General features: G+C 40.7%; 3 protein-coding genes and 1 long non-coding RNA gene across 5 annotated transcripts; 3 read left to right on the forward strand and 1 right to left on the reverse strand.

The window, feature by feature from the left end:
• The first annotated feature begins 720 nt into the window (after window positions 1-720).
• Window positions 721-49,847, forward strand: FSD1L (fibronectin type III and SPRY domain containing 1 like). The gene is made up of 14 exons (XM_054726851.1): window positions 721-1,003; window positions 2,236-2,342; window positions 14,683-14,778; window positions 17,037-17,168; window positions 19,008-19,109; window positions 26,882-26,904; window positions 31,139-31,260; window positions 32,489-32,698; window positions 33,862-33,960; window positions 37,881-38,010; window positions 41,640-41,740; window positions 42,162-42,413; window positions 45,749-45,837; window positions 49,377-49,847. The coding sequence occupies exons 1-14, from the start codon at window positions 721-723 to the stop codon at window positions 49,497-49,499; spliced, it is 1,869 nt and encodes a 622-aa protein (XP_054582826.1). The 3' UTR covers window positions 49,500-49,847.
• Window positions 49,848-51,191: 1,344 nt separating this feature from the next.
• LOC129151598 (uncharacterized) lies at window positions 51,192-59,380 on the reverse strand. The gene is made up of 3 exons (XR_008558236.1): window positions 59,176-59,380; window positions 51,741-51,765; window positions 51,192-51,261 (listed from the first exon to the last, which is right to left on the reverse strand). It is a non-coding gene; the product is annotated as an uncharacterized LOC129151598 (long non-coding RNA).
• A 99-nt stretch (window positions 59,381-59,479) lies between these two features.
• On the forward strand, window positions 59,480-103,873 carry FKTN (fukutin). Of its 2 annotated transcripts, none has more exons than XM_028145903.2 (10): window positions 59,480-59,500; window positions 65,566-65,763; window positions 68,820-68,879; window positions 72,892-73,095; window positions 76,989-77,266; window positions 78,621-78,753; window positions 83,765-83,894; window positions 88,918-89,051; window positions 90,455-90,582; window positions 99,566-103,873. In XM_028145903.2, the coding sequence occupies exons 2-10, from the start codon at window positions 65,659-65,661 to the stop codon at window positions 99,777-99,779; spliced, it is 1,386 nt and encodes a 461-aa protein (XP_028001704.2). In that variant the 5' UTR covers window positions 59,480-59,500; window positions 65,566-65,658; the 3' UTR covers window positions 99,780-103,873. The 2 variants fall into 2 exon arrangements, with proteins under 2 accessions (XP_028001704.2, XP_054583227.1); XM_054727252.1 differs by lacking the exon at window positions 59,480-59,500 and adding an exon at window positions 64,395-64,442.
• Window positions 103,874-121,013: 17,140 nt separating this feature from the next.
• Window positions 121,014-121,316, forward strand: TAL2 (TAL bHLH transcription factor 2). The gene has a single exon (XM_008141831.3). It carries the CDS (start codon window positions 121,014-121,016, stop codon window positions 121,314-121,316), a length of 303 nt encoding a protein of 100 aa, XP_008140053.2.
• Window positions 121,317-138,036: the final 16,720 nt, after the last annotated feature.

The raw sequence follows: 138,036 nt of genomic DNA on the forward strand, positions 1-138,036 counted from the left end.
TTTGTTCATTCGTCCTAAGTGATTGCCCGGTTGAACTTTTCTGAGCCTGTCAGAACCATCGAAATGGAGGATGAGGCCTGGCTTTCTACAGTCTGCACTGTGTCCTCAGCCCAGACTAAGAAGGTTCTAGCTCCCCACCGATAACTGTAATGTACCGAGCATTAACTGTGTACTGGGCCTTTCAAACTCATTATTTAATCCTCACAATGCGCTGCAAAGCCAGCATTATTTCTCTTATTTTACCTAAGGTGAAAGAGGCTCAGGGAGAGAGACATGCCCAAAATCACAGATAGCGAGGTGCCCAGGGGGGGCTTTCTGGGAAAGGTCTACCCACATTTCGGCCACGTCCCTACAGGCCGTTCCCCTGTCTCCACTACATCCCCATCCCAGCCCTTTCCTTCTCACTGGACAGCTGGGCCTGGGCTAGCCCGGCTGCTCCTCCAGCGCCAGAATGGGGAGGCATGCAAGATGGAAAGAGGGTCCCTCTCAGGCCAGGGCCAGAGCTTCCCCTCCCGTGTCCCCCCCGCGGGCCGGCTGCTGGATGCCCAGTGGTCCATTCCAAGGCCTGCAGCGAGGAAGAGAGGATGGGGGGAGGCGGGGAAGGAGAGCCTCTTTCAAAGGACCCGCGGGACAGAGGGGCGCACATCCCCTCCTCTCCGCCGCTCCCTCCTGGTACCCAACACTGTCCAACCGGACCCATCCCGTCCGGCAGCAGCGCGCATGCGCGGGCGCTCCTGGTCCCGCCCTCCCACAGCCGCCCTCTCACCCTGGCAACCGCGGCGACAACGGCGCGCGCGCGGGTGGGGCGCGGACGGGCGGGGCCGGGAGGCTGCGCTGCGGGCGGAGGCGGAGGCTGAGGCTGAGGCTGAGGCGGTGGCGCGGCCCAGGACAGCGGCCCCGGCTAGCGGTCCGGCGCGTCCGACCTCCCTTCGCCTCCTCGCGCGGCTCTCGGACGCGGCCTCGGGCCCAGCGGACTTAGCCTCTGGCCATGGACTCCCAGAAAGTGAGCGAGGAGGGGGCGCGGGCCCGCCGGGGCCGGGCGGAGGGTGGGCGGGGCGCCCCGGGCCCGGTGGGCGGTGGGCGCGTGGTCGGGGGGCCAGGCGGGGCCGGGCCGCGGAGGGGAAGCCGTCCAGCCTTCCATCCCGCCCTCCTTCCCGGCGGGAGCGAAGGGGCGCCCGCCCGGCTGCGGGGACCGCGCCCGGTGACCCCGGCTGGCCTCTGCCCTGCACTTGGTCCTGGGCCCCGGCTCCTTAAAGTCAGTAGGGAGGCGTCCCTCTGTCTTCATCAGTAATTTCGGCAGCGCTGTAGGCCGCCCAGCACGCCGGGGAGGGTCGTCCCCCTGAGCAGATGGGGAAACCAAGGCACATGGGGTCCACCTGCTGACGCCTGGCTGGCGCCCTTCCCTCCACCCTGTCTGGTCCAGGACTCCCAGCACAGCCCTTGCTTACGGGCCACCGGCTCTGCCTGGGGCCGCCCCACCCCCTCGCGGCCGGGTCTCAGGCAGGTCTTAGTGGCTGGTGGTGGTTGAATGGACGGAAAAAAACTCCCGAGTTGTCAGGGCAGCGGTCGCACCCTCCTTGGCCAGGTCGCTGTTGCTGGTCACAGTTACCTTAGTGGTGATTTGTGGCATGTTTTATACTTTCCGAACAAGTTAAGGAAAGGATATAGAGACCTAGCAGGTCCAATTAAAGGAGATTTATTTATTTATTTATTTTTTTAGGTAGCATAGCCAGTGTTTTGAAAACAGTTAGAAGTGAGTTATTCATATTCAGCCGTAATCCCTTATATAGAAACCCACCCTGTTCTCTTTGTTAGATGATAGTAATTGAAATATAGTACAGTAAGGAAACACAGTGTTATTAATAATGTAGCAGGGGAAAACAAGGGCATATCCAAGCGGCCATTCTTTTCTATTATTAGCGAGAAAGCACTGGAAAGACCTACAAAGACCTGTAAGGACAATGTTTTCTAGAATTTTGCCTGGACTCACCTCCTTGAGGAGCACTAGGGGCATGAGAGGATAGTGTAGGGATGTGTTAAGTGTTGACTGTTAGAGTATTTAACAAAAGTGAATGTGATTTCATTGTCTCTTGAAACTCAATTTGGTATACTCAGTTTTTATTTCTATGGCTATTTTTTTTTAAAAGCTACATCTTGTGTATTTTGAATATGTATACATTTAAAACAGCTCTGCCTAAATTTGTAAAACATTTCACAGCTTATTTAACTTTTTAGGTAAAAGTCATGTGTTAACTGAACGGATATTATTAGTTCAGGGCAAATGGAAGGGCAAAGACTTGGAGTCCAGAGACTTGGGTTCCATGCTGCTGTTTACTGGCTCTGTGATGTGGAGCAAATCACTTAACTGTGATTAATCTATTTCCTCGTCTATGCAGTAGAAGTAAGAATATTTTGTAGGGTCATTGTAAAAATCAGGTAAAAGAATTCATTATGAAAACACACAGTGTTTTTAAAGTTTCTAAAAATAAGCACTGAAATACTGTTACGTGCTGTAAAATATAATTTTATTTTTTAAAATATATTTTATTGATTTTTTACAGAGAGGAAGGGAGAGGGATAGAGTTAGAAACATCGATGAGGGAGAAACATCGATCAGCTGCCTCCTGCACACCTCCTACTAGGGATGTGCCCGCAACCAAGGTACATGCCCTTGATCAACTGGAATCGAACCTGGGACCCTTCAGTCTGCAGGCCGACGCTCTATCCACTGAGCCAAACCAGTTAGGGCTGTAAAATATAATTTTAAAAAGCACTTTAATATGGTCACCTTATTTTGCCAGGGCATGCATTATCCCTCGCTTTCATGAGGACTCAAGGAGGTTGTGACTCCTGCAAGGTCATATCTCTAGCCACAGGGCTAAGATTTGAACTTAATTGGTCTTGTTCCAAACATTATGTGTCTGAGTACCAACATATACCATGTGCGGTTTCCCCAGAGGAAGCAACACATACCATGTGCGGTTTCCCCAGAGGAAGCAAAGAATTAGCTGCTCTTTCTTACTGGTACTAATATAGCTATTTGTGATAACTTTGAGAATCAATTTATCAATATAAAAAATGTGTTGAATTTCATTGGTGGTATCAAATAATATTTTTAAATTTAAAAACTCTTGTTTTATAGCTTAAAATTAGTATCTAGTGTTAATACTTATAACCATGAATTGTTATCATGAATTACTACAGAATCAATTATATACAGGGTGGGGCAAAAGTAGATTTACAGTTGTGACTATATGAAACAGTTTATTCTTGTACTAGAGGCCCGGTGCATGACATTCATGCACGGGGGTGTGTGTGTCCCTCAGCCCAGCCTGCACCCTCTCCAATATGGGACATCCCTCTCATAATCCAGGACTGCTGGCTCCCAACCGCTTCGCGTGCCTGCCTGCCTGCCTGATTGCCCCTAATCGCTTCTGCCTGCCAGCCTGATGACCCCCTAACCACTCCCCTGCCAGCCTGATTGATGCCTAACTGCTCCCTTTGCTGGCCTGATCACCCCCATCTGCCCTCCCCTGCCAGTCTGGTCGCCCCCAACTGCCCTCCCCTGCTGGCCCAGTAACCCCTAACTGTCCTCCCTTGCCAGCCTGGTTCCCCCCAACTGCCCTCCCCTGCAAGCCTGGTCACCCCTAACTGCCCTCCCCTGCAGGCCTGCCCCCCTGCCCCCCGCTCCCAACTGCTCTACCCTGCAGGCCTGGTTGCCCCCAACTGCCCTCCCCTGCAGGCCTGGTCACCGCCAACTGCCCTCCCCTGCCGTCCTGGGTCCCCCCAACTGCCCTCCCCTGCAGGCCTGGGTCCCCCTAACTGCCCTCTCCTGCAGGCCTGATCCCTCCCAACTGCCCTCTCCTGCTGGCCTGATCGCCTACAACTGCCCTCCCCTGCCGGCCATATTGTGGTGGCCATCTTGTGTCCGCATGGGGGCAGCCATCTTTGACCACATGGGGGCAGCCATCTTTGTGTGTTGGAGTGACAGTCAATTTGCATATTACTCATTTATTAGATCCAATTATTATATATTAATTATTGTATTATTTTCCATAAAAACAACTGTAAACCTACTTTTGTCCCACATTGTACTTCAATTAATAATGAGGTAAACTGAATATTTATTTCTCTTTAAATAAGACAGTAAGTAATACATCCCTGGTGTGATTTTTCTTTCCTATTATAAAATGTTACAATGAAATAGTGGCAGTGTAAGGAAAATGGTTAGGTATTGCAAATGGCAAAGGGATTGCTTGAATATATACCTTTTGTAAGGCTTTGGGATTTGGGCTTTAAATTATTAAGAGGATGGCTTTGGAGCCAGGTCTCCTGTCCTATTTATGAGCTGAATGAGCATGGGTACTTTGCAGTGTGTCTCTGTTTCCTCATCGATAGAATAGATATAATAATTGTTCTTATCTCAAAGGGCTATTGTGAGTATCCTGTTAATTTTTAAAAATCATTTGGTACCTAGCACCCATGAGAACTCTCTGTTAGTATTGTTATAAATTTCATGATCTCACCTTTGAAATCACTTTCTCCTTTTGTTGGTAATTTATATAACTACTAGAGGCCTGGTACATGAAATTCGTGCACGGGTGGGGGGGGTGGGTCCCTCAGCCCAGCCTGCGCCCTCTCACAGTCCAGGAGCCCTTGGGGAATGTCCAACTGACGGCTTAGGGAAGCAGGCCTAAGCCGTCAGTCGGACCTCCTTAGCGCTGCAGGGTGGGTCAGTGAGGGGCGACTAAATGACTGAGTTCCCACCACCACCACTGCGCTCGCCAGCCATGAGCCAGCTTCTGGCTGAACGGCACTCCCCCTGTGGGAGAACACTGAACATCAGGGGGCAGCTCCTGCATTGAGCGTCTGCCCCTTGGTGGTCAGTGTGCATCATAGCGACCGGTTGTTCTGCTGTTCGATCAATTTGCATATTAGCTTTTTATTATATAGGATTTTTCTAATTCAGTCCAGCCATTTGTTACCTTTATCCTTAAGTTTTAAAGTATGTTTTCTGTCTTAATATCTGTAATAAATGATTTCAAATGGTGGTGCCAAAGAAGAGTTGTTAAATCCTAATTGAAAGAGGATTGGAAGTTCTGATTTATGCAATCTGACAATAGAGATTAAGTTAACTGGGCAGTCTTACAGAAGCTTGATGGTGGCAAGTCAGCAAATGGATTAGTTTGACCAGCTGCTCTTTTGTCTGTGAAAATAACTTGGACTTCAGTGTTGTGTTAGCAACAGATGCTCTGTTTGAGTAGAGGAAGAAAGCATAATTGCCTTTGGGTATGTAAGGCATACTGTTGGATACGGAAAACCACAGTATTATCTCCTAGAAATAAACAGAGGGATTTTGTTTATATTGAGTTTCTGGGACACTTTTGTGAACAGGATGTGTTATGGATAGGTGGCTTTGTTTGATACTCAAACCTTTGATTATGTCCGTAAGTGGTTTTAAGATAAAATCCCAAAGGTTTCTTTACCTGATGAAATGTGTATATTCAAAGAAACCATTGATACAAATAAGACGTGCACCTTTTAAGAATGTCGGCGCGTAGAATTTGATAGTTTATGTTAAATTTTGTACAGGAGTTCATTCACATTCATAGGGGTTGCTATTTCTAGGAAATGGTAGATGCTGTAGGAATAATAAAGGTAGAGAGGAAGGGAGAGGGATACCAGAGGAAGGATGTCACCAAAAGCAGACATTGTCAATTGTTTGCTTTTCTCCACTTTTTCTTGTGTATTATTTAATTTCTACTACTTGGAAAGGGTTAGTGACAGTCAGGTGAGGCTTGACTGTATAAGGCTGGACAGTTCTTTTTCTTTTTTGAGGGAGGGTCTTGTTTTTTAAAGTAGACCTATAAACAGGAATAAGTGAGTTTTTATACACCCCAGCTAATCACAAGTGCAAGCATTCCTGTGGAATGGATCAAAGTAATCTGGGATGATATACGAGGCATGAGGTACCCTCCTCACAGGACCATACTGACATACTCATGATCACTATATTTAAATACAGATGTTTTCATTTCTCATTGAACTTGACAGTTTAAGAAATTAGAAATATAGTGAAGCAGACCTTTAAAATTTTTTTAACATAATGCTTCTTTGCAATGCCTAGCTGAATATACAAAGAATTATTCATGCAGCAAAAACATTGAATGTTTCCCTTAATGTTCAACCTAGCATGTACAATATTTTGAAGTTGGTGGATTTTGTCTCCATCTTTTTATATTTTTTATACCCTCAGTCGGCACTTTTTCCCAGGCACAAGTTTCTGGTAGCATCTGATCTCAGTTATTGATACTTGTTGATAGCTAATTATATTTTTAACAAATTTATAATAAGGCATTAGCACAGCCAACCTGTGTATTTTTGTTATATTATAAATATAAGTAATACAAGTTTATTGTAGGAAAATATAGATAAATAAAAGTCACCCATAATCCTGCCACCCAGAGATAACCTCTTTAACATTTGTATGTATTACATTGCAGTCTTTTTTTATGCATATAGAAACTTAAAAAACTATGGTGTCATGTTCTGTATATTTCTATATATAAAAGCCTAAGCGACCATCGCAACTGAATGTATGACCGAACAAGCTGCGTGGGGTGACCAGGCTGGCAGGGGGGGTCAGTGAGGGGTGACCAGACGACTGAGCAGCAGGCTGTGTGGGGCGACCAGGTCGGCAGGGGGGTTAGTGTGGGCCGACCAAACGACTGAACAGCAGGCTGCGTGGGGCGACCAGGCCTGCAGGGGGGGCAGTTGGGTGACCAGGCTGGCAGGGGGGCAGTGAGGGGCGACCAGGCCGGCTTAGGGGGGCAGTGAGGGGCAACTAGGCTGGTGGGAGGGGGCAGTTGGGGGCAACCAGGCCAGCAGTGGGGGCAGTAAGGGGGCGAGCAGGCAGGTGGGGGAGCAGTTGGGGGCAACCAGGCTGGCAGGGGGGACAGTAAGGGGTGACCAGTCCAGTGGGGGGGCAGTTGGGGAGACCAGGCCGGCAAGGGGGGGCAGTAAGGGGCAACCAGGCCGGCGGTGGGGGGCAGTTGGGGGCAATCAGGCCAGCAGGCAGTTGAGCAGTTAGGAACCAGTGGTCCCAGATTGTGAGAGGGTTGTCCTGGATTGGAGAGGGTGCAGGCTGGGCTGAGGGGACGCCCCCACCCCGCCTGTGCACGAATTTTGTGTACTGGGCCTCTAGTTGTTTTATAATTTGCCTTTCACTTAACATGTTATGAATCTTTTACCATGTGAATATAATTTTACAACACTTAATAATACAGTAGAATTCTTTTGTATGGATGTGTTACTTGAATTTTAATCAGGACCCTTTTGTTGTACATATATCTTGGTCCCAACCTTTTAATGTTATAAATCACATTGAGATGAACATCCTTGTAGCCAAGTCTCTGATTAAACTCTTATTTACTTAAGTTAGTAGAAATAGAATTTACTTAAAAAATTAGTAGAAATAGAATTGGAGAGTCAATGTGTATATACTTTAAAAAATCTTTTGATGTGTATTGCCAAGTTGCCCTTCAGAAGAGTTTTATCAGGTTATACTGCAGTATGTGAGAGTACCCCTACTTCTATTGCCATTCCACCGCCCTTAATTAGATGGTGGGACTCCTGATTTCCTTGACCCAATATCAGCTTCCTAAACCTGCCTGGATGGCATAGCCAGTTCACAGGTCACTGTACATGGATGAGGCTTCTTCAGCCTCTGAAACACTGTATTTCCTTAAATTCTAGATGGGAGAGTTCCCCCTGTTTTGCCCTGATAGCTTACAAGTGGGCTCAGGGTGGAAAGAGCATTCCTGCCAGATCGAATGAAAATTAGATTTTTTTTCCCCCTGGGGATCACCTTAGTTGTATCTGTATACAGATAGTGTTCCAGCTTGTTTCACCATTAGAGAGGGCATGACTTTCTACTAGCTAGCTATTTATGATGCTCAGATTTCTGTATTCCTCAACAATATATATTTCTCATTTTTCAGCTCCTTGCATTACATCTGAGCACAGTACTCTTGTTTGTGTTGCCATAGGTATGGTCAGCTGGTAAGATTCTGATTGTCTAGCTTACCAGCTGGATAGAGCTCTCTGGATTTCAACTCTTGTTACCTAATTCAAAGGAGAGGTCTGTGGTATAAAGCAGTGATTTTCAATTGGTGTGCTGCGGCAGACACACAGGGTGCCATAAGAATTTTTAAAACATGCAATACCTGACTATTTAGTCAGTGGCATTGACCTCTTTTTCCTTAGATTGTCAAATTAAAAAAAAACCAACAAAAAAAAAAACAACAACAGACAGTCAATACAACAATAACCATCTGGTGTGAATGAATAAAAATTATACATTTTTTTTGGTCAGATTGGCAAAAAATATATTTTTTTGGTGTGCCGCAGATTAGTTGATGTGTGCCATGAGATTAAAAAAAGGCTGAAAATTGCTGGTGTAGAGTGATGCAAGTGGCATCATTCCTGGTGACATAGGATATTTTTCAGGAATTCTATATGTTGGTTTCGTTGATTCATTTGCTCTGGTTGTAGGAACTATATGATTTTTTGCACAGTACCAGTGTAAGCAGTCTAGGATAGTGTAAAAGTACTAGGTGTATTGGTTAATAATGTAGATTTTGTAATCAAAGAAAACATGATAATTTCAAGAGAAACATCAAATGTACTTTATTCAAAGTAATGTCCATCGCTAGCTACACATTTCCCCCATCTTTCAGGTAATTTGTGGATACCGTCCCAATAGAACTTTTCTTGTTTTGAGGCAAACCATTCAGAGACCCAATTTTCCACTTCTTCATATGTTTTGAAGTGCTGCTCAGAAAGTGTGTGTGCCATTGATCGGGACAAGTGGTAATCTGAAGGAGCAAGGTCTGGTGAATACAGTGGGTGGGTTAATACTTCCCAGGCAAGATCTTTTAACACGTCTTTAACTGGTTTTGAAGTGTGTGATGGTGCGTTATCATGAAGCAAAATTACTTTGCTGTGTCTTCTGGTCCATTCTGGTCCTTTCATGATCAAAGCGTGGTTCAAATTGATTATTTGTTGTCGGTAGCGATCAGTATTAACGGTTTCACTTGGTTTTAGCAGCTCATAAAACACCACACCTTCCTAATCCCACCAAACACAGAGCATTGTCTTCTTTCCGAAGTGATTTGGCCTTGCAGTCGATGTTGATGGTTGACCTGGATTAACCCATGATTTTGTGCATTTGGTTTTCTCAAAATAAATCCACTTTTCATCGCCAGTCACAATTCAAAGCAAAATTTCGTGCTGTTGAAGCAACATTTTACTGATGACTTTTCGGTTTTCCATTTGTCTTTCGTTCAGTTGATGTGGCACCCATTTTCCTTCCTTTAAAATCCTTCCCATTGCTTATAAAAGATTAGAAATTGTTTGCTGAACAACGTTTAATCTTTCTGCAAGTTGTTTTTTAGTTTGACACACATCTTCATCCAATAATGCTTGTAATTGTTGGTCTTCAAACTTTTTCGGTTGACCTGGACGTTCTTTGTCTTTCACATCGAAATCATCACTTTTAAAGCGTTTAAACCAGCGTTCATAAGTATCTTGAGATGGAGCACATTCACCATAAGCTTACCAAAGTATTCAGCAGCACTTTTCTTCAAAATAAAGTAATGAATTCAAACTCCCCACAAATGCTCTTTTTTGGGCACGAAATTCGACATTTTTAAGCGTAAAAATAACTATGATGTTAACACCTTGAGCAAATTTGACATATGAAGTTTTGAAGCTTGCTGTCAATACACAAAATAGCATACATATCAAATGGCATATATATCAACATATGTGTAACTCCATCTATTGAAAAAAAATCTGCATTATTAAACAGTACACCTGTACAGGCTTTGGAGGCAGCTTCCTGTATTTGAATTGTAGCTGCCATTAGATAGCTGTGTGATCTAAGAACATTTCTTAACTTGTTTAACCTTCCCTTTCTTCAACCATAAAATTCAAAGACTAACATATTACTTTTCAAAAAATCTGTTGTGAAGATTAAAAAGACATTCCTTGTTCAAACCTTAGCACAGTGCTTGACACATAAAGTGCTTAATGTATACTAACTGAAATGCCTATAATAATAGTTTGACCCTCTTAAGTGGTAGATCAATTAGTAATTAGTGGTATTTGCAATGGTTCTAGATTTGTATATCTCAACTGTCTGAAATACTAATGTAGAATTGGAATCAGAAATCCTTTCCTAGTGATTGGGTTGTGTGACCAAATGATTATGTCTGAGATTGCCTGTGCACACTTCTCTGAAGACATTTGCCCTATATATTTTACCATGATCCAGCAGAAGTGGTATTTGTCAAAGCATATCTTCAGATGTACATCACCTAGAATTTTTAGTTATGGCTACCTGACATCTTGCAAAATACAATTAAATTATCTAGACAAGCTTTGTGTAATGTATATTGCCTTTATCCATCTTTGTTTATCACTTTGTCCATCAATGTTTGGAAGGTAATAGGAGACGAGATCTGAGATGAAATCTGAGACCCTTGTAGGCATCCTTTCAGATTGATAGGATCCCATGGAGCAGATGAAAGTTTTCTTTGCCTTCTTTCACCATCAGGCTTTGATAATAAATGAGTAGGATATATGTCATAATGGACTCATTCTATAAATACTTGTTTGGAACTTGGTGTTTTTTTTTTCTTCTTTTTAATCTTCACCTGAGGATAAGTTTTTTATTGATTTGAGAGAGAGAGAGGAAGAGGAAGAAAGAGAGAGAGGAGAGAGCCTCCCATACGCGCCTCAATAAGGATTGAACCTGCAACCTAGTATATGCCCTGACTGGGAATCAAACCCGCAACCTTTTGCTGTACAGGGCAACACTGCACCACCAGGTCAGGGCTACTACGAAGACTCTTAAGTCCTCTGCCTTCTGTTTCTATGTCTCTCCAGTTGTGCCCGCTCCTCCCCCAAGTTCAGCTCCATTCTGCTGGTCATCTTTGTATTCAAATCTTGGTACACCTGTTTCTGGGAGTTATACCAACAGGATAAACAGCTAAATCTTGATATGGGTCTTCTTTCATTGTGCTATTATTTTATTAAAATACCACCAGTGGTGAGGATGGGAAGAAATAGTGTAGGTAAGTGAAATACTGCACAGAGCCCTAGGCAGCCCAAGGGATGATGATAAGACTTATCTACAGGGATTGTTGAGAGAATTAAATGAGAACTGTAGTAATTCTTTTTAATTTTTCACTACCATAATGCTTTATCAGCATTTATATAAAGTATTATCCCTTTATCAGATTACTTCCTGAGCTCCTTTTATAGCCTTTTATCAATATTTGCTTATATTTTTGAGGAGAACCTTTATCACACAAAATCTTACTGGCAATCCTATCTAATAAAAGAGTAATATGCAAATTTACTGTCACTCCAACACACAAGATGACTGCCCCCATGTGGTCAAAGATGGTTGCCCCCATGTGGACACAAGATGGCTGCCACAAGATGGCCAGCAGGGGAGAGCCGTTGGGAGGGACCAGGCCTGCAGAGGAGGGAAATTGGGGGAGACCGGGCCTGCAGGGAAGGGCAGTTGTGCGGGACCCAGGCCTGCAGGGGAGAGCAGTTGGGGGGGGGGAACCAGGCCTGCAGGGGAGGGAAGTTGGGGGCAACCGGGCCTGCAGGGAAGGGCAGTTGGGGGGGACCCAGGCCTGCAGGGGAGGGCAGTTGGGGGGGACCAGGCCTGCAAGGGAGGGCAGTTGTGGGCGATCAAGCCTGCAGGGGAGGGCAGTTAGGGGGGACCAGGCCTGCAAGGGAGGGCAGTTGTGGGCGATCAAGCCTGCAGGGGAGGGCAGTTAGGGGGTGACCAGGCTGGCAGAGGAGGGAAGTTGGGGGCGACCAGGCCTGCAGGGAAGGGCAGTTGGGGGGGACCCAGGCCTGCAGGGGAGGGCAGTTGTGGGGGGACCAGACCAGCAGGGGAGAGCAGTTAGGGGCAATGAGGCTGGCAGGGGAGGGCAGTTAGAGGTGACCGAGTTGGCAGGGGAGGGAAGTTGGGGGGACCAGGCCTGCAGGGGAGGGCAGTTGGGGGGGAACAGGCTGGCAGGGGAGGGCAGTTAGGAGTGACCAGGCTGGCAGGGGAAGGCAGTTAGGGGTGACCAGGCTGGCAGGGGAGGGCAGTTAGGGGCAATTGGGCTGGCAGGGGAGCAGTTAGGCATCAATCAGGCTGGCAGGGGAGTGGTTAGGGGATGATCAGGCTGGCACGCAGAAGCGGCTAGGGGCAATCAGGAAGGCAGGCAGGCAAGCAGTTGGGAGCCAGCAGTCCTAGATTGTGAGATCGGGCCTAAATGGGCAGTCAGACATCCCTCGAGGGGTCCCAGATTGGAGAGGGTGCAGGCTAGGCTGAGCGACACCTTCCCTCCACCCCCCGTGCACAAATTTAATGCACCGGGCCTCTAGTTATTAAAATATTTACACTTGTAGGTGTTTACAGATATAAAGCTTGTGTATCTGGAAAAATTATAAAATATAAATACTTCTATTTGATTTTTACTGAGAATACGAATACTTTGTTTGGGTCTTGCTGTTACTACCCATGGGAGAGTTATTAAACAGCTATACCTGTGCTGTCCAATATGACAGTACTTGTTCCACATGCTATAAAAAAAAAAAAAGTGAAATTAAATTAAAAAATAAATTTAGGTTCTTAGTTGCTCTATCTACATTTCAAAAGTGCATTAATTTCATGTGGCTAGTGACTTTCATATTGGACATCACATATAGAGGACATTTCCATCGTAGCAGAACATTTTATTGGATAGTACTGAACTAGAGTGTATGAGAAAATTAAATAACCAAGTGTTTTTTTAAATAGGAATCATTATCAAAAAGTCTGAGGTATTTGCTACTAAAATTACATACTTATTATGCTTCTATAGTATCTGTAAATATGACAATGAATTTTTGTAACTTAAGTTGCACATGTATTACCTTTCATATTTCTAAAATATGTTTATATTTTTATAAATAAACAAAATGTCAAATTTCAGTGTCTCTGTTTTTATTCCTAGTATCCTGATTTTGTATTAGAAATTTCCATTTGTTTTTGCAGTGTTTAAGGTTCGGTTCTATTTTTTTGCCACAGCTGTATAACGTAAAATAAAACAATTGATATTAATTAATAATGATCATCTTCGTTGTGAAAGGTATGATGGTGATTAACTTGTTTATTAAGAATAAGATATTTTAGAAGAGTACACGTGCATATCCCATCTTTTTAATTTTAGGTTTTTGAAAATTTTGAACAAGAAGCTTTAGATTGCACCTATTTATAATATAACTAGAGGCCTAGTGCACAAATTCGTGCACCAGTGGGGCCCCTTGGCCTGGCCTGCGGGGATCAGGATGAAACCGGCTCTCCGACATCCCCCAAGGGGTCCCGGATTGCGAGAGGATGCAGGCCAGGCTGAGGGAACCCACTGGTGCACGGTGCACAGGATGCACCAGGCCTCTAGTATGCATATAAGATCTTTGGTTAATCTCTTCTTGCCCTCCCCCTTTCCCTCTGAGATTCATCAGTTTCCGTGCCTGTGCATTGAGCTTCTGCCCCCTGGTGGTCTGTGTGCATCATAGCTACCGGTCGAATGGTTGATTAGGCTTTTATATATATATTAGAGGCCCGGTGCATGAAAATTGATGCACTGGAGGGGGAGGTCTCTCAGCTTGGCCAGTAGGATCGGGTCTAAACCGGCAGTTGGACATCCCTCTCACAATCTAGGACTGCTGGCTCCCAACTGCTTGCCTGCCTGCCTTCCTGATTGCCCCTGACCACTTCTGCCTGCCAGCCTGATCACCCCCTAACCACTTCCCTGCCAGCCTGATTGATGCCTAACTGTTCCCCTGCCAGCCTAATTGCCCCTAACTGCCCTCCCTTGCAGGCCTGGTCCCTCCTAACTGCCCTGCCCTGCTGGCCATCTTGTGGCAGCCATCTTGTGTCCACATGGGGGTAGCCATCTTGTGTGTTGGAGTGACAGTCAATTTGCATATTACTCTTTTATTAGATAGGATAGAGGCCTGGTGCACGGGTGGGGGCCAGCTGGTTTGCCCTGAATGGTGTCCTGGATTAGGGTGGGAGTTCCCTTGGGGCATGGGGCGGCCTGGGTGAGGGGCCTGTGGTGGTTTGCAGGCTGGCCACGCCCCCCGGCGACCCAAGCTGAGGCCCTGGTATCTTGGATTTATTTATCTTCTATAATTGAAACTTTGTAGCCTTGAGCAGAGGCCTGGGCCGTCCAGGAAGCTTGGCTTCCTCCATCGCCGGGGAAACCCAAGCCTCCTGCTCACTCTGTGGCCGCAGCCATTTTTGTTGGGATTTATTTTTCTTCTGTAATTGAAACTTTGTAGTCTTGAGCGGAGACCTGGGCCGGCCAGGGTGTGCAGGAAGCTTGGCTTCCTTCATTGCCAGGGAAACCCACGCCTCCTGCTTGCTCCTTGGCCACAGCCATTTTGGTTGGGTTAATTTGCATACTCACTCCTGATTGGCTGGTGGGTGTGGCTTGTGAGTGTAGCAGAGGTACAGTCAATTTGCATATTACTCTTATAAGATTATTAGATTAGATGGGATTGTTGTTAATGAAGGTTATAATTCTCTTTTATTAAAACATCATGATGTTTCTTTTTTTATTTTAGGAAGCTTTACAAAGGATCATATCAACTCTGGCAAATAAAAATGATGAAATTCAGAACTTTATTGATACACTAAATCAAACACTAAAAGGAGTTCAGGTATGAATTTCTTTTAAAAGTTTGTGTAAATATTTTATAATGAATGATTGTTGGATCAAATCAGAAGTATAAAAACACCCTATCAACTGTAGATTATAAACTAGTGGAGATGAGAGCAGGGTTTTTAATCATCAGATAAAAATACTTTCTTTGCTATTCTTGCATTCTCCATGGAATGATCAAGTAGTAAGGGAAAAAGAAAACTCTGGAATTATAGTTCTAGGAATACTGTAGTGTTCATTTTCCATTTTATTTTTGTTTTTTCTATTTCTAACTAAGAGCAAATTGTATCTTTCAAAAGTACTGAGAAGCTAAACATTCTTTTACAGTAAATAATGGAAGGAAAATGTAGATAGTATAAGGTCTCCTCATAAAACCAGATGAATATAAAACATAAAAGTAAAAGGTAAAGTGCCCAATATAGTGTTAACTATATTTACATAGTTGTCTAACAGGAGGGAGAGGAATATTTAAGGAAATGGTCCCTGATTTGGGGAGATAATCCATACTGTAAATAATCAAATAAGTTGGTGATGCTTTCCCATGAATGTGTCTTAATGAATTTAAAGGACTTTTTTTTTTTTTTTTTTTTTTTGTCGACAGTGAATTCTTTTCTATGGTTTTTGTTTGTTTTAACCTAGATAATTGTCTGGTCCTTGGCCTGTTGGACCTTATAGTCATTGTATTTCACTTACTGAGTTTACTGTAATTGAAGTCAGTTCACTTCACCACTTTAGCAGTCTTTCTCAAACTATTTTAATGGAAAATTTGGTGAATTCACAAATCCACTTTTTTAAAGTAAGCACAACTGAAAGTTCTAAAACTCTTGATCTATGGGTGAGAGAATTATGACATTTGTCATCTGAACAAAGAGACCAAAAGATAGAACTAACCTAAAATATTTTTCTGATTGCCAGATTAATAGAACTATACCTTGGCATCCAGAAAAAAAAAATAGAAGGGTAATTAAACTAGATTGGCCATTGAAGATGGGTGCATACTAGGGAGTAAGCCAGACACTATAAGAATGTGTCAGTTGGTTATTGAGGGGAAAAGAGTAGTCCAATTCCTTTTGGATGAGTAAACTGAAGTCCAGGAATTTACGTGGCTTGTCCAAGGTTGTATTATTATTAAGTGATTGATGTGGGATTTAAGTCTTCTGCCTTCTAGACTGCATATTTTTTTCTTCCACAGCTTGTTGTTACCATTGTAAATAAACTAGTAAAATGATTAACACCACTTTTGGTAAGACTCTGGTGTGATGATGTCTGGTTTTTATTAACATAAGCAAAAGTTTGGATTATGATATTACAATAGATTGTATTTATTAGTTCTCTGAGTGCCAATTGGCTTCTCTTAATTGAATGATTAATTTAAGTTGAAAAATGCCTTAGGATAATGTCTTCTATCTCATATTTGTTGCAAGTACTGTATACATATGGCTTATCTAAGGATTTCAGAGATATTCTAAATTATTTCTTGTTGAAATAATAGCATATTGCTTAATGAGGCAGTGAGAAGTCAATGGAATTGAAATGCTTTATTAATTCTGCCACTAGCAAATAGTGGCATAGCTTTGGGCAAGTCACTTATGTGTCGTTTATTTCATAAAATTTAGCAGTTTGACTACAAATTGTAGTCATAGATGATTTTTGAGATTCCTTCTAGCACTAAAATCCAGTGGTTGATAAATCTCTTAGAATCTAGTAAGGAACTGCTTAGTCTTTAAGTTCTGTATATCTTTTATAAATACAGCATTTTAGACAACCTGAAAGATTTAAAAATTTACACAAAATTCAGCCCCACCCCTGTATGTCCAAGAGTTATAGAATAAAAATCTCTGAAATGTTTTATTAAAATGTTTCACTAATGATTCTGATGCACAGTAAAGGTTGAGAACTACTGGCTTAGGGTCTGCCTTTGAGCCTGAAGGTCTGGATAAGTTGTCAACCTTAAGACAACCTTTCACATTGTCCTATGGAAACAGCATTATAAAAGGTGAAGAGAGTATGGGCTATTCCATAAAAGGCTGCTTAACTCATAGTACAGCTGAAATACATACTATCAGCATTAACAGCCAGCTTCTTCGATTTTTTGGGTTTTTAAAGCCTTGTGTCAAATATTAGAATTCTGTTATTTTGATGATGTTAGGCTGAGAGTTTATAATATATATCTATTCTCTCTTTTGATAAATATATCTTAGTTTTTAATGTCTGACAGCTCTTCAGTAAAATAATTTTGTTTTGCTTATTAAATAGGAAAATTCTTCTAACATACTTTCAGAGCTAGATGAAGAATTTGATAGTTTATACTCTATATTGGATGAAGTGAAAGAAAGTATGATTAATAGTATCAAGCAGGAACAAGCTCGTAAATCACAAGAGTTACAGGTGAGATCATAAAACTATTTAAATATGAATAATTTTAATCTAATTCTTGATTTATTGAAAGCAAAAATTAGTGAATTCCTGTGTATAACTGCTTTTATCTTGTAGAAGAATGATTCTTACCTTTTATTGGTCATTAATATCTCATTTTTAAAAATTTGTAATAAAAACCAATGTATGATTTACCCTCTTAACCATTTTAAAATGTACAGTTCAGTAGTGTTACTATATTTACATAGTTGTGTAACAGATCTCTAGAACTTTTTCATCTTGCAAACTGAAACTCTATACCCTTGGAACAACTTCCCATTTGTCCCTCCTTCCACTGCCTGGCAACCACTATTGTATTTTCTGTTTTCATTATTTTTACTACCCTAGATAACTCCTATAAGTGGAACCATAAAGCATTTGTCCCTTTTGTGACCAGTTTATTTCACTCAGCGTAATGTCCATAAGATTTGTCCATCTTTAGCATGTGCTAGGATTTCCTTCTTTTTTTTATGACTGAATAATATTTCAATGTATGTACATACCACACTTTCTTTATTCATTTGTCTGTCTATGGATATTTGGGGTTCCTTCTACGTATTGCCTATTGTGAATAATGCTGTAGTGAACATGGGTGTGCAAATATCTCTTAGAGATTTTGTTTTCAATTCTTTTGGATATATACCCAGAAGTGGGATTGCTGGTTCATAGGGTAATTCTATTTTTAGGTTTTTGAGGAACTTCCATACTGTTTTCCATGCTGCCATAATATTACATTCCCACTAGCAGAGCACAAGGGTTTTAATTTCTCCACATCCTTGCCAACACTTTCTACTTCCTACTTGTATTGTTATTATTTTATTTGAGATACTAGAGGCCCGATGCACGAATTTCGTGCAAGGGGCTCGACCCTCACAGCTGCGGCGGCTTGCCTTGGCCTTCGCAGCCCCAGCTTCGTCTGGAAGGTCGTCTGGAAAATTGTCTGGCTGCCCAGTCTAATTAGCATATTATGCTTTTATTATTATAGATAATTGACATATAACGTTATTTTAGTTTTAGATGTACAACATAATGATTTTATATTGATATATTATTTAATAATCACCACAATAAATCTAAGTTGATATCCATCACCACATATAATTACAATTTGTTTTCTTGTGGTAAGAACTTTTAAGAGCTACTCTTTTAGCAATTTTCAAATATATAACACACTATTATCAACTATAGTCACCATGCTGTACATTATATCTCCAGAACTTATAACTTGAAGTTATATCTTTTGACCACCTTTACCCAGTACATGTACTTTCTATTTTTTTGGTAGTGGCCATCCTAATGGATGTGAGGTGATATCTCATTGTAGTTTTGATTTACATTTCTCTAGTGATTAGTGATGTTGAGCATTTTTTCCATTTGTATATATTTTTCAAGAATATCTATTCAGATCTTTTGCACATTTTTTAATCGAGTTATTTGTGGGGGTTTTTGTTGTTGTTGAATTGTAGGAGTTCTTTATATATTCTGAATATTTATCTCTGCCAGGTATATGACTCACATTTATTTTCTCTAATTCCATGGGTTGCCTTTCACTCTATTGATTGTTTCCTTTAATGTGGAGAAGTTTCGGTATAGTCCCGTTTGTCTATTTTTGCTTATGATGCTAAGTATAATGTATTAAGATAATGAAAATTTGTTAAAAATATGACTAGTGATTATCTGCTTCAGTAACTCTCTACAATATTTTTGTTCAGTTATTGCTATTAAAATTGTAAGTTCATTATAACAATACTATATATTTAAGATTCTGATGGCAATAGGAAGTTTTATTTTAATGATTAATTTTTTTTCTAGAGTCAGCTTAGTCAATGTAATAATGCCCTGGAGAACTCTGAAGAACTGCTAGAATTTGCAACACGGTCATTAGATATAAAGGAGGCTGAAGAATTTTCAAAGGTACAAAAAAAATCAACCAAAAAATCTAAATTAAGCCACTTAAAAAGGAAAGTTTTGATTTTTAAAAAATGGTATTTTCCCTTTTAACTTTGGACTTAATCTAAAAAACATAAAGTCTAAAAGGAATATAAAGTCTAGTTTTGAATTCCTTTCTCTAAGCTGATTGGTAAACATCATCACTTGATGCAGATGAGCACTGCAATTTAGTGAGATCTTGGTACTAAAGTTCTTATTAATGTTCCACCTTTTATCTTAAGAAATGGAATGTTTTATTAAAATATGAAAATGTAGGTCCCTTATTTAGGGGAATGTTTGGTATGAAAATATGAACAGTAGATCAAAAAGACTGTTAATGTTTTAACCTAGGTCCTGGTGTTTAAGAGATTTTGAATTCTAGTTTCTAGTTTTCATTTTACATAGAGTTGTTTTCCAATGATTACCAATTGATCAAATCTGTTATATTTTATATACAATAAGGATGTTATATATATTAAAAATGGTGTGAAAAGAGTGGGAATTAAGCTATATAATTATAAAATATAGACTAGTAACTTATCAAGCTAAAATATTTTAGTTTGATGTTATTTTTCTTGGTCTTCATGGACAAACTAGTGAGCTGCATTCGTGTTAGAAAGGTGGCTTTATAATCAATTTGTGTCCACCTAATGTTTTCATTTTATGATTTTTCTGTAAACTTGAAAGTAGAAAAATCTTTCCTGAGAAGGTAACATTTGTTGGTTTATATCCCTACATTTTGAAAATGAATTCTAAAAAACTAATTTCTTTTAACAAAATTAATCAAAACAAAAGTTATTTTTCTATAAATCAGTGAGCTAATTAATTCTTGAATTTGGAGGTGGGTTGTGAGGAAATTCATCTTTGCATTTGGTAGTACTACTATATAAAGTAATTATGAGGGAAATGTATCATACTTTAAGGTACTTAAAATATATAGATACGTCACCTATTTAGAGGATATATATATATGATAACCTCATAGCCAAATACATGCAGAAAGCAAAAGATGTCTAAGTCCTCAAGATCAGTGTCACAGAGTTCATGGGCAAGAGACATATCCTCTATTCAATAGCCTCAGAATCTGTTAGCTATTAATATGTACCTGGTACTAAAATTTTTAGTTTTTTTCTTTTTGTTTCCTAGCTGTCAAGAGTTCCCTTGTAGTGGCTAGAGCAGCTGTTAATGACAAGGCATAGTCATAGCAGCAGGAATTAATAGCTGAGAGCCTGAGAATGAGGAACAAGACGGGAAAACTATAAAATGTGTGCACAAATACTCAAAGATAACTTGCATTCCAGTTGCATTTAAATAGGGATTGATGCTTGGAAAAACTCTGATAAGAGTTTTTTTTTCCAAGTTTCTCTTTTCATTCACATTTGAGTCCTTCTCTGCCTTCCTCTCAAAGGCTGTCATTCTCCCTTTCTCCTTTTTGTTCTTTCCATCTTTGTTAGTTAAAACTTGTTCCCAGCTATTTGTAAATTAGAAAGGTTCTGATAAAATAAATCACATTGTGGTTTAAATATATTTTTTAATGTGCCAGTGGCTTATCTTAATAGTTTTGGTTTTGTCTTCCAGCATTTTACAGTATTGCTTAATAGCTTAAACCATTTGGAGATGTGGTGAAATGAATTGTCAGTGTTTCCTAGCTAGAAATCTAAGTTTCTTATTTAAGAAAAATGCTTAACTGAGAGTTGCTTGCAATTATTTTCTGAGTATATACAAAAAGGATCCAGATAAAGGTTTGATTCCAAGTCAGAACCTAAGTTCACTTTCCTGGCCAGCTACATGGAGAATAGGCTTGCCCCAAACACCTAATTGCTGAGAGAAAAGGAAAAGATGACTTTGAAGATTAACTGTTGGACTAGCAGCATATTGCCAGATATTTGGAAAAAGAAGTTCTCCTAAGGTGTACTGTTTACAAATGTCCCATATAAAAGTGATTAAATCCAATTAATATGAATAGTTCATGGAGACAAAAAATATCATAGGCTAATATCCAAACCATTAATCTTTTTTATACTTTGCTATCTTAAAAAAAGAATTTTAAGTATTGATATTTAAATGATCACATTGTTGTACTTCAATATGAAAATTGAGTATGAAGCTATGCTATTTACCAGTAAAAATAGCACAAATGGGAAAATATTGTAGAACATACTTTCACATTTTTTTAGACTGTTATAAGTTTGGTTGACAGTAAATATATGCAGAAAGATCACCAGCAAATGAGATCTGATCATTAACTTTATTTCTGGATGGATAAGTAGCCAAAACCCACCAAACCTGGGTTCTCTGGTAATAGCTGGCCTGCACGACACTGCTTGGACCCTTTGCCAAAATTAATATCCCTATCTTTCCCCACCCCCTGAATCTAGAACTTGAATTCTACTTATGAAGAGCTGAGTCTGTGGGACAATTTTCAAGTTAATATATCTAACCAGCCATTTTATCACAATCTTGCCACACATACCCACTTCTTAGACTGGAAAGGGTGGAATGGTTACCTGCCCAGGTGCCTACAATGAAATGAAATGTGCAGATTAAGGCAAAAAGGAAATAATATCTTCTACATTTGATCACAGATGAAAAAGGAGAATGGGTTTTGTGTATTTCCCACTTCTGACGCACAATCATTGGAATATTGTTCAGTGAGTGTCAGGCTCTGACCACTGGGAGGAGCAAATAAGGAGAGGGATAGAAGCTCCCTCAATATTTCCAAGGGAGCAGAAGCTGCTTCTGTGGGCCAACGTCAGGAATGTGGGAGAGGAGAGGACCTTCACCAAAAGCATGAATGTTTCAGTTATGAAGGCAGTTTAAAAACAAATCTAAATATTTGTTAAGAATAACTCAAGCTACAATTTTTCCCCTCTACTTAATTTGAATGTTTATGTTCTATAAAAATGTAGTCTATTATATAAATGTCCTTAGTCATCTATTATATAAATGTCCTTAGTCACAGAACTGATGTGAGCAGTACTATATTCAAAGTTTATTTCAAGTTATTTACTATAACTTGGTGAAAGTGTTTTTAAAAATAGTTCTTTTTATAAACATTTATATTGAAATTATAAAGCTTCTAATGTATGGAAGCTTGGTATGCAGTGTTGTTTTCTTTGAAAGTTGGTATTTTTGCCTAAGGAAAAATAGCATTTTGAAGCTACCTCTTTTTACTCTCTGTAACTGAGTCTCCTTTATTTCCCAAATTATTTTCTTAATATGGTATTTTGGGGGTGAAGGTAGATGTCTCAATTATATATTATAAAAAAGTATTGAAAAAGTATTAAATATTTGCCCCTTATACATTTTCAGATTGTCTCAAGGAAACATTATGAAATTATCTGCCCCAAATCTAGTAGGAAATTTTGAAGTATAAAACAATGGAAACATGTAGATAAGGCTGGAAAAGTTTCTCAGTGTTGTGTGGCATTCTGATTTTACTAGGAATTCTATTGGGCTTTACTGCAAATCAAAATAAGGATAAATCCTCTCAGGCAAATACCAGTTTTGACATCTAGCTTTTGCTAGAGTCATCCTTTTAACAGGGTTAATGTATTTTTCTCTCAGCAATTATAATTCAGAAACAGATATATTCTTATTTTGGCTCCTGATTATCAGTGCTCTCTGATTTTAACTAACTCTTTGCTGCCTCTTTTCCATTTCAGCCCATATTTCAGAAAATCCTATTGTTAAAATGCTTAATTTATTTTGGATAATTTTTAAAAGTTATCTACATATAAGATAGCTTAGGATGGACTTTCAGGGTTGGAAGATATCTTAGTGCTCATCATTTTATATATGAGATAACTGAGTCCTAATAGAGTTAACTAACTTGCTAGTTCATGTGATGGGCTGAAACTCAGATCTCTTAAAGTTTGGTCATTGCTTCTTATTTTTTGCTGATGAGTTAAAACAATCTCTGCTGATTGGGAAGAAATTTAGAAATCTCAGATTTTGTTCTTTTGGGAAAATGATTCATTGAATACAGTAAGCAAGGCCTAAAACTTCTTAGTGTGTTTAGAAAACACTATTCAATTTAGCTGCTCCATAAATAGAATTATTTTAGAGTACTTTGCTTCTAACATCTATCTATATATATAAAAGCCTAAGTGACTATTATGACCAGTCACTATGACACGTACTGACCACCAGGGGGCAGATGCTCAACACAGGAGCTGCCCCCTGGTGGTCAATGCGCTCCCACAGCCAACCTCCTGCGGTCGGCCAACCTCCCTGCAGTCCCTCCCCCTGGACTGGGCAAGATGGCCCCGATCTCCAGCCAGGCCGAGGGACCCCACCTGTGCATGAATTTGTGCACTGGGCCTCTAGTCTTTCTATAAAAGGAGAAAAATGAGGGTTTAAGAAAGAACATAGAAACAATAAGATCTTAACCTTCAAAGTGCTGGATAAAGTCATGGAAGAAAAAAGTTTTTATATCCACTAATTACAGATTAAAAATGAGAGATTGGGAAAAGATCTAATTTGTCTTTAATTTGTAATTATGAAGAACCATTTGTGATTACTACTACATTGTACTCTTTTTTTTTTTGACATTTGAACTCTATGATCATTATTTATTTTTTGTACATTACCATTATTGATGACACTTTCACATTTAAAGACTATATAAGAAATTTACAATACATAGAATCACTCTTACCTGCTGAAGCAAATATAAACAAATATTCCCATGTCTACTTTTGAAAGCTGTACATTCCACTTAGCAGAAAAAGTAATAGACTACAGACACTTCCCCAAAATAAAAAACCAAACGGGGTGTTAAACTTTTCTGAAAGCCGGACTTTAATCACACAAAGGCATTTTATTGTAAGTTATATGCAAAGCAACTAAGTTCTTCAGAAAGTAAAAATAAAAATTAAATAGATCAACATTTAAGATATACTAGACCAAAAAAACCAGAATAAATATGATAAGGGTAATAATATATTACTCAAGAAAACCTTAAGTTAGAGCATCAGCCCACAGACCAAAGGGTCTCAGGTTCAATTCCCGGCCAAGGGCACATTACATTGTACTCTTACTACAATTCTTTTTAGGGTCTTAGGTGACAGATTCCTATAACTGATAAAATAAAGATCAGAATTATAAGATTTTGAAAACAATTAATGGAGAGATAGAGGAAGGGAATGAAAGAGACAAAAGGAGTCATGTCTGATATGAACAGAGGGAAATGAAGTATTGGTAAATAATATTTCATTAGAAGATTGAAATAGAAATAGTGATCAAAAATGAAATAGAAAATAGTCATGTTGAGCAAGGTAATGACTAATACTTCTTGAAGGCTTTCCAGTAATACACAGTATCATAACCTAAAATTCTAAGTATTCACTGAGGCTTCTTCATAGCTCACTAAGTGGAATTATGTAGTTGCCAATAAATGTACTTAGTAAGGAGATGTTTAAGTGACAAAATGCATAACAGTTGAAATTGAAACTTAGAGGAATCAAGCAACATTGCAACGTGTATCTTTTGGACAGTTTTCTGCTTTGGGAGAAGAAATTCCAGAAAAAAAATTAACCTATTTTCCAATTCAAGACATTTTTTTGGAATTGGGCCTTATTAGAGAAATATTTTCAGAATTTGAGACTTTCTACTCTTTATCATTGTACAGAATAACTTTTTCAACCTTCCTGCATTTGCACAGTGAATGTACTATAAAATTTGAACCTAAATAAAAGAAGAAGCACTGAGTCTCCAGCTTTACCAACTGGGTATAAACCAACAGTTTTTCCTAAATTAGCTGGCTTTTTATCTATTCATTTCTGGTTTGTCACAAACAGCCAAGTACATTAAATGATAACATGAAAGCTTTATATGCATGTGTACGTACATGTGTACACTTGCATGCACTAAAAATGACACCTTAGTAAATTAAGTAACACTAGAAACAAAATTGAATAATATGGTCAGTTTAAAAAACTGTGATGGGCTTTGTGTTGTTGGGTTATTTGAGAGTGACTGGTTAGTAATATCCCTTTAACCAAGTTCTAAACCAGTTGGGAAATAAAATAAAACAATAAAGCTGATAAGAGGCCAAATGTTGTTAAAACGGTATTGGAGAATTTGGCTTATATCAATGGGCAAACTTTCCTAATTGTAGAAATAGACTGGTTTACCTCAGGTGTCTGTGGGGGTAGCCTGTTTCAATGAAACTTACTGCATCAAGGGAAAGAACAGAATATATGTTCTCTGTGGGCAAGCAAGCTGCCAGAAAAAGGGAAAGGTGCTGAGCTACTTATTTCTAGTGTCTCCTTCCAAAGTCAGTCAGTCAGATTAGGTCATAGCACCTCCCCAGGAGAAACGAGGGAGCAGAGAGGCTAAGGGATAATGCTAGTGGAGCTTCTCCATATGTGAAGAAACATCAACTACAGAGAAGAGTCTCCTCTTCCCATTGACACTTATATTAAAAGCTTTGGTTTGTAACGCTAGCTGTAATGACGGTACTTAAAAACAAACAATGTAATTGACCACCATAACATTTCTTATCCTAGTAACAAAATAGTGTCATGGTTTTAGGAACATATTATAGATGTCACAGCATTGGGTTGTCTGCTGCAGAATGTGGAGCTTAAAAAGGGTCTTTAGAAACAGTAAGGACCCAAATCCCTTAATAAAGAAATAGAATGATTAGTATACAAGGTCACAGGATTGATTATGATAGTGCTGGAACTGTATCATATGCTGATCTAAATTGCAGTTCTGTTCTTTTGTGTAGAAAGGTTCTCATACCAGAATATTCTAGGATGGGTTTAAAAATGACTGTTAGTAAGAACAATGTTAAAACCGAAGACGAGGGGCAACAGAAGCTTTGTTATATACATTTACTGTTCATTTACATTTAATAATTATTAAGTATTACTGTGTGCCAAGCTTTATGCTAGACACTGGGGATGGAGTATCGAGTAAAACATGATCTTCAATGGATATATCATTAATTACTCTGGTCAATATGGAAAAAAACTTTTGTTGGATATATTATATTGCATGTGAATGTAAAGGGGATAAAAGTTTTTATTTGTATTTTTCTGTGACTGTCACCAAGTAATAGCTGTGTCCCCTTCCTAAACTTACGCTAGCATTCTAAAAAAAAAAAAAAAAAGTCATCTGAGGGAAGATCCCATTGCTCCAAGTATTTTTCAGGTTTCTCCTCTGAATTTTTGCCATTAGAACTTACTCTTTGGGGGTAAAGGAATGTAGAACTGCAGCCTAGTTTTATATGTTAGCAGGCAAGCTCTCAGAATACAGTCTTTGCCCAGTGAAGGCATATAGAGGAAACTAGGAACAATCATTATGAAGTGGTGAGAGAGGTCTCTGAAGAAAAATTGGAGAGCATATTTGAAATACGTAAGAAAAGCATCAGAATGCATAGAAATGGGTGCCCAGGAAGGAGAGAGGTGGTTCTAGTGGAAGAGTGTCTGACTGAATGAAAGTGGAGGTGTGTTATGATAATTTTAAGGTAAGAAAAACATTTGTAGTCATCTGGTTTTAGTTGGAAGTGTTTGTTTTCCCTCCTTTTAAGGTGGTGTATATGGGGTCCAGATTTTCTACTGTAATTCTAACATCACATTATGCAAGCTGATGCAAACTGTACAAATTTCCTATAATTTATGTTTTGGTGAATATGAACTAATCTGTTCCAGGGTTTATATCCTAACTTTTCTTGCATGTCACTGCCATTGAAACTTGCATGAAAAGCACTAACTGCCTTCTTTCTCTCCTCCCTGATCTGCTCCAAGGCTGCCAGACAGATCAAGGATAGGTATGGAATAAAACCTACATTTTTATTTGTGTTGATATTGAAATCAGAAATGAAATTCAAGAACAGTTTCTTGCTAGACTCTTAGTCAAAACAAAAATACCTAAAGGTCAAATTAAAAAAATGTCTTCTGCATATTTTCAGTAATAAGCAATATGTTAGCAAGATTTTTTAAAAACATAGTTGTGGACAATTATGTACTTCCAAAAGAATTTCATTTCTGGTATAATATAGTTAGTTTTAGTATTAGTTTTACTACAGTTCTTAATTGACTATGCTAATGGTGGGGAACCAATTTGAATAATTAAAAAAATATTCCCGGGATGCATTTTTTGTTGTTCTTAAATTTTATATGGGTGTCACAGCATTTTAGATCGTCTTCAGGAGCTAAAGCTCTCTCACTGCTCTCCTGGTTAACACCTTTGTATTCTCGTTTCATCCTGTTCCTGGTGCCATCTCTTTCCCTTTCTAATGCCACTACTACCCGTTTATGGGAAGAGAATATTACAGAAAATAATGAAAGACTCTAGTTTATAAGGTCTTTCTCATTGATAGAGTCAGGATTAAGAAAGGAAACTGAGTACTTGCTATAATGAATACACCAAAAGGCTAAAGGAGCTGCTGGCAATTTTGGATTGGGTTACCACAGAGGGATGGCTTTGATCTGCCTGGCTAGTCACTGACCATTGACTCCAGTGAGGTGATCACTTAGGTTTCTTCATTGGAGGATTATGAGAGTTTCTGAAAGGCACAGCTCTTCAAATCCCCACTCTGAATCCTAGGTGAAATTATTCTTCATCCGATAATTTAAAAATTATTCATTGTAGGTTGTGTGAAAACCAGTGTCTCTGTTGTTAATCTTGGCTGAAGACTTCAATTTTGGGTTTCTCTCATGGCTGTTTATTTGACTAGAGGCAAGATTCACATGAAAGCCATAGCATTTTTAGTACAAATACTAATTTTTATATTTTTTGTAAATTTTATATCAGGGATTGATTAAAAACATGGATCATTGTTATAAATCCTAAATGTAGAAAGGAGATTATGAGAGTTTGAAGGTGAAAATATGGGTGTTTAAGGATTGGATGCTAGGTAGTTTTTTTGGATAAGGTAGTTTTGGGTTGTGTTTGTTGGAATTCACTGTGAGTGATCCTTCTTCCCACCCTGGCTAGATTATTATTCTATTTAGCCACCTACTCCATTCGAGCTCTGGTCCCTGATTATCTGGGCTAGAAGTCACTGCCTAATCAGGCTTTGGGCTGTCCAAAGACTTTGTGAGAGACCTTGCAATATCCTCCCTTGTTCTTCTCTATGGTTTTGTGCTTCCCAGAATTCTGTCCTTACCCCTGACCATCCATAAATGTATGTCAGAATTTAATGTTATGATCAGTGTTCACGGCTGAATGTATTCTTCAGTGAAACTTGATTTCTTTTCCTCTTCTTCTAAGCCAACTGGTTGACTTGATTTCATCAGTATCCAAGGGATCTCAGAAGTCAGAGTTTCTTTTTTTGGCCAGAGCAAACTTCATTGATTTGTTTGTTTATTTTGTTTTGTTTTTCAGAATCTATACTGTTTTTTTAGGCTGCCCACAAAATGTTTACTTCTTACATAAGGAACATTTCTGGGTTTGGGTTTAATTTTTTAAGCTTGATTTTTAGTTTCATAATGTCCAGTTTCTCTGATACAGTTTTTAGGTGCTTCCAGGAAGCAAGCTTCTGGAATTCCATTATTGCTGTTCATAATATGAAAACAGAGAGTCATAATAATTATTTTTACTAAGTGAAGAAAGGATTATTCCCTTATATGAGGTTGAAAGTGGTATTTTAAGGAAGAGTGTATAACATCTGAGCAAGGAATCAAATACATGAAAATGAAAGTATCTGTGAGAACTCAGTATTATCATTTGGTATGACAGAAGTTGTACAGGAGGAATAATGGAGTGACAGGAAACACTAAAGACAGAAATGAGAAGATAATACATAGCAGATCTCTTTACAAAGCACTGGTATACACGTCTGGGTGCTTAGTAATGTTGGAAGATGATTAGTTGAGGTATATTGTGGGAGTTACTGGTTCTTGAAGGAAAGGGGTCATGAAAGGAAGAGTTGTTAATTAGGTAGGTAGTTTGAGGAAATTAAAAATGTCCATCTATATGTTTTGCAGTTATTTTATCTTTGCAGAAATAAAATGGAGAAGTGTGAGCCTCGTATTCAGCTTTACTATTAGAAATAAATCAAGAAAGGGTGAATTAAAACATTTGTAATGACATGGATCCTATAATACAATTATCTATGGATTTCAGATTATTAGTTTGGGCTTTGAGGCACAATTGTCTAAATGTATTCAATTTAAAAATAAAATGTTCAGTCTTTTGAAAGATTATAGCATTGTTATACATCTAACTTTATTTATGGAGACTGAAATTTTCATTGACTAGAAAATGAAGGTCATTATTCTTGGGTTTTTTTAGGCTTTGATAGACCTTTCTGTTGCTTTTTGGGAGAACATTCTTTTTCTTTGAGGCCTTAGTGATTAAATAAAGTTTTGCAGGTAAAGTTTCAGAATTAAATTTCCTAAAATACTTTCAGGTATTTTTTCTCAAAAGTTCAAAAAATGCATTTTAATAATCAGGTTTAGAAGCAACTAAGTAGGTTCAAACCCATTCATTGATCCTATGGGCATTTACTAAGTACCTACCTGAATATAGCTCTCTCAGAAGTCTTTGAATCAAAAGATACTTGGGGCTGTAAAAAACAAAAGTATGTAAGACTCCTTATTGATATCATCTGAAATTTTATTATTGAGAACCAGCAGCTTAAAGTAATATGTGAGAAATACTCAGTGTTATGACTGGAGTTCAGTAAGTGTGAGTTTCCTTCTTCATAAATTGTATTTAAGTATAACACTTTCTTCTTGATAAATATATCAGTTAACTTTGTTTCTAAATAAAGTGATTACTTTCCTAGTTTTAAAAGTAACTGAATACAGCAACAGTTAGACATTTTTTCATCCTAAAATGACTGACTACAGCAACAAGTTTGATATCTTTTAAATCATTGATTTCTAGAGTAGATTTGGCAGATCTGAATGACTAGGCCTGCTATTCTCTTTGTTCCTCCAGCTCTATTTACTTCCTCTCCCAAATTGTGTACTAGGAAGACAACACTCATGAATATTACTTTTGTATTATTCTTTGACAAAAGATAATAAAGGAAGTTACTATGTGGTACTTGTGGAAATTTATTATAATATGAAAAACTGAAATTTGAGACAAAATGACAAATTAATAGAACATGATAATTTTTAATATATATTTTTAAAATATATTTTTATTGATTTCAGAGAGGAAGGGAAAGGGAGAGAGAGATAGAAACATCCATGATGAGAGAGAATCATTGATCATCTGCCTTCTGCACACCCCATACTGGGGATCGAGCCCACAACCTGGGCATGGGACTGGGAATCGAACTGTGATATCCTGGTTCATAGGTCGATGCTGAACCACTGAGCTATGCTGGCTGGGCCAGAACATGATAATTTCTTTTATTCCCAGTTTTAATTGACAGAACAGGTTCCCCATACTGTGGATTAAATGAGGTCTGATATGGCTTCTTTCTTTTTTTCTTTTTGTTTTTTTATACCACATTCATCTAATAAATATTTCTTGAACTCCTATTTCTATGTGTGGTTTCACAGTGGTGTTTCTCCTATATCCTTCCATGTAGCTAATGTTGACAATCAGAGTGACACCTACTAGTGATTTCACTTCTCTCCTTTCTCATCCATGACCTGTCCTTAGCAGCTACCAAGCTATGCAGTATTTGGTCAGTGTACCTCTACTCTTATTTGAGGACACATGGAGTAGCTGTTACTACTTGGCATATGAAAAGGAGTGAGGCTGGCATCAGGAAGTCAGTAAGCTTGAGTGTACAGAGATTTAGATGGCTGTTGGGTCTGTTAAAGATTACTTATATTGAATATTTGTCTCTTGTGATACTTGTATTTGTATGCAGTTTTATAAAACTGGCTGGAGGAAAGTTTCTTTAAATTTAAATACACTTTACAGTTTTTTAGTTAGTTTTCAAAGACTAAGCAAATTTCTATTTAGTTTTGTTATCTTCATTAAAATTTCTGAAATCACTAGAGTGAAATCATTTCTATCTTTTCATTTTATAAATTAAATATATGGTACTTCCCATTCTTTTATTTTTAAAAGCATGTTTATATTTGCCGTAGAGTAACGATGGCTTCAGCCTTTCGCCTTTCTTTGAAACCAAAGGTCAGTGACAACATGACTCATTTAATGGTGGATTTTTCTCAGGAAAGACAGATGTTGCAGACTTTGAAGTTTTTGCCAGGTGAGTAATTTACATATATTTCATGTAAATTTATATATAAAAATATATTCTCTGCAAGATTTTTCTGTATAAACATTGGAATGTAAATATTAAAGAAATATAGCATAATTTTTTCATTCTAGGAATAATTAAATTTGCTAGACTTCATTTTTAGAGAATTATTTTACTGGTAGTTAAAATTCCATTTTTAAGAATCCCATTAAGGGATATATTTTACTGTTAGTTTGACACAGCAGTACACCACAATGTAATGCACTGGATCCTGCACCCAGACTTTTTAGATTTTAATCCTGGCTGCCACTTACTTGCTGTAATCGCTTGCTAATTTCAGGAAATTTTTCATTGATTCTTTGGGTTTTCTCCATAGATAATCATATCATCAGCAAATAAAGACAGTTGTATTTCTGCCTCCGTAATCTATATACCTTTTACTTCCTTTTCTTGTCTTACTGCATTTACTACAACTTTCAGTACACTGTTGGATAGCAGTGCCACTAAAACTTTTTTCAGTGACAAAATTTTTAAATACAATACCTGCACAGTTTCACACATTTCAGACACATCTGTATCAGTGGAAGACTACATTCTCCAGTTAGCCTGTTGATTCGTAAATGAAACATTTGTTAATGTTGAGGAGCTATGGAAAAATCTCTTTTATGGAAAAGAAGTTGATTAATGTTCATACATTTTAATTGTGGCTCATTTATCCCTATTCATTTTAATGAGTCAGAAAACTCTTTGAAAAACACCTTAAAATTCTTAAGTATTTGGGGGTTGAGGAGTTCATTTTTGTTAGTGCTGAGGAATTACAATTATTTTATAAACAAGATTTTTAAAATACACTGAATATCTTGAATTATTTTAATTATTGGAGTTAAAGTAAGTTATTTTCTCAATAGTTATTTAATTTATAGTCTACAGCTGTTTGAAATAGATTAAAAGTACATGTTGAGAAGTAACAAGTCATTCTTGATTCTTATTCTTAGTGTGTTTGAATTGCTTTTTGCTAACTATGATTTAATAAACTTTGAATAAATCTATGAAAAAACTTTTAAACATGAATTTTTAAACAGAGCTTTGAAAAACATATTGTATTTATAGGATATCTCTTCTTTTAGCCTGATTCAATTGAATTATTCAAAAGCAACATGAAAAACCATAGTTTGAATGACAGACATAAATATTGGATTAGTACTATAATAAATTAGCCTTTTTCTTTTTCCTTCAGTCCCCAAAGCTCCAGAGATAGATCCAGTAGAGTGTTTGGTGGCTGACAATGCTGTAACAGTAGTTTGGAGAATGCCAGAAGAAGATAATAAGATTGACCATTTTATACTGGAATATAGGAAAACTAATTTTGATGGACTTCCACGTGTAAAGGATGAGCGATGCTGGGACATAATTGATAATATTAAGGGTACCGAATATACACTGTCAGGTAAAGTGACTGCATTTCATGAATCTTTCTCAGAAAATAAATATAATTGAGAAAATATTTTGAGTTACTTTAAAAGATAATGTCAAGTTTCTTTAGCTGATTTTTTATTTATTCATTATAGAAGTGAATTTCTCTTCTATAATTTAAATTACTTCTGGATATTTGCAGCCTGGTAAAACAATGTATGTAGAACAAGCATGAAGGGTTGTTCTGGAAACAATATTTCTGAATAACATTTAATTTTTACCTTGGTTTTCTAACAACCCAAAAACTGTCAACTTTCTAGATGTACACACTTCTCCACAAATATTGTTGCCTTTAATCCTTTTAGGATTACCTTCACAGTAATACTTAGAGTAGAATAGTGACTTGGTATTAGAAATTTGTTTGTTAGCCTTTTGAAAGTCTTTAAAAAGATATCTTCATATATAGGGGACTTTGGGTATTTGAAATGACTGAATGTTGCCTGAGTTGGTAAATGCTTCTTATGGATGATCAATAACATTAGTAACTTTACCATTATTGAACACTTACCATTTGTCAGGAGCTAGACTAAAATGTATTTCACAGTACATCTCAATTAACCAGTATAATACATCTCATTTAGTATGTAGAATTATGATGTTGGTTTTATTATTTCTGTTTTACAGATTCAAAACTGTAGCTCTGTCATGTTGAAAGTCCCACAGCTAGTAATTTTTAGACTATTTTAATCTAGACATGACTAACTTCAGAGTTTTGCTATTAATCCATATACTTCACTTTTCTTTAAATTTATTTTTCACAAAAAATGACAGTGTTTCATAAATATAAAATTCCTTAGGGAGTTTATTTTCTAGAAATTGAATATGTTATTTTTAAATTCCAGCTTCTATCCTTGAATACATAAATTACTTTTAATGAGGCTTGACAGAACCTCTTATCACTAGGTTTTTAAAAATTCATTGATAAACTGTATAACTTATTTCTTTTGAAGAAAACAATAGATAAATCATTATTCCTCTGATTTCAGTCATTATTACTGTTTTAACATAAATTTATATTCTTCCTGAGTAAAGAGAAAGTTCTACAAAGGGAAAAATGTCTGTCTGAAGGTTCATACTCCTACTTTTGGAGTAGATTCCTTTATTTTTCATGTTTGAAAACCATTTTCATTTTTTCAGGTTTAAGGTTTGATTCAAAGTATATGAATTTCAGAGTGCGAGCGTGTAACAAAGCTGTGGCTGGAGAGTGTTCTGACCCAGTGACTCTAGAGACCAAAGGTAAGGTCAGCAGCTATGTATGCAGCATCTGGATTTATCTGAGGCATGGTGCTATCCCTCCTCCCCTACCTGGAATTCCCAGCAATAGGAATTTTAAGATGGAGAAATTAGGACTATAGTAGTGGTTTCATTAGTTTTTCCTTTATCATGGTAATCAGATAGTTAAAATAGACTGAGATGATAGTGTTATATTCTCAGGTAGCTGCTTAGTTTACAAATTTCAGTTTAGTATAAATACATAAACATCATTGAGATGTGTCCAATGTTTTCCCAGGGAATGGATCATGGCTCAGTAATGGGGAAGTGCTTTTCCATTTAGTTCAGGTTCTCTCTGTTTTCTTAAGTCTTATTGTAGAAATTAACATTTATATAGTTTATTAATGTTTACAAATCACTCTCACAGTTCTTCATTTGATCATTAAGACCATTCTGAGAGATCAGGAGAATAGGTATTACTGATAGCCATTTTGCAGAAGAAAGTGAAGTTTAAATATGTTAAGTGACTTGTGTATGATACCTGGAACTAGCTTGGAGATGTGAATAAGAATCTGTTTCAAGTTCTGTGCCAGCCCCTTTGAGGGCATGAATTTAGGTGCCTAAAGTCTATGAGAGCAATTTGGATTAATTAAAACTCCCTAGAGTTTTATTTTAGCTCTCATATTTTAATACAATTTTTCAGTTATTTATCAATTTGAAGTTCATAATGCTGGAGATCATCCCAGTTGTGAGATAATAATTGAGTGGGTTTACTTCCAGAATCAGATTCCACACATCTCTGTGGTGTTTATGTATTTATACTAAACAGATTTGTAAACTAAGGGTTTGTAGAGAAAGACTAGTTGATTCTAGTGTTTTCAAACATTTCTCACTATGGGATAGACCCCCTGGGGTGTGGATAGACTGAAACTCAACCCTGAGGCCTATTGAACAGTGATTTTGAACTTCAGGGAGATCCAGAATAAACTGTCTTTTAAATATTGATGGGTCACAGAATTTCTAAAGCTATTCCATAGCATACGAGTGGCTATTAATGAGAGCAGGAGCTCCAGACGAAAAGTTCAGATTTTTAAAATATGACATGTTGAACAATTGTTCATTGATTTTCTTGGCCTGCTGCATGCAGTCCTTGTTGACCAACCAATAGAAATAAGTGTATAAACAAAGAACTGGAGAAAAAAGGAGCGGGATGGAGATTAAATAGTTGAGGACTACCAAAGTTCATATCCTGCTACCTATGGTGTTTGATGTGAAAAATAGTGAACATTATCTGTCTCTCCAGTGTATGTGGCACTATTTCTTCTATCATTAGAATTGTCAAAAGTGATGCATAACATAAGTTTTTATGACCAGAATTTTAAAAGTATAGTATCTCTTACTTCTTGTAAAGGTAAATGAATCACAATTTACTCTGTGGACTCAAATAATAATGGCTATAATGTTTTACAATACCAAGAAAGCAGCCACCGATACACATTGAACCCTTGAAATGTTCCTGTGCTCTGAGTTTCTTAGTACTTTGTTATCACAGACTTTTAAAGATATGGAAACTAACATCTAGCTATATTATAGGGCTTATATAAGAGACAGGACTAACATATGACATCTCACTGTTGGAGCCGGTCTTTTTAAAAAACAAACAACTATGCAGTGTTATCCCTTTTACCTTAGCCTCTATGACTCAGTTGAGGTCCCATAAAAGGAATAGCATCAGAGAAAGAGAGAGAGAGAGAGAGAGAGAGAGAGAGAGAGAGAGAGAGAGAGAGAGAGAGAGAGAGAGAGAAAGAGAGAGAGAGGAGAGAGAGAGAGAGAGAGAGAGAGAGAGAGAGAGAGCTATTGAGGATTGAGATTACATACCCGGGATTGAAACCCATTTCTTTTCGTTTGGATGCTGTGGTATTTGATAAGTCTGGTCTCAAGTGACTTGGAGGTGATACCTTTTCTGCCATTGTTTACTCCATCCTTCTCCATCATATGACACATTAGAGAACTGCCTGAGGATTTTTTTACTTTTTTAAAATTATTTTTTTAAAACCAGCCTTTCTTTTTTTTTAATTTCTTTATTGATTAAGGTATCACATATTTGTCCTCATGCCCCCATTCCCATCCCACACCCCTCCCCACACATGCCCCCACCCCCCTGTTGTCCCCAACCGCTGGTTAGGCGCATATGCTTGCACACAAGTCCTTTGGTTGATCTCTCCCCTTTACCCCCACCCTCCCCTACCCTCCCTCTGAGGCCCGACAGTCTGATCCGTGCCTCCTTGTTTCTGGGTCTGTTCTTGTTCATCAGTCTTATGTTGTTCATTATTTCCACTAGATGAGTGAGATCATGTGCTATTAGAAATACACTTATAAGTTCAGCCTTTCAATTTTAACAAGTAACTGAGAATTGATGGCACCTTTGAGTTAGATCCACTTTTTCATTCTTTCAAAAATATGAATGCTCTCACATGCATTAAATTATCTAATAGCTAATATAGAGGTTAACCCTGTTTTCTTTTATATATATATACTAGAGGCCTGGTGCATGGATTCGTGCACCAGTGGGGTCCCTCAGCCTGGCCTGCACCCTCTCGCAATCCGGTACCCCTTGGGGAATGTTGGAGGCCCAGTGCACGAATCCATGCACCGTGCCTCTAGTATGCATATAAGATCTTTGGTTAATCTCTTCCTGCCCTCCCCTCTCCCCACTTCCTTCTGAGATTCATCAGTCTGTTCCATGTTTCCATGCCTGTGCATTGAGTGTCTGCCCTCTGGTGGTCAGTGCATGTCATAGCTACTGGTCAAACAGTCAAACGGTCAGACACTTAGCATATTAGCCTTTTATATATATAGATATGTTTTTATGGACTTTAGAGAGAGGAAGGGAGAGAGAAATAGAAACATTCTATATAATAAAAGCATAGTATGCAAATTGTCCTCTCCACCAGGAGTTCGTCTGGGAGTTTGACCAGGGGGTGGGGCTGGCTGGGGGAAGGGAGAGAGGCTGCAGCCGGCAGCAGCAGCAGCAGTGGCAGCCAGTGGCAGGTGGCCAGGGTGGGGTGAGGGGGAGAGAGGGAGTATCCAGCTGGCATTTCATGCACTGGGCCTCTAGTCAATGATGAGAGAGAATCATCGATCACTGAAAACCTAGGCATGTGCCCTGATCAGGAATCGAACCATGACCATCTGGTTCATGGGTTGATGCTCAACCACTGAACCATACCAACTGGGCAAACCTGTTTCCTTAAGGAAATTCATTCTTGGTAGTGAAGTGTCTCAATTTTGCTTAATCCTAACTTTTTTTTTAAAAACACATTTCTTTATTGATTTAAAAGAGGAAGAAAGAGAGAGCGAGAGACAGAAACACCAATGATAAGAGCGAATCATTGATCGTGCTGCCTCCTGCACGGCACCCACTATGGATCGAGCTCTCAACCTAGGCATGTGCCCTTGGCCAGAATCGAACCTGGGACCCCTCAGTCCACAGGTCAACGCTCCATCCACTAAGCCAAACCAGCCAGGGCGTAACTTTTTAGTAACCTATCTATTAAGGCATTCTAGTTCCATTTTTACTGAGAAGCTGAATTATTTCTTCCTTTTGTAAGTTCATGTCTGTTCACATGGAGATTTTGAAAGCTATTAATTTACTTGCATAGCATGACAATTACTCGAAGTGGTTATGGTCAGTAAATTTGTATTTAGAATATTGTATAAATAAAGACCCCAATGAACAGTGGGTCAGTTGCAAGGTTGAAATTAAAGTGCTCTTTATAGAACAATAGAGGATAAAAGGATTCTTGATTCTAGGTAAACATTAGGCTTTCTATAGTCTTTATATACAGTGTTAAAAAAATTGAGTAGGAAAATAATGTGATGTTAGCTGTGCTTCAGAAAGTGGGAATATGCTACATTTTTACAAAATTGAAATTTTTTTATAGCACTTAATTTCAGTTTGGATAGCTCATCATCACATTTGAACCTGAGAGTTGAAGATACCTGTGTAGAGTGGGATCCTACTGGAGGAAAAGGCCAAGAAAATAAAGTTAAAGGAAAAGAGAACAAGGGCAGGTAAGCTAGTTCTTTAAATCTTTTGATTCTTGTTTGACAATAACTCATACTGTAATGAAATTCTTATTCTATGTATCAATATGATTTGTGATATGTTAGTAACATGAAAGTGAAACATATAATATTGTTGGTCAGTCCTTGAATTTGTCACTAACATTTTTATTACTTTTTCTTAGTTTCCTAATTCTCTTCTTACTTATACATTTTTATTTCAGTATCCCATTTCTTTAAAGTTAATATCTACAGCAACTTGAAGTGCTTAGAGAGAAGTTCCTAGTAGTAGTTCCTAAATTTTAGATCACCAGCCTTACCTGAAAGTCTGCCTTGAATGGCAGTTTTTAGCATGCACAACCCCAGAGCCTTGCCCCCCATCAGCAAACTTATAAACCAGAGGCTTGGGACCTTTAGTTGTTGCTAGACTTATTTAGAGTCTCAAAGTATGGGGCCTCTTTCTTTTTTAACAGAGGAAATTTTTTCTCATACTGAAATAAGGTAATGTCACTGTGAATTACAACAGCAAATTAAAAAAAAGAATTTCCTCATCAGACTTCTGACCTGATTTTATTATAAGCTGTTAAATTTAAGTCATAAAGCACTCTTAACAGTTGCCTATTTTTATCTGACAGTGCCCATGTTACTTCACTGAAGAAACATACAAGGTGATGATCTTTGTCTAGTTCTAGGACTTAGTATATTTAGCTTGGCTGAATAACTTCAATTTTTTTTTTCTTTAACCAATAAGCAGAAGCCATTGCAGCAGCCTTCATAAGCTAAAATATTGCTCTGTGTAGACTGTCTGTATTAGTAGCTTATGTTTCGAATTTACACCCTTCATGTGTGCTGAATATTTAGATTATATTGTATATGATAACAAAATAAACTGCTTAAAGTCTTTCTTGAATTACTTTCCCTCATCTGGCTTTTTTTCTACATTTACTTATACCTAGCATCTTTCTTGTGCTATATTCTTGCTTTTATTTGTATTTGACATGAGGCAGGTTTGAGGTGTTCTATGTTTTATAATAATCATGCAATTTTTTAAAGCATCAGGATGAAAAGTAAGGGTTATTAAGTGAAATTATTAGGACAGTACCAAAAAGATGATTCAATTCAAATTGCACAAGTAATAATGTGCTGATTGGAAGATATCTTTATCAGAAACCAAAATGTGTCTTCTTTTCAAAATTATCTTCCTCTTTTTTTCTAGTTTATTCACTCATTGGCAAAAGTGATTTCCTTGTTAGTATATTGTAAATTGTAAAATGCTGCTAGATTTAGTAGAGTCAGTAAAGTTTCATTTGGTCACTTGGAGATTTTTAGACTGCTTATATTTAGAATTTCATATATTATTTTTCTTTCTCCCTTCCCTCCTTTTAAGAGTATTTTCTATGTAGGCTACTTCTGGAATATTATATACATTTATTCTTTCCATAAATATTTGTTCACTCTAGGATGTCAGCTGGATATTTTGGGGTTTATAGAGATAACCACTGTCTCTGCCTTCAAGAAAATTTCCCTGACTTAAGTAGATGAGAAATTTATCTATAAACAAATACTGTAACAATAATACAAGTGGAGAGTGTGTGTAATGGTAAGTGGGAATAAAGGAATTTACAGGAAGAAAGAGGTTCTGATCTGCCAAGTGCTGAAGTGGTCAATTAGGACACCGAGCCAAACTGAAAGTAACAATCAAGCCTTTCATTCACTGACTATAATCCTGTAAACAAGAGGCCACAAAGGAAAGGGTGCTTGCTCGCCCAGTGTTCCATTTTTCTCAACAGAATGAGGTGAGATAAATCAGAGCAGATCATAGATGGTGGATATCGTTTCTCTTCTAAGAAAGCCCCAAACAAAAGGCTCATCCTGTTTGTAATGGACCTGAGGCCAAGAAGATGGAAGAATGGGAAAGGTTAGACACAGAAAAGTATTGAGACAGAGGGGAGAAAAGTGACTTTACACCCTCATCCCTGCCCCCTTCTTGGAGGGCCCTGCAGAGGCAGTGGAAAGGGTCTCAGCTGAGGATCCCCACCTATAAGGGGATCTCTGAATAGAGGTGCCTAAGCTAGGAATGCAGATATGCACATGAGTGGGGTATGGGCAGGGGAATGCAACTCCTCGAGACACTGCAGGGAACTGGATAGTGCTCTCTAGGGGTGAAAGGGCTAGAAAAGCAAATTGGGACCAAATCAAGAACCTGAAATGCCAAACTGAGTTGTTTGTAGGCAGTAAGGAAGTACTGGAAAATTTTTAAGTAGGAGAATCACAGTTACATTTATCTGGTAACAGTGAACAAAGTTAATTGGGTAGCAAAGAGATCATTAGAAAGCTGGTAAAACAATCCAGAGCAGAGGTGACAAAGAGCCTTAATTCAGATAGTTAAAGAGATTGGGGCATGTTTAACATAGGACATTAATAGCTGTTGTACTTCTTGCAAAAATGTACTTTGGGTCAGAAGACTGGAATGCTGCAGTAGCAGAGTTCTTGTTTAACTTTTCTCTGAAATTTAAACTGCCATTCTCAGTAGTTACGTCTGTTTTTCTTTTTCCATGCCTTCATTTCTTTACTACTGGTAAGTTATAAATTCTTTGTTTTTAAATGCAGTGATTCAGTATTATTGAAATATTAAATTTTAAACATCTTCGGGATTTGATTTATTTTAAGTTGTTGAGAGTTAGTGAAAGGTCTAATACTGTCCAGCTTACCATCTATACTAATAAAAGGGTAATATGCTTTTTAGACCGGACATCCTTTCGGTGGCGGGGGCCAAGGCAGAGGCGGTTAGGGGCGATCAGGCTGGCAGGGGAACAGTTAGGGGGCAATCAAGCCTGCAGGGGACCAGTTAGGGGCAATCAGGCCGGCAAGCAGAAGCAGTTACGGACAATGAGGCAGGCAGGCAGGCAGGCAGGCAGGCAGGCAGGCAGGCAGGCAGGCGAGTGGTTAGGAGCCAGTGGTCCCGGATTGTGAGAGGGATGTCCAACTGTCGGCAGTCGGACATCCCCTGACAGTCCGACATCCCCCAAGGGGTCCCGGATTGGAGAGGGTGCAGGCTGGGCTGAGGGACCACCCCCATGCATGAATTTCGTGCACCAGGCCTCTAGTATAATATAATTTGATGTAAGGGAGGTCAGGTTGGATCTTGTCCATTCTAGTAGGAGAAATGCTTTCTAATATTTGACATTATCCTGTGCATGGATTTGGGCAATTGCTATTTCACTTTTTAAGTAGAAAAGATCCAGAACAAAAATATATACTGCTTTAGTTTTTATTGTAATAAGCTTATTTTTGCCTTTGCTTCTATTTAAATTTAACTGCAAGAAATGTAAACTATAAAAACTCTTTCTTGAATCTCATTTTGGCATTGTTTCTTATTTCAACTGTGTATTCTTTGTGTAAGCCTTGCTCAGTCTGCATGATATTAGTGTTTTCAGCTTGCTTTGTGTTGATGACTTCTTATACGTGTTTATTATTGACAACTCTTTGTAATAATTCATGTAAAATTAAATGGTGCTATTTGTGCAACATAATTTTTAAAACTTTCCAAAGGTTCCTTTTGTAATTTGTAATTTTAGTTTATGAAACATTTACAACATCGAATATATATGTTTTTCTTTTTGTTCCTGTTTATATAGAAGTGGTACACCATCTCCCAAACGGACATCTGTAGGCTCCAGGCCACCTGCAGTAAGAGGCAGCAGAGATCGTTTTACTGGGGAATCATACACAGTGCTGGGTAGGATAAATACAGTTCTTCATTATCTCATAGTTAAGGCCTCACAGTCATACTGGTGGACTGTCTACTCACCTAGAGCTGGAGTGATTGCCTCTGTTGAATGAATCTTTGCCAAAGTTTCTCCCCCTTGAAGCCTTATTACTTTGGCAGGTTTTCAAATTGTCTTATTTTGATATGTTTAAAACTTACTTCATTTTACATAGTGCTCCACATATATGTATAACTCTTGAGGGGATAGTAAGAAGGGAAAGTTCTGAAGCTTTTTATATTCAGAAAAATTCGTTAATAAGAAATATATAAGTAAAATGTTAACATCCTGAATCAGATTTTTGTGCCATTTTATGGGACAAGAGATAGGTACAAAGCTCTGTGACTCACAAGGAAGAGGTAAGAGTCAAATTTGCCTTCTGATCTTTTGCAGGAGACACTGCTATTGAAAGCGGACAACATTATTGGGAGGTCAAGGCCCAGAAGGATTGTAAATCCTATAGTGTGGGAGTAGCATACAAGACTTTGGGGAAATTTGACCAATTAGGAAAAACAAACACTAGTTGGTGTATCCATGTCAACAACTGGCTACAAAACACATTTGCAGCAAAGCATAATAACAAAGTAAAAGCCTTGGATGTTACTGTTCCTGAGAGAATAGGTGTATTCTGTGATTTTGATGGGGGTAAGTTTACTGATTTTCTCACAATTCATTTCACCATAGTTGCTTATATTTCAGTACTTTTCTCTGGTAATCATCTATAGAGAATTTCCATTAACATTGTGGTAAGGGTATTTTGACCTATCAGGATTTATTTGATCATAAGCATAATTTCAGCTCCAGATTTGTCTGGAAAGGTGTGTGATGTCTGCCTGCAGCCCTACAAAAGCACTCGTCTATAATATACTAATTTAGTCTGAAAGAAAAATTTGCTAATTTTAGTCTTAAAGCTAAAATTTCTTTTGTCCATTTTAATTTCTTCTGACCTTGTTTTATTACCTGTAAAGAGTGGTGGAGTCAGATTTTTCTAGTTGGGGTAGACCTTAGTAATTACCCAATACATCTACCAAACAGTGTAAAATCCTTTTTACATTATCTCTGCAAGCAATTGCCACTCGTGTGCTTGATGAACTTTCTTATGTGAAGTTTATTGTCTTAGAAGACAGCCTCTTTCATTGTTAGATAGCACTTGGTTAGAAGGTTTTACTTAAATTGACTCGCTTTGTCTTCTAATAACTTTGGAGACTGTTGCTCTTAAATTTTGACATCTTAAGAAATACAGAATTATGTTCCCTAATTCACATTTACAAGATAATCCTTATTTGCTTAAAAACTATTAATACTGCTGCTTTTGCCCTGTTTTTCCCAGATTATACATTCTCTAACCATTAGCCATTCCTCTTATGTAATTTTTTCAGACGTAATTCCCTATGGTTGTATATTATATCAATACATTTCTTTTAAAGATTGATTCTCAAAGTAGTACACACAACTTCTGGCCATCATAGGGCAGTGATTTGGCAGCATAGTTTCTAGCACTATGTCATTTTTGTTTATTTAAAAGTTTTTTTCCACCCTAGCTGGTTTGGCTCAGTGGATAGAGCATCAGCCTGCAGACTGAAGGATCCTAGTTCGATTCGGTTGTGGGCTCAATCCCCAGTGGGGGTAGCATGCAGGAGGCAGCCAATCGATTATTCTCACTCATCATTGATGTTTCTCTCTCTCTCCCTCTCCCTTCCTCTCTAAAATCAATAAAAATATATTTAAAAATTAAAATAAATACATAAATATTTCCCCCCCAATTACAGTTTACATTGAACATTATTTTGTATCAGTTTCAGGTATACAGCATAGTGACCAGACAGTCACATACCCTACAAAGTGTTCCCCCAATATTTCCAGTACCCAACTGGCACCATACACAGTTATTATAATACTAGAGGCCTGGTGCATGAAAATCATGCACTCGGGGGAGGGGGTCCCTCAACCTGGCCTGTGCCTTCTTGCAGTCTGGGAGCCCTCAGAGGATGTCCAACTGACAGCTTAGGCCTGCTCCCCTAAGCCATCAGTCAGACATCCTTAGCGCTGCTGTGGAGGTGGGAGAGGCTCCTGCCACTGGTGCTGCACTCGCCAGCTGTGAGCCTGGCTTCTGGCTGAGTGGCGCTCCCCCTGTGGGAGCTCACTGACCACCAGGGGGCAACTCCTGCGTTGAGCATCTGCCCCCTGGTGGTCAGTGCGCGTCATAGCAACTGGTCGTTCCACCATTCGGTCAATTTACATATTAGGGTTTTATTATATAGGATTGCCTGGAAAATGTGTGTGTGTGTGTGTGTGTGTGTGTGTGTGTGTGTGTGTGTGTGTGTATTAAGCCCTTAATAAGTGTTTGCTGAGTGATTAGTAGGGCCTAACCAGTGAGGAATCAGGAATGGATTTGGTGCTCTGGCCGAATGTCTCAGTTGGTTAGAGTGCTGCCCTGAACACCAAAAAGGGTTGCGGGTTCGAATCCCAGTCAGGTCACATACCTAAGGTTGTGATTTGATCCCCAGTAGGGCATGTATGGGAGGCAACCTATTGATGTTTCCCTCCCTCCCCCTTCTTCACTCTAAAAATCACTTTAAAAAAACATTCTTGGGTGAAGATTAAAAAATAATAATAAAAGAAAAAGAATGGATTTGATGGTGTGAAGGTAGAATTCATAAAACTTGAAAACTAAATATGGATTGGAGGGATAGACAGAGAAGAGTTGATGACTGAGGTTCCAGCCAGTGTGAACAAGAGGATGATAGTGTTATCAATAGGAAACAGAGAGTCCTGGAGAAATATGAGATGCCAGCAGGACAAACTATGGCATGTCTGGCAGTATTTAGAAATTCAGTGCTAGAACTCAGAAGAAAAGCAGAGCCGAAGCTAATTATTAGAGACAGCATCACAGAGTGGCTCCTCAAGATTGCACAGAACAACTAAGCATTACTGCTTTACTGTTTATCAACTTTGTGACCATATCAGGCTGCTTAATATTTTGAGGTAAAACACCCAGTGTTTTCTTGTTTTGTTATTGATTTCAGAGAGGAAGTGAGGGGAGAGAGAGAGAGAGAGAAACATCAATTATGAGATCAAATCATTAATCAGCTGCCTCCTGCATGACCCATACTGGGGATTGAGTCAGTAACTGGGGCATGTGCACTGACTAGGAATCTAACTGTGACCTCCTGGTTCATAGGTCGATGCTCAACCACTGAGCCATGCCTGCCAGGCAGCACCCAGTGTTTTAATAGTAGGATAAATGTTAGTTTAATTTCTTCTCTTGTGGCAGCGGGTTATTAAGGGAGAAAGGAGAGCCTGGACCAGCATCTACATTTAGAATAGGGAGAAAATTAGATATCCTCAGGGTTAGGGTACAAACCAAGAGCATAGTCATGCATAAGAATTTGAAGAAGTGATATCAGTTGTAAGGAGGCCATCAGGTTGTACAGTTAGGTGGTCAAAAACACCATTATTTTAATTGCATGATCATATTGAAAGATAGACTGTGAGAGGATTTTAAAAATTAAAGCTGAAGCTATGATAACTACACTATGATTTCAGAGAATGAGGTATGACTATGGCTTCAAGTAGTTAGAAGACAAAATTTAATAGAGTAAACTTTAAATGGTGATAGGATTTGGATAGAGACTAGTTATAGTAAAAATGAGGAAGAAATCACCTTGGTTTTTACTGGGGAACCATTTGTTAAATAATGATAAGGAAATAGTTTATAGTTGAATAAGTAGAATACTACCAGATTAAGGAAGCACTCTGGAGATCTTGAAAACTAGGGAAACAAAACTGGATTTTGGCTTTTTCTTAAGCATGTTTTCTACTGGTTTTCAATAAGAAATTATTAAGTCCAGCCATTATAGTTTGTAGCAAAAACAATGTCAAAATATGCATTTAGTTGCCACTTTGATGCATTATTTATGTTAGCCTTAATTAGATGTTATAATATTTTGTATAAACAGGTTTTTTTCTTTTCCTTTTAGGTCAACTTTCTTTCTATGATGCAAACTCAAAACAGTTGTTGTATTCCTTTAAGACAAAATTTACTCAGCCAGTACTACCTGGTTTCATGGTGAGTATCTAATTGATACTTTATTTGGTTGGCAACTTTAAGAACAACATATTGGGAAGTAGAATATCTTATTTATTTTTTTCTTCATATTCCCCTCCTTTTCACCAATCCACCTCTTAAATCTGATTGTCCGTGTATTTTTGTTATATTTTGTTAAAGTAAATGATAATATATAAAAGGACATAAATCCTAAGCATGCAGTTTGATGACTCCTCATAGGATTGCACTCATTTTTGTAAACAACATCTAGATCAAGAAATGGAACATTGCCAGAATCTCATAAGCCCCTTTTGCCCATTTCCAGCCCCTACCGCCCTTCTCCAAAGAGGTTACTATCTTGAATTTTAATACCATAAACTAATTTTGCCTCCTTTCCAATTTTATGTAAGTAGAATTATACAATATCTTTTGGCTCAACATCATGCTTGTGAAGTTTATCCATGTTATTATATGTGGTGGTAGTTCATGCATTCTCATATAGTTTTCTATTATATGACTATTCTATATAATTTATCCACTCTAATTTAGTTGGATACTTGGGTAGTTTCCCTTTGGGGACATTTATAAATAGATCTGTTATGAATATTCTAGTTCATGTCTTTTAGTAATGTATATGTTTTTTATTGGGTACATAACTAGGATTGGGGTTGTTAGATCATATGGTATGTGATCAACTATAGTAGAGTATTTCAAAGTCATTAGTTATACTGATTTACCACCAGCAGTATTTGAGAGTTTGAATTCCTCCATATCTTGAATAACACTTGGTATTGTCCTTTTTTATATTAGTCCTGATAGTCTTATAGTCCTTTTATATTTAAGTCTTTCTAGTTCTTCTGTATTACATTGTGATTTTCATTTGCACTTCCTTGGTGACTAGTGCTTTTGAACACCTTTTTATGTGTTTATTGACTATTAGAATATACTCATTTGTGAAATGGTTGTTCAAGTTTTTTGCCTGTGTTTACATTGGGTTTTCTTCCTATTTTTTATTGATTGATTGGAGTTCTTTATACAGTCTGAGTCCTTTGCCAAACATATGTATTATAGATATCTTCTCCACTCTGGCTTCCCTTTTCCCTCTCTTATTGGTGTCTTTTTAACTTTTTAATATATTTTTTAAATTGATTTCAAAAAGGAAGGGAGAGATAGAAGCATCAAGGATGAGAGAGAATCATTGATTGGCTGCCTCCCGCATTCCCCCCACTGGGGATAGAGCTTGCAACCCTGGAATGTGCCCTGACCAGGCTTCAAACTGTGACCTCCTGGTTCACATGTCAATGCTCAACAACTGAGCCACACAAGTTAGGCTTAATTTTCTTCTTTAAAGTCAGGTTTATTGGGGTACAATTTACAGTAGTGTACAGCTCTATGGGATTTGACAAATGCATACAGTTGTATAACCACTACCATAATCGACATAGAACATTTCATCACCCAAGAAAATTCCTTCATCTCCTTTGTAGTAGACATCTCCTATCACACCCAGCCCTGGCAATCACTAACCGGTTTTTAGTCCCTATAATTTTGCTTTTTCCAAAATATCATAGAAAGGAATTATATGGTTCGTAGACTTTTTTCCCCATTGTTGGCACTATTACAGATGCCATCTATTTCCCCCACCTTTGCCCACCTCCACCCAGCTTCCACACTTCCCTCCCCAGCCATCACCACACTATTGTCTGTGTCCATGGGCTATGCATATATGTTCTTTGGCTAATCTCTTCTCCTTCTTTTATCCAGTCCCCCTTCCCCTTGCCCTCTGAGATCTGTCAGTCTGTTCTATGGATCCATGCCTCTGTTTCTATTTTGTTCGCCAGTTTACTTTGTTCATTAAATTCCACATATAAGTAAAATCATATGGTATTTGGCTTTCTCTGACTTACTTCATTTAGCATAATAATCTCCAGGTCCACCCATAGACATTTGAAATTCATCTGTGTTATTGTGTTTGTCAGTAGCCCCATTTAAAAACACACACGTTTTTATTGACTTTAGAGAAAGAGGAAAGGAAAGGAATAGAGAGATAGAAACATTGATCAACTACCTCCTGCATGCCCCCTACTGGGGATCAAGCCCCCAAACTGGGCATGTGCCATGACCGGGAATCTAACCAATGACCTATTGGTTCATGTGTTGACGCTCAACCACTGAGTCACGCCTGCTGGGCTATAGCCCCTTCTTTTTTATTGCTAAATAGTATTCCAAATATGTATGTACCACAGGTTTTTCATCCATTCACCAGTTAAAGGTTAAAGGACATGTGGACATTCCAGTTTTTGGCAATCTAATAATAGGGTAATATGCAAATTGGTCAGGACACTGTCACAGTAATGACTGATCAGCAGGTTGCGTGTGCAGCAGGTGTGGGTGGGTGGGGACTTGCAGCGTCAGGGACGGGGACGGGGACTTGCAGTGTTGGGGACGCGATGGTGACTGCCGCTTGCCCAGGGCCGGCTCGGGGCTCAGGACAGCCGCCGATGGCTGCTGCCGCTTGCCCAGGGCCGGCCCGAGGCTCAGGACAGCCGCCGATGGCTGCTGCCACTGCGAGGGCCTGAGGCTCAGGCAAGCCACAGTGGCTGCGAAGGCCAAAGCTCAGGCAGCCTCACGGCTGGCAGTGGCAGCAGCAGAGGCATGATGGGGGTGTCGCTTTCCCCTGATCACCAGGTCGCCTCCTGCAGAAAGAGGCCAGAGGCAGCAGCAGCAAAGGGGTGATGGGGGCAGTGCCTTTCCCTGATCAGCCGGTCACCTCCGGCAGAGGGAGGCCAGACTGCAGCTTAGGATATCCCCTGAGGGCTCCCGGACTGTGAGAAGGGGCAGGCCAGGCTGAGGGACTCCCCCCCACCTCCAGTGCACGAATTTTGTGCACCGGGCCTCTAGTTCTGAATAAAGGCACTGTAAACACTCACTGCTCTCTGTTCTCAAGCAAAGCAGTTTTATTTTTCATAAACTCATTCATATTTCTGGTAATAAATAGAATATGACAAGTGTATCTGGATATTGCTATTTGGATTTTTATTTTTCTCAGAAGTCTTTACAAAATTATAAGAGTTATTATTGTTACATTAGGGAAGAAACTAATGGATTTTACTGTTAACAGGGGGGTGGGGGGTAGGGCGGGTGTTAGATTCCTATAGTATCAGGGTACACCTCATCAAAATCTAAAGTTGTTACTGGAATAAGGAAGTTGGCTCTTTGTGCACTTCTCTTAGTTGTGAAAGTTAGCATCAGTAATGATAGCCAATTTCTTTTGCCTAGATTAATCCAGTTTAACCTGTACATTTCTGCAGCCCTCGGGTCCCTGTCTTGTGTGCAACTCCAGGGGGTTCTGCTACCACAAAGACTCCCTCTGGCCTCTGTGATTCTAAAAGACTCTTGAGTTAGCCTTTCCACTTCCCCTCAGTTCAAATATGAAGGTTATCAGTTTACAACTTATTGATATTCACATATGTGGCATTTTGCCTTTCAGATGGAAATTTAAGGCTCACTTAAATTCTAATTTTAAATCTGACTGAAGCTTTGTTTTTATCTTTTCTTAGGTTTGGTGTGGTGGACTTTCTTTGAGTACTGGGATGCAGGTTCCAAGTGCTGTGAGAACACTTCAGAAAAGTGAAAATGGAATGACTGGTTCAGCTAGCAGCCTAAACATTGTTACTCAGTAATGCCTACTCAGAATGCTTCACCCCTCCTTTGGATTGGGTGGTCTAATCATAGAAACTTATGAGTGGTGGAAATGAGGTTTGCTACGTTCTGCTTTAAGGCCTGGAATCTGTTAGCATTAAGCATCTAGTACCACATATTCACAGGAACCTACTGTGCAATGTCATAGAAGCAAGCAGAGATTGAGCAAGAAACTGATATTTTGAAGAGCAAATGGAGAAAAAGGCAGTATTTAAATAGTTACTTAAATAGAAACTCATCTTTGTGTTTCTTGGATTACTTTGGCTCTTCTAATATATTTAGTTACATATGGTAGCCCTAGGACCTGAAGAAAAAGCATTTAAATCTTGCCTTCTTTTGTCTTTATTTTTTTTCTCTTATTACTGCATATCATTTGGTTCTTACACTGAAGCTTTTAAAAATTTACAGTCCCCAAGGTTTCCAAAAAATTAAAATTGGTTGGGGATTCTAGACAGGTTTTCTTACAATGGTTTGTTTTTCCCCATTTATAAATAAGTTGAGTTTTGCCAAATTATCCTCTTTTGTTTTATTGACTAAATTATATATATAATTTTCTGTTTTCTAAATGTCGTGGTATTTTTCTTGTGGTTATAACTCAAAATAAAGAGTGGGTAGAAAGAGTTTCTAGACATAATAGCTTAAAATCACCCAAATTTCAGTTTTTTACCTGCTGCACTAACAATGGCAAAGGATATTCTTTATATGTTGCCCTATTTAATTAGACTGCTTTGCATTCCATCGTTTTGGATGATGGGTACGATTTTTAAAAGCTTTATATTTTCTGATTTTGCTGTCTAGTTTAACACTATCTTTAGTAGTTATCTTTGGTAAAATTACCACTTGGATTGGTAATAACTGATAATACTTATACTGATTTTTAACATTTTTACTAGGAAGAAAGTTTATTAAAGTTATATGGAAGGTGGAAAACCTACACTACTCAAATTTTACCTAAGAAAGATAGGCTCTAAAGGGAGGTGCCTAAAACTATTCTTTATTGGTCATTTATATATGCTTTTGATAAGATATGGAATGGTTTAAACAAGTATTTTGGGGGAAAAACCTATCTGTGACTTATTTGGCATATAAGTTTTTCAGTCATTACTTAGAAAAAATCAACATAGAATAATTTTCCCCAAAGTTAGGAAAAATGTGTTAACAACTAGTAAAACCCATGGTTATTGAGAACATATCTGTTTTTTAAAAGTTGATTAAAATGTATAACACAAGTCCTTTGAGCCAAACTGAAAGTTGTAATTACAGTAGTATTTAAGAATTTCTTGAGTGTTTTAAAGAGATCTGAATTGGTATGTTCCTGAATTTTTGGAACATTTTAACATTAATTCTCATTTTAAGTATGTTGTACTATGACAACCTTCTTCCAAGAAGTGACGACGTTGCTTACATCACAGTTGCTATCAACAGAAAGTCCTGCGGAATAGGAATAGCTCATTCTTCCTTGAATTTTACTGCTTACTGATAGGATGTTTTGTTCATTTTGAAACAAATCTAAATGAGGAACTTTACTTGACCTGGTATTATTTTTCCAGAGGACATTCATACCTGTACCATTGTCTGATGGTATATTTAAAAGTATAAAGACTGAGGGAATTTTGAGAATGAAATATATTAATAGATACTCTTTTGATTCTTCAAACAAATATAATTTTGGTTTTTGTTTCTCCTCAAGATTTCGATAGAAATTTTTGGATGTTCTCTTTCCTATAGCAGGTTATCCAGGACCTAAGGAAACAGGAAGTTATAATTATCTTTCATAGAGTCAAACCTGAAAGCAGTAATTTAGTGGTGGAGCTGCTTTTTATGAACTGTTATACATGTATATTTTAGCAAAAATGACACAGAAAAAGCCAGAAATTCTTGTATAAAATTGTTTACTATTATGTCTTATATAAATGTGTCTTCTCTTTAATTCAGTGCCTTCTTCCTCTAAGGATGCTATTTTTTACTCCATGTCCCATATCCCATTCAGTGTCAACTGATATTGAAGCCAGATGCCATTATGTTATACTGGTGAGGGCTTCTATCGCAGGGGCATGGGGAAAGGAGGTACTAATCAGGGGCTGCTGGAGTGCATATGATTCTTTCCTGTACTCATGCTATCATTTAAAACCCTTCATAGAAAATTCTCTAATTCTCATTTGGAAAATGCACTTGAAGTAATACTATTATTACTTCAAAATAAGAATCTGAGGTTTACTTACCTCTTACTGTGCTTCTTAAAGGTCTCTAAAAGGAAAGCAAAATGTGTGGGGTTTTGGTTTAGTTGTTTATAAGTTTATTTGTGTTAAACTGGAGAATATTTGCCACCTTCATTTTCACACTGGAGTAAAATGAATTATAGTGCCTAATTAAATAGTCTCAAATTAATGTAACTATTTCAACTTGACCATATATACACATAAATGTCATTGACATTTAAATTAAAAAGATTGAGCTCTTTTGCTCAATTTAATACATGTGTTAAGTTAGTATACCCTTTCAAACATTCTTTATTGGTTTATTTACTCTTTGTTTTGACAGGTCAAACATGATTATTTTCTGTAAAAGAAATGCATGAGAGGTTGACAGTAATAGATGTATCACAGGTCTAAAACAATTGTGTTTTATAAAAACATGCTTTTAGTATTGTATTTCTCTTTTAGCAGTGTAATCCCAAACCAGTTTTAGTAAATTGGATAAAGAAATGAAGGAATTGCCTTAAGCACTTTAGAAAAAGAATTTTTTTACAATTCATTTTGATTCTTTGGGCTGACCATGTAACATACATCTTTAATTTTTGGTAAATATGTATATACCAAACGTTTAATAACTGCACATAGAAATTTAATATACAGTGATTCTTTGAATGTTCCCAGTGTAGGTAAACAAATGGAAAATATTAGAGGCATGCCTGTCTGTACATGGGTTTAATTGATGGCATGTGTACCATTATGACAAACCATGAACTGCTGCTGCACAGCTAAACTTGGCCTACTTTGTTCTATAAACAGTTTTTCCCGTGTTATCATCTAAAGAAACATATTGGCTTAGTTTTATTGACTCATTTATGAAATTAAAACATGAACAATATCATGTATAATTTGAATTTTTGTGACTGATCCTTGCTGGTGTGAATAATAAAAGCAAATTAGGCTACGATACTCTATTTCATGACTTACCTAAAATGATTTTTTTCAATATACTTTTTCCATAAAGTTACCGTTGTTTATATTGTTTATTTCGGAAACATAGGTTAACAAATGGAAAAGGATATTATGAAAAGTGATTACTTTAAAAAGAGTATTAATTTCAGAAGAGGGAAGTGTAGACTTCTTACTATAAAATATGTGGTTCCAGGCTGAAAAATCTAAGAGCTGTATTTTAAAATCATAATAATTCTTTTTCAGAAAGCTTTTATTGGTTAGATCAGTATTCATTCTTTGGCTAAGTAATACCACAATTATTTTAAGTCTGTGATGTGGTGGTCATATTTTGTATTCAGATTTCCAAAATTAATGAAGTTTGATTTACTGTGCATATAGTTTTGCTGCTTTTGGGTAGTGTGATGACAAAGTTTTCATATTAAAAATCAGAAATTTTAAAAGGTAAATGTGTTAGTTTGTTTAAAAATTCAAATTCTGATAAGCATATTACACATAATATGTTCATTTTTATGTAGTCACATAAAATAGATCTGTAAAAGTTTCTCCCTTGATTTTATCTTTACACTGGATATATTCTTTTAGGGAAGTGAATGGTCAGCATAAGTTTACTCAACATCCAAGTAACCATAAAGTTATTTGTTACTTTTAAACAAAATGTACATTTCATAATGCCAGTGCTAGAGCATTATGAGATCATGAATGTTTCTTTAATCATCACAGAAAGCATACCTCATGTTCAGTGTAGTTTTAGTTTTGTTTGTATCTTACAGTATTCACATTATGCCAATATTTGTGATCCTAATATGTCACCTATGATAGCTTTGTTACTTGGAATATTTGATTAATGCAACTACTTTGTTTCTTTTTACTAATTTGGAGTTAAACAGATTACATGTAGGATATTTTGCTGAAAAGATAGTGTTGAGCATGCCATATAAAGGTTAGTATTGGCTTATAAATACCAGAGATTGCCATAGTACTTTCTCCTCAGACTAGTCAATTAAATTAAAACAGTATTTGCAATTTCTGGGTCAATATAAGGTAAAGTTATTACCTTATATTTGATTTATAACCATTTGCGCTATGTTACTTTAAACTGATATATTTTCTTAATGGCACCCATTCAGTAAAAGCTGGTCCTTTGGAATAGACATTCAGAAGATTTCACAGTATGTAGGGCAGAAGGTAGGTGAATGTGTTCGCTTTGGCTTGGAGCTTCTTAAGTTTAGACCAATTTTTTTTTTTTTTTAGTCAAAATGTAAGTAATTGGTAAAAGGCATTTCTATTCATATTGGAACTTTTTGGAGAGCCTAAGGGCTATGAGAATAATGCGTTTTGTTTTGTTTTGTTTTAACTTTTCCAATATCTCTTAGGTACCAAAGCACCGAGTCTAGTTTACCTTTTAAGGGAGACTCTTTAAAATAAAATTTATACCTAATTCATACTATAAGATATATAGTAGCTAAAGTTTTAAAGTAATTTATATTGAAAACCACTAGTCTTTAACATTTCTTGATATAAAAATATTTGGCTTCATTTTAAAAAAAGTATTTAAAATTAATCACCTTAACGCTACCATACACTAGATCTATATCCTCTATATAAATCATTTCTCATCTTTGGGCATCCATTGCCTCACATAAAATAATTGTAACTTACTCAGCCTACCTCACAGGGCTGTTGTGAGGAACAATAAAATGGAGTATATGAAATTGCTTCAACTACAGTAAAATGCTACATAAATGTAAGGTATTATTTTCAGTTAATAATGGGTTTAAATGTTTGGATAGTTCTAGATGCCATTTACTTTGATAAAGTGTGCTTGAAGTGGTATCACTAGGACTTTAAACATGATTTTAAAAAACAAAACCCTGACTACAATGCCCTTTAATATTCTTAGTTTGCATGATGTGGCCTTTTTGTATTTCCTCATTAGGCCTGTTACTCTGTATCAACTTTCTAGAACTGTAAAAATGTCTCCCACAGCAGTAGTGTCACTATAGAATAGTAGTATAAGTAAATGATCTAAGCTATGTTTCCATCCAGTCATTTGCACTTTCAGTTTATGACTCTTCAGTGCCACATATGCAAAGACTGAATTTGGCCTAAAAAATTCTTTCCAAGTAACCAATGGTTAAAGTTTGTTGTTATTGGATAAATGATTTAAGGTGTATGTGCCCATTTAACATTAGACTTTTGTTGCACTGTCATTAAAAAAACACATGCATGAAGCATTTCAAAACCTTAACCTGGATATCATTTTGTGTCTCTCTTAAGGAAAACTGTTCTGCTTTAAATTGGATTTATTAAATGGTTTACATGTTATCTTTATTTACAGATTATTTGGTATGTTATCATCTGGACATGGTTTTGCTATGCAGTTCTGATAATAAGAATCCTAATTCCTCAGGTTAAAATTTTAAGTTGTGGATGAAAAACATGAACTTATAATACACTCAGTGCTGCAAACTAGTGTTTTAATACACATATTGCCTCATTTTCCTTGGAAACAAGACAAAGCCTTTTAAATGGTTTTTAACTTTAAAATAGTGTATTCAAAGTGGAGTAATTTGTATGTTGAAATGATTGTGTGCTCTGTGTAGAATGACCAAGTTAAATTCTTACAAAAGCACCTGGAATATATCATCTAAAAATTAAACTTCTTTTTCTGCTTTCTTTGGCTTCAGTGTGTGCATTTTATCAGTTCTCATTAAAAATATACAATATGCTTTTGAGGATGACAAGATAAAAATGTCATAGTTCCTTTGCCCCAAAAGGGGCACTACTTTCAACAGAATTTCATGCAATGATGGCAAGTTCTATGTAGCTGCTGTTTTAGGACAGTGCAGCTATTGGTGGAAGGTGAAACATGCTTGAAGTTAGGGACTTTGGAGCTTGTCACATCTCAGATTGCATTTTGGTAGATGGTAGCTAAGAGTAAGAACTAGAACCTAAAACTTCTTAAAATGTGTATTCTAACATGAAAACAATTTAGGAGAAAAAAGAAAACCCGTGGCTATATGAAGCTGGAGCTCCTGTAACTAAGATCATTTTCACCAAGAGAAGAATGAAGGGAAACTAGATAGTCTTGAGTCATAGGGAGAGGAGTGTGATAAAGATACTGAGAAACCAGTAGCCTCTTATTAAAGATGAAAGGTGAATTGCTGTAACATTACTGGAGGACAATTTAGCAATAGCAAGAGCTTAAATACACTTACCTTTGACAATGTAATTCCATTTCTAGATATTTTTCATATATATACTCACTATGATGGCAAATACAAGCAAGCTAATTGTTAGCTGAAAAAAGAATGGGCTACTTGTATTGCGAAGGCTCCCCTTTCTAACTTGCTGCAGTTGCTATGTATTTGTTTAGGTATATTCTGCCTGTCATCCATAAATGTTAGAAATATGTAGACTATTATGGGAAGTGCCACCCCTAGCTGGATCTCTGTGGGGTAAGAGCTCAGGAAATGATGTGCCCTCTAGTTTTCTGTTCCCTTCTAAGCCCTATTACATATTTACACCACATGGTACTAGTAGTACGTTTATGCTCCTTTTGCAGAAGGTCACTGGGATGATTAGATTGTGGAATTTTCAAGAAACCTTACACAGCTGTTACAGAATATGCTGCTAATGGAAGAGTATTCATGATATAGAATGGAAAAAGCAAGTCTAACAGTGTATATATTATGATACCGTGAGCACACTCATGCACTTAGACTTGGACAAGAGGTGTCCCTGCCCTGACCCTCACTCTGGTGGTTCCTCCGTGGAATGAAAAAGTGAAGGAGCCAAGGGATTGCACCCACCGGAGTCTGCATTCCTCTGCTGAACCAACCCAAAGCTTGCTTCCAGAACACATGCAGGCCTCTTTCCCAGGTCCATCCTGGACAGAATGCTCTACAGGTGTATACACCTCCATACTTAAGGGGCAGAAGTTTGTGAGGAGTGTGGCTTAGTAATGCCGACTGGGGAGTCCACATACATGCATACCAGGGCCCTTCTGGCAAAGGTGAAGTTAGAAGTAAATGGAGACAGACCCAGGAGCTTGGGGGAAGAACAGGCTAATCTAGTTAATTCTTACCTGTTGAGACACTTAAAATATGTCAGGGTTGGCCTCCATTTGTACTCTTGCTTTAGGCCCTACAGTGTTGGGTAGTCTAGGATGTTTGTGTGCCCTGCAACTGAGGGATTTTTAAAAGATGGTTGTTTGCTTACAATAAAGGCTGTTTTTACCTATCCTTGTACCCCATCCTTCAACTGGATTGGCTAACCAGATTAAAGCATACCTACTAGCAGGCTAACTGCAGACTCCCCCCCTAGTATCCTGGAGAAGTAAGCTGTATGTTTACCTCTAGTGAATTGTTTATTCCCAAATCTGCAAATTTATTCTCCAAATGCAATAGCAGTTATTGCTGTAATTATGTTAAATATTGCATAAACCAATGAAATATGAGTATGAAAAATTACTTATGAGGAAAGTTGGGGAAACTTTAGAGATGAAGATCTAAGAAAAGTTGCTGTCAAGTCAGTTTTCAATATAATTGTAAATGATAGGGAGGACTGCAAAAAATAAAAATCTAAGAAATATCAGTGATGAGAGAGAGTCATTGATCGGCTTCTCCCCCCACCCCCACCCCCGTGTCAATGCTCAACCACTGAGTCACACTGGCTGGGCTATTTTCATATTAATTTTTATTATACAATTTTCAAACATAGAAAATGAATAACTTTATGCTCATCACCTAGATTTATCAGTTATTAAAGTTTGCTATCCTTTTTTTTTTCTGCTTTGAGCTGTTAGTTTTATTTTATTTATTTTTTTATTTTATTGATTTATTACAGTGAGGAAGAGAGAGGGATAGAGAGCCAGAAACATCGATGAGAGAGAAACATCAACCAGCTGCCTCTTGCACACCCCCCAGTGGGGTTGTGCCCGCAACCAAGGCACATGCCCTTGACAGGAATCGAACCTGGGACCTTTCAGTCCGCAGGCCGACGCTCTATCCACTGAGCCAAACCGGTTTCGGCTGCTATCCTTTAAAGTATCTAAAAATGGCATGGATAAGTATTGCAATATGCATCAATGATTATTTTCTCTTTTAAGCAAAGCCACACTTTGTTAACATTCTTAGTAAAATTAACAGCAATTCTAATATCATCTAATGACTGAGTACATGTTAAAGTTTCAGTTGTCTCAAAATTATTTGGTGTTTTGTTTTTTTTTTTATGGTGGCTTTCTACAAATTAGGATCCAGACAAGGTCCACACATTGCATTTGGTTATATGTCTCTTAAATCTCTGATTTTGTAGTAGCTCCTTCCCCCCTTGTTAAATGCTGGTCACTTCTCTATACCTGACATTAAAGCTAGAGTTTTATTAAATGCAGATTCAATTTTTAGACAAGAATCCTTTACAGGTGATGTTGTGTATTTTCTATTGCATCACATTAGGACCTACATATTGTCTGGTTGTCCCAGATTTAATGGTAAGATCAGTGGGTTCAGGTGGTGGCAGCCTAATTCATCTATTAAAAAGTTCCTAATCAACATTTCACCTTAATTTTAGCATCTATTAGTGAGCGTTGTCCTTTGTGTTATTTCATTGGAGTAACAAACTGGTGTTTGTTCAATCATTTATTAGATGTGATTTTCATTAGCATTTTGGTTACACTGAAATGCAATTCATACAAGAAAGGCAGGATAAATACTTATTTTTTCCTTTATCAAGTTTCAGGATAATGAGTTGGTGCCCTGGAAACTTTCAATCATGACTAATGAGTTTCAGTTTTGAGAAATCATTATGAAGCAAAAACTTTTATATATTTGATGTGTTTCAGTCAATAGCAGTTACTCATTTGGATGCTCAAAATTTTCCATTTTAGGTCCCTAAAGTTAACACCTGTGTCCGATGGTCCCATTAATGTGTGATAACTTCCTTCTTCTGGATGTTACATTTTTTATTAATCTACCCACCAGAAGCTCTAAGAATATAGAAAAACTAGTTCTAAGTAATAAATCTCCAGAATAAGCTTGTACGTACAACAAATTTTCTGGAAGGAAAAACAAACTGCTGTAGGTTATAACCCTGGGAAATAAGAAAAAGATTTTTCATTTTATACTCTTAAAAAAGTCAGTTTAGAAAACAAATATTTGAGGGGAATATTTTCAGTTTTTACTATAAGCTGATAATTTTTGTAGAAATTGCAGCTATTTAATACGTTATAGTCTCCAAAATTCATGTCAAAATTGATTGATACCTGGTCTTTTGGATTACACTGTTAGAAGGTAAAGAGCCAGTTCCGGAACTGTGTGCGTGTCCATTCCCAGACCGAACCCGGCCCAACAGTCCGCGGGAGCGTGGGTGCCGTGCGTGCCCTTCAACCTCCTGAGCAACGTAAACGGAGCTGCTGTTCCCCACGCCACCCATCTCACCTGACGGTACCAATCCGAATTCAGGGAGTTATCCTGAATAAGTATTCGATGTTTACCTGAAATTCACATTTAACTGGCATCCTGTATTTTTTATCTGGCAAACAGCTTGGCAGGTGCCTCTCCAATTCTTGGTCCACTTCCTAAAACCTCAGGTCGCCTCGGTGCACTGCTGTGGTTATCGCGACGAGAGAGAAAAGGGCTTTAGCCAGGACGTCGCCGGGGCTCAGCCATCCTCGCGGAGGTGGGGGTGAGGCCGGGCGGGGAAGGTGGGAAGGTCTCCGGCACCTACCAGCCGAGTGGCTGCCGCTCCGCACTTGACGGCCTCTTTTGCAGCGGTTGCCGTGAGTGCCGTAAAGCAGGGTTGCCGCCGCCGTCGGTGAGGTAAGGGATGGGAGGCTCTACAGAGTCGCCGGGGATGGGCAGGTGTTTCAGGCAGATGTCGCCTGGGGCTCGGGTGTCCTCGCAGGGCGTCCCCCAGCACTGTGGGCACCTCCTCTCCCCCGGCGGTCGGGGCGGGCCCCAGGGCGAGCGCGCTCCGGGAGGGGGCTCCTCGGGGTCAGTCCCCGAGCACCCCGCGGTGGACGTCCACTCGGGCGGTCCTTCCCACGCCCCTGGGCGTGTCAGCAAGTAAAATCCTCGGAGTGGGACGGATTCCGTTTTGGGGGGCGATCCAGACCCTTTTAGGACCCGGGTTGGGGAGTGGCGTTGGAGCAGGTCGTGAAAGCCGTCTCGGGATTTGCGGGGGACCTGGGGGCGGACTGGGGGAGCCAGGCCGGCGGTGCGGCCCGTGTGTGCACCGGCGCGGAGGCCCGGGCGGAACCGCCGGGTGGACAGCCCTGCATTTTAGGGAAGTGGCCGAGGCATGGGTCTCAGCTGGAAGGACCGCGAGGCCCTGTGCGGTGGGAGTTCTTCCGTGGGCTGCGGAGCTCCTGCGGCTGTACCGAGAGGGCGTCATTTAACCAACTGTCCCTTTTCTGATGCTTTCCCCCTGGGTTCAACTTTCAGTTTATTTGGAGGGTTTTTACTGCAGCACTCTCTTTATGTGCTTAATAACGGGGTGGATACTGCTAGCCATGATAAATGAAGTTTCCCGTGGCTCGGACATCCCCCTTTTGTTTGCGGTATCAGTCGGGGGCTGAGGGAAAGACCCGGATGTGTAGAGGTGACTGTGGGAGCTTTGCTTAGGGGTCTGGAGAACTGGGTTTACATGTCATCACCATCACCAGTTTCTCCAGTAACATGAGGCAAGTCATTTCTCGTTGAGCCTCCGTTTTCTCAGATGTAAAAAGAGAACCTAGATGACATCAGGTTCTTTCTACTTTTTACAACCTTTTTCATGTCTTGACACATAGTAAAATTGCTAAGAAAGGGTGTGTTTGTTTTTGTTTGGAGGTGACCAGTCGGGCTGTAGCTCCCGCAGGCCCCAAGACAGAGAGGATCCGACAGCTCTGACACCTGTAATCCATTCAAGATTCAGCTGGGAAACAGACCTGTCCATTCCTTCTTCATTGCCAAATCTCAGTTCATGCGCTAGTTACAGGCTGCTTCCACATCATCTAAGAATAGTTCTGTGCTGTAAGATACCATATTTATATTAATCTCATATTTGCATTAGAACTTGTAGATACTTGGGCTACTTAAACTCATAACCATTCTTCCTTTGAAAACTCTTACACTCACCTCTAAACTCTGAGAAGACAGGAACTGTATGGTATCATTTTATCTGCCGTGCTTAACATTTCTTTGGCATCTTTGCCTATTACGGTAGAGAGTAAATATTTATTCCCTGCAAGGTAAAACTAGGAGTTTACAGCTAGAAGGGGTCACTTCTGATTGGGAAGAGCATGGAAAATGTCACAAAAGAAGGGTCATTTGAAAGGAGCTCAGAAAAGAGGTGTAGAACTGGTTTTATGGAAATGGATGGGAGCATTTCAGACAAGAGGGAATAAAAAGCAAGAAGGCAGGAAAGTGTGGGATGTATTCTAGGAATACTTGGGCAAAACCATGGATAGTGTGAAGAGGGAAAAAGCCTAGAAAATTTGCCTGTGTTCAGTCAGGTTGTGAGTACCCTTGGATGCCATTGTATGGAATTCAAACTTTATTTGTAGGTCCAGTGAAAAAGTTTTGAGTACATTATTTTTTTAAGTATCACATTATTCATTTTAAAGTAGTAACTCCATTCCTAATGTAGAGATAGTGCTAGCAAAATGGAATGTTTTGACAGGTTAATATTCCTTTTTTTGCAATTGAATTGCCTTGGCATTTATAGAAAATGAATAATGAAGTATAGTTAATTGGATATCATCTTGATAATAAAAATGCAGTTAAGTGATGATGTGTTTTGGAGGCTTATTTCATGTAAGAATTAATTTAGATTAGAGATGTGTCCAAAGAGAGAACAAGATATTAATTTGAACTTTATGTTTGTGTAGTGGTTTATATGGGCCTTTTATGCTTTCTTTCCCAGTTATTAATTCAGGTCTAGAAGAGGCTGAGCTTTGGCACAATCTGAATGCCACTTTAGATTTCATTAGGAATTGGTATAAATTGATGCATGATTTAATACACGTACAAGAAGCTGAGCTGAAATCTTGAAAATGAAGGATATTATCTTGTGAGTTGCCTTTATCAGAGTTTATTGTTTTATTTTAGCAGATTTTCGCTGACAACAAAATTTAATACCATCATCAATGTTATTTTATATTGCTAGTTTTCCAAGTTTTAGTAGATTAAAAATGATCATGATACATTCAGTTATCTTTGCTTAATATACAGGGGGGAGGGCAAAAGTGAGTTTACAGTTCATGTAGAAAATTATACAGTAATTAAAACTAATTATATATATAAAAGGCTAATATGCAAAGTGTCCCCTCAGGAGTTCGACTGGGAGTTTGATCGCTCACTATGACCACCAGGGGACAGCACAGAATGAAGGAAGGCCCCGGCTGGCAGCAGGAAGGCCCCTATCGTCCCTGATCACCGGCCAGGCCTAGGGACCTACCCATGCATGAATTTCATGCACAGGGCCTCTAGTACAAGAATAAACTCTTGAGTTTTGTGTACTCACGGTGGTAAACCTACTTTTGCCCCACATGTGAATTATCTGTAGATCTAGTGGATTATTCATGTCACTATTGATGTAATTTCTCTTTAGTGGTTTATTGGCCTAATATAATTATTTAGAGTATTTGCTTTATATAGGCTTCAGCTCTGGAAGCTCATTTGGCTTGTTTTAATATCCAAACCAATACTTCTGATTTAAGATGGCAAAGTACTGGTAAAGTCATTTGTGCCCTCTGCTATCTGAAATTACTTTGAAAAAGCAAGGCAAATAAAGATAAAGATCACAGCTTGAATGAAACTAGGAGTCCTGTCATCCTAAATCAAAATATTTGAGAAATGGTTGTCAGATGTAAGCAGGAAGAAATTAAAAGGATGTTGGTAGAAAGAGGTCTCAGATAGAGCTGGCAGAATGAGGAGAGAGATCTGTTTGCAGTGGGGTCAGGATGCATAGGAAGGCAGTGGGAGCTTCCTTGTATTGTTTGGCACCATGAACCAGCAAGAAAGGAAGAGCAAACGAGAAAGCAAACAGATACACTGTCTTTGAAGGTAGTGCTCTCTTGGTGAGACAAGAAGTTATGGCTAAACACCTTTTCAGTAGTTATTCTCACACATGTACTCTCCGTCTCTCTCACACATAAACATGCACAAAACACTTATAAAGAGCTTTCTTGTGTTCCAGAGAGACTGTCCTCTGGATTGGAACACAGCTTATTTATTCCTTCCACAGTCTTGCAAATAACTGATCAGGAAGGAGCTCACATCACTCAAAGATAAATAATAATTAAAGAAATGGGCAAAGTGTCTATACAAAAATATTGTAAGAAGAAAGGAGAAAAGAAACAGAAAGATAAGTGACAAAGGCCCCTTAAAAAACTGTATTGGCCTAACAAATTTAATGAAACAACAACTTTTTAAAAATAAGAAACAAAATTAATTGGCCCAAAAGCTAGGAAGAAATAGTAAGAAAACAGTATATGGTAATTATAATATGGTAGAGCTCAAGAAAGGAAATGAAAGCCTGGCCAGTGTGGTTCAGTGGTTGAGCATTGACACATGCACCAGGATTCTCAGGGCATATGCCAGGGTTGCTGGCTCCATCCCTAGTAGGAGGCATGCAGCAGGCAGCCGATCGATGTTAATATTTCTCTTTCATCGATATTTCTATCTTTCCCTTTTCTTTCCTCTCTCTCTAAAAATCAATAAAAACATATAAAAAAGAAATGGAAATAGCAAAAAGGAAAGAAAAAGAAAATCAGAAATAAAAGACCACATTGGAAACAAAAAGAATTAACTCAGTAAAGGACATGAAGACAGGCTTTTGAAAGCTGAACAAAGTGAAATGGGAATGAAAGGAGATGAAACAAGTGCTTGCTTGTAGTTCTGGAAACAGAGAATTAAACATTGGAACAGAAAAATATTCAAACATAACTTAAGAAAACTGCACAAACAAAAAATCTTGATTCTACAGACTATAGGGCACACAGTGAGGAAAAACTAATAGAACAGTCATTAACATCATTACATATTAGTTTTTTAAAAATTGAATTTCAAAGATAAGGAACGCATTTTTTGCTCATCCTATTAAAATGATTAACTTACGTATACGGGAGTGCTGGGGAAGGATCAGATGTTAAAAACGGGAATATTTAGCATACCAGGAGAATGGTATAAAGCTTATAAGTCATCAGGGGAAAGACAGTGTAATTTCAAAACAAACTGTCAATTGACAATTGTTTTTGAACAATGCAAGAACTCAGGGTACATAATACCCATAAGTTCTTTTTGATGAACTGTGAGAAGATGAATATCAGCCATCCAGTAAATGAACAGAGATCATACAGCAAAAGGAATGGCAGGGAACATAGTAACTAATAATAAGGCCAAAATAACGGTGATTATAATGATCTATACTAATAATAGACAAATATGTAAATTGACCATCCCTCTGCGATACCCACACCCAATCAGTAATGAGTATGCAAATTAACCCAACAAAGATGGTCTGTGGCCAGCGCGCGTGTGCTGACGCCAAGCAGCTGGGGTCCCGGAGATACCACTTGAGTGTCCGGTCCTGTCAGCCCATCCTGGGGGCGGCTGGAGTTCCAAGTCCTTTTGGTTTCTGCAGCCCCTGGACCGGAAGCGGAAACCAAGAGTGTGGGGAGCACCAGGAATGCTGGGAATCTTAGTTCTGGTGGCAGACGCATTGCAGGATCTCCTACACACTAGAGCAAAGTGAGCCTGGAGCAAGTTACTGTTGCAGGTGGGGGATGGAGGGAAAGCAAAGGTGAGAGACATAAGTAAAGTCAGAGTGTCGAGGAAAAATTAAAGGGAAGATATCCTGCAACTTTTAGGAAATCTCCACCAATGGAGCAAAGAAAAAAAAAAAGACCTCTATTATTCTGTGAGCACCAAACCAAACTGGGTTGGGGTCTCAGACAATTTGCTCATATGATTGCAATGACAGACAGAAACTCCAGGATTGAGAGGGCTCTCCTGAGGGCTCCCAGATTGGAGAGGGTGCAGGTCAGGCTGAGGGACCCAACCCTTGTGCACGAATTTCGTGCACCGGGCCCCTAGTAGAATATAATAGAACTGTAACAAGGTAAAAATAACTAATAAAAGTCAGGATTGAAAGAGAAGGTAGAAGGTAGTATAAATTTGCTGTTTTCTCTTATTTTTAGCTAGAGAACAAAAACCATAAAGTTTATACATCAAGTAATAGAGGTGTTAGTATATTTAAAGGAATAAAGATAAAGCCTTGAAGAACTAAATATATTTAACCAAAATCAAACAGTGGAGAAGAGGTAAGAAGTAGAAGGATATTAAATTTCTTATCCTAAAGAAATAATCAGATGGGTCTAAAGATGAAAGAACAAAAATTTTTCTCATAGCCTTTACACTTCCAAAAAATGAAAACATGCATGGGATATTTGTAAAAACTGATTACATCCTACCTAGATCACAAAAAGCAACAAAGAACTATTCCACAGATATGTTCCTTGACCAAAACTTCCTTGATTTCTTCTACCTATGGAAGTGGTTCTTAGCATGGTCAGCAGCAGCAGTAGCATCTAGAACTTGTCAGAAATGTAAATTCAGAGGTCCCACACCAGATCTACTGAATCAGAAACTCTGGGGGAGAAGCCCCTAATCTCTGTTGGTCAGTTTTTATACATATCTTGTTTATGGTTTTTGTTATTTGCAGTTGTAAAGAATATCATGATAAACATTTTTGTTCTTTCATGTTTTATCTCAGAACTGATTATTTCTTCACGATAGGAAATTACCAAGTCAAAGACTGTTCTATAGAGCTTTAGATAATTTTTTCTTCAGTTGGTTATTAGAAGTGAAAAATTAAAAACAGATTTTTATCTCCTCTTTAGAAATATCTTTTTGTTCATGAAAAACAAGATTATCTTCTCATCCAAAAAGATGAAACCACTTGCAAAAGACAACCAAGTGAGCATAGAAGACTGATGAATAGAATCAATAAGAACGTGATTTTGGCGCTTTTAACTTTGACAAGTTCTGCATTTCTGTTGTTTCAGTTGTATTACTACAAGCACTATTTATCAGCAAAGGTAATTTTTTTCTCTTTTCTCATCATTAGGCTTCATTCTAGCTGTATGTTTTCCTAAATACTTCCCTTGTGCAGTACATAAATTAATCACAGTTTTTCAGATCTTTGCAGAAATATTTCTTACTGCAATTTTCATCTTTGTGGGTGTAGCAAGCAACTCAAAATTGCAATTAAATGTTATTCTAACAACACACTAAACGTCAAAGGTGCCAGGCTGCAGTGATGTTTAATCTATTGGAGTTTTCTGATGTAGTTATATAAGAATTCTTATTCTTCTAAACAGATTGCCTCTCATGGAAAACAATTCAATGGTAAATAAGTTTGGTAGAACATCTCTGTTGAAAATAGATTGTAGGAGCAGGACCCGAAACACAGAGCAGTTAGAGGGTGATTCTAGTAATTTACATGAAGTGCTGGTGGCTTGGACTAGGGTGTTAGTGGTGGAGAAGTGGAAAGAAGAGCTATCAGAACTTGTTGGTGGGCTAGGTGTAGGGTATGAAAGGCAGAAAATATCAGTGAACTATAGTATTTTTGGTCTACGTAATTGAAAGGGAGAAGTTGTTTACTGAGATGGGAAAGACTAGGAGAAACTGAGGAATAGTAACGATTGGGAGGGGTTTTTTTTTTGTTTTTTTTTTCTTGCACATGTAAAGCTTGAGATGCCTATTTGACATCCAAATGAAGACGGTGAATAGACAATGGGTATATAAGTTTGGATTTCAAAGGACTGGTATGGTTGGGAATATTAATTGTGAGATGGTAGTTAAAGCCATAGGAGTAGACAGGTTACCAAGGAAGTGAACCTAGAGTGAATGAGAGAGCAGAGTCCCATGGTCTGAGCTTTGGGAGCCTCCATCATGTCAGGAAGGTGGTAAGAACAGGAAATGAGGCTCAGAAGGAGTAGCCAGAGAGAAATAGCAGGGGGACCAGACGTATGGGGTTCCTGAGGGCCACCTTAATGCAATGTTCAAGAGAGGCAGAGTGAACAGCAATTCTTGATAGATCAAATAAGACAAGTCCAGAGTGAATTTAAGCTCAAGTGAATTGGTGGAAGGAGAGCAATTAGAGGCAATGAAAACACACAGCCATTCGGAGTTTTGTTATGAAGAGGGACAGAAAATTGTTAGTTGGGAAAAGAGAAGTCAAGAGGGTTTTTAAAAAATTGTTTTAAGAAAGGGGGATAATATCCTGTTTTTATACTGATGGGAATTACAGAGCTACCTCTTTGTTGTTGTTTTTTTCTCTAATATCCCTTGCTATTAAAATGTTATTGTCTAAATTGCTGAGCTTGTGAGGAGAGACCAGTTCTGACCCTACTTTAATTACTCAGTATATCCCTCCTTCCTTTCTTCCCTCCTTCCCTCAATTTAACAAACTTTTATTGAGCATTTACTAATTACCAATGCAAAGATGAATTGGATTTCCTCCCTGCCCTTGAGTTAGTTTGTGGTTTAAGATGAGATGAATCTCCTTTTTAGGAACTTGGAGCACATTTCATTTTTAGGGTGAGACTATTCTAATTGTTCTTCAATATCCTCCCTTTTATACCTTGTAGAGAAAGAACACATTCAAGGCATAAGAAACCTCTTGGGCCCTAACCAGTTTGGCTCAGTGGATAGAGCGTCGGCCTGTGGACTGAAGGGTCCTGGGTTCGATTCCAGTCAAGGGCATGTACCCTGATTGCGGGCACATCCCCAGTAGGGTGTGTGCAGGAGGCAGCTGGTCGATGTTTCTCTCTCATCGATGTTTCTGGCTCTCTATCCCTCTCCCTTCCTCTCTGTGAAAAATCAATAAAATATATATTTTTTAAAAAGAAACCTCTTGGATCTTCTTTGAGCTTGAAACATTTTCCCTCTTGTCTCTAGACATCAGACATTCTTTTTCCTGTTACTTTCAAAGTATTTTGGGGCTTATCTGATGAAAACTGATTTTTTAGGCCTGAGTATTTTTAAAAACATTTTTTTAAAAACCTCAACATTTGCCCAGCCAGCTTGGCTCAGTGGTTGAGCATCTACCTATGAACCAGGAGGTCACAGTTTGATTCCTGGTTAGGGCACATGCCCGGGTTGTTGGCTCCACCCCCAGTAGGGGGCGTACAGGAGGCAGCCAATCAATGATTCTCTCTTATCATTGATGTTTCTCTCTCTCTCTCTCTCTCTCTCTCTCTCTCTCTCTCTCTCTCTCTCTCTTTCTCTCTCTCTCTGCCTCTCTCTCTTCCTCTCTGAAATAAATAAAAATATATTAAATAAAAATAAAACAACCTCAACATTTGAAATTATGAGGTATGTTAGGAAAAGTGAGGGCACTGGAGCTGTCTGTGAAAAAGAAACAATGCCTACTGTGCAGGATTGTTACATGGGATAGATGAGAATACATAATTCATGTATGGAAGTGTCAAACACAGTACACTTAGGAGCTGCTCAATAAATATTATTATACTTCTTTGCCATTTTGCCAAGGTGTCCTAACACTAACTCATTGTGTGGAGATAAGCTGAAGTTAGGGATATGGAGCTAAATGGAAAAACCCTAATCCCCCAAAAGAGATTAAGAATAGCAAAGAGTTTGCTATTTATTGATGGAAATTAATTAGTTTGGAGATGTTGGCCATGTATATTTTATTGTTTAACAACTTAATTAGCTTATTGCAATCTGTCATTGTTTTCTATCTTGGATAGATGTATAATTGTAGAATTCTTAGCTCATAACTCTATGAAAATAGGTATTTGCTGAATGCTTATTAATGACAGAGGCCTGATGCACGAAATTCGTGCAAGAGTAGGCCTTCCTTCCCCTGGCTGCCGGCACCAGCTTACCTGTGGCATCCGGGACCCAGCCTTCCCTCCAGCCGCCAGCAGGCACCCGGGACCTGAGCTTCCGGAGCTTCCCTCGCAGCCCCGGCTTCGTCTGGAAGGTCCTCTGGTCTAATTAGCATATTACGCTTTTATTATTATAGATTATGAACTTGTTATGCAGTTTGACTCTCATGCCTCCCCTAAATGTAATGTTGCTTGCTGGTTACGGAATTTACTAAAATGTTCTTTTGTTATCTTCCTAGAATGGAGCTGGTTTATCAAAATCCAAAGGAAGCCGAATTGGATTTGATAGCATACAGTGGGTATGTACAATAAGCAAGAAATTCCTCAACTACAATGTTCATTTTAGTTTATTTGTTTATATATTCAATTAGTATTTGTTGAATGATGACAGTGATAATAGCTACCTTGGTGAGGAGTGGGGGTAGGTGGTCAAGGGGAAGGGGCAGGCCCTATGCCAAGTGCTTTATATGCAGTATCTCATTTAGTCCTCATGGAAACGCTACCAAGTCAGTACATTGTTATCCTTAGTTCACTTAGAGAGAGTCAGGTTAGGTTGTTAGTAAGTGACTGAGTCCACATTCTGCTTGCCTCCCAAACTCTCATTTACTGAGCTATAGTGCTTCCCCAAATGAATAAATATGTTATTAAGAATTGAACTATAAAATAATGATTAGGAATAAAAACCTATTCAACATGTTTCTTTTATAAGATAAGGGAAACTAGCAAAATTACAATATATCACTGTTTTGGTTTATTAATTTCAGAGCCTACACATTTATAAAACACTAGTAGCCCATTTGCAGGAAGAATCCTGCAAGCAGCCACTGCGGCCGCATGCACTGCCGCTGCCGCTGCCGCCACCGTTGCAGCCGCTGCGCCTGTACCCGTGCGCCGCTGCCTCCCAGCCCACTCTGCCCCACTCCACCCCACCCACACTTTCCCTCTGGCAGCCACCTTGTTTTCCGCTTTTCCTCCCTCTTCCTCTAAGTTGTCTTCAGTCTTCACTCCTTCCTCCCTCAGTGTATGCAAATTAACCGCCATCTTTGTTGGGTAATTTGCATGCTTGCCCTGATTGGCTGGTGGGCGTGGCTTTGGCTGGTGGGCGTGGCTTGGGCGTAGCGAAGGTGCGGTCAATTTGCATATTACTGTTTTATTAGGTAGGATAGTTGCTTACCTTTTTGCTATACTTAGAATGAAAAACAATGCTAGATTACTAATACAAAATTAAATTTATCCTGTTAGTGTACATTTTGGATATGACCAGATATTTCTCAGTCATTGGCTTCTGTTTAACCAGAAACATGAAAAGCTGTAGCTTAGAAGTAGGCTTTCAAATCACCAGCAGCAATAGAGTATTAGTAATAATTTTAGGTCATTGGTGGCACCAATTGGATTTGAACTGTTTCAAGGGTAAATAATCTTTTATTAGGTTCCTCAACTATCAAGTCTAGAAGTATCAGTGTGAACTTTAAAACATTAAAAACAGTATTTCAATTACAGTTGACATTCAGTATTATATTAGTTTCATGTGTACAGCCTAGTGGTTAGTGATATAACTTACAAAGTGACCCCCCCGGATAAGTGTAGTACCCACGGGACACCATAGGTAGATATTTCCATGTGAACTTTTAGTTTATTGAACATAGCAGATGTTGTGCTCTGAGTACTTAGGATAGTCTGAGGGAAAGGGAAGGATGGTGCACTTGGAGTGGTACTCCCCAGTCACAGTTACAAAGATTCCGGCAGAGGAAATAAAAAGGGGCATTTTGTGCATTCCGTCTAGCCCTACTCTACCTCATCCCACCCTTGAGAAAAACACATGTATAATACTTGGACCAGATTTATTGTCCTGTGAGTGAAATAATTTGTTGAAATTTAAAATTCTGTATTTAACAGCTGATAAATACACCCATCTGAAGATAATGGGGGTTCTCTATCATAAATCTTAACATTCTAAAACATAATGATACTTATGGTAATATATACTTTCCAGGTTTGCCATTTATTAAGAGTCCTCATATGTAAATTGAAAGAGCATGTTCAGAAAATATTTTAAAGCTGAAATAGCATCAGTGAAATAGACGCTTTTACTCTGTCCGGATTAACCAACAACATTTCCAAAACCTTTGGTATATAAAGCAGTCAGTAGGGTGCAGATTCACTGATATATTTTTAATGGGATTTGCAGATCATTTAAAGCTTAACATAACAGAAAAAAGTAGGGCAGGCCCATCCTTTTCATTCAGGGAATGATTCTTGAGGTGGAAGAAAATAATGGATTTTTTTAAAAAAGGGTTTACTTCAAGGTACATGAACAAAAACCTAGAGAGTAGCTCACAGTACTAAAAATCACTCTTTATAATAGTTGCAAAATCACAGGGAAAGAAGTACTGGAGTAATTTTATTCTAATATTTTAGAAGGAATGAAAGGTGAAATCTAATCAATAAGTATAATACTGAGCCCTGATAAAATTCTAGAATGAATTATTAAACAGATACCTTAAGAGCACTTAGAAAAGAAAATGATGATTATTAGGACCTAGCCTTTCACTAAGAACAAGTCCCACCAAGCCCTTCAGGTTCTGATAAAATTGTATACACTGGCAGATGAGTAGGCAGGCTATCCTAGTGTCCTGTTTTCAACAAGACATTTTTCTTTCTTTTAAACAAAATGAATCCTGAAGGCCAGATGATAATAGTCATGTTGATTTAGAATTAATTGGATTTAGAGTCAATTGGACATCTGTTTTCAAGGAGCATTGGTGATTTCATTGATAGCAACCTGGAAGGCAGATTTTGAAGGTGAATCTCTCTTTGAGCTGCTCTAATCTACATTTATATTAATAATCATAATGAAGCCATATATGTGTTCATCGTGTTTGTATTTAACACCAGGCTGAAAGAGATTCATTCAACAAACATTTATTAAGCACTTTATTTGTACTAGTGTCTGTCATCTTATCATCTTTCTTTCAAAACCATTTTTTCTCTTTTATTCTCCTAGTGTAAAGCACAAAAAGCAAGAACCAAAAAGAAAAAAAAATCAATCAGACTATCGGCATTTAAAACTTCTTATCAAAAGACAGCATTAAGAAAATGAATAGATGTGCCAAAAACTAGAAAATATTTGCAAAACATATTGAACAAAAAACTAGTATCAATGATAAATAAAGAACTTCTACAACTCAGTAATAGATTTTTGGTTCATACCTTTTATCAAATTAAGGAAGTGTTCTATTCTTGGTTTGCTGAGAGTTCTTAATTGTTAATAGGTATTGAATTTTGTCAAATACTTTTTCTGTATTGAAATTCTTATAGATTTTTCTCCCTTTATTCTGTTGATGAATTTCATTGATTGATTTTCAAATGCTGTCTTTTTTTCCTGGGATAAATTCTACTTGATCATGATATTTACTTTTTTTTTTTTTTTGGTCTTTTTAAAAAAAATGACTGTAATTGATTTTCAGTATCTTGTTAAGTATTTTTGTATCTATGTTCACGAAGGCTGGCGGTCTATAATTTTCTTTCTTTTTTGAAGGGCATACATTTCTTTGAGATCATAATTGCTTTCATTGAAGTGAGCTTTTAAGCAATAATGTACACCCTTTATTCTATTTATTTTTGCTACTCTTAGGTATTATTTACTCTTATTTACTATTTGCTACTGTTTGCTCCTCTTAGGTACTCAGTGTGATTTAGTCTGTTTCTGTTCAAATTTTAAAAGTTATTTTTTCAGTTAAGGACTCTGCTTACTGCCCAGCACAAAAATGTCTAACAATATTGCAGAATAATTAGATATGGGGATGGTTAAGCTGGCAATATATTTTAATTGAGGTCTTTGTTTAGAAAGATTATTAAGCAGTATGCACCTACACTTGATTTTTGGTTTTTAAAAGGTTGACATGACTGATTTTTAAAAGTTGACAGGTCTGTTATCTTATTTTCCACTTTTGCTTGAAAAGATTTAGCTAATAATACCAAGAGAAAAATGTGTAAGCTTGAAGTTTCATCTCTGATACCACTTTCTCTATAAAGATTTTCTTATCCTTTTGTTGTACAATTAATTAGTAGCTTACTGTTCTGTACCTTATAAAATATTGTGTATATTTTATTTTGCTTTATAAATATCTGTTCATCTTCCTTAATAGACTATAGAAACTCTGTATTATTATTATTTTAATATAAGAGTAAGGATGGTATCTACTGAGTAAACATTCTATATATACTTATAAAATCAATGAATACAATTTAATAAGATAGATTACTGTATTGATTTAGTAGAATTAAGGAGATTCTTTTCCTCTCAAACAGCGTGCAGTTAAAAAGTTTATTATGCTAACATCGAGCCAAAATGTACCCGTGTTTCTTATTGATCCTTTGATTCTGGAATTGATTAATAAAAACTTGGAACAAGTAAAAAATACTTCTCATGGCTCCACTTCAGAATGCAACTTTTTCTGTGTTCCAAGAGACTTTACTGCCTTTGCTCTACAGTATCACCTGTGGAAGAACGAGGTAAGATGATTTGCTTTCAGATAATGGAATGTCTTTACAAAATAGTGTGATAATACCAGTTTAAAATGTAAAACATTTAACAAATTTTTAAAGCTTTTTGTAAATTGTATTAGGAATATTTCCAGCTGTAAGTAACAAGAGAATAACAGTTTAAGCATAGAAATATAGTCAATAATATTTTAATAACTATGTGTGGTGTCAGGGGGGTATAGACTTAACAGGGGATCACTTTGTAAGTTACATAAATGTCTAAACGCTATGCTGGCCACCTGAAACTAATATAATACTGAATATCAACTGTAATTGAAATAAAAAATATAAAAAATAATAGCTTAAGTGAATAGGGAATTTGTTTTTCTTGTATAAAGGTTGGTGGCTGTTGGTGGCCACTGGCATCAGGCCTTGCATCACTGAAGTTCATTCTTCATTTCTCTCACCTTCACAGGATAGCTGTCCTACCTCCCAGGCACCAGGTTCATGTTCAAGGTATTCAGGAAGGGACGGTGATACTGTCCATCTTTAGAAGTAAAAATTTTCTCAGAAGCTTCTGGTGAACTATTTATGGCTCACGGCCCAGAACTATATTCATATGTCTCCTTGTTGTGAAGGAGGCTAAAAAGCCAGGTTTTCAGCCTTCCCATTGGTGTAGGCAGGCAAGTAGGAAGGGATTTGGTGATGAATTGTTAGTATCTGCCACACAAGGTGTACGTGAAGGTAGTATCCCTAACCTATAGCACCATTCTTTCCACTTTGTAAATGCACAGTACTTGTTTGATACTCAAGTGGGGTGCTTCTTAGATGTGTCCAGAAATTCAAACTTACATGTAAAGTCACACAGTAAAAAGAAAAAAAATATTAAACATGCCAAGACTTTGCTTACTTCTTTATTTTGAATACCTCTAATGCTCTAACTTCCCAACTTTACTAATTTTCATTCTGAGGAGTTCAAGTAAGAATGCAAAAATTAGCATCAGATTAAATGAACTCAACTAGTTAGTCAGCCACTCGTGGCAGCATGTGCACTAATTGTGCAGTGGGATCTGTTCCGTTGTGTGACCTGAAACAGGTGGGCGACCCTCCAGGGTGGCGATGTGGTCCAGGAAAGCAGGAGAAGCCCACACTCTTACCCAGGACCTCGAGGGAATGAACCTTGACTTATTTCCAGCTTACAGTTCTTGTTTTTTCTTTCCTCTCAACTCTATATTTTGAAAATATTTAAACTTATAGAAAATTTAGGACATATTATTTTAAATGTAATTTTTAGTTTTTAATCACAATTATGCTAGAGCTAAGTTTAAAAAAAATCAGGTAGTAATGGGAAGCTCATGATGGAAAAGAGTGGTATCTGCCTCTTCTCTCCTCAGCCCTTACTCGCACTCATAGAACCAGCCGCTTTCACCTGCCTACTTTACCTTCTCATTTATAAATGAAATGTTTATGCTTCGGTTTTTCATTATTACATATTTAGGTTATGAGTTATTCTTGGTCAGGGGAATTCCTGGACAACTTTCCTCTGAGCAGTGACTTAGAGGTCCATGCTGTTTCCTTTGTGTGGCTTTTCCACCTTGGAGTTCATTTCTTTCGTACATGCAGTTGAAACAGGGAACGCATGGAAGAACTTATGGGATATTGTAAAGCCAGGCCTGGAAGTGGTGTGTGATACATCCATCCACATTCCTTTGTCCAGAACACAAATTAGCTCTATATCTAGAAAGGAGGAGACAGTTGTTACAGTAGTTAGCATTCTACTAAAATTATCACTTTCTCTCATTTAATAACATAAACAACAACAAATATTTATTGAGCACCTGCTGGGTACTAGCCACTCTGTTGATTGTTATGGTTGGGGAACTTGGTCTGTTAATGAAGTTTAAACAAATAGTTTTAAAAACTATAGTTAGTACTAAGATAGGGGTTTGTTGTTAAAAGAGTATAGATGAGGATACATCTAATCCAAATGACAATGTTCAAAGGTGATAAGTGATGTGAATAAAGTCCTCTTGAAACATGCAAATTTCCTGACACAGCTCCACCATTTAATAACTTTACTGTCTGGTATTATCACTTGGAGCTGTTTTTCCTTAACTGTAGAGGAGGCAAAACATCTTCCTTGCTGACCTCACAGCGTTTTGTGGGCTTCAGATGAGATAATGATTGTGAATGAGCTTTGTACACATTGTATAAATATAGACTAGCAAGGTAGTGTTACAGAGTGAACGAACCTTGGATTTGGTTGGATAATACATAAATGCTGGTATTATTAATTTTGTTGTATGTTTTTTTCCCCCCAGAGTTCTGTGAGTCTGCTTCTTTATAATACCTCTGCTACTTACTTTAGAGGATAGATGTCATAAATAAATGCAATAATGTTTATAAAAGTTCCTTGAATATTGTAAATTCTATTCAAATGTAAGGTGTTCTTCATCATTAACACTGTTCAATGATCTATAGCGCTGGTTGTTGAGATTAGGACTAAAAATCTACCATCTATATTAGTCTTGTCTTGTGAGATTTATGTTATCCTGTATAATAAAAACCTAATATGCTAAGTGTCCAACCATTCAACCAGTCACTATGATGCACACTGACCACCAGGGGGCAGACACTTTGACCAGTAGGTTAGCTTGCTGTTGGGGTCTGGCCGATCGGGCCTGGGTGAGACAGGCCAGACACGCCCTGTAGCCCTCCCGCAGTCCCTTTTTGAGCCTGATCAGGACTGGGCAAGATGGGCCAGACACACCCTGGAGCCCTCCCACGGTCCCTCCCCAGCCAGCCAACCTCCCACGGTCCCTCCCTAGCTGGCCAGCCCTGATCAGGACTGAGCGAGATGGCCCGTTTGGGACTGGGCAAGATGGGCTGGACACACCCTGGAGCCCTCCTGTGGTCCCTCTCGGGCCCTGATTGTGCACTGGTGGTATACCTCAGCCTGGCCTGCGCCCTCTTGCAATCCAGGACCCTTCAGGGGATGTAGGAGAGCCAGTTGTGGCCTGATCCCCGCAGGCCAAGCCGAGGGACCCCACCAGTGCACAGGCACCAAACTTCTAGACTATATATATAAAAGCCTAAGCAACCATTCGACCGGTAGCTATGACACATATACTGACCACCAGGGGGCAGAAACTCAACGCACAGGCATGGAACAGATTGATGAATCTCAGAGGGAATGGGGCAGGAAGAGATTAACCAAAGATCTTGTATGCATGCTAGAGGCCCAGTGCATGGATTCATGCACCGGTGGAGTCCCTTGGCCTGGCCTGTGGGAATTGGGCCAAAACCACCTCTCTGACATCCCCCGAGGGGTCCTGGATTGCGAGAGGGCACAGCCCAGGCTGAGGGACCCCCACCGGTGCACAAATCCGTGCATCGAGCCTCTAGTAACTAATGATATTGGGAAATGCACTTTGTTTTATAGTATGTCTTGGTCTGTTTTCTACTGATTTGCATTATAATGGGCTTCTTTTATAGTAGCAGTGTAAGGTGTTAGGATATAAACTATAGGATGAAAGTACTACTTTTCTCAAGCATGTTTAAAGATAAAGGTTATTAGAAGTTAAATTGAGAATTACTAGTTTAAGTGCTATCCTAACATTTATTTTATAGATACTAATCAGAGACCACTAAACTGAGCATTCTCATTTCAAGGAAAAATTTTATATTTATTTTCATAAAGAGAGTCTTTGAACATGTCTTCCAAGCTACTTAGTTTCTCTCTTTTTACTTTTCTTTTTACTCCCACTATCTCATACTTCCCCTCACCACCCTCATTTTCAAATTTTCTGGCAAAGAACAGATTAGCACAAAAATATGTATGGCTTAATTCAGTATAAATCATTTTAGTTTTGCTGCTAGTATTTGGTTTTAAATATTTATGCTTGATGTTTCTTTGGTTTTAGGAAGGCTGGTTTCGGATAGCTGAAAACATGGGATTTCAGTGCCTGAAGATCGAGAGCAAAGATCCCCGGCTGGATGGGATAGACTCACTTTCTGGAACTGAAATCCCCCTGCACTACATCTGTAAACTGGCCACACACGCCATTCACGTGGTGGTCTTTCACGAGAGGAGTGGCAACTACCTCTGGCATGGCCATCTGCGCCTCAAAGGACACATGGACAAGAAGTTTGTTCCTTTTCGAAAGTTACAATTTGGTCGTTATCCAGGAGCTTTCGACAGGTAAATTTAGGGTCTGAAGAGGAAATGTGAAACCTATATCATCCAGTCATAAATTCTTACTTCTTTTTTTTTTTTTTTTTTTTTTGACATTTAGTAATTGCATCTAATATGTAGTTCACATAACTCAGTTTTGAAATGTTAATATTCAACAGGAAGAAACTCATGCACAAATGCACCAGGAAATATATATAAATACTAGAGGCCCAGAGCACAAAATTCGTGCACTCACGGGGCTCCCTCAGCCTGGCCTGTGTCCTCTTGCAATCTGGGAGCCCTCGGGGTATGTCCAACTGACGGCTTAGGCCTATTCCCCATGGGCCTAAGCTGTCAGTCAGACATCCTTAGCACTGCCACAGAGGCGGGAGAGGCTCCTGCCACTGTGCTTGCCAGCCGTGAGCCTGGCTTCTGGTTGAGCAGCACTCCCCCTGTGAGAGTGCACTGACCACCAGGGGGCAGCTCCTGCATTGAGCATCTGCCCCCTGGTGGTCAGCGCATGCCATAGCGAGCAGTTGAGCTGCATTAGCATATCATTAGCATATTATGCTTTGATTGGTTGAACGGATGACCGGTCAACCAGACACTTAGCATATTAGGCTTTTATTATATAGGATGTTCATAGCAACATTCTTCTTAATGCCCCCAAACAAGTCATTCTATATTCATACAACCAGTAGTATTGTAGAGCAGAGAAACGAATGTACTAGTGCTCTGTGCAACAACATAGATGAATCCTGCATTGTTGAGTGGCAGAAGCAAGGCATAAAAGAATGTAAACCTTATGATTCTAGTTATCAAAACTTCAAATTTACATAGTGAAAGTAGTCAAAAGGAACACACTTCCAGTTATGAGGAAAATAAGTTTTGGCATGTAATATACATACAGCAAGGTGACTATAGATAACACTGTACATTTAAAAGTTGCTAAGAGAATAGATCTTAAAAAGTGATATCTGAGGTAATTGAAGAAAATATGCTTGATGTTTAGCTATTTTGCTTACATTGTATATTTTGAGAAGGCTGGGAAAACCTAGGGTGGCTTTCCCCGGCCTTGGGCTCCGCCGCAGCACCCCAGTGTCCCAGCGTCCCAGCGACCACAGGAGCCAGCCGACCCCCCAGGTCAGCTGGCTCCTGCAATCGGAGCAGGCACCGCGCTGGCGCCCAAGGCCCGGGAAAGCCTCAGGCGGCTTTCCCCGGCCTTGGGTTCTGCCACACCCCAGCTTCCCTGCAACGGTTTCCTGGTGGGCGTGGTTGATGGGCATGGCTTGGTTGGTGGGCGTGGCTTGGGTGTAGCGAAGGTGCGGTCAATTTGCATATTTGTCTATTATAAGGTAAGATCTTAACTTTTGTTTTTCAGACCAGAATTACAACAGATTACTGTTGATGGACTAGAAGTTCTCATTCCAAAAGACCCAATGCACTTTCTAGAAGAAATACCACACTCTAGGTTTATTGAGTGTAGGTATAAAGAAGCTCGGGCATTCTTTCAGGTTAGAGATAACCAAGTAGTATACGTTTTAAATTAAAGGAAGTGTGTTTGTTTTTAAGAGTTCTGGGGGTGGAGGATGGGAATAAAGGGACTTATGGAAAATGGGTGGGAAACATTTTTTTTTATTCATCTATTTTCCTCTAGATTATTTTCTTCTAATTTTTTTAAAAAGTAGATTAAACATTAACCTTAAGAAACTATTTGATATGGTTTGATATGTATGGAGACCTCGTTTACTTGGGTAGACTTTGGTAGGTTAGCACTGCCCTCTGATTTCGGTTAGGACAGCCCATAAACTTGATGGCGTTTTCTGTTCTTGAAGCACTCCAACGAGGAGGAAACCACTGCAGAAGACGGACCATGGGGGAAAAATCTTAGAGAATATTTCATGGAAAATACAGTTTTTCTCAGAGGGTTGGCACTGAATACGAAACTTTTGCGTTTATGAGGGTTTTTGAAGATAAATGCTATACAAAGACCAAGTGCTTTTGAACTTTACTTTATTCTGCTGCCCTAGCTTTCAACTCAATAAATATTTATTGAAAGCCTGTTTCCCAGGAACTCTGCTGAGCCTGGGGATATAAAGATGATTTTGAAGGGCATGAAAGTTCAGCTCTAAGAGATGACATGAAACAGAAATAATGGGAAAACGGTGAAATTCATGGTGGGGTTTTGGTACCCTATTTCTTCCACCTGCTTTTTATTTCTGGGGTTCCCTTGTGTGTACACAAGGACAGGAGCAGCATGGGAAAATGTCCCAGCTACATCATCATTGGTCAAGTACCCAGCACCAGAAAATGTGAGGTTTTTCTGGTCAGCTGTGCTGACCCCCAGGACTAGGCTTAAGGGCCCAAGTGAGCCTTTCTAACCTTCTTCCCTTAAAGTGATGCCCATCATATCCGCACCACGTAGTATCAAGAAGCAGAAGAGATGTAATCTGGTGCTTGAACTTTACCGGTCACCCTTTCTGCCCTAAGGGAGTTTGTTCTGGTAGCTACCTCTGGCATTCTAATTATGACAGTGAATTGTGAATGTCTGTCTTGTCCCCTACTAGATCATGTGCACTTTTTTTTTTTTTTTTTCCACTTTTTTTTATTTAGGTATTATATGTGTTCATATCTTACCATTGGATCATGTGCACTTTTTGATGGCAGACATCTTATTTTATTCACCTTCATAGCCTCAATATCTAGCATGGTACCTGGCACACAAAAAAAGATCGTACAATCATGGCAAAATGCCTGGAGAAGAATGTGCTCATTTGAATTAAATGATTTTTTTGGGGGGGACACTTATTAGAGCTACTCCATTACCTAGCAAGCATTTGCCCAGACTCATCTGTAGATCTTTGTGGGAAGGCAGTATAAAATGCTAAATGTTTCAAACTATTGAGAAGTCATAGGGATAGTGTCATATTAATTCCATATTTTCATTCTTGAGATTTTGAGGGGGAAAAATCAGCATTTGAGCAAAAAGTATAGATGACCGATGTTCAGAGGGCTGATCCGTTTATCACAGCCTCATAGTTTTTATGTTTAAATACCATCACATAGCAATACTACAATGCTGTCTGGAGGTTGATATTTGTAACATGATCAGGTGGAACTCTGTATCCATTCTTCACCATGTTATGTGTCCTTCACTGCCTCAAAACAGACATGTGATTCTGCTGATGTATTGGTATTACTGATATAGTGTGCCTGATGGGATAGACAACTTTCTAAATTTTTTATCCTTTTAGATGTTTCATTCTTCATCATTTCTTATGTTAAAACGATAATTAAAAGATGAGGAGGGTCTGTTTTCAAATGGAAGCAAACATACATAACTTTGAGCACTTGATGGCGCCAAACAGTCTTCAATACAATGCCTTGTGTAAAACAAGCAACCAATCTAAAATCTCATAAAAGCAGCCTACAAACTTTTTAAAAAAATAATAATTTATTTTGAAACATTCTCAAACTTTTAGAAAAGTTGCAAACATAATACAGATAATTTTTTTCCTAAACCATTTGGGAGTAAGTTGTAGACCATATCCCCCATAACTTGAAATAATTTAGTATTTCCTAAAAGCAAGAATATTCTCTACAGGTATTAATGCAAAAATTGGGAAATTAACATATAGATTATTATTTAATCCTCATTCAAGTTTTTCTAATTGTCCCAATAATGACCTTTATAACAAAAGGATTCGATTTAGCGTCACATTGTGTTTAATTCCCTTGTCTCTAGTCTCCTGCAGTCTGGGACAATTTCACAGTCCTTTTTTGACTTTCATGACCTTGTTAATTTTGGGTTTTAAAAATTGTCTCTTATTTGGGTCTTTGTCTGGTCTTTCTTCATGTTTGATTCAGGTTATAAGCTTTATTGGGATCACACAGATGTGATGCTATGCTCTTCTCATTATATCCTCTTAGGTGCTGCACAACTTTGATATGTTCCATTGCTGTTGACATTCAAGTTGATCACTTGGCTTCACCCCTGTGAAATTTCTGTTTTTTTACCTTTGTAATTAATAGTATTTGGCATGAAGGTACTTTAAAACTATGTAAATATTGTCAATATCATCATCAAACTTTCAATTTATTTATTTGTTTATACCAGTATGAACTCATGGTTTCCTATCCTTTCAGTTAATTTTCATTATTTATTTTGGTCCCCTAATTGTTCCACATTGCCATTGGGAACCCCTTCACAATGGCTTCTGTGTGATTTTGATAGGTCTCTGTCATTTTTTGAGCACTTCCTTATTTTTGGCACAAGATATGCTAGGTTCATATTGTAAATTTCCCTGCCACAATCCTGGAATCAACCGTTTCTCTAGGATGCTAGTTGTGCTTGTTGCTATTTGGGTTTTGCTGCACACAGGTCCTCCTGGTAACAGGAGTAGAGTGTGTATGTGTATGTGTGTATTCACATTGATATCCCCAATCTTATTAATTTATTTCCATATTTGTGACTCCCTTCTCAGTGAGAAACCTGACTCTATTATCCTTAATGTATTTACTTATTTGTTGAATCTCCCATCATTTCTGTTGCCCCTCCCCTGTGTGACTGCTGTCCTCTCCCTGCTCAGATGTTGCTATCCCCCGCTGGACTGCCCTTACGCAGACACACTTCTCACCCTGCTCAGGCACTGGCTTCCCCACTGGACAGCCCTCCATGTGGAGCCCTCATCACTGGCTCAGGTTCTGATACTTAAACAGACCACCACTGTGCACTTGCTGGCTCTGCCTCACCTAATGGCTCTGGTTTTGAATAGTTTGTGGGGTGGCGGGGAAGGGAAGTGCTCTCCTGACTTCCTTTGTTTAGTTTTAATTATTTTCTCAACCTACCAAGAAGTTTAAAACTAGGGTAATATACATTTTTTTCTGAACTTGATTTTGTTAATTATCAAAAAATAATTAATGAGCTCCAGTCTGTTGAATTTGAGTGAGAAACAAGCAGGGAATATGGAAATATCTGGACACCTGGACTCAGATTGTATTTTGCTTCAGATATGCTGGTAGCACTCAGAATTAGCCTTCTTTTTCCCTACTTGCCCAGCCTGCTAAATTGTGATGTGGAGGAGGGAGTTAATAAAGGTGTAAGTCTCATCCTGGCTGTGTTCCTTCCCCTTTAACTTGTCTCCTAGAATCTATTCCTGTAGTCTTATTTTATAAAATAAACTAGAGGCCCGGTGCACGAAATTCGTGCGGGGGGGTGTCCCTTAGCCCAGCCTGCACCCTCTCCAATCTGGGACCCTTCGAGGGATGTCGGACATCCCTCTCACAATCCAGGACTGCTAGCTCCCAACTGCTCGCCTGCCTGCCTTCCTGATTGCCCCTAACTGCTTATGCCTGCCAGCCTGATCACCCCCTAACCACTCCCCTGCCAGCCTGATTGATGCCTAACTGCTCCCCTGCCAGCCTGTTTGCACCTAAATGCCCTCCCCTGCAGGCCTGCCCCCCCAGGCCTGGTCACCCCTAACTGCCCTCCCCTGCAGGCCTGCTCTCCCCTGCAGGCCTGGGTCCCCCCCAACTGCCCTCCCCTGCAGGTCCAGTCACCCCCAACTTCCCTCCTCTGCCGACCTGGTCACCCCTAACTGCCCTCCCCTGCTGGCCATCTTGTGGTGGCCATCTTGTGTCCACATGGGGGCAGGATCTTTGACCACATGGGGGAAGCCATCTTGTGTGTTGGAGTGATGGTCAATCTGCATATTACTCTTTTATTAGATAGGATAGAGGCCTGGTGCATGGGTTGGGGCCAGCTGGTTTGCCCTGGAGGGTGTCCCAGATCAGGGTGGGGGTTCCCTTGGGGTGTAGGGTGGCCTGGGTGAGGGACCTGTGGTGGTTTGCAGGCTTGCCACGCCCCCCGGCAACCCAAGCGGAGGCCCTGGTATTTGGGATTTATTTATCTTCTACAATTGAAACTTTGTAGCCTGGAGCGGAGCCAAGCCATCTGCTCGCTCTGTGGCGGCAGCCATTTCTGTTGGGATTTATTTATCTTCTTTAATTGAAACTTTGTAGCCTGGAGTGGAGGCCTAGGCCAGCCAGGGCTGCAGAAGCTTGGCTTCCTCCATCGCCAGGGGCAACCCTAGCCTCCTGCTCTCTCCAGCTCCATGGCTGCCGCCATTTTTGTTGGGATTTATTTATCTTCTATCATTGAAACTTTGTAGCATTGAGTGGAGGCCTAGGCCAGCAAGGGCAGGCGGAAAGCTTGGCTTCCTCCATTGCCGGGGAAACCCAAGCCTTCCTCCTGCTCTCTGTGGCCGCAGCCATCTTGGTTGCATTTATTTGCATATTCGCTCCTGATTGGCTTGTGGGCGTGGCTTGTGGGTATAGCAGAGGTATGGTCAATTTGCATATTACTCTTTATTAGATAGGATATGTGACTAACAGAGAACTCTGAAACTTCATTTTTATAATAGAAAAATATATGGGGCTAATTTTCACATTTAACTTGGATGTCACAGAAATGTTTCTAGCAATTTAGAAATGGCAGCAATAGCTAACCATTTATTATATCTGTAGCAGTACCTTGATGATAGCACTGTGGAAGCTGTGGCCTTTCGGAAGAGTGCAAAGGAATTGTTGCAACTTGCAGCCAAAACGTTAAAGAAATTGGGAGTGCGGTTCTGGCTGAGCAGTGGGACTTGTCTAGGTAAAATTCTTACTTTGCATTGGTCTTTGTGTCATTTTGTCCTCTTTCCCTTTAGGAATGACTGCTTGAGATGGCAAAATGTCAGTGATAGGTTAATTCTTGCTCCATGCTCTATATTTATTCTATCTATAAATATGACACTTAACCTAACTTCTAGGTTAAGTGTCATATTTATAGATAGAATAAATATAGAGCATGGAGCAAGAATTTATTGATTTCTTTAAAGAAATTAATTTCAGAAGCATAAAAGTGAGTTAGGAAGGCCATCTGTGTGTTTACCAAAAATTATAATTCATGTGTATAAAATTTACATCAGAACCTATAGACTATACTTGATTCTCAGGTAAGCCTTACATTAGCATTTTATTATTTCTATCCCAAAGATTATTGTTGCATTTAAACAGAAACTATTCATTTTCTTTACTTACACATCATACAAACAACTTACTTGCACCAAAAGTTGCTACTGAGAGAAAGACTGAAGGGAGTGCCATAAGGTCTTCCACAAGCCTTTCCAGGTCATCGGTAGCATCACTGATTGGACGGCACTGCCTTACCACGTTCTAATTATTCCGAGATGGGGAATGTAGACGCTTCTAGAGTCCTTAGGCAAGTTGCTCTTAGAATCTGAGAAAGATTTCTGGATCTCTTTCCACTGTGCATTGGATTAAACTACTTTGGAATTTCAAATTATTTAGAATTTTGTTGTTTTTATTCCCTCTTGTTTATAACTGTAGTTAGTTATAACTGTGTTCTTTCTTGATTATAACTGTATGTGTACAAAAATTAATTTTGCTCCTGCTTTTATAGGATTTCCATATCATTTATTTCTAATTCAAGAGACCTTTGAGAGTGAAAGGGAGTCCCATTAATAACTATGTTGGGCAACAGGCCTAGACTGGGATATTTGGTAGCCTGCCTATTAGATTTTGTGGAAAATTCACATGGTTTTTTCCAACAAGGAGTTTACAGCTAAAGTAAGCCAAAAAGGAGTACATCTCACACACTTATGTGATATATGCTTTAAAGTTTAACTTTTGAAGCAAAATTGTTTTACTGATTGTCATCAAAAATACTTCTTAATTATTTGTCATGATGTGTTTTGAGATTTTAGCCCCATGGTTATTTTTATTTATGAAATGAGGGAGTTGGATTAGATTATATTTAAGAGCCTTCCATTTTTAATAGTTTATGATTCTTTTACAAATGTGAATTGTAGATTTTTCTCAAACTACAGTGAGACCCCTCCCCCCATCTTAGGCTTTAATAAAACCCTAATATGCAAATCGACCAAATGGCAGAACGACCGGTCACTATGAAGCGCATTGACGTGCAGGAGTTGGGGACAGCTCCTGCGTTGATCATCTGGCCCCTGAGAGGAAGGTGACCGGCAGTGGTGATCGAGGGGTGGGGCCGGCCAGTGGGCAGTGCCAGGCTGCCAGCCAAGGCGGGGACCCCTGATTGCCCCACCCGCCAGTCGACCCACAGTTGGCCCTGATCACCGGCCAGGCCTAGTGCCCTACCCTATATATTGGGAACAGTGTCTTAGATTTAAAAATTAAAACCTGGCAAGGCTACTCTAACACTGAAAAAACAGGATGATGTGGTGATGACATGCTTGGACTCTGGCTTGCACATTTGTGGTCAGCCCTGATTCTGACACAACTGTGTGACAAAGCCAATTACTTAACTTCTCTCAGCTTCAGTTTTTCCACCCATAAGATGGGGGAAATGGTACTACTGCCTCAGAAGGATCATGTTATGTACTACTTTTTATAATCAGGGCAAAAAAATGTAGCTGCCCATACAACAGCAAGATGCCTTTCACCTGTATGAAAAGTATGGTCACTGGTGCATGCAGTGTCCCAGATTGCAAGAGGGATGTCCAACTGCTAGTTTAGGCCCAACATCCCCTGAGGGGTCCCGGATTGTGAGAGAACACAGGCCAGGCTGAGGGACACTACCCCTTTCGACTGGTAGCTATGACACGCACTGAGCACCAGGGGGCAGACGCTCAACGCAGGAGCTGCCATGATGCGCACTGGCCATTTAAAAATAAATGGTACCACAGACCTGGCGCCGACAAACCAACACTCAGCTTCCCCCAAGTGGGACACAGGCCCCGCCACCACCACGGAGTGACACCCCATCAAATCACAGCCAATGCTGCCAAGACCCCATGGTGCAAAATGTAGCCCACAGCACAACCCAGAAATGGTCGTTGTGGGCGCTGGATAATGACGTCTCATAGCAATGCCTGGCTTCCTCTCCCTAGCGACTAGCCTCCTTGGAGTTTCTTCAGCCCAAGAACACAACTTGCTTTATAGCCAGGTGCAAACATTTTACACTTTAACCACATGTTTGTGAAGCATTTTCCCGTGCCTCATCTCATTTGATCCTCACAGAAGTCCTGGAGTAGGTAGATAGGAGACTTGGTAGAATCCTATTTTCTTTTCATTCGCCAGAAAACAGATTTAGAAAGTTTAGAAATGACACGACTGAAAAGAAGTAAGAAATGGTGGACCTTGAAAATGACTTCAGGTTTTCTTACTGCACAGAATATAGTCAAACACTGCTGCAGTTAAATATTTTACCCTTTGTTCTCCCTGTGTGATCTGTAATAATAATCTGCTTTGTGTTGTTATTTACTGCTGTGTTGCTGACAATTACCTGAAAGAGAAGTTGGGGTGCTTCACTGGGCAGGAAAAAGTTTAGCTAAATCAGAAAGCAGGTCTAATTAAGCAAGTTTATTCTATATCTATAAAAGGCTAAGTTGGCTCGCTCATGTGCGATACACATAAAGCTCTCACGTCCCAATCGCATGCAAGTGTTTTGATCTGTCATTGTTGATCATGAATTTGACACTTCTATTATAGAGAAAGGGCAAATAGTGATATTAAAATATTTCTTCTAATTAATTACCGTTCAATGTGCACGAATCCGTGCACTGGAACACTAATGTTAAAAAAAAAAAGAAAGTTTAGAATTCCAGACAGTATTGCCCAATGGCAATACCAACAAGGATAATCATAGGCCTTTATATACTTTTTAAATAATTTGGATGGAAGGCTTCAAAGGATAATAGGGGAGACTGAGAAACCCTTAGCAATATTAAGGTATAAATTTTGTGTGTTTTTTAGAATAGTACTGTAGCATCTGATTGAGAAGTAGACACATAGTAAATACCTAGAAATATCTTTTGACATGCTGATAACTGAGGTTGATACTGCTCTTCTTTTTTATATGATCCATCAGACATGAGCTGTTCAGAACTCTTAAGTTCTATGAACTACTGCTCAGGAAAGGGATATTTAAGCAAAAGAATTAAATTTTATATATGTATGTACATATATACATATATTTTTGTCTTTAAAATATATTTTTATTGATTTCAGAATGGAAGAGAGAGGGAGACAGAAACATCAATGACAAGAGAGAATCATTGATCACTTTCCTCTTGCACACCCCACACTGGGGATTAACCCCCAAACCCAGGCATGTGTCTTGACTGGGAATCAAACTCTGAACTCCTAGTTCATAGGTCGACACTCAACCACTTAGCAACACCAGCTGGGCTAAATTATATTTTTTTAGCATATCTTAAAGGCAGCCTTCATCATTAGAGGTTTATGATTAAACATTCTCAAAAGTAATTTAATTTTTTAAATGGATGGCCCAGTTAAAATTATTAAAGCTAATAGTTTATTCAGAAATTAAAATACATGTGGAATCTAATGAACAAAATAAACTGATGAATAAAATTGAACCAGAGACATAGAAGCATGGAACAGACTGATGAATTTCAGAGGGAAGGTGGGGATAGGAGTGTGGGAGGGGAGTAATTAACCTGGGAATTTATATACATAATAGAGGCCTGGTGCACGGATTCGTGCACTGGTGGGGTCCCTCAGCCTGGCCTGAGCCCTCTTGCAATCGGGGACTTCTCAGGGGATGTCAGGACTGCTGGTTTTGGCCTGATCCAGGGCCTGGCCTGCAGGGATTGGGCCCAAACCGGCAGTCCAACATCCCCCAAGGGATGTAGTGGTGCACGAAGCAGCAGGCGGCTGGGGAGGAGGCTGAGCTTGAGCCTGGGCCAGGCATCGCTCCGCTCCTGTTCATCCCAGCCCCACTGTGCCTGCCGCCACTGCCACTCAGTCGCGCTGCCGCAGAGGCAGGAGAGGCTCGCGCTGCCGCAGCTGTGCTTGCCAGCTGTGAGCCTGGCTTCTGGCACCAGTCAGTCAGCTGAGTGGCACTCCCGCTGTGGGAGCACACTGACCACTGGGGGGCAGCTCCTGCATTGAGCATCTGCCCCCTGGTGGTCAGTGCGCGTCATAGCGATTGGTCATTCAGTCGCTTAGGCTTTTATATATATAGGTATGCATAACCCATGGACACAGACAATAGAGTGGTGAAGGCCTGGGAGATGCAGGTACAGAGTGGAAGGGGTCAATGGGAAAAAAACACACAAAGGGGACATCTGTAATACTTTCAACAATAAAGATAAATTTTAAATACATTATGAAAGTTTGTGAGGATGCTTAGTGCTCAGACTAGTAAAAGGAAAGAAGGGAGGGAGGGAAGGAAGGTTGATTCTTCAACAAGTGGGTCCTATAACCACATATTTTATCTTAGGATCTAATTTTTAAAAATAATTTTAGTAAGTCCTGGCCAATGTGACTCAGCTGGTGGAGTGTTGTCCCATGCACCAAGAGGTCACCTGGTTCAATGACCAGTCAGGGCACATGCCCAGGTTGTGGTCTCAATACCCAGTAGTGGGTGTGCAGGAGGTAGATGATCAATGTTTCTCTCTTATCAATGTTTTTCTTCCTCTCCTTTCATCTCTCTCTCTCTCTCTAAAATCAACCAAAACATATTTTTAAAAAATAATTTTAGTGAAGCACTGTAAGTCTACTCCTATGAAATAAAATCCACTGTTACAAAGATCATTATAATAATGACTGGTTTTTCCTAACCTCAGGGTTTTTTTTTGTTTTCTTATTTTTATTTTTTTATTTACTTTTAGGATGGTATCGGCAGTGCAGTATTATTCCTTATAGTAAAGATGTTGATCTAGGAATTTTTATACAAGATTATCGATCTAATATTATTTCAGCATTTCAGGATGCAGGACTTCCACTCAAACACAAATTTGGGAAGGTCAGTAATAAAAGTCTGCTCTACTTTGTAAGTAACATGTCTCAAAAGTAAAACTTGAATTAATTCGGAAATGCATGTGTGGTTTTGTCACTCAGTATTCGCCAGGATGAGTACAGCAGAAGCTTGTGACCAGTTGTGACCTCTGCACTATTTAAGGAAAACGAGAAAATCTGGCTTTCTGTTAACAATGATCAGGAGAGAAAGACCTTGTACTCTTGCAGATGACTTTATTCCCATTATATTTGGCAACAATATAATATATAGTTAATACAGTATGTAATAAACAATTAATGTAAGAAGTCCATCTACCCTATTAAAGTTATATTGTCTCTCATGAGTAATTTAGTTTTATGTTCACTTTGGCATCATATCATTATCAACATGAAACATTTCATTGATTGCTAAGGGTTAGAAATACAGACTCATTTCAAACAGTACTTGAACTTCTTGTTTATTTCATCTGCCCTAGGTCACAGCAATTTTCTCAGGTCAGCTAGGAATAGATCATTGCAGCTTAGATGAAATCTCCTTTTAGACAATTTGATTCCTATGCCCTAAGCCTATGATCCCTTGCAATCACCTTCCTATTAAGTTTCTTGTTTCCAGAATGGTATTGTCCAGGAAATAAAGTAGAAGTATGTTTAGTCACTGGAAAATTACTTTCCTTATCATAAACATTCTAGTTTATTAAGAAAATTTAATACAATGTTTCCTGTGGTTAAAGTCGAAGCAATAGAACTCTAGTCATTCAGTAAACGTTTACTCAACCCTCACTCTATGCCTGACACTGTTGTCGGCACCTGGGACATAAGATGAATAAGTTATAGTCCTTACCTTTGAGAAGTTCACTGATTGGAAGAAAAATTGCATAAATAATTATGTGACTGATTCTGTAACAGACAGAGGCACCAAGTCCAGTAGGAACATAATTATTTGTAGAATAAATTTCTTAGGAAAATACTCTCAAAATTGTTTGTACCTTTAACTTTTATCTATGTTTTTTATGTACATATGGTATGTATATGGATTTCTGTAATAGAACAAGTACTTATTTATTGATTGTAATGAAAAACATCTTTCCTTATAGTTGATTATTAAAGGGAGTTATTTGTCTTTGGTTCTTTTCTTTCTTTAGTCAGAAAGGGGCTCAGGAACAGGAAATTCTGCAGAGAGAAAATTTAGCTACTGATAAGTCATTACCCTGAGTTGTCATCAGTTGTAAGAAGCAGCATTATTTTATATGCATTTAAGAAAGAAATGAAATGATGCTGTGCTACTGATGCATTTCAATTTGAAAACACATGTATCTTAAAATCAATACTCTATATAAAACTATCTTTTTAATTAAAAAAGATATATATTTCCTTTGTTTCAGTCTGTGAAGGTTTTCATCTTCCCTCTAGGTAGAAGACAGCTTGGAACTATCTTTCCAGGGAAAAGATGATGTAAAACTTGACATTTTTTTCTTCTATGAAGAGACTGACCATACATGGAATGGAGGCACTCAGGCCAAAACAGGAAAAAAGTTTAAGTATGATTCAGATAAGTACTTACAAAAGGGGCTATAGAAATATTCAGAGGTTGGGGGGTGGGGAGACTCTGTCAAGGCTCTGTTATTAGCTAATACTCTCTGAGCTTACCCTTAGAGCCCAGCTTTGTTTACAGAACCACCTATCAGGACATCTGTGGGAGGAAGTATCCCTGGGTTTGTCAGTCCAGAGAGTCATTATAATTAGAAGCCCTTGAGTTATCAGAAAGATAAAACCAAAACAAGGAACACAAAAACTAAACCCAGAGCCTGAGCCCAAACACGGATTGACCGGATTGACCGTTAGAGCTGTAAGGTTGGGGATGGGTAAAGGTCAATGAGGCAATCATTGTGAAGTGAAGGGGAAGTGAGGAAATTGGGATTGAATGAGGCCATGAGTGAAGGGCAAGCCCCGATCTGTGCCCTTAACAGAGGCTGAGGGCTTATCCTTGAAAGATGCCCATTGGGAGTAACAGCTACCATATTTTGTCAAATATAAGATGATATACATTGTAAGATGCACTATTATTTTATGTGCTACTAAGTAAGGAAAAACTGCCAGTTATAATCATAAGACACATGAGTCACAGATGGAAGAATTTGGGGGGAGGGATCTCAGAACTGAAGGAATGTAATATATTAGTTTGGCATTTTAAACATTTTTAATGCTGCCATGGTAAAAGTCCTTGATGAGAGAAGACGGAAATAACTTGAGAGTAGCTGTGCTCTCCTTTGTAATGCAGTTGGCCTGTTCTCAGTTCTGAGAGAGAATGAATGGGAAGGAGAACCTAGAGCTGGGGTTTTGGGGTCAGGCCTACCTGGGAAACCTCAACGACACCTAACATGTGACCTTTAGCTTTTCTGAACATTAATCTTCTCATCTATTAAATGTGGGTAGTGCTACTGTGAGTCAGGCACTATTATGAACATTTCACAAGTATTAACACATCTAATTCTTAACATCCTTAAGAGGTAGATATTCTGTGAGGTGCTGAGACCTTAAGGAGTTTGTTCTAGATCACATAGCAAGTAAGTGAAGGAGTCAGACCCCAGCCTGTCTCTAGAATTCATACTTTTAACCACTACTTCCCACTGCCTCTCCAACACACTTGACAATTGGAAGCACTTAGTGTAGTGCTTAGTACTTATTAAGTCAATGGGGGTTATCAGCGGTGTTATCCTATATAATAAAGAGCTAACATGCTAATTAGACTGGACGGCAGAACAACTGTCCGGACAACCTTCCGGACAAAGCTGTGACTGCGAGGGCCGAGGCAGCCAGGGCTGCAAAGGCCTACTCTTACATGAATTTCGTGCATCAGGCCTCTAGTTATTTAATATTATTAATACTGTAACTACTAATCTGATTAATATCATGACTGTCATGATATTAATTAGTGGCATAAACTTACCTCACCAACAAGCTGAGATTGTGGCTTCGATCACTGAGTACATAGAGCCATTGGGCACAGTGGGGAATGTTCTGTAACACAGAAAGGGAATCCACACTCGTCCTGGTTTCTCCTGTGTACGGTGGCATACCCTCCTGGAATCGCTGGGTCCTTTTTGAAGGCAAGGGACCTTCATGTAAAGTTAACCTTGGTCCGGAGGTTTGAGATAATCCAAACCTTTTTTCTCAAAAGTTATAAAGCATTCCCAAGTTGACACTGACCTCAGAGCATATTCTTGAAACTTTTATATATTACTAGAGATCCAGTGCACGAAATTCGTGCACAGGTGGGGTCCCTAGGCCTGGCCAGCAATCAGGGCTGATCAGGTTCCCCGCCTCCCCACCTCCTCCTTCCCTTGCCACCCGCATCCACCACCACCCACCCCCAGTTCCCTGTCCCAGCCCAGGGCTTGGCCCCGATCAGGTGATCGGGGCCTGCTGGCCAGGGAGAGGGGCCAACCACCACCATGACGGGCGGGCAGTGGGCTGACTGGGGCCTGCTGGCTGAGGGTAGGGACCCGGGAAGTTGGCCGCCGGCCCCAAGAAGGGAACCAACCCTCGGGCCCCCTGGGAAAGGGGCCATGTCTGCCACCACCCACCTCTGGTTCCCCACCCCAGCCTGAGGGCCCAGACCTGATCGGGCGATCAGGGCCTGCTGGCCGGGGGGAAGGACCAGGAGGTTGGCCAGCAGGCCCCATTGGCGATTGGGGCCTGCAGACTGGGAGCAGCTCCTGCATTGAGCGTCTGCCCCCTAGTGGTCAGTGTGCATCATAGTAACTGGTCATTTCGTTGTAACAGTTGCTTAGGCTTTTATATCTTCTATAATAATAAAAGTATAATATGCTAATTAGACTGGACAGTCGAACGACCTTCCGGACGAAGCCGCCGCGGCGGGGGCCAAGGCAGAGGCAGTTAGGGGCAATGAGGCAGGCATGCAGAGGTGGTTAGGGGCGATCAGGCAGGCAGGTGAGTAGTTAGGGGTGATCAGGCAGGGGGCGTTAAAGGCCAGCGGTCTTGGATTGTGAGAGGGTGCAGGCCGGGCTGAAGGCCCCCTCCCTTGCACGAATTTCGTGCACTGGGCCTCTAGTATATAGATAAAAACTTATTTGCTTTTTGACAAGCACATTCATGCTGAGTAACTTCTGATGATAAATTAATGAATATATAATTGACACTCGTGATTAGGTGAATGGGGGGTGGTGTTTTTGACATTCAGCCACAGTTTGTTTATTTAGAATGTGATAAAGATGCCAAATTTCATGTATAATCTGGAGGCTTTTAAAAAATCCTACCTTATAATAGAGAAACATGCAAATTGACTGCACCTCCGCTACGCCCACAGCCAATCAGAGCGAACAAGATGGTGGTTAATTTGCATATGTGGGCGCTGAGCGGCCTGGGTCCAGGAAACATCCTCCAGACCCAGGCTGCTCCTAACCTGTAGGCCCGTGCTTAGGTCCTGAGCGGCAGGGGTCCCAGAACGCCCCCTGGCCACTCAGAGCCTATGGGTGTAGGCGCCAAGCAACCTGGCGGGCGAGAACATCCCCGTGTCGCTATAGCGATGCAGGGATGTTCCGCCCCGCCCCCAGCGGCTTGCAAAGGCTCCTGCACAAAGCGGCGGTTTGGGGCCACGCCCCCAGCCAGGCACCCAGGACTGGGGGCTGCCGCTGGCCTCTAGGATGTGCTGAGACCCTGGCGGCCACTGCTGTGTGCTGCCCGGGGTCCCTGCAAGCCCCAAGCCTGAGGCCCATGGTCAGGCTGGCTGCTGGCCTCCCCAAGCCGCTTGCAAAGGCTCCTGCACAAAGCGGCGGTTTGGGGCCATGCCCCCAGCCAGGCGCCCAGGACCGGGGGCTGCTGCTGGCCTCTGGGGTGTGCTGAGACCCTGGCAGCCACCGCTGCGTGCTGCCCAGGGTCCCTGCAAGCCTTGAGCCTGGGGCCCATGGTGGGGCTGGCTGCTGGCCTTGGGGCGTTTGGAGACAGGGATGTTCCCACCCCGCCCCAGAGGCTTTCCAAGCTCCAGCACCAAGTGGCGGTTCGTGTCCATGCCCCCAGCCTAGCGCCCTCCACAGGGGGATGGCTACTGGCCTCTGGGGTGTGCGGAGACTCCGGCAGCCACCACCGGGTGGCAGGGACACGCCCCTAGGCCAGTGGACACAACCCAGGGGCTGCATGAGCTGCAAAGGATACACCTTTTTAAAAAAATTTTTTTATTGATTTTTTTTTTTTTTTTTTTTTTTTTTTTTTTTTACAGAGAAGAGGGGAGAGGGATAGACAGTCGGAAATATCAATGAGAGAGAAACATCCATTAGCTGCCTCCTGCACACTCCCCACTGGGGATATGCCTCCAACCAAGGTACATGCCCTTAACAGGAATCAAACCTGGGACCCTTCAGTCTGCAGGCCCATGGTCTATACACTGAGCCAAACCATTTTGAGAGTAAATACCTTTTCTGACAACTCATTGGCTAAGCTCCCTGTAGGCCACCAATTGCAGTGTTCTTGGTAATTTGGGTTATAAGAATCTAAGAAGGTAATCTAGGGTTTTTCCACCACACTCTTGAAGGAAAAAATGAAGGTCCCTTGAGGGGTCCCAGATTGGAGAGACTGCAGGCTGGGCTGAGGGACAACACCCCCTGCTACCCACCCTCCCCGCCGTGCACGAATTTTGTGCACCGGGCCTCTAGTAGACCTATAAGAAAGTATAGCATAGAAATTAAAGGCATGGTGGCAGCCCATTTGCTTTTGAATCCCAGCTCTACATTTGACCAGCTGGATATAGTACCTCGGGAAAGTTATTTAACTCCTCTGTACCTAAGTTTCCTCGAGTGTGAAATGGGAATAATAATAGAAACTGCTACATCGAGTGGTTTTGAAGATTAAGTGAGTTGATAGACAAAAGGGTTTTGAAGAGAATAAGCATGTCCTGAATGTTAAGTAATTATTAGCTGCTATTATTAATATTACTAGGGGCCCGGTGCACAAAGATTCGTGCACGGGGGAGGGGGAGGTGTGAGTCCCTCAGCCCGACCTGTACCCTCTCCAATCTGGGAGCCCTCAGGGGAGCCCTCTCCAATCTGGGAGTTTCTGTCTGTCTTTGCAATCATATGAGCAAATTGTCTGAGACCCCAACCCAGTTTGGTTTGTTGCTCACAGAATAATAGAGGCTTTTTTTTTTTCTTTGCTTCATTGGTGGAGATTTCCTAGACGTTTTAGGATATCTTCCCTTTAATTTTTCCTCGACACTCTGATTTTACTTATGTCTCTCACCTTTGCTTTCCCTCCATCCCCTACCTGCAATAGTAACTTGCTCCAGACTCACTTTGCTCTAGTGTCTAGGAGCTCCATCTGCCACCAGAACTACGATTCCCAGCATTCCTGGTGCTCCCCATACCCTGGGCTTCCACTTCTGGTCCTGGGGCTGCCACCTGAACTACTATTCCCAGAATTCCTGGTGCTCCCCGTGTTCTTGGTTTTCCCGTCCTGCTCTGTCTCCATCCCAGGACTTCCCACTCTGCCAAGTCCTCCAAGCCACCAGCTCTCCCTCTCTGCTCTCTGTCTGGCAGCTTGGGGAGCCAAGTTCCCCAAGCCGCTCCACTCTCCACTTGGTGCCTGTGTATGCAAATTAAACCGCCATCTATGTTGGGTTAATTTGCATAATCACTCCTGATTGGCTTGTGAGCGTAGCAGAGGTACAGTCAATTTACATGTTTCTCTTTTATTGTATGGGATTATATAGGACTAGTAGTGGTGGTGGTGGTGATAAAGAAAACTGTTCCTTTTCTTAGTCTTATGAGAAATTTAGAGATTAAATTGCCAAATCTATTCTTAGAGAACTCATATGAGAATATCACCTTTTTCTAAGAAAGATAATTTCTAGAGCCAGTATGATAATCCTGTTATTCTTAAATTTTCTTCTAAGGCTTGCATGTCTTCTCACTGACATGATCTGAAACCCATAAACCTCAAAAGAGCTGTTCATTTCTAAGCACTTCGTTTCGTTCATTCTGCTGTAACTGCTCTTTATGGTGGCAGTGTTTGGGAAGTGTGAAGTGTTCTGATGATTTCACAGGAGAAATGAGCAGTGGTAGAGCTGTCTGGACAGATGGTATGAGTCCCAGATTTTCTATCATGTTACCGTGACCTTAAAAGGCAGAGAAAAGAACGGGATGGCTGTGTAGAGTAGTTTCTTTGGAAGATTCCCCCATCCATATGCCATTTTCATTCTTTGCAGCACTATTTGCTTTAAAGAACTGCAGTGTTTTCTAGATGGGGGGCAGGGGAAACCTTTAGAGCTAGTCTAAGGGTCTTTATAATATTCTACTTTTTTTCAACAAAGTTAATTCTGAGAAAAGCTTAATATCATAGAATGCTTACCATTTTTTAAAAGATTGGAGAGAAACTCAGGAAGGAATAAAAAGTTTCCCTTTTCAAAACTTTACTCTTTGCCTTCAGAATTACGTTTTTGGCTCAAGATTTAATAATAATTATAATATTAACAGCATCCATAAAGATATAGTTACCACAATATCTGCTAGATTATCTGCTTAACATTATCTCTATGGGTTATATGCTCTCACTCCCAGTAGATATGAGGAAGCTGAAGCTCAGAGGAGAGAAGTAACTCACTCAAGGTCATCTTGCCATAATGGCAGGGCCAAGATTTAACTCCAGACCTAAAACGTAAATTCTTCTCTGAAATTTTGGCGTTTTTATATTTATTTTTGTTCTTCAGAGTCCCAGTCACCAGTAAACAGTAATGAAGTAATAATTATGCCTCCAGGATTCGAAGTTTAACTTCTACTGTGTGTTTACTATATGCATGCTTTATTGTACCTACTTTTTCCCCCTTATTTACATATAATTAAATGCACCCATTTTAAGTTTTGACAAATGCATATACCTATGTAACTACTACAATAATCAAGATAAAGAACATTTTTTAAGGGACACTACAGTCTAAGTGAGCACAGATAAAAATATCCTAAATGAAACACGAATACAATTTTGTACTGTGTGTGTATTACTATAATTCTCAACATTAAAGGATTAAAAGATTAAAGGGAGAGAAAAAACTATGTGATTGTTTCAGTAGATGATATTTAAACCTTTGATAAATTTTCTGATTAAAAATAAAAGGAAGGATTTTTAGTACCCTTGGAATAAAAGGGATCTAGAATTCATTTAACCTCGTTAAGAAAATATACCAAAAACTTAGAGTGAGCAGTCATACTTAATGATAAAACTTTAGAAGCTTTTCTATTAAAATTAGAAAAGAATATAAGAATGCATGCTGTCCTACTTCTATTAAGCTAGAGGGTTTAAGGCACTGGAATAACACAAGAAAAAGAAGTTAAGAGTTAAAAGAAGAGACAAAATTGGTAGAGAATAAACCGTTTGTGTTGTTTCACAGGAAATTCTTGTTTAACCCATTGTACGCCATAAGCGTCTGTAGACGCAAGCGGCGGACCTTCCCCACATGCCACGCACATCTATAAAAAAAAAAAAATGTTTTCCCTAAGTGGCAGCCCTGACCAACTTTAAAATCATTTCTCGTGAGAATTTTCAGCTGAAAATATTCAAGAACACCCAAATTGTGAGTAATATATTTATTTTTATAATATTCGTTGCAAATTGATTTTTTAATTAAATTCAAAATATCGTGGCGTGTGGGGATGGTTTCCATTTTAGACACGTGGTTAATAAAATGGCTCTGCTGCTCCAGCTTCAGAGTTTAATGTAAACTTATGTTTAAAAAGGTCAGATTCAATTGTAATTGATGTCTCTAATTCAGCCTTGCTAACTAGTAATAATAAAATGTCTTTTCTTTAACAATTATGTGTATAGGTTGTACAATTAAACTGACGAATTACTTTATCTAACCACTAATAAGTAGTTTTACAGATTTTAAGGGTGTCTGTGAGGGGGAAAATGGTCTACTCCAACAAATTATTGTTTTATAAAAAAATAAAATAACAATAATATGAGATAGAAGGAGTGTGAGTATGTGTGTTAAGATCCCTTGAATTTATATTCTGATTTAGGGTTGCTTTGTCTGAATTTAAGTCTGTTCACATTTTGGATCCTATCAGAGCTGTAAAATACAAACTGCTTAGCTGAACTTCTTAGCTTTAAAAGCTAAGGCAACATTACAGACACGTGGTGTGTTAGTCATTGTTTACTGGTAACCTGGTCAGAGAACATGGCAGGTGTTCTGTGTCACTCACCTCCCCCTTCCTCTCCACAATCCCATTTTACAATCAGTTTTATATTTTATGGTTTGTTTATCTTTTCTCTTCTCCTAGGAAACTGGAATTTTCTTTTTGCTGAATAGATTGAAAATTACTTGGTGAAAAGAAAACCACAAAAAGTTTAGGGATATCTCTCTATTTAGGACAAAATTAATGTTTGAGTTAAATTGTCTTTGAATTCTTTTAATATTGTTTATATATTTAAAATGTTTTGGTTTTGTTCATAAATCTTTTATTGTTCAAAATGTTACCTTTGTAAAGTTTGTGGTATTCTTATTCACCCTGTCTGTCCTGGACCTATGGTTTTTCTTTCTGTCACCGTTTTGGTGAGACTGTAGAGGCTAATATTTAAGAGAGAAGTTTCTTGGCCTATCTTACTAGGTAGACCATGATTTACGCCTCATTTCGACTTCAGTGTGTCAACTTGATAGGATGGGACAGGTGGACATTCTGCTGACCAGCATCAGATTGGGGAGGCTGGTGATGGATGGATGTGTCTGGTGACAAAATAAGCAGCTCTATGAATCTGAGTGTGCCAAGTATCTGTAGGACCAGCAGATGGTGGGGCCATGCTGTGTCTTCCTTCCTCCTCAGCTATGAGATTCGCTGTGGCCGTCCTTTCTCAGAAGCCAGCTGGGACTGTCGAAACTGCCAGCACCCATGGTTTGGGTGGAAGGAACTTGTTGCTTTCTTTAGAACTGGTTCAGCCTCTCGTTTTCGTGCAGGGCTTTATGTTCTTCTGGTGATAAACTTGATATTCAAAAGCAGAATATGTGAGAACTGACCTTTCCCTGGAGAATGTCCCAGTTAGATCTCATTTCCACCATATGATTATACTTTGACATCTGGCTTTTTTCCCTGCTCCTTTTTTTTTTTCTTTCTTTAATCCTGTGATATTTCAGATTTCTGTGATGTGCTATTGTGACTTCAAGTCTCATTGCTGAAAGGTCTTCCCAGGTTGTGAAGAGAGGAAACGTTTTCCAGAAAACAACAGAGAATAGAGGGCTACAGTTTACTGGGTAGGCCTGGGCCTCTTTGATCCGTCTGTGGAACCCAGGGATAGGTCAGCCCTGCTGAGCCCTGGGGACTGGGGACAGGGGAGGGAAAATAGGATGCTGTTAACATTAGAAGAGGAAGGAGATGCTGGACAGTCAAAAACATCTATCCCCAAAGGTATTTAGTGGGAGAGGACTGTCCTTCAGCCAACAGTTACCAACAGCTGGGTTCCTCAGCCAAAATGTCCAGTGTTGAGTCCTAAGCCCTCTCCTCATTGCCTCTGTTTTGCCAGATACCTGTTTCCCAGGTTTACACTGTGCTGGACTGAGTTTGTAGACATGAAGGTCCATGTGCCCTGTGAAACCATCGAATACATTGAAGCCAACTATGGGAAGACCTGGCAGATTCCCGTGAAGACGTGGGACTGGAAGCGCTCGCCCCCCAATGTGCAGCCCAACGGCGTCTGGCCAATTTCCGAGTGGGATGAGGTTATCCAGTTATACTGAGCCAGTGGGTTGAAACGGTAGAATTCCTCTCCTGAAAAACAGGCGGAAAACTGTTTTAAAAGATACATATCTATTTGTCAAACATAAGTGGGAGCCAAAGAAAAACAAGTTTGAAAACTCAGAAAGAGTTCTAAGTCCTAAGCCATTTAATTCTCTCATTTTAGCATTTATTGAGGCATCTTCACGTGCCAGGTACAGTGCTAGGTTACCGGGGAGAGTAGAGATGAGTGAGACAGATGCCTGCCTTTTCCCGCTCCCTTTGCTAAGCACCCCACTTTTCCTTTGAGGGAAACACCCTCACTCTTTGAAGATCTCTAAGTGCTTTCAAATGTTAGATGATGTTTGGACTGGAAGATGGGCTTGCCATGCGAGGTTAAGGAAGGAGCTAAAAAGAGTGACCCATTCCTGCTCTCAGCACTTAAGCTTGTGTAGTAGTGCTGCTTTCAAGGTTGTGGTTTCTGAGTTAATATTCAAGTGATCAGATTTTAGGTGGCATGAAGACAATACGCCAGCAGATTCATTTGATAAGCATCCTGCTATGGAATTGATTTAAAGCATAGGGCAGCATCCAATGAGAGGAGAGCGTGTTTCTAGCCTTGTCAAAGATGCCTGCATTTCCATACACTTTCCATTTTCATGTTTGAAGTGAAGGGAAAGCTTATGTGTGTGTAATGCTTGCATTTCTAGCCATCCTGAGAATGTTCACTGACTTCTGATAGCACTTGTTGACAAAGCGTGCAAGTGGGACCATGCTAGCGGACACCATGTTGAAAGGGTTGTCTTTTCACAAAACTTACTTTCCTTCTTTCATTCTAAACCATCTGTTAGGTAAAAATATGAGCTAATCATGGACATTTAACATTTTCTGATGTATAATCCATGCACTCCCAATTTTAACACTAAAATATTCATAGAAATACCTCTCGTGTTTTAAATGTTCTCTTCAGTGTATTTGTTAATTAATTATAGCTCCATAGTTTTCACGTATGGCCTATAAACTGATTAAATGGTTTATAAACCTGCCTTTTTCCTCTCTCTTCCAAAACTACACCAGGTCTCCAAAATGAGGATAAGTGGAAAACCTGGTAACTGTTTCCCCGCCCCAGATCATAGTGTTCGCAAAGTCTATATCAGGTTTAGTGGTTCTGTCAGTTGAATATCAATGGGGTAAGAACTCAGACTTCCCTACTTGACCAAATACCTCTCACTCTGAACTCCTCGTTTTCCTGCGTGGGCTGGGATGGCTCTGCCTTCCCCATCTCTTCCTGAGTCACTTTAATTACATATTCTAAGTGAGAAGTAAAGGGATGTGTAGGCACAATAAACACATTTACTTATCTTTCCTTTTGGTCCAGGAAGGGAAGCTAAATGTTAGGGAAGCTAAAGGGAGTGACACCTTTCCCCAGACTGCAGGCCAGGCTGTAAACCTGAAATGTGACCCCCACGTGGCGGAGTGTGCCCATTCCCCCAAACAAGTCAGCATTCAAGTGAAAACCACCTTGCTCTTGAATCTTACAAGCAGAGGGGGCCTCATGCCTCATTCATTCTAACCCCATTATTTTGTAGCTAAATTGGAAATCCAGATATGAGTGATTTGATCAAGAAACAACTGAGGCTCAAACCCAAGAGCCATGACTTCTGGCCCGTGCCTGTTTCATTGCTCACAGCACAGCATGTCTAACCCAGCTCGAGATGCTTGACAGAGAACTCATCCCCAACTGGATTACAATTCCGGGTGTTTCTGACATTCTCCATTTACTATCTTTCTGATTAGATAGAGCACCCAAGGTGACAAAGAGGTCAAGAAGGACTGTTTCTTGTCCAAAATTCTTAGGTTATCTTGATACCTTTACTGAAAAATGTTTTAGCTTCAAAAGGTGAAATGAAATAGTTCATTGGGTACATCAGCCTCTGGTCAGGATGCTTTTCACATCCAGGAGTACCTACTCTCTGAAGCTCAAGAGGTGTCCGGTTGCCACCCTCTGCTTCCCAGGAAGCATCACCACCGGTCTGCTAAGTGCCAGTATCTGAAGCCTCTCCCCGTCCTCTTTATTGCTATTCTCTTATGGATACGACTAGTTGAAACCAGACTGCTCATTCCTTTTATGCTTTGTGACCACAAGCCATTGTTTCTAGTCTTACAGGGCTACAAATGGCAGCACAGCGAGGTGTGGACAGCAGGTGTTACAGGAAAGCAGAGGCTTACAGATGGGGGACCAGAACAGTATCTGGGAAACACACTTGGGATGAATTCCCACGCTGGCCTGAAACCACCCAATATCATAAGCTTAAGGCTGCAAATGTTCCTTTGCCTCCCCCTATTTTCACCTTGTGGGAAATGAACAGGTCTTTTATCCTCAATGTTATAAACCCCAGGGGAAATTTCCTCTCAAAACCTACTCAGAGAAAGTGCCACATTCCCACCTTCTAACACATAACCATCCTTTGAAATGGCTTTAAAGCATAGAAAAACTCTAGTTTCTGACCCACCAAATGCCTTTCTCTGAAGAAATTTCCCGCAGCTATTTCTTTTTCCTTTTCCTCTGTCGTTAAGACCTGAGCTAAGTCACCTCTGACATCTCACTAAGGGAAGGCAGTATGTTGGCCTAAAAAGACAACAAGCTTTTAATTTACGCCTGAGTTTGGATCCCTGCTTCATCACATGAGATTTAGTGCAGAGGACCTCTCAGCTTTAATTTTCACATGAGTGAATTAGAGAAATGATGTGTATTTCTAAGGGTTTTTAGTAAGGAATAAATGAAATATAAAGTGCTTAGCATAAGGCCTAGGATTAAGTAAGTTCTCAAGAAATTTTTCATTTTCTACTTCCAAGTCCTTTTCTAAGTATTCTTCAAAAGGGGTAAAAGAAACTGGGTCAGAAGGTTGCATAACTTACTCAGAAGGTTGCATAACTCAGTTTGCTTTAGGAAAAAGTTTTTCATCAAGGTATTAAAGAACAAATTGTATGGTTTGTGAATTCAGAGACTTTACCAAGTTGCCTCCTTTTCTAAAAAGAACTTGTATTTTTATTTTATTGGTCAAGCTGTTGTCTCCTAGGATCTTCTTATACTATCTCATATGCTACCTAGTTCTTTAGTTTCAAGCAATTCACTCTCTGTACCTCCCTAGATTTGGTGCCTGCTCTACCCTGGACTTTTGTGTGTGTGGTTTTTTGTTGTTGTTGGGTTGTTTTTGTTTGTTTGTTTGTTTTTTCAGTATTCCACCTTTTCCTACAGGTAGCACCTCACCTCCTTGTTAGTAAATCTCTGCCCAGCCAAAAATCAGATATAAGTCGTGATTTGGAGAGGGAAAGAATTTAGAATACTTAGTTTTGTTTAGTTGTCTATCCTGATGAATAAATGATTATATCAGTATTAATAAAAGATCATTGAAAGTACTCATGTCCACCTTCTTTCCCCAGGTTTGTGCTTCTGTCTCAACTAGGAAAGAATCAACAGGGTATATGATGCTATTTTAAGTTGCTCCCCATCAGAGAGAAATTCTCATTATAGTGCGTAAGTCAGACAGACCAATTCAGTGGTGATAGCTTTTGTACAGGAAACATTGCTAAAGTAGGCAAGCATATATTTTCCTAATGAGAAACCTCTGCTTCTATATTCTCAGAACTTATAGCCAAGAATGCCCCTCTTGCCACCTCCCACCCCAACTCAGTGCAGAGATTATGTGAGAACACATTAGCCAGCCAAGCAGCTATATACTGTGAGCAGCTCCCACAAGGAGGTTAAAAGGGAGCATTAGGAGAATTAGAAGTACTGTATTTTATTCTATAAAACAATCATTCTGTCTCATGTACTATATTTAAAAAATTACAAGATTTTGTAGCCTTCTGATGACTCAGTGTGAGGAGTGTTTCATGTGCCCATTAAATAAAAATCATATGTAGCTCTTTGTCCCTTCTACTGCATAATCAGAAAAATATGTATGTGAATTTTCTAAACAAAGTGATATTTTAAACATGAGTAAATTTTAGTGTATGCTTACCAGTTTACTTCAGGTACAAATAATTTGTGGTACTACTGAAAATACCTTTACTATTACTCCTTTGATCAGAATTTATAATATATAATCCAGTTTGTGATGATGAATAAAATTTTTCTAATCTCTTGAAATAGTTTGTGTTTATTTTTGAAGTTTACAGTAGAAATAACAGATACATTTATAAGCAATCTGGTAAAACATATACAATATCTGTATATGAAAATGATGATGAAAGAAATCAAAGAAGACCTAAATAAATAGAGATACATACCATGTTCATGGACTGGGAAACTCAAAATAGGTTTAATGTCACTTCTATAGGTTTAATGCACTTCCTATAAAAATCTCAGCTATGTTTTTAGTAGGCATAGGCAAGCTTATTGCAAAATGTATGTGGAAAGGCATAGAGTCTAGAACAGTTGAAGCAATCTTGACAAAGAAGAACAAAATAGAAAGATTTGGAATTGGAAGACTTAAGTTTGTCCTTACATTTCAGTAGATGTGTCATCTGACCTTATAAGGTAGGTATTTTATCCTTTATTTTGCATACGAAGAAGCTGCAATTTAGAGGTAACACATTTCTTAAAAATGAAATTAAAAAATGAGTAAAAGATGAGAAAGGACATTTCACTGGAGAGGATATACAGATGACAAGCACATTAAAAAGATGTTCAGTGCCATTAATCAAATACGAAAAATCAGTCCTGAGAAGGAAGGACAGAGCGGGAGGCATCACACTTCCTGTATATAACAAAGCTACAGTAATCAAACCAGTGTGGTGCTGGCATAAAAACAGACACACAGACCAATGGAACAGAATTGAGAGCCCAAAAACAAACCCATCCATATATGGTCAACTAATACTTGACAAATTAGCCCAGAATACTTAATAGAGAAATGGCAGTCTCTTCAATAAATGGAGCTTGGGAAATTTTTTTTTTTTTAACATATTTTACTTATTTTTTACAGAGAGGAAGGGAGAGGGAGAGTTAGAAACATCGATGAGGGAGAAACATCAATCAGCTGCCAGCTGCCCTACTGGAGATGTGCCCGCAACCAAGGTACATGCCCTTGACTGGAATCGAACCTGGGACCCTTGAGTCCACAGGCCGACACTATCCACTGAGCCAAACCGGTTAGGGCTGGAGCTTGGGAAGTTTAATATTTGGGTACAGAAGAATGAAACTAAGACCTTGCCTTATACCACTTACCCAAATTAACTAAAAGTGGAATAAAAAATTAAATGTGAGACCTTAAAACCGTAACACTCCTGGAAGAAAACAGGAATTTGGGAAAATTTAGATTCACTGAGACTGATCTCAGATCCCTAAAATTGCAGGGAAGAGGACAGAGGCTTACCCAGGTGGGCGTTAGACCCGAGGTGGCCCAGGTAAGGTCACTCCTAGGCATTCCCAGCCAGTGTCAGGCACAGACACCGAGTCGAAGGACAAGAAGTATTTGAGGCTGATTGGTACTTGGTATTGGTCTGGAACAGGGGTGAGGAACCTTTTTTTCTGCCAAAGGCCATTTGGATATTTATAACATCATTCACCAGCCATACAAAATTATCAACTTAAAAATTAGCCTGCTATATTTGGTCAAACATTTAATTAACTCACCCCTAATGCCTTGGCAGGGCCAGACTAAATAATTTCTCGGGCCTTATATGGCCCACAGGCCTGACGGGACGTTCCCCATCCCTGGGGCTGGTCTGGAAAGTCGAGCTCAAGAGCCAGGCTGCCAGCCCTAGGGAAGAAGAAGACTGGACCAAGGTAGGTCTCCCGAGGGTTCCGGGGAGTTAGAGCAGGCAGCTGAGGCCCAAGACAAAGTTTACGCGGTGAACTGGTGGTGAGATCCAAGAGAGTTGGTGGTGAGATCCTAGGCTCTGGGAAAGGCATGGAGGCAATTTCTGGAAAGGGGTGGAGGTGGAGACACAGTGGTCAGTGTTAGGTCTGGCACCCCGATGCAGGCAGTGAGAGAGGTGGGGAGGAGGCTGGCACCATTTCTGCACCTGCTGCTTCAGTTAGTTAGAAACCAGGAAAGACTCCACTGGGAAAGCAGGAGCCAGGGAAGGACGTGGGCTCAGTAAAGATGCTAAATTCTGGGTCTGAATCCGTCCTCCTTTCCCTGTTGACTGCTCACCTCTGCAGACTCTCATCTCCGAAGGGCAAAGAGGAGCTGTTGTAGTTGTAGGAGCACAATTCATGCTGACAGGTGCCTCCTTGTCCCCAGCCTACCTGCTACCCTGAGAAGGCTTGGGACTCACCGGCTCTCTGGGTCATTCCAGACTACTAACCAGGCCTGGCCACGTCCATCCACTTTCCACTCTTCCCCATTTCCACCCAACCAGATTCTGCTGCCTGGGTCAGAGCTCAAACAGGGGCCCTGGTTGGTGGGACCCGGGCCAGCCTGTAACGCCTGCCGGGATCATAGGGGTGGCAGGTGGGAGGTTGTATCTTGTCAATACAGTCGGCTTCAGCTACAGCAGTGATGGCGAACCTATGACACGCGTGTCAGCACTGACACGTGTAGCCATTTCTGATGACACGCGGCTGCTGAGGCGGCCGCATGCCAAGGATGAAACATTCGCTGCTCCTGAGGATGAAACATTTGCAAAATAATGTTTTTTCCTCAAAGTGACACACTACCCGAGTGATGCTCAGTTTTTTGGCGAAGTTTGACACACCAAGCTCAAAAGGTTGCCCATCACTGAGCTACAGTGTGAGTCTCAGAACTGGGTCTGAAACCCAGCTGGTAGCTACTTATTTCAGATAATTTTCAAAGAAACTGAATCCCCACCAGCTGGAAAAGATGCATGTGCTCTTAGCCAGCGCAGAAGTCTAAGTGCTATGGAGAGCCAGGTGAGAAGTGGTGGGAATCGGGGTTTCCTCTGTAGGGTTTTTATTGGTTAGACTTGAGGTAACATCCTCTAGTTTTTCTAAGAAGCCCCAGTGAAGCCTCCGGAAAACATCTGCTGGCTTTGAAGGGTAAGGGAGACGGGGCCTCATCCCCTGGGGCGGTGTGTGTTTGGTTTGGGATTTGTCAGTGTGGAAAGCTGAAGGCTCTGGGCAGCTCAGGCCTGGCAGATTTCCCCCACCTGCCCGGAATTCAGCCAGTGGGGCAGAATCCCGCCCCCCTCAAGCCCAGTCCTGCACCTCCAGTCTCCAGACCCTGGTACTGTGGCCTTTATTTCAAGTCTGGTCCCCAGGGGGCTAAAAGCGGTATGAGGACAGCTGATAAGCCTGACAGTTATTGACTTTATGGGGCGTATTCAATGAATTTACTTTCTGCAAGGAGGCTGCTCTCTTATCTGCTGCCCACAGAGCATCTAAATCCTCATCTAGGGGACCCATTGATGAGTGATGTCCTATACAAAGACCAGAGAATAAAGAGGAAAAGGGAGTTGCACCCCACCCCTTTCTTTTCTCTAGTACCTAGTTCTGGTCCCATCCCCCTTGCTTTCCAACTGCCTTTAGATTTATTGGCTGGAAATGGAAGCGCTCACAGCTCTGGACCTGCAGAGTCAAGGCCAAGCCAGCCTGGGCCTGAGAGCCTCGGCAGCTGGGCACACCCAGGGCTGTCCGTCCCTCCAATTGGTAACTATGGGAAGAAAAACTCACTCACTTGGATCAGTTATGTGCCCCGCTTTCTGCTGCAATAGCCAACATTTGCTCTGGACAGAAATGCTCGCCTGGCCTCAGCACCAGGTGTCTTGGTGGGGAAATGTGTGTGCATGTGGGTGTGTGGGTGTTACCAAGGGGTCCTGGGTCTGGGGGGCTGGAGAGTAGAAATTAATTGTAAAAAAGAGCCTTAAAAGATCATCAAGAGAAGCTTTTCTTTCCCCTCTTGGACATCTCCCTCATCCAGTCCTGGGATCTGTTTGCTTCACATAGTGGGAAGAAATAGATGCCTCTTAGCAGCACAGGGCCCAAAGCTACTGGAGGGAGAGAGGTGGGAGTCAAGATGCTGGGTTGTGCAAATGAAAGTCCCCTTTGGAGCTAATTAGAGGCATGCATTCAGATTACTCATCTAGCTTTTGAATAGAGTCTTTCTGATAATAGAAAAGTAAAACTATTTATTGAGCAACCACTAGTTTATTAGATGCCTATTAATAAGATTTTTAAGCATTTGCTCCAAATAACTAACTTTGCATACATTAACTCAATGTTCACATTTACCCAGGAAGTTGGTATTATTTCCAGTTTACAGCTGAGAAAACTGAGACTGGGAGAGGCAACTTGCCCAGGATGGCAGCTGTTGTTAGAGCAGCGATTCAAACACTGGTCAGTCTGACTCCACAGCCAAGCCAAAGCAAGGCCTTCTCTTAGCTACTGCACTAAACCACCTCTACTTGGTATTTCTCAATACTTTATTCCACTGAATACACAGCAAATCAATGAGTACTTATTATTCCCAGTCAAATTGGCTCCTAAAAATATAGAGGATTGATTTAATGGATGTGTATAAAAAAGCATTTTATTTTCAAAACAGAGGATATGCCTCTTTTTCTACTACCTATGGAACATTTATGAAAGTTGATCATGTTTTACCAAAAAGAAAATCTCAGTAAATATCCTAAAGCAAAAAATGTTCGGGGAATATTTTTGCCTACAGTGCAGTACAATTATCAAATGGTTACCAAAAAATACAACAATAAGAAAGGGGCGGGGGGAAGCACACCACTTTCTAAAAGAAAATTTAAAATAAACAATAAATGTTAGAATCGAATGACAGAGATACTGCAAATGGAAACACAGAATAACATGGGAGGTATATCAGAAGAAAAGTCAATAGTCCAAAATGCTTTTCTTACTGAACAGGAAAGAATGCAGATTAGTAAACTAAACACTGAATCTAAGAATGGGAGGTGGAGAGAGAACAAAATAAACATAAGCAAGTGAGAAAGAGCATATTTTATAAAGATATAGTAGAAATTAATGCCTTAGAAAAAAATCATAAAAATGATGAATCACAGGGGTGGTTCTTAAAAGAACAATAAAATGTACCAGCTTCTGCAGAGCTAATCAAGAATAAATAAGTCATGAATGCAGAACATGAAGAATGAGAAATGCAGTAACACAAATACAGAGACTTTATTTAAATCATCAAATTAATGTATGTAACACTTTATTAATGGTTCTGAAAATGTCAAAGTTTATATGTCAAAGTAGCAAAATTGCCTTAAGAGATAGGACACTTCAAGGAACAAAACCTACGTAAAAGGATTTACTAGTAAATTCTATTAACGAGCTCATTGCCCAGCCAGCATGGCTCAGTGGTTGAGCATCGACCTGTGAACCGGGGGGGTCACTGTTCAATTCCTGGTCAGAACACATGCCCAGTGTGGGGTGTGCAGGAGGCAGTCAATCAATGATTCTCTCTCATCGCTGATGTTTTTATTTCTCTCTCCCTCTCCCTTCCTCTCTGAAATGAATAAAAATATATTAAAAAATAAACCAGCTAGTTCGTGTGATTAATAAATTGATGGATGCAGACACAATCGGTGCAGAGCAGGAATGGATAGCTGGGTGGATGGAGAGAAGCACTGGGGCCTGGACGTGCCGAACTGGAGAATGTAGAGGGGCTAAGAATGAGGCGGGAGGAAGGGAGTTTTAAGACTGGATGACCTCCCGCCAAGTGACCATGGCCCACAACCTTCTGGGCTGACAGAAGTCCCCTCTGAAACCCTCAGGTTTGGTCCTCCCTGAAGCTGACAAGCCGTGCACACCGGACTAGAGATCCAGTGTTCACAGGCTCCTCCGGACAGATCAATTAAGCCAGGAAAGCCAGATCCCGACAATGCCCAAGCCCTCCTAGGATCTGCCCTTCCCTCCCCAGCCGTCCCGCCCACCCCAGCCGCCCGCAGGTGCAGTCTCTCCAGGGGGCAGTGAGAGCCATGAATAGTAAGGGTTTTAGCTCAAGCACACTGAGGCATTTAGCTGCCCAAACCTAATCCCCAATAATCGGATTATGTAAATTCCTACTTCAACCCCATCCCTTGCAGGACCCAGCCCCGAAGCTCTCCACACTGGGAGACAGGAGGGAGAGGACCCGTTACTCTGAAGAGTCACTGCTAGTGGAATGGTGCATCAGAATCGTTCCCCACGTTAGAAATTGTGAAACCAGCAATCACACGTAAGACAGTGAGGAAAACAAATGTCAGCTCTGCCAACATAATTGTGCTCCGTTCTCTGTAGCTCTCACCCTCTCTCTCAGTCCCTATCCAGCTGGACACAGATCTTACTTCAGAGCTTACTGTTTCAGTTAGCATCCGATCTTGCTACTCAGTTGCCACAATCCTTCCTTCCTTCCTTCCTTCCTTCCTTCCTTCCTTCCTTCCTTCCTTCCTTCCTTCCTTCTTTCAACAGCTGTAGACTATGCCATTAAGAACCTATATCACCTCACAGGTGTTTGGCTAACATGAAAGGTAATATGGGTTCTTGGTGCAAATTCTAACTAGAGCCCTAGCTGAACTGTGATACAGTAGGCAGGTGGGAAAGCGTGGGCACCTCGAGGCAGCAGTGCCCTCCACGGCACAGAGAAGGCGGAGGCAGGAAGAGGACGGCTCGGCGATGTTTACTGCACATAGTAGGTTACAAAGGCCCTTTTGTGCCGGTGGACAAAGTGACCAGTTAATTCTCTCCCACCTCCCCTCCAATTCATTCTTTGCCACCAGAATGAGCTCTGTAGCCAGTGTAAACCTAAACATACGACTCCCGTGTTTGAGGCACATGGTTGCCTCCACATGGCTTGCCCTCTCCCCCACTCCTACACGTGTACTTCCTGGTTGGCCTTCCCCACCCAGCCTTGGGTTCTGTGCCTCCCCCAGCACCTACCTGGTGTCCATTTCCCACCTTCTAGACCACGCTCTGGGTATTTGGGACCTCTGGATTTCTGCTCAAATGGCCCTGCTTTTGTTTTGAGAGCCTGCACAGGGCTCTTCCTGAGATCCGTGTGAGCTGGGAGCCCACATCACATACACAGGGCCTCTTAGAGAACTGGGCGGGGGGCTGGGGGGGGAGGAAAAAATGGGGCTGGGGATGGGTCAGGAATCTGCATTTGTACCCTTGTCCCGAGTCCCACAAATGTCAGGCAGAGTCAGCCCTGCCGAAAGGCCTATCTTAAATGCCACCCCTCCCACAAGCCATTTCTGATCCTCCAGCTATTTATCTTTTGTCATTGACACCCCTACAGTGCTAAATTCATTGCCTGCTTGGTTTTCCTCACTTAATGCGCACACGCCTACCATTGTACCCATTTTAGAGACGAGGAAACGGAGGCAGGGCGAAGTCACATAATTCACCTGGGATCACACAAGTGGGTAGACCAGGGGTTTCAACCCGGGTATGCAACTCCAGAGTCCTTTGTTCTTATCTACTAAACTGTGATGTATTTGTGCATTTATTGCGTCAAATCCTATGCTGGGTCATTCAGAGAGGGCGATGGCTAGAAATTCATTACTAATCCATTGCATTAATCAATCAACGTTTGATGAATGTCTTTTCACTAGGGCTGGGCAGGAGACAGCAAGATAAATACGTATAATATTACTAAATGAAAATGAGTGATAAGAAGAAGGATATAGCAGGGCAGGAGGATGAAGAGTACTTGTGGGTGTGAAGGTGCCATTTCAGATATTGCTGTCAGAGAGGAAACCTCCCCTGAGAAGGTGACACGGGAGCAAAGACCTGAGGAATGACAACTCCTTGAGCGCAGGCATTTGTTTTGTTTGAAGCTGTGTTCCCACTGCCCAGGACAGGCACTGGCCCGTGGTCGGCACTCCATAGTAATTTGTTGGATGAATGAAAGGAAGTGATGGAGGACTGTGTGGATACCGTGGGGGAGAATGTTGTAGGCGGAGAAAACAGTAGGAAGGCCCCGAGGCAGGGGTGGGTGTGTGGTGTGTTCCTCAAACCACAGAGGTCAGAGGGGCTAGAGCTGAGTAAACGCAGGAGAGAAGGAACAGAGGTCAGGGAAAGGCTGTCTTCAGAGCCACTGACGAGACCTGAGTTTGAGTCTCAGTGAAATGTCGAGACACCCAAGGGTTTGAGCAGAGAAGTGATGGAATCCAATTTGAGTTTTCATAGCCTCATTCCGGGTGATGCTGGACAACAGACTGAAAGAAGCAAGTGCAACCCTTACCGGTTTGGCTCAGTGGATAGAGCCTCCGCCTGCGGACTGAAAGGTCCCAGGTTCGATTCCTGTCAAGAGCATGTACCTCGGTTGCGGGCACATCCCCAGTAGGAGGTGTGCAGGAGGCAGCTGATCCATGTTTCTCTCTCATCGATGTTTCTAACTCTCTATTCCTCTCCCTTCCTCTCTGTAAAAAATCAATAAAATATTTTTAAAAAAAAAACAAAAAAAAACAAGAAGAAGAAGCAAGTGCAGAGGCAGAAAGGTCACGGTGACCGCCAAGTCCTGTGCTGGGCACTGGAAACTGGCGAATATGCCTGGGAGTCCGTGCAGTGCAGGGATTGACTTCCTGGTGCTCCTTACTCTCTTCTGGTGCTTAATAAAAAAACACGCCAATTTCAGCTCCCATCCCCGAACACCTGGTCTGGTGAGTCTGGATTGTGCTGGTTAAGATCTGCCTCCCCTCACCCCTTGATTCCCAAGTGGTTTCCGGAGCGCAGCGGGAGCCTGGCTGGAACATCAATAGTTCACATCTGATGCATTAACCACGAGGCACAAACTTGTTGGAGAGGGTGGGTGAGCCGCACGCAGGGCCTCTAGCTGCGGCCCAGGTGAGCGGCAGGACCCCTCCTGCCCCTGAGCTTCCACAGAGCTGGACTCTCCTTCCGCCTCTACCCGCTTTCCAGGGCACAGGGAGGGCTGGTCCTGGGAAGCGGGGGCACGGGGAGTGGGGCGGGGCCGGCGGGATCCCCGGGAGGGCAGGGGCCCCGTGGGCCTCGCCAACAAAGGGAGGGGTCCTATAAAGGCGGCGGCGGGCGGGCGTCCAGGCGAGGGCGCACACGGCCAGCGACGGCGCGGGCTGCTGGCTCTTGGCGAAGCGGTGCGTGGACTCCGGGTGCAGGGGTGGGCGCGGGGGGCGGGGGGTTAGTGGGCGCCGCTGGGGCGGGGCTCGTGGGCCAGCGGGTCTCCGCAGCCCCGGAGTCCGGTCCCAGCCGCACTCGTCCCTCCGGAGGGCAGGAGTGTGGAGGCGACTTGGTAGCAGCCACCAAGTCAACTCGGTGAGAAGACCTGGGGCTTTGGGCCGGGCCGGGCCGGGGCGGGGGCGCCGCTCCGGGGAGCCGGAGGCCAGGGACAGACGCCCCAGAGCACCCAGATAGCTCCTGTGCAGAGGGGAGCGGCTCCGGACACCTGGCAGGTGCGGAACTTGAGCAGGAGAGGCTTTCCTGGACGCCTGAGCCCCTGGCTCACCAGGCAGGGCTGCCGGCTGCGGGAGCCAAGGTTATCAGAAGAAAACGGGGAAGGCTGGCCAGTGCCGGGCGCGGGCCGCAGGCTGGGCGGGGTGAGCGCTGAGTGACGGGTGGCGAGCGCACCTTGGAACCGGGGGCTCTCCCAGTGCCCCCCTAAGGCTGGCATTCACAGTCAGTGAGCTTATTTAGAACATCAACATGCAGAGTGGTCTAAGGAGAGCAGTAACCTGCGTAATCATATGTATTCTGATTTTTATATTGCGTATAAAGGATATAAATAGTGTATATGTACACACCAAACTGGCGACTGCTGTGGAATGCGATTAGATAGGTAGGGAGGGAGGGAGACTGCCGTTTTTTAATCTTAAAAAAAAATTTTTTTTTTTGCTTTATGAACTGGTGTACTGCTTGATCATTTTCCTTAAACGAGCATAGATTACTTCTACAAACATTTCCAAAGGCAAAGCTGTTGCCTGGTGTTGGAGGTTGGGCATCTCCCACGAAGGCAGCTCAGTCTGTAGACCACCCTCCGTCTCCGGCTCTCTGCAGAGTGCTTTCACTTACTGCCAGGAGAGGAGGCAGGTACAGGACCAGGGGCCAGGAGGTGGGGAGAAACGTCAAGTCTCAGGGAAGAGGAGCCGTAAGGGTGGGAATGCCTGGACAGGCCGCCGTGGGCGTGCTGGCCCGGAGCCTGTGTCGCAGGTTTTCTAGTTGACCTGGGCTGTGTGTGTGTCCCGGAACCACCAGCGGGGGAAAAAGCAGCAGCTCCTATTTGGGACATTAGTCACCTTCCCTGCGGGCACGGTTGTCATTCATTTCTCTGGTGGCCTGCTACCGCCAGTGGTGACAATATAAACACAGGTCTGTTTCCTGTGACCTTCCTCCTGCCCAGGCATTCCTGGGGGTCCATTCAGGGGTGTGTAGATAGAATTCGGGGGTTCTATATATTTAGTTGGGGAAAAGTTACATCTTTATGGCCACTAACCTCTCATCCAAATGTAACCTCTCCTTTGTTGATGCTTGTGGGCAGTAAACTGCAGTGGTATTAAAAGTACTGGCGACTTTGTCACCAGTAGAAATCATAGATACTTTCATGTTACAGACGTTGCACATCTTTTGAAAAAAAATCATTAACATATCACTATGTATCAATTATGCTAATAAATCTAATGTGTTATGAAGCAAAGCACATGCGTTCTTATATATAAATTTAAAATTATTTTAATAACTGTTAAGCATAATTGGTTATATGATAGGTCGATGTATTTTAAGTGATGCACTTAAAATCATTATTCTGAGAAGAGAACTAAAGACTTTTTACTTTATGTATTGAAAACCATTGTTCTGAGACGGCTTCCTCAGACTGCCAGAAGGTTCCATGGCACAAAAAAAGGTTATGCACCCTGACCCAGCAGGAGTCAGTGGTGATGCAAATGCATAAACACGCAGCTTGGGACACAGGCTCTGCCACTGATTCCCTGTGTGACCTGGGACAAAATTCTTCACCCCTGTTTTCACATCTCCCAGATGTTTTCGGATTCTGTGGCATCTGGCGTATTTTTTTAAGCTCTTTACTTACTCTGAAATCAAGATTAGCAGCAGTCAGTCCTCACAACTAGAAAAAGACTAAATAAAAATTTAAAAATTGTTAATGATATGTATTGGGGTGGCATTGGTTTCACGTGTACAGGTCCATGACACATCATCTGTATATTGCACTGTGTGTTTACCACCCCAATCGGGGCTTTGGTAATTTTCCAGTGGCCTCCGCTTTGAGTTTCTCCAGCTTGTCAGGTCGTTGGTTTGTATTTCCCCCTGTGGAGAGGGAGGGGGGCACACTTGAGGATAAATCCACACGTAATCATGCAGCACCTCCTGGGAGGGCAGGCCTCGTTTCAGAAGCTTGTCTTCCTCTGTCTGCCTCCAGCACAATAGAATGGAGCCCTCTTAGAAGAGAACACCAGTTAGTTTATCCGGCCTAATCTTTTTTTCTTGCCACTTTGAAAAGAATCCCCATGGGCCTGAGTTGACTCAGTGAATGAGCTAAACCCTCTTTTGACAAGAGAAGCTTGAAAATAACTTTGTTCCCATAGTCCTGGCTAAGCAGCCAGCCTCGCCAGGAGAGGACATGTCAGTTTTCTTTCGATCTTAAAATCCTCCTGATTTGGTTCAAGCTTTCAGTTTTAGGTACAGTTGGGCACAGTTCTGACAACACTCCATATTTTCATTGTAGAACCAACGGCCAGGTAATTGAGAACTGGCTTAGGTTAGATCATTGGCAGTAAGTGGGTGTCGTGGTATTTCAGAACAGAAAGTGGCCTCGGGGGTCGGCTGGTCCACCCCTTTAGTTGGAAGGATACGTGGGCTGCCCGGAAGCCCCCCGAAGGCCGGGTTTGGTGCTGTTTCTCTGCGCCAGCAGTCCTGCGCCTTCCTCTCCATGTCACACAGGCCGTGGCTGACTCCTCCGTGTCCAGCTGCCAGCACAGTATCTGGCACGTAGTGTCGGTGACTGCTGATGCCAAAGCTTGAGGGCATAGGATTGTAACTGGACCATGGGCCCAAATGGGAGTGTCTCCGCAGAGCGAGGACATGGACCTAAGTGGCTGGTGGAGGGAGCCTGAAGCCTGCCATGCGCTGCCGGGGTTTCGCTCACCCCCGGGTTCCCGCAACAGCACGGCACTCTCCAACCCGGACAGAGCAGGAAAGGCAACCAGAACCTGGCTGGGACCTGTCCCAGGGGTGTACAGGTGATTGACACATGCCAGGCTCTGGAGTAATGACACTTCTCATCTGTGTAGGGAAGAGAGCCCTGGTATTTATTAAGGGCCTATGTGCTGGGCACATGGTGTCTCATTGATATCCTTATATACTTCTTAGAGGATCTCACTTAGTTCTCAGAAGAAACTGAGGATGGCTTTATTTCCGTTTTCTAGAAAAGAAAACTGAGTCTTAAAGAAGTTGATGGATTTTTTCAGAATTGTATAACTAGGGAATTGGGAGCCTAGGAAATTGAGAGCTGAGATTCAAAGCCAGATCTTTCTACATTAAAACCCATAAACTTTCTTAGTTTTTTTCTATTGTGAGGCAAATAATATATGAATACTTTATTATAAAAATGTAAAATAATGCCAAAGTATACAGAATAAAACCCACAAGTCTCCTTTTTCTATCTCTCCCCAACCCACTCTTTCCCCTGAGGAAGCCCTATTGACGGTTTGGCCTGAATCCTTCCAGGTATTTGCCTCTGTATCTGCACACACACACACACACACACACACATCCATACACTCCTATAGAGTGAAATAAACAAATACATAAATAAAGCTATTGCAGCTTCTTCATTAGGAAAAAATAAATTACAATGAACATTTTCTTTTCTCTGTTTTATTGGTAGGGATCGTTGTAATCATTTATCATTTATTGAGCACTTATTATGTGCCAGACATTGCACTAAGGTATCATTTTATGTGGCCTCACCGTTGTCCTTCACTTCTGAGGCATGTGAAGCACAGAGAGGTTAAGAGATTGCTCAGGGTCACACAGCTAGGAGGCGTAGAGGCTGTAGCCAAACCAGGGTCTGGCTCTGGAGCCTACGCTTTTAACCATCACTTGGATGCCTCCACTGCTGTCTGACTCCTACAGAGTCAGGGCTTGGTGGTATCCGAGTGCCTGTCCCAGTGAACTGGGATCATCCTCATTTGGTTCCTGTGGAAGTGTACTGAACAGTGGGATAACTTCTGAAACATGTCTCCCTCCCTGGGCCAACCCCAGCAATGTCTACAACACGCTTACCACAACAGGGCTGCTTACATGTGAACGTAGCATGAGTTAAAACACAGAAACAGGGCCTGGCACAAGGCAAGTGCTCTGCTTGCTCTTACTTTTCCTTACTGTGTGGTTCACAGGTTGCCTTCATAGGCGGTATTTCATTTATTCCCTCCAACAGCCCGGTGCGGAGAGAATGGTACCGTTAACTATCTGATAGCGGAGGAACTGAGGCCTGTGAACTGACAGGGGGCGCCGCAGGGCTGGTTAGCGTTTGGTGCTGTGACTCGAACACCACCTGTGAGGGAAAGGGTGGCGTTTCCCTTCTGTTTTGTCCTGCTGTGCCTTCCTCTACGAGGGCAGGTACCTGGTGTGTGAATACACTGCTTCCTCATTAAGCATAGCGTGGTAAGGCATCAGTGTTCCGATTTGGAGAGAAGAGCGCTGGTTCTCAGCGTTGACCCCACACTGAGTTCACATGGAAGTACGTGGCTTGGTTCTCACAGGGAGGAAGGCCTTGTGGCGCATTTGCATCGACTGCCGTTAGCCCACAGCCTTCAGCTGCAGGTCCTCGCTCTATATTTGAATTTAATTAAAAAAGGTCCCGCCACTTGCGTCTATAGACGCTTATGGCGTACAACTGGTTAAGGATTAAAATAAAAGGACAGAGAGGGATTACAGCGGGCTTGGTTATAGAAGAACAAGATGTCACCCTGAGGAATCATTCAAGACCCCACAAGTCATTTTACCGATAAACATATTTATTATTTTGTTGTATGTCGTCATCAACACTTTTATAGCAATGACTGTGTGTCAGGCACTGTTATAAGTGACTTACAAATAGGTCATTCTCCTAAGAGCCTTTGTTTACCACCGAGGGCTGAAGGACTTCAGTGAGGAGCGGGCCTGGGGGGCGCTGGGATGGAGTGGATGGCTTCATAGAAAGGGAGGATTGGAGCTGCTCTTTAAAGAATGTGTAGGAAGGAGAGTGAGAAGGGAATTCAAAGCACAGAGGAAGGCAGGTGTGGAGGAGCGGAGGTGGAGTATTGGTTACTCTCTGTGGGAACAGGACTGGCCAGCTGATGGCAGTGAGCCAAGAGCACCCAACTGCTGAGGTCTGGGCTCTGGCTTGTTGGCTGATGCATCAAAACCTTCCCACTGATGCCTGTCAATCCAAACCCCGTGAAAAGAGGGGTCATGTGTCTGAGAGTTAAAAGTGGCACAGTAACTTTTGGCCATATGTGAGGAGAATCACTCCCCCTGGGTTGGAGAGGTCACAGAAATGGAGCCTTGGGGAGGCCCGCATACCTTCTCCAGCATCCATGCCAAATCATCACCCCCATATGCTCCTGGCCTTTCTTCTTTGTCACCCTAAATACCCCCACTTCTGTTCTTCATACAACAGGCTTTCAAGACTCTTCAGCACCCTGTTCACCCTCCTCTAAATGTGGTCCACTCTGGATATTTTAGTTCTTTTTTTTTTATTTTTTTTATTTTAATGAATCTTTATTGTTCAGATTACAATTGTTTCTCCTTTTTCCCCACATATCTCCCCACCACCCAGTTCCTACCTCCCCTCTTCCCTTACCTCCCCCCGCGCTGTCCTTCTCCATAGGTGTATGATTTTTGTCCAGTTTCTTCCCATACTCCTCACACAGACACCCCTTTCCCCCTGAGAATTATCAATCCACTCCCATTCTATGCCTCTGATTCTATTAAGTTCACCAGTTTATTCTGTTCCTCAGATTTTTAATTCACTTGACTTTTAGATTCACTTGTTGATAGATATGTATTTGTTGTTCATAATTTTTATCTTTCTTCTTTTTCCTCTTTTTAAAGAATACCTTTCAGCATTTCATATAATGCTGGTTTGGTGGTGATGAACTCCTTTAGCTTTTTCTTATCTGTGAAGCTCTTTATCTGCCCTTCAATTCTGAATGATAACTTTGCTGGGTAGAGTAGTCTTGGTTGTAGGTTCCTGCTATTCATCACTTTGAATATTTCTTGCCACTCCCGTCTGGCCTGCATGGTTTCTGTTGAGAAATTAGCTGATAATCGTATGGGAGCTCCCTTGTAGGTAACTAACTGTTTTTCTCTTGCTGCTCGTAAGATTCTCTCTTTGTCTTTTGCTCTTGGCATTTTAATTATGATGTGTCTTGGTGTGGTCCTCTTTGGATCCCTTTTGTTTGGGGTTCTGTGCGCTTCCTGGACTCGTAAGTCTATTTCTTTCATCAGGTGGGGGAAGTTTTCGTTCATTATTTCTTCAAATAGGTTTTCAGCATCTTGCTCTCTCTCTTCTTCTGGTACCCCCATAATTCTGATGTTGGTTCGCTTGAAGTTGTCCCAGAGACTTCTTACACTATCTTCAACTTTCTGAATTCTCTTCTCTTCATGCTTCTCTGGAGGAGTGTCCTTGGCCTCTTTGTATTCCAAATCTTTGAGTTGATTCTTGCAATCCTCTAGTATGCTTTTGGGTCTCTGTATAATATTTTTTATCTCAGTCAGTGTATGTTTAATTTCTAGTTGGTCCTTTTTCATATCCTCAAGGGTCTCATTGAATTTATCGGCCTTTTCCATGAAATTCTTGAAAAACCTTATAACCGTGGTTTTGAACTCTATGTCCAGTCGCTTATTCTCCTCCATTTCTTTGGTTTGTGATCTGTTTCCTTGCCTTCTCATATTCTCTGCTTCCCTGAGTTGGTAGGGTAGTTTTGTCTACTAGGTGTCCTATTGGTTCAACGGGTCAGCCTCCCAGTTACTTGAGGTGGACACTCTTGGTGTACCCTTGTGTACTGTGTGTTCCCCAGCAGGAGCTACAGCAAGGGCTAGTTTTCTCCTCCTTTGCTTGGGCGGTTTTGGAGCAGTCTGGAGCTGTAGTTGGTTAAGCTGCCACAGAACAGGCCATTTATATGCAAAAGCCGCTGTGTGGAGCCGGGGCGGGTTTGTAGAATGTGCGGGGCGGGGCCTCAGGGCGGGGCGGGGTCTCAGGGCGTCACTAGGCTGGGGCGTGGCCAACGGCGATGGCTGCCGTCAGCCGTCTTTGCCTTTCCCGTTTCCAAGTCCCTGCGCCCTGCGCTCCAGCGCAGTAAACAATGATTGCTGGGCGCACCTCTGCAAAAAAGTCACTCTCACTTTCCGACCCGATGGCCGAGAGTCCAGCTTCTCCCCGTAGGCGTCTGGGTCCCCCGAGTGTCCCCAGAAACTGGATTTCAGAGTGATCGGGAGCTTGTCTCCCTGCGGGTTGAAGAAAAGCCGCGCACCCAGCCGCCCGCCGCCGGCCCGATTAGCGTGCCTCCGTACCTCAGCTTTTCAGCGATTGTGCTCCTTTCTGTTCTTAGTTGTCAGTCTTCCACTCAGCCAGCTTTCCCGTGGTTCTGGGTGGTAGACGTTTTTGTCTTTTAGTTGTGTTTTTGAAATTGTTGTGTGAGGCAGCAGATTAGTTGTTTAACTATGCCGCCATCTTGGTTCCTCCTCCTGGATATTTTAGTTCTTACGCTGTGGGGTCCAATCCTCCAGGGGAGGTCTGCCAGCTAAGAGCAGAGATGCATCCTATTTTCATCATTCCAAATATTGTATTATTCATGAAACCTAGGATCACAGCTTTTAAAAAAAAGAATCCATATTTAACTCCCTATTGACTACATATATATTTTATTATTCAATCCTATGCATGTACTACTCAGTTCTATGTTGTGCCTGGCTCCAAAAAGTTAGGAAGAGTTCATTATAAAAGAAGCAATGGGGGTATTAGGATAAAAATAACCTTGTAACTGGAGGGGGGTATTGGGATAAAATAACCTTTAAAACAGCCAGGGAGAAAAAGGCCAAAGGGTGTTATTCTTTTTTTGTGTGTGTGTGTCTTTTTTTTAAGGGTGTTGTTCTTATCCTGCCCTCTCTTCTGCCACGTTTTCTTTCCTTCTCAAAAGGAGGATTCAAAAAAACCTGACAATGAGGAAATGAATTTCCTAAAATCTGGGTCAAGAAGATCAAACACCTCAAGTTTTTTGGCAGGACACGTGCTACCCACCAGGCCTCTTACAAGGCATTGGCCCTCAGGGCCCTCTCTCTTTCCCTGGCCAGGAGCTCAGACATGACGGGGAAGATCTTCACAAACACCAGGGAGCGGTGGAGGCAGCAGAATGTGAACAGCGCCTTCGCCAGGCTGAGGAAGCTCATCCCCACTCACCCTCCAGACAAGAAGCTGAGCAAGAATGAAACGCTTCGCCTGGCAATGAGGTATATCAACTTCTTGGTCAAGGTCTTGGGGGAGCAAAGCCTGCAGCAAACGGGAGTGGCAGCCCCAGGAAACATTCTGGGACTCTTCCCCCCAGGACCCCACCTGCTCAGTGACTACCAGGTTCCTTCACCTGGCCCAAGCCACCACGTCCCTTAGTGCGACTCGGACTCTCATCACCCAGGGAGACACTTGTTCAGCAGTCACTGGCCGTCGACAGCCTTTTGCATGTTACAGAGTCAACTTGATGAAGAATTTGTGAGGCAGGAATTTAAGCTTCACAGGAGGTGGCTCAGGGACAGCTGCCAGGAGCCGACAGGAGGCCATGAGGAATGGCTTTGGAATGCGGCCTGTTTCTGTCCATTTCATATGTCCAACATCTACAGAAGATGTTGTTTGAAGAAAAAACAATCACTCAATATGTTTTCAGTTATAAGCAAGATGAGTAGAAATGCACATTTCAGATGAGTAAAAAATGCTTCCCTCAGAACTTTTTTAAAATAATATATTTCTTATTGATTTCAGAGAGGAAGGGAGAAGGAGAGAGAGATAGAAACATCAATGATGAGAGAGAATCATTGATTGGCTGTGTCCTGCATGCCCCCCACTGGGGATCGAGCCCGCAACCCAGGCATGTGCCCTTGGCCGGAATCGAACCTGGGACCCTTCAGTCCGCAGGCTGATGCTCTATCCACTGAGCCAAGCCAGCTAGGGCTCCCTCAGAACATTTAAAAAAATATTTTTATTGATTTTAGAGAAGAAGGGAGAGGAAGAGAAAGATAGAAACATCAATGATGAGAGAGACTCATTGATCGGCTGCCTCCTGCACGCCCCCTACTTGGGAATCAAGCCTGCAACCCAGGCATGTGCCCTTGACTGGAATCAAACCTGGGACCCTTCAGTCTGCAGGCCAATGCTCTATCCACTGAGCCAAACCAGCTAGGGCTCTCAGAACATATTTTAAAGTTTCTTTTGAAAAATGTAGCATGTTTGATCAAGGAGGAACAAAATAAGTCTCAGGTTGGCTCTTGCAGGAAAAAAGTCCTGGAGGCTTGTGGGAAAATCTGTGGAGAAAAGACCCTCCTGACATGGGAAGATTACAGGAATGCAACAGATACCTATGAAAGAGCTCTGTTATCTCTACAGAAATGGGAGGTGTTACCTGCCATGAGCCATTCCCATATATGTTATCTCCAAAGCCAAATGGTGGGTTATATCTGGGGGAGGCAAGGACTTGATCACTTATGAATTAGAATTCCTAGTTTTCTTATGAAAACCCGCTGAAATAGGTTCTCTAACCCCTCAGTTTCACATGTCAGGTATTAATACTTCTAATTCAGCCTGAGTTCCTGCTGATTTAAGACCTGTAAAATTCAAATATAATTATGAAAATCCAAACATTACCATTTAACGACTCATTTAACAGAGAGCTTAGTTTAAACAAAAGATTTAGAGCAGACAATAGGACTGTAATACCAGACTCTAATGAATTAATGAATTTGGAATTTGTCTTCCCTGCTATGGAGCATTAGCTCAGTCTTATGTTGGGAGGGGTGGTACCCACAGGCCAATGGAACAGTGTGGATTTGGCATAACTCACCACTACGTGCCACCCTGATGATGTTGAATCCCATTCAGAGATGAATCCCATAGCTGAGCCCAGAATACAAATGATGTCATTTGATTGTCTCTGGGACATTTTATTTCCCCAAAGTTCTTGATGGTACATTGGTTTTAAAACCTTCTGAACCACCAGTAGGAAATTGATGGATTTGCAATTATGGATTTCCAGTGTATACACAACAGCGGAGTTAACATTTCCTGCCACTCTGGAAAGAAGATATTTGATTTGTGAAAGGTTGAAATGAGCCCCTTTGGTTTGGTAATCAGAAGAAAATTGGATGAGGCCCCCTCAAAATCTCATTCCCCAAATTAGCAAAGCCGTTATGTCAATAAACTCTACGCAGCATTCACACTCGTGGCACATTCTGTTTGTCAGAAGCAATGCATTTCCTTCTGAGTCCTTTCTTTAAACTGCACAAAGTAAACTTCCCCATGGACCCAGAATAGCTGGAGAAACAAATGGGCATTTCTCACAAGCGCGGGGGGACTTAAGTGTGCCCCCACACTACCAATGCTTTGCTGATAGTTGTCAATTGAGCAACACTACTTATTCCCATCTGGCATTAAATCAAAATCACACTTTTGACAATATTTTGATATTACCTTCATTTTATCATGTTGCCAAGGACTGCATAGAGGCCTGACTACGGGATTTAATGCTCTTCTCAGAGTGAATGCACCTTTTTGCTGTTGGGGCCACGTCTGTGTGTACAGAGGGCCTTTGCTCCTAAAAAGCTCTGGGGAGATTGAATGATCATTAAACTATATGAGGGGGGGGATCATTGTTTAATGAAACCCTGCAGGAAATCCCCTTGGTAGAATGAATACACATTTGAAACATGACTTTATGTAATTCACCTCTTAGATGATTTCTTTTGCAAGCTTGGATTTTGGTATATCAAGTTGTGTTACGTTAAAATGACTGTCAGACCTAAACCTTGGCAAGGTAGCCGTAAGACGGGAGGCTAATTAAAAAATCACTCTATCGTCTTCGTTGGTGTCCGGTACTTAGGGCTTGGTGATTGCAATAGTAAGATTTTATGGCTCGAACGTATTGTAGTTCACTGTCATTTGATTGTCTCTGGGACATTTTATTTCCCCAAAGTTCTTGATGGTACATTGGTTTTAAAACCTTCTGAACCACCAGTAGGAAATTGATGGTACATCTTCTTATGGATCATTTGAACCCAACAGAAGAGTTTAGACAGATTATATCATCTATGCTACTCTGTTACTTGAAAACAAGTGTTTGGTCTGCTCCAGACACCACTGGAAACTTCTGGAAACTGTGTATAAACAAGTTCATTTCTTTATATAGGTCATTAAGTTGGCTAATTTTACTCCTCATGTGACAGAGGAGAAAACAGGTCCAGAGCATTTCAAAGTGACTTTGCAAAGGTCACATGGACAGTTAATGGAAACCCAGTGCGTGCCAGTCTCCTGATCCAGCACCCAGCCTTTCTACAGCCTTGTTTGGTCACTAAGTATTTTAGGATTGAAAACGGACCAGCACCTTATGATTAGGCTCCTCTCCTTTTAATGGTGCTCTGTAATCTCCTTCTATGCCTTTTTATTGACATTGAATTATTGTGCTTTCTAGAATGTGATTAGAAGTATCAGCCAAAGATTTTATCTGTTGTTTTGTGATATTTTTACCATTGATTCTAATTTACTATTTAACTATTAATTTATTAAAAATAAATTAAGAAAAGAAAGTGTTCTTTTTTTCTTTTTCTTTTTAAAAAGAATTTTATAATTAACTAAGCTCATCCGCCCATTCACTCCATCCTCACAGCCAATCTTCTGGCTTTGAACCACCTCCACCCCCATTGTCTTTAGTCAAGAAAAAAAATGCTGTTCCCCAGCAAACCAGGACCTCTGCAGCCTGACCCCATTGTACCCTTCCCTTTACCTTCTACAGTCCCCGAAATGTATTGTACATGCTAATGAAACCATTTCACTTGATGGTCCCCAAACACTCCCCCCCATACCTCTGGCTTTCCTCTTGTGATTCCATCTGCTAGCATGAACGTCCCATTCTCACTTGTTTTACTCACCCCTCCATCTGCACCAAATTCCACTTGCTAAAATTTTTCATGGCTGACCTGAAATACCACTCCTTCAGGAAGCTTGACTCATCTTAAACATCATCTCTTACACAAAGTCCTCCTAGGTTTCCACAGCTCCGTCTAATCCTCCTTTCTTAGAATCCCCTTATGCAGTACTTCACGGCCCTTATTTCCTCTACCTTGTGTTTCAGGTACCTGTGCATAGTCTGTCCCCCTGCTCCCAGCTAAGGTCTCCTTGACACTGTGACAGCTTCTATCTAACATCTAACCCGTAAGACAGCCCTGTAAGTGACCTCGCTTTCAGAATGAGGAAGCTATGTCAGGACTGGCTCTGTTAAGTATCCTCCTCTAGCTTCCCCTAAAAGATGACATTGACATGAAACTTGGGCAGGCCGAATGTTACTGAGAAACCCAAAGTCTAAAGCTCTTCTTTAAGGTTTGTTTCCCATAATATCCATTCAGCATGGCCCTTGTAGCACCTGCCTCATGAGGTTTCGTCACCCAAGCATGGCTTGAGATGACCAAACTATGTACAAGTTATGCACAACAGGCTTTGTCCTTAAAAAAGGCAAAGGATCTTTCATCTTTTCAGGGGTCTGGGAGAATGGACAGCTTAACTGCTGACCCACAGGCCAAAGGTTAGTTAAAAGCCACATCCTTAAATTAAAAGGTCAAAGATAAGGAGGAAATCTAAACTCTCAATGGCAGTGCAAAGTGAGGGATTTAAAGTGGCAGGTGCTACAAAATGCCAAGGAATGAATGCAGTGGAAGGATTACGGGAAGCCAGGGCCAACGTCTCCTAAACCGAACATGCATTTCTGTGACTCTTGGAGTTTGCCATAAACAGGGACACTTTCCATTTTGTTTTCACTTTATTGCGAACGATTTATCACAAAGAGATCTTAATGAACACTAGACTTTTACACACACCTTAGTTAGGTATGTAATCTGCCAAATAATGTATACGCTAGGAATTGAATTTCCAGAGCTCAAGAATTCCCTGGTGGTCGAATGAAGCAAGCCATTGAATTGCCTTTTCTGGGTAACTTTAAAAATAGGATTATTCAATATGATCATATACTAGTACCCAAGTCATTATCCTTCTAGGAACCTGTCATAAAGAAATAATCAGAATTATGGTCAAAGAATTATGCATATGGATATCTACTTCAGAGTTATTTACATTGTAAATACAAGTAAAATAAACATTATAACAATAGAGCCAAGATTCGCTGAGTACTTACTGTATGCCAGGCTGTGCCAATAGCTTCCTGTGTATGAGCTCACATAACCTTCATAACAGTGTTCTATTGTTAAGATTATGTTGATTAGATGTATTGTCCTCATTTCACAGATAAGGAAACTGAAGTGTAGGAGGTTATTTAACTTGCCCAAGTTTCCACTGCAGAGCCAGAATTTGACCCCAGTCATTTTTACTCAAAATCACTGCTTTTCACAGACAGATTTTTTAAAAAAAATCAAAGTTCTTAATGCCTTTTGACCCTAACCACTTTAACGGAACCTCATGGACCAGGCATATTACCCAGTAACGCTATTGGGTAAACAAGTACAACCCTAAAAAAACACAAAGCCTCCTTTTCGGAAGGCCCGTTTCTGTTGGCACATCTTCCACTGTGCCATGCAACATAATTGATGTCTGAGAGGATGGAACCCCAAGCACTTCCTTTGCATAATTTTCCCTTTATCACATAATTCTTCAGGATAGAACACCCAGACTACCAACCAAATTTTTCTGTGATTCTTCCCCTCTGCCCCCTACATCTCAGTCATCGCCTACCTGCAGCAAGCACTTCTTTCACCAGAGGCTGCTATTCTTGGGGGCAGAAGAACACAGTGAAAGAAACGTAGCCTCTGCTGAAAGGCAGGCATGGCTTCAGAGCCAGCCTTGTTACTCACTCACTACATGACCTTAGGTGTGTCTCCTAGATCCCTTTAAGCTACAGTTTCCCCAAGTGTACACTGGAGCAAATATCTCCATTAAGTGGTTGCTAGAAGTATCAAAGAGGGCATTTATCTAACTCCCAGCACATCATAGGCTCTTGATGACTATGAATAACCCTTCCTTTTATTTTTTCCTTCCCCATCTCCAATGTGCCATATTCAGATCTGTTATGTTGCATGTCCAAGGAGGTGTATCATATACTCACAGGGCAAAGAGCGTACTAGTCCCCAGAGATGTCTTTTCTCTGTGCTGTTTCCCCTGTCTTTTCACCAGTATACTAGTGTCTATCCTTCCCAGTTTCTGTGATGGGGGATCTGTCCTCCTGGAGCCTAGAGCTGTGGTAGGCAGTTAGCCAGACACAAGCAGAGCAAGGGCAATGGGCCAGGTACAGAAGGTCCCCAGGGTGGAAAGCCCCAGGTACCTAGCAACAGACAATTGTGGGGTGGGACCTTGCCCCCAGGGTGATCTTCCTCCCCTAGCATATCCTTGGTCATGTGGTTTGGACCCCCTGACCTTTACTCCTTAGAGATAACATCTGAGCCTCAGTTGTATTTCAGCTCCAGGCCCAGAAAAGCAACAAAACCAGACCAGTAACCCCACAGCTGACCTCAGGAATAGTTGCATTGAATAATGACCCCCTTCTCTGGCACCGGCCATACAATCAGGGGAGACATAGACTCGGAAAGGACACACCCGGAGAATTGCTGAATCTTCTATTGAGATCTTCCCCTGGGAACTCCCCTAACTTCTCCACCCTTAAAACCCTTAGGACAGAGGACCCAGCAAGCTCTTCCTCCCAAAAGCCTGCGTCTTTCCCTTCCCCTTACTCTTTACCCCTCCCCCTCCCCCAGGTGTGTTACCATTAGCTTCCTCACTCCCAAACTGCAAGGGCCCTTCCTTTACTTCTATAACTTGTTTCAAAAGCTCATTTCTTCTAGGAATTACTTCTTCTACCTCTGTGATTTTGTTACAGAAGACCGGAAAAAAACCAAGCCACGCTTAGAGAAAGGGAGTTACATTTTATTAAGTGCAGGGCTAGAGAAAAATGTGCCTTTCAAATTCTGGGCCCCCCCGACATGGAGGAAACCTTTTCTATTTATACTTTTCCTAGCTCTTTTGACTCCCAAATTTGGAATGAGACTTCCAGACCTTCTGGGAAAGAAGACGTACGTCCTGGGAAGGGGCCATGAGACCATATCTCAAGGCCTGGCCTGGTGTCAGCACTGACAACTCTGTCTGGGGCATAGTCCACGACCTCTCTGGAATGGGAGTAGTCTCATTTTCCTTATTATTTAAGCAAGCAAGCATTTACAGAAGCCAAAATAGCGGGGTTAAAATTTCAAACAGCAGTTTTTATATAAGATGGATGCTTCAATTTTATAAATAAACTAGAGGCCCGGTGCATGAAATTTGTGCATGGGGGCGGGGGAGGTCCCTCAGCCCAGGCTGCACCCTCTCACAATCTAGGACCTTTCACGGGATGTCTGACTGCCGATCATCCCTCTTACAATTTGGGACTGCTGGCTCCTAACTGCTTGCCTGCCTGCCTGATCGACCCTAACCACTCGCCTGCCTGCTTGATTGACCCTAACCACTTGCCTGCCTGCCTGATCGCCCCTAACCACTCACCTGCCTGCCTGATCACTCCTAACCACTCCATGGGGGGGCAGGCAGGACCAGCTGGGGCGAGGGGCTGTGGTCGTTCTGGTCTCTGGTCATTCTGGTCGTTCCACTGTTTCAGTCGCTGGGCTTTTATTATATAGGATGTTCTCTTATAGTTGGAGTTTTGGCTCTGAATTCTTTCCAGAAGAATGGTATAAAAACTAGCCAAAACTCAAGTACCGAGGAGGTTGCTGAACCCAGGCTCAGTCTGACCCCACTGGTCTAACATCTGCCGTCTTCAACAGAGCCATTCAGCCTCTCCGAGAGGGACAAAGGAGACACTGCTAGGTTGTCTACAGAACTTTGGAGCCTAGGGAAGAAATTGAGTCTGAGGAGGCAGGTAGGAAAATAATTCCTATCTGCTCGAAGCTGAAGTAAGCACATAGAGACCTTAAAAGTGAGAAGGGGATCTGGACGCCTGATATTCAGAAAAAAAGGATAAGAAGCAGATCAGGGGAAGGCCCGAGAAGCTCATTAGCTCTGACAGACCTTGGGCTATGGGTCAAAACAGTTGTATTTTTATACATCATCTTACGTAGACAGAGTGGTTAAATGGCATAAAAGAAAGTGATTCAAGGTGTCCTTAGTCAGACAAGATGCTCTGCTTTTTTTAGTAAAGGTTCCTTTTGAAAAAGTCTGACACTTTCATAGATATTTTACATCATAGTCAAGCTATGGATGGAGAACATAGCTTAGCAGTATATGAAAAGACAATTACACTACGACCAAGTAAAGACTTACCCCAACAAAGCAAGAAAATATCTTCATAGTATATATTCCATATCAATTTTGATATTGAAAAACCTTTCATTAAAATATATTACCTGGTCCTTATTTGGGGGAGGGAACAGTGAAACACCAGCCCTGTGCAAACCTCAGCCTCCATCACCCTGGTCTTCCCTCTCTCAGGCTTCTGGTTGGCAGAGGCAGGATACAGGGTGGAGGAAGAAAGAGGATGAGGTACTTGTTCTCCCCTCCCCTCCCTCTGCAACCAAAGCTCATCTCAGGCAGCCTCTCTTATGGCCACACCTTGCTGGGTTCCAGTAGCACTGGGGATACCAGAGGAAACTTTGAACCTGCCTTTACCCAGCTATCTCTTTCTGGGGACCCAATTTTTGAGATAAGTTGTTCTGTGCAGGGGCCAGATGCGGCGGGGGCCAACATGGCGGGGATCTCCCTTTTCCAGATCTCCCTTTTCCACGTCCAGCACGGAAAGAGAGATGAACGAACCAGTTCTAAGTGGAGGCGGCCAGGGATTGAGAAATAATAGAAAGAAAGAAAGAAGACGCAGAAATAGATTTAAAAGCTGGGAGCCAGGTGGGACGCCATCCTCTTGATGGAGAGGCAGGGAGATGACTCACACAGTGAGTTTATTTTTATAGGATCAAAGGAGCTTATTTGCATTCTTAAGTAGGCCCTCGCATTCCTAGATTTACATATCTAGTCCTGCCCCTGCCAACACCTGGGCTGATATGAAGGCCAAGCTGACAACATGTCCAGCCTCATTGGGGAAGCATGTTCCCAGGGCGTGGCTCTGCCTATCGCCCTGAGTTCAGCTGACGATAATTAAAAGAGATGCCCGTGTGACTTCCCAGGCGGCCCTCTACAGTTCTGAATTTTTGTTTCTTGGTGTTAATTTTTCCTTCCTGTTTTTGGACCTTTCTTCCACGTAAGAAGGGCAAAATAAATCAATCGCTTGAAACTCAACATTTACTGCACACATAGATTGGCATTCCATTCTTAGTTTTCAAAATAATGAGTTCCAGTCATACCCATAAACTGTGCACAACAGGGAAAGGTGCACTCAGTCAAAAATGTCCCTGCTTCACCTATTACAAGTTGATTGTTGAGTTTTCCTCCCGTGGTTTCTAAGGAAGCACACATTACCCAAAGGCCCAAGACAATGGCCACCACCTAGCTTTTTTCTTCTCTTTCCAGAAATAAAGGAAAGATACAGACGCCCCATTCAGAAAGTACTGAAATCAAACATCCAATGAACTTTGTTCCCTACAAGTAAACCCCTTATCAGTCTCTTGCAGAGATTCTAAAACGCTTATCTTGATAGATCAGATTATGGGGCTGACCCACTCTCAATGCTGAGTAGGAATCAAACGGGCATTTCTCTTCTGTCAGCCACCCCCGCTTCGCCAATCCAGATAAATCAATTAATGGGATGCAGAGCTGCTGTCTTGCCTTTCTCTTCCCCACGCTCACCACCCCGAGCTTCCCCCTGAATCCTCAGCGCCCTGTTTAATACCATCTGAGAGTCCTTATTTACAAGAGGCTTGTGCAGGTGCAAGCTTTCAGGCCAGCAGCACCGGCGCGATGGTGCCCCCTCCTTCCCAGCTCCAGGCTCCCCTCTTTGTGAGACACTTTTCTTTTCTCTGCTTTTCAGACCCAAGACGCCCCTCAGCAGCTAACCTAATCGGATTATGCTAATTTCTGCTCCATGAACCCAAACAGCAGAACTAGATCTGCAGAGGGCTAAGGCCAGGAGGAGAGGCGCAGAGACTTTGTGGACTTAGTTGGTAAGCCTAGCCCAGAAAAATGCAAAATGAAGGTCCGCCCTGTGGTTAGCCACACAAAGCTGCTGCTCCGGGCTCTCGGGCTCTCGACAGGGCAGAATAGAGAAAAGGCTGCAGCAAGTGAGGGCACAAAGAGGACCACAGTGGCGAGGCTGTTCTTCCCTCTTGTAAGTACGGTTCCTCTTCTTCCTTCTTCCCAATTTACTCACATTTCCTCTCTTGGCTGACCAATGTGTACATTTGGAAGCTGCAGCCCGTTGGCCCAATTCCACAGACATTTATTGGCCCCTCCTACCCTTTGAGGATGATGCTTGGTGCTGCGGGCTGCACAAACGTGGCTAAGACTGCGTATTGCCCTTCAGAATTTCTCCTCTGGTGGGGAAAGGGAGTTCGGGTACAGCAATCAGAAAACACCCGCGTCAGGCGATGAAGGTTTCTCTACTTGTTCTCTTTGCCTGGTGCTAGTCATCTTCCACAATCTTTCACAGATGATTTTAAAAGCAACTTATGTTCACATAAAGCTTTATATTTATTCAAAACATGTTACATCAGTATGTAACTTAATCCTCACAACGACTGTCAGATAAATAAAACCGATATTTTCGATCCCATTTTCAAGTGTTGAAATGGAGACTTAGAGACCTTCAGTGGCCCATCCAAAAAGAGTCATCCAGTTAATAATTGGGCTTCTGATTCCGAACCAAGTGTTTCCTGACCCCCAGCCCCAGCATGCTGCCTCACATAAGGCTGGAGGGGTTCTGAGGAGGCCCGATACTCCATTCTTAGACTGTACGCAAATGTTAACATTTTTACATTAATAGGTTTTTTAAAAAAAAAACAAAACACAACACACCATCATGCATTGTGAAACTGGAAAAACTAGTTCGAATTTTCAAGTGGGTGAGTGAAATTGTTCATCTGGAATAATCCAGACAAGTGCTTTTTTATAACCTCCAGCTCATTCTTAGCCCTTGACTTTCCTGTCACTGTTCTTGTGTATTTCTGCCATTCAGCTGCTTCCTTTCTTGGTCAAGACATCCACAAATGCTCCCTGAATTGGTCTCTCCCACCCCTTCTGGAGTCAGACCCTTTCACGCATCAGGTTCTTGCTGCCTTGGGTGGTTAGCACTCAGCACTTTAGCTAATTAGTTTCTAAGCTGGTCATACCCTTGGGTGACGAAGCCCCAGCAGTTGCAAAAATTTCCCCTAGAGATTGCCACATACCCGGCTCTGTCACAATTTGCAGAGGAACTTGCCTTTCTCTTATTCCAAAGTCCTCATTCCCTCTGGGAGCTCACACTGAGTTCTTGTATCTGATCTGTAATTCACAGCTGATTTACAGGCTGAAAGGATTGACTGTCCTGCAATTAAAGAATGAGTGAGGGCTTCTCAGCTCACAGGTTCATTTCACCACCTCTCCCTCACCAGCACCCCTAAAATAGCCCAAATATGCAGCAAAATCAGTTTCCCTCAAGAGAAAAACACAAAAGCTTATTTCTGTGCTGCCTGTTCCCTACTCACTTAAACAAACAAAACTAAAAAGAAAATAATCTTATAATCTCATAGCCTATTTAGGGTAGAGACTGGAAGGGCAGAGGGTTAGAGGTGGAAGATTTCAGATGTGTTTAAATAAACAATTTCTTAACAGAAAAACATTAGTACTCAGTTTACAATAGATTCAAGATAGGTTTTTGTCTGAAAAGCTTCCAGTGGTAGTTTTCAATTATTCCTTAAATGGTTGAATATTATAGGCCAAGCAAGTTCAGACTTCCTTTTGCTAATAGTTTAATATGGAGCAATCTAAACAAAATCTAAACAATAATGAATATTTAAATATCTTAACCTTGGTGTTAATTTTGCTGCAAATGGCTTCCTCTTCTTTTTTTGTCATTGTAATTATTCCCTATTGGATTTTTAGTGCTCTATCCACATTCTTCTGTCAAATTCTCATAATGAACTAAGGGCTATGGGTAAATGTGGGCTGAAGTCTTAAGACTATGCCAAGCTAACTGCCTTGACCTCATTCAAATCAAGTATCACAGACATAGCTCTGCGAAAAAGATGATTTCTTTATGAAAATTGAAGTGATATAGATTTTTTTTAAAACTAGAAGATAAAAAAAATTGGCTATCAAAAACACTGATGAATAGGAAATGTTTACATGCTATAAAGTAAAATATTTTTGTAAATTATACTAATATATATTATTATACTAGAAAAATTTTTACTGAATTCCTCCTGGCATTTTCCCCCTGTGTATTGTGTAGACCTCATGCTTTCCTAAAGCCAAAACCCAGCAAATCTTTGTGTGTGAAATACCATGTGGATGATCCTGCCCACTACAGATATATAGTAGAGTACAGTCTCTAAGAGATGCTGCTGTTGAGCCAAGTGCACTAAAGACAAGACAAAGACTGGGAAAGGAGTTATATGTCAGGTTAGGATACACAGGAGACCAAAGCAAAGTCCTAATACCTTTTTGTTTTGACTAGGATCAGTTTCTAGGGTAGCACAATGGAAATTATAAATGCAACATATGGAATAAAAAAATGCAAATGCAACGTAAGAATCATACTACATTGTCACACTTTGGTTTAAAGCCAGAAAAAGGTAATAGAAAAAAATCAAAGGAAAAATATCAATTAGATGGCAGAAGAAGAAGCTCTAGTCTTTACTTCTCCTACCCCCAAACCAATGTAACAACCATCCATCAATGAAATTGTTGCAGAAGACCAAAGAAAAACCAAGTGACGCTTTAAAGAAAAGGAGGGACACTTTTTAATATGCCGGGGGGCTCAGGGAATAACTTTCCAAATCTGAGTGAAGAAACATGCAGGGGGTTCTCTTTATATCTCCCTGTGGTCTTTGTCTCGCAAATATGGATTATGCTTCTGGTCCTTTTCACGGGCCTTGCAAGAAGGCCCCCAGATGTTGGGGGTCTCCAGGCCATATCTGATGGTTTGGCCTGGTGCCAGCATTAATAACCCTCCCTCCGGGGCAGTGCACTGTTTGCAGTTTTATGGCCTCTGTCACAGGTTCTGCAAGACCAGTATCTGGGAAGGGGGTAGTGACTTAACTATAGGTTATCTAGAATGTACAATGGGCTTGCTAGCACGGATCCAGATTGCTAGCCCCCCAAATATCAGGGTTACATTAGAATTAGCCCTTTTTAGCCTCCTCAAAATTACCTTCATTAGAGCTCTGGAATCCAGGTGAGAGGTGGAACACAGAAATGAGAAAAGATGCAATGAAGGGGTAAGAAGAACACTGTCACTTTGCACATGTCACGACCTCCCCCAAGCTAGCATAGCAAAATCCTGAAAGAGATCCCCTTGGCACATGAATCCTCCATGAGGGAAGAGAGAGCAAAGCGAGTGCCTGACTTCTCCAGCCTTTCAGGGTGCTACTTGTGAGTCCCCTTCTGTCGCATCTCACCCAGAACATTGAAAGAATCTAGATAACTGGAGTAGCCGAGAATAAAGGAAAGAGGTGGAGGCCCTCACCAACCAGTGCTCAGATCTCAACAGCTGGCCTTCAAACCTCAGTAACAGACTGTCCTTGATGCTGGTGGTCTGTTGCTGGTGGCAGCAGGCACACCTGTAGGTCCTGCCATCTAGTCCCACACAGATTCTCTGGCTGGGTTGATTGGTGGAGGACTTTCCCTGACAAAACCAATCTGTAAAGACTGGGGGAAAATGACTGCTTTCTTCAAATGTGCAAACACCAATGTGAAGATCAAGGAAACAAATACCATCAAGGAAACAAAATAAAGCTCCAGTAACTGACCCCCCCAAAAAAATGGAGATCTATGAATTGCCTGACAAAGAATCCAAAATAATCATCTTACAGGAGCTCAGTGAGCACAAGAGTACACAGATAGACAACTAAATGAAACCTGGAAAACAATACATGAACAAAATGAGAAGTTCAACAAAGAGATAGAACTTCATAAAAAAAAAAAAAAGAACTGAACACGTTCTAGAGCTGAAGAATACAGCGACTGAACTGGAAATTTCAATAAAGAGCTTCAATATCAGACTCAATCAAGCAGAAGAAAGAATCAGCAAACTCAAAGACATGGCATTTACAATTATCCAGTTGGAGGAACAAAAAAAATAAGAATGGAAAAGAGTGAAGAAATCTTACAGGACTCATGGCATATCTTTAAGAGAACCAATATACACATGTTGGAAGTCTCAGAAGCAAAAGAAAGAGAAAGGGACAGGAAGCTTATTTAAAGAATGATGGCTGAAAACTCCCCATTCATCAAGAGATGAATGAATAAAGAATGTGATACAATGAGTATTATTTAACTTAAAAAAAGAGAAAAGAAATCCTGCTATTTGCAACACCATGGATAAGTAAGTCTTGAGGGCACTATCCTAAGTACAATAAACAGAGGACAATTACTCCATGATATTGTTAACATAAGGAATCTACTAGTAAACTAGTCACTCACAGGAGCAGAGAGTAGAATGGTGGTTGCCAGGGGCTAGAGGGAGGGGGAAACAGGGAGTTATGAGTCAAAGGGTACAAAGTTTTACTTATAAAAGATAAATAAGCCCTAGAGATCTACACTGCAATTTAGAGCCTATTGTTAACAATAATGTGTTATATACTTAACATTTTGCTAAGAGGGTAGGTCTTACATTAAGGGTTCTTATCACATACACAAACAATAATAAAGAGGATGGGAGGCCCCGCCAGCATGCTCAGTGGATTGAGCATTGTCCCATGCACCAAGAGGTTGCTGGTTCGATTCTTGGTCAGGGCACATGCCCAGGTTGTGGGCTCGATCCAGTTGGGGGCGTGCAGGAAGCAGCCAATCAATATTTCTCTATCATTGATGTTTCTATCTTCTATTCCTCTTCCTTCCTCTCTCTCTTAAAAAATCAATAAAAACATTAAAAAAAAAAAGAGGATGGGAGAATTTTTAGAGGTGATGGGTATGTTTGTGGCATAGTTAGTGGTGATAATTTCATGGGTGTATACTTATTCCTAAATGCATCAAGCAGTATATATTAAATATGTATAGCTTCTTGTATGTTGAGCATACCTCAATAAAATGTTTGTTTGTTGTTGTTTTTTTTAATAGGAAAGATCAAATAGTTATCAGATTTAGTGGTTTGGTATATTGGGACTTCTCAGAAAGATATGGAGGTATTTACCAGTATTGTCTCTCTTTCACTGATCATGAAGACCCAGCTCTCGGCACTGGTAGGTGATACTAACTTTCCACTATGGTGTTCTTTCCCGCAACTCTATGCCAGTTCTCCAGGCCAAGTAGGGGCTAGTCTTCGAACTTTCAGGGAAGGGGGTAGTGGAAGGATGCCATATGTTTGAGGTATTGCAGAAGTTGGCAGCAAGTTTTCAGTTTCACTCTTTGTCCGCTTTCCCAGCTCCCTATCCCCGTCAGCTAAATGCTACAATTGCCTGGGCACCAGTGGGAATCTTTGAGCTTTTGGCCATTCTGAAGGACATAAAAGATGATCTGTTTTCTGAGCCTAGTTTTTGGTAGATGAATATGTCATGGAACAGGGATCATATGAGGTACCAATAGATATAGCAGTGAACCTTAATATGATGCTGGGGTGAATCATGTATGGAATGCTTGGCCCATGATTCTGTGGGGGGATATATAAACAGGAGCATGAGAGGTAGGCTGTTCTAAAAATAGTTCATCAAATAGTAACTGACTTGCCTAAAGGACAGCTGTCCTTCCACCTACTTTACACAGAAATTGTTATATCCGTTCATGAACACGAACTTGGCCTTTTAGGAGACAGCTGTTCCAATTTCTAGACTTGTAGACTAGAGACCTGGTCAAGTTCCAAGTCTCTTATTTTAGTTGGAAGCTGGACACACTGTGAATTAAGACCTGGGAGAATGTCCACTATTCAGTGGCCTAATTTGCTGCCGTGTGATTGGCTAGTAGCCTCCCGAAAGAGATCCTTGCTTCATAGCCACCGACGGCGGGCAAAACACTACAGTGTACAAAATGGGGCTACGACTCTAGAGCATTTGCTAATAGCTATCAAACAAAACAAAACAAAACAAAACAAAACAAAACAAAACAATACAAAACAAGGTAAGTCATGCTTGCAGTGCATACTCGCATGCAGCTCTTACCTATCTAGCAGCTCATTATGCAATTCCAATTTCCTGGGCCAGCATAATCTGTTGACATATCAAATAAAAATATGTACCAAACGAAATTTGTGTTTTTCCTCCTTCCTGTTTCCAGTTCTCTGAATGTAACCATAATCCTACTCACCCATTCCCCATATCCATATCCTTGACAAGTTGAGTAGACATCCTTATTCTGTTTCTATTGTTTTTTCCCCACTCGGGTCTCTGCTCCTATTGTCCTCAGCCTCCACTCCCTTTTGCTTGGGCCAGTGAATACCCTCCATCTTCCCTGTCTTTTCTTAGCAATCTATTCCTAATTTTGTTGCTTAATTGCACCTCCCACCGCTAAAACCCAGTTTAGCATAATGGTTGAGTCTGAATTCTGGCTCTGACTTGTACTGTTAACATTTAGTGATCAAGGACTTAAGACTCTGGAGCCAAACCTCCTGATTTATGGTCTGCCTTTTAAGGACTTCTTTTCCAACCTGATTCTCCCTTTGTGGTCTAGCCAAATACCTTCTACCCACCATCTCTACCCCAGCTTTTAAAGGCCAGTTCACCTAACCACTTCCCTGAAATAATCTTCCTCTCCTAGGAACTGCCTAGGCATGGCTCCTATACTTCTCACTACCTGCTCTGTACAAATTAAATAAATAAAAAAAGAATTTCTCTTGTGAGAATACAAGTTTCTTGAGGGCAGGATATTAATTATATTCTTTTTTATATTTCCAGTAAGTTATGGTGTGATTTACTGAAGATATAAAACTGTAGTTGATCAAGAAATATAGGTGAATGACATCAATTTATAGAAATAAATCCAACTCCGAGGGTCTTCCCTTTAGACTGCATGTGTCCAACATCATTTGAAACAATAGATGAAAATGGGTGAATATAATGTATGTAAATTA

The sequence above is a fragment of the Eptesicus fuscus genome, chromosome 15 (genome assembly GCF_027574615.1).
Source record: "Eptesicus fuscus isolate TK198812 chromosome 15, DD_ASM_mEF_20220401, whole genome shotgun sequence".
NCBI lineage: Eukaryota > Metazoa > Chordata > Mammalia > Chiroptera > Vespertilionidae > Eptesicus > Eptesicus fuscus.

Bases quoted from the DNA above. Each gene is read 5' to 3' on its own strand.
- FSD1L (XM_054726851.1), top strand. From the start codon at position 721: ATGCGCGGGCGCTCCTGGTCCCGCCCTCCCACAGCCGCCCTCTCACCC. The intron at 17,169-19,007 runs GTGAGATCATAA...TTTTTTTTCTAG, and splicing joins GTAAATCACAAGAGTTACAG to AGTCAGCTTAGTCAATGTAA. The intron at 41,741-42,161 runs GTAGGATAAATA...GATCTTTTGCAG, and splicing joins GGAATCATACACAGTGCTGG to GAGACACTGCTATTGAAAGC.
- FKTN (XM_028145903.2), top strand. From the start codon at position 65,659: ATGAATAGAATCAATAAGAACGTGATTTTGGCGCTTTTAACTTTGACA. The intron at 77,267-78,620 runs GTAAATTTAGGG...TTTGTTTTTCAG, and splicing joins TATCCAGGAGCTTTCGACAG to ACCAGAATTACAACAGATTA. The intron at 90,583-99,565 runs GTATGATTCAGA...CTGTTTTGCCAG, and splicing joins AAAACAGGAAAAAAGTTTAA to ATACCTGTTTCCCAGGTTTA.
- TAL2 (XM_008141831.3), top strand. From the start codon at position 121,014: ATGACGGGGAAGATCTTCACAAACACCAGGGAGCGGTGGAGGCAGCAG.